The following is a 144,179-nucleotide window of genomic DNA, read 5'->3' as shown; positions in this document are numbered from 1 at the left end:
CACTCCAAACGTGTATTTTTTTAAAGAATATTTTTTCCACTCTTGGATTTTTTAAAAAACTGTTTTTCTACCAGTGGATTTAAAAAAATATATTTTTCACCTCGTGAATGTTTTAAAGAATATTTTTTCTCCTCCTGAGTTTACTAAAAAATATATTTTATTCGTGAATTTTTACTGAAAAAATTTCCCCTCTTGTATATTTAAAGAATATTTATTCCACTCGTGGATTTTTTAAAGAATATTTTTTCCACTCGTGGATTTTTTAAGGAATATTTCAGGAGGGTTTGCGTTTTTTGTTTGGGATGACGACTTCTATTTTGTTTTTCAAAATAGTCAGGCTTTATCCCATAGTCGTTGTTTTAATATTTTATTAAAACAACTTTAATTTATTAGTGGGAAAAAATTGGCGATGTTTACCAAGAGGTAAGGCAGGGAATACTATAGTTTCAGATCTCGCCACAGATCTTCATCAGTTCCCTTATTTCTTGTTTTTCAACAAGAAACTTTTTATACCCAAGTGTCAATTTAATAAAATATTAAAACAACGACTATGGGATTAAGCCTGACTATTTTGAAAAACTAAATAGAAGTCGTCATCCCAAACAAAAAACGCCTACCCTCCTAATTGTGAGACCGGTCACCGTCGAAATGTTGTTTATTGCTGTAGTATGCAATACCAACAAATTAGATATGTGTTTTTCGTCGAGAATCGACGAACGCATAGCAGTGGGAAAGATTTGGTTTTGTTTGCAAGTGAAGTTGCTAGAGTTTAGGTAGTGCCAAAGAAGTTCTCGATCAGAGTGTTTCTTTGCGCACGTATCTATTTGAGCTAGCAATTGACACTTGGGTATAAAAAGTTTCTTGTTGAAAAACAAGAAACAAGGGAACTGTGGCGAGATCTGAAACTATAGTATTCCCTGCCTTACACCTTGGTAAACATCGCCAATTTTTTCCCACTAATAAATTAAAGTTGTTTTAATAAAATATTAAAACAACGACTATGGGATAAAGCCTGACTATTTTGAAAAATTAAAGAATATTTCTTTCCACTCTTGGATTAAAAAAAAAAAAACAGTTTTTCTACCAGTGAATTTTTTTAAAAAATATTTTTCCCTCGTGCATTTTGTAAGGAACATTTTTTCCATTCGTGGATTTTTAAAAGAATATTTTTTCAACTCGTGAACTTTTTAAAAAATATTTTTTCCTCTCGTGGATTTTTTAAAAAATATTTTTCCACTTGTGAGTTTTTTAAAAAATATTTTTTCAACTCGTGGATTTTTTATAAAATATTTTTTCCACTCGTGGATTTTCTAAAAAATATTTTTTCCACTCGTGGATTTTTTAAAAAATATTTTTTCCACTCTTGGATTTTTTAAAAAATATTTTTTCCACTCGTGGATTTTTTAAAAAATATTTTTTCCACTCGTGGATTTTTTAAAAAATATTTTTTCCACTCGTGGATTTTTTAAAAAATATTTTTTCCACTTGTGGATTTTTTAAAAAATATTTTTTCCACTCGTGGATTTTTTAAAAAATATTTTTTCAACTCGTAAAAAATACTTTTTCCTCTCGTGGATTTTTTAAAAAATATTTTTTCAACTCGTGGATTTTTTATAAAATATTTTTTCCACTCGTGGATTTTCTAAAAAATATTTTTTCCACTCGTGGATTTTGTAAAAAATTTTTTTCCAATCTTGGATTTTTTAAAAAATATTTTTTACACTCGTGGATTTTTTAAAAAATATTTTTTCCACTCGTGGATTTTTTAAAAAATATTTTTTCCACTCGTGGATTTTTTAAAAAATATTTTTTCCACTCGTGGATTTTTAAAAGAACATTTTTTCCATTCGTAGATTTTTTAAAAATTTTTTTTCCACTCGTGCATTTTTTAAAAAATATTTTTTCCACTCTTGAATTTTTAAAAAATATTTTTTTCCACTCGTGGATTTTTTAAAAAATATTTTTCCACTCGTGGATTTTTTAAAAAATATTTTTTCCACTCGTCGATTTTTTAAAAAATATTTTTTCCACTCGTGGACTTTTTTAAAGAATATTTTTTCCACTCGTGGATTTTTTTAAGTGTATTTTTCCTGTTGTGGTTTTTAAAGAATATTTTTCCACTTGTGGATTTTTTAAAGAATATTTCTTTCCACTCTTGGATTTAAAAAAAAACAGTTTTTCTACCAGTGAATTTTTTAAAAAACATTTTTCTACCAGTGAATTTTTTAAAAAACATTTTTCCACTCTTTGATTTTTTAAAAAATACTTTTTTTCCACTCGTTGATTTTTTAAAAAAAATTTTTCCACTCGTGGATTTTTTAAAAAATATTTTTTCCACTCGTCGATTTTTTAAAAATATTTTTTCCACTCGTGGACTTTTTAAAAAATACTTTTTCCCCTCGTGGATTTTTTAAAACATATATTTTCCACTCGTGGATTTTTTAAAAAATATTTTTTCCAATCGTGGATTTTTTAAAGAATATTTTTTCCACTCGTGGATTTTTTTAAGTGTATTTTTCCTGTTGTGGTTTTTAAAGAATATTTTTCCACTTGTGGATTTTTTAAAGAATATTTCTTTCCACTCTTGGATTTAAAAAAAAAAACAGTTTTTCTACAAGTGAATTTTTTAAAAAATATTTTTCCACTCGTGGATTTTTTAAAGAATATTTTTTCCACTCGTGGATTTTTTAAAGAATATTTTTTCACCTCGTGGATTTTTTAAAAAATATTTTTTCCACTCGTGGATTTTTTAAAGAATATTTTTTCCACTCGTGGATTTTTAAAAAAATATTTTTACCACTCGTGGGCTTTTAAAGAATATTTTTCCTTTCGTGGATTTTTAAAGAAAAAATTTTCCACTCCTGGATTTTTAAAGAATATTTTTCCATTCGTGGATTTTTAAAGAATAATTTTCCACTCCTGGATTTAAAAAAAAAAATATTTTTTCCACTATCTTCAAAAAAAAAAATATTTAAAAAACCACATTGTTATTAAATGTTTAAATAAATTCACTTTTTTAAGAAAATTAAAAAATCCACTTTTTATTACATCCCAGCAAAAAAAGTCCTCCCAAAATCATGGGTTTTGTAAGGGACTTTTGGCAGCCGTAACTACTCGCAAACCCCCTTTCTGTCCCCTATTATGGCATGTCGCACTCAGTTTGTAGTTATTTTATGACCACTAGAATAACTAGTTATTCTGTGGCCACTAGAAGTTGAAAAGTAAGTTGAAAAAAATTCTATTTTTAGAACAGTTGATGTAGAGATTTTTTTTAATTTCATCACACTTCTTACTTTTATTTTACTTTATTTTATTTCGCTCGCTGTGCGAGTTGAACACACGAACCCTCTGATTTCTAGCCAAAGACACTACATACTATGCCACGCACACGAACATTAAGGGTTGCTTAAGAACTTAAATGTGCAGTGCACATGTGCAACACGAACTGTTATTTTATAATTAAAAAAAACTCGCGTGCCGACAGTGAGCGTTGAACACACAACCCTAGGATTTATAGTCGGACACACACTCACTGTGCCACCGTCCTCATTACTTAGTGAGGAGTAAAGTAAGAAGGTTTGCCTTGTAATTTTTTTAAGAAGTATCCCATTACTTTTCAGATTACTTCTAATGGGAAAAGAAGCTTGTTTACATTACTATGTAATGGGTTACGTAATGACTAATGGATCCGAATTTTTGCTGGGATGTTTAAAAAATCCATTTGTTAAAAAATAAACTATCAATTTAACAAAAAAAAAATAAAAATCCAATTTTTTTGAAAAACAAACATTCTTTAAAAAATTCAAGTTCTTTGAAAAAAAAAACATTCTTTAAAAACCCACGTTTTCTTAAAAAAGCGTTCATTAAATAATCCACGTTATTTGAAAAACATTCTTTGAAAAATTCAAGTTTTTTGAAAAAAAAACATTCTTTAAAAAATCCACGTTTTCTTAAAAAAGCGTTCATTAAATAATCCACGTTATTTGAAAAACATTCTTTAAAAAATCCACGTTATTTGAAAAACATTTCTTAAAAAATCCACGTTTTTATATCCTCAGCCTTTAGGCTAAAAGGGTATATACACTTTCATACGGGCAAAATGTGCCTCATCGAAATAATGGTTTTAGACCCCAAGTATGTTTGGACGAAATGTGTTTCAGACAATTTGGAGTCGATATAGCAATGTCCGTCCGTCTGTCTGTCCGGCTGACTGGTGCGCACGATAACTCTCAAATGGATGAGCCGATTTAGTCCAAAATTCTGCTATCGTAATATTTTGTCCAAACGTAGTTAAAGTTCGAAGATGGGCCATATCGGTCTAATCCTTCAGGTACCTCCTCCACAAAAGTTCGAAAATGTTCGGAAAATTTGTCCGCACAATAATTCTTGAAGGGAGGAACCGATTTGGTCCATACTTTGCACATCGTGAAATGTGTACCAGACTTAGATAAGGTTTCAATATGGACTCAATCGGTCCACTCATTCGGGTACCTCCCACACAAAATTTCGGAAAAGTTTAGTCTAAGGCCTGCTCTCGAATCGCTCTCATTTTTTTAGCAACTTGTACTCACTGCCCCCTATACGACGGTACAAGTTTCATCAGGGGCAAGTCCACACTTCCTGAGAAAATAGCCCCAACGTTGCAAAAAAAACCCTATGACACCGTGTGAGGTGGTTGGAGCGCATGATAACTCTCGAATGGATCCGCTGATTCGGTCCAAAATTTGGCCTTAGTAATATTTTATCCAAACATAGTTTAAGTTCGAAGATAAGCTATATTGGTCCACTCCTTCAGGTACCTCCCCCACAAAAGTTCAAAAATGTTCGGAAAAATTGTTCGTACGGTAACTCTTGAAGGGATTATCCGAATTGGACCATACTTTACACATCCTATATATCTACCAGATATAGATCAGGTTCAAAAATGGACTATATTGGCCACTCCATCCGGTACCTCCCACACAAAATTTCGGATAAGTTGACTTTATGACCTGCAATCGAATCACTTTGAATTTTGTTGAAGCAACTTGCATTCGCTGCCTCAATTACGATGGTAAAACTTTTTTCTGGGGCAAGTCCGTACTTCTTGAGCAAACAACCCGAAGGGTGTAAAAACCCCCTATGGCACCATATGTAGTGGCTGGAGATCCACTTCTATAATGGTCAATGTCGATCCATTCCTTTAAGTATCTGCTCCGCAAAACTTTTGATCTTTAATCCTAATCAACATTTTTGTCGGTACATACAATCAAAATTTTTAAAACCCTCTAAATACATACGTTTTTTGGAAAAAAATTGTTTCAATATACATAGGCTGTGGGTATATCTCTGTCAGCAAAGCTGACTGATACTTTTTTACTTGTTTAAATTATATTTGCTCATTTACTTGGTTAAAAAATGACATTAACGTGGAGTTTTTTTAAAAAATATATTCCAAAAACATGTTCATTAACTTGATATTTTTTAAAAAAATATTTTTAAGTTTAAGTGGATTTTTTAAAAACATTTTTTCATTAATGTGGATTTTAAAAACTTTTTACATTATAGTGACTTAAAAAAAAATTAATTAACGTGGATTTTTAAAACATATTTTTTAATAACGCGGATTTTTTAAAACATATTTTTTAATAACGCGGATTTTTTAAAAAATATTTTTGTTAATACCAGTGGATTTAAAAAAAAAATGTGCAATGAACGAAGAATGCAATGAAGAAGGATGGATAAAAGTTTTTTTTTTTGATATTTATTTAAAATTTATACTTGAATCATTGATACAATGACCTTAGACGAATATATAATTATTTCTTAATATTAAACATCGACAGCATCATTTATATCTATGGAACATGCATTCTTAGTCACTGTCATTCCAATATCTGTTGATTGCTCCAATTTCCCAGCAATATTGTGATCACGAACTTTCTCCGATTTCTTCTGCAAAACTCTAGTAACTTCTCTTTGATTCTCTTCCGCATAATAAGAAAATGCCAAGGCCACCAGTGTACCCAGCAGCGCTCCAGCCGCTATATCCGACCAAAAATGTTTAAAATCAAAGACCCGACATATCGCAACCATGGCAGCAACACTTACACCCGACAGTTGCATTAGAATGACCAAAGGACGATATATGGTGGCCACAAATCCTTGATTTCCTGCTATATTACGCTTGCACCTTTGTAAATATAAAGCCACATAAATCATGCCATAAAATGCCAAACTTGAATGGCCACTGGGAAACGATTTATATATGGAAGTACTCTTCAATTCTTCACTGCAGCTATATTCCGACATATAAGCAGCCTCGGCCGGTAGTTGATTGCATGTTAGGCCTCCCACTGTAACTGGTTGACACAATGTATAGGCATGTGGCCTCAGACGGGACACAGTAAATTTTAGCAGATTTTTGAGGAATCTCTCCGAGGCAAAACCGCAAAAGAATGGCATGCCGGATAAATAGACATTTACCAAATAATCTTTAAGGCCTTGAAATCCACGGCGCTTGGCCAACAGGGTGTGTAGAATTTCATGCGTACTGATAAATATCAACGGGAAATATAAGCCAATCACATATAAGGTCTTCCAGTGAATGGTATCTGCCACAAATGGCTGTTTGATACTGCTGTCCAAGCAATCAATCCCCCGTTTTCTTGGCGGGCCTAAAATCTTCTCCAAATGATCACTTGTCCAGAGTATGAGGGCAAATGGCACCAAAACGGCAATTTGTTTCAAGAAAATTTTCTTCATATTTTTTTCGTTTTCGCGAATTTTCCGCTTTTCTAAATCACAATGACGTTTACACCCAACAATTGAAATTATACTAAAAATATTTCATTTTCCATTGGATTTAGTGCATCTCGGATTTCTGATTGTCTGTTTTTGTTGCTGTTGTCGTTTATAATGGAAATTTTTGCGGGCTCAATTGAGTGACGACCACAAGATGTAGGTAGTAACATAACTAAGTCGGCGATGCTGTAAATGGGAATGAATTCCAAGTGAAATACAATACAGATCCGTAATGAAATTAACTATATTTTTATGATTGGTTAACCAACTGTTTCGATATTGAGTTTCGAATTGATTAAAATCGAAAGTAAATCCATGAGGTCTAATAATTTTTGGGTATTAACACAAATAACAGTTTGTAGTCTAGGTATACTTCCCTGGTTCAGAAAGCTCTGTCTCTTATCATTATCAGATTTAGTGAGGATCGTCGTCAATGTTATGCGAGCATCAGAGCAACTGATATGTTATTATATTTATTAATAAAAAAAATAATAAAATGAAAAATAACATTCATTCATAAAGGCAAGCTCAGATCGGTACAACACAACGAGAAGCATTAACGAAGTATCAGGATCGCTGGACCATGACTTTGAATATAAACCTAATTTAAAAAATATTTTTTAAAGCAGCAACATGCATGGATCTAGTCAACGTGGATTCTTTAAAAATCAACGTTTATGGGTTCAGAAAAAATTTTAATAAAAAAATTAAAAAAATCCACGTTTGTTAAAAATATTATAAAAAACCCACGGTTATTGAAAAAAATATTTTAAAATATTGACGTTTTTGAAAAAAAATATTAAAAAAATCCACCTTATTATTTAAAAAAACAGCGTTTTTTAAAAAAGATAGTTAAAAAAATCCGCCTTTCTAAAAATAATTAGAAAAATTCAAAATATTGAAAAATATTTTTTGAAAAAATTATAATATTTTCTCCACTAATAAGAACTGGAATTAAGCCAGACCAATTTGAAAAAATTGCGTTTTTTTAATCCAGCTTTTTTGAAAGAAATTTCAAATTCAAATTTTTTGAAAAAAATATTTGAAAAATGTACGGTTTTTTTGTGAAAGAATACTTAAACAAAATTTACATTTTTTCAAAAAAACAAAAAAAAAAAAATATTGAAAAAATCTTTAAAAATTCCACGTTTGTTCCTCCTTTGAAAAAAGTATAATATAGAAAATTCACGTTTGTCGGTAAAAGGAAAAAATCTAGGATGCGTGGCTGCCGTTTATGTATTCACGTTTATTAAAAAATCTACGTTTAATAAAAAAAGTTTAAAAAAATCCACGTTTTTAAAAAATATTATAAAAAATCCACGATTATTGAAAAAATTTACGTTTTTGAAAAAAAAAATATTTAAAAAAAATCCACATATTTGTATTTATTAAAAACCCAAATTTTTTCAAAGAAAATTTACAGAAATCCACTTTTTAAAAAATATTTAGAAAAATCCACGTTTTTGATAAAAATTTTGTAAAAAAATCCAAGTTTTTTTCAAAATATTCCAAAAAAATCGACGATATTTGGAAAAATTCAACTAATTTGAAAAAAATCGGCGTTTTTTTTTTAAATCCAGATTTTTTCAAAGAAATATTTAAAAAATTAAAATTTTTTGAAAAAATATTTTTTTTTAAATATTTTAACAAAATTTAGGTTTTTTGGGAAAAAAAAGAAAAAAATCCACTTTTTTAAAATTTTATTTTTATTTTTTTAATATATAAAATATTTCAAAAGTATCAAGTTTTTTTGAAAAAAAAAAAAAAACATTTTTTTTAAAAAAAAACAGGTCGGATCTAATCGAATCTAATACCGGCTACGCAGATTTTATGGACCTTTTTGGAAGCATAAACTTTCCAACAAAAACGTATATTTGGTTTGAAGCTCAAAAGTGTTGCGGAGGATGTACTTGAAGAAATGGACCGACATAGCCCAGTTTGGAAGTGGATCCTATTTTGGAAGGTATTTCTTTCGATAGTGTGCCCACCACTCATTTCAGTTGGTCAGCGTATAACTTACTGCTTTTGGACCACTATGTCAGGAAGCATGGATTTGTCCACGAAAAACATAATATTGTTTAAACAGTACCACAAAGAGTAGCATCGATATAATTTTCCAAAAGATCTTCAAACAGATCTTAAACTGCCCTTTAAACAAAAATCTTGAATTTTTGTGGAGGAGAAAACCGATATGGACCATTTATTTCCACAGTAAAGCTACAATTGAACAACATTTTAGGAGATCCAAAGATTGAACTGTTGCTCCGCTCAAAAGATATAGCGGGTAACATTTTAGTATCATTTTTACCTTTTGGGGGGAGGTATCGATAGTGTCCATCTTCGAACTTAAACTAAGTTTGGACAAAATATTACAAAGGCAACATATTTGACCGAATCGGCTTATCCGTTCGAGAGTTATCGTGCGCTACAGCCACTACACGTGGTGCCATAGGTGTTTTTAAAAAACTTGTATCGTCATTTTGGGGACAGCGAATACAAGTTGTTACAACAAAGATCAAAGTGATTCGGGAGTAGCCCTAAAACTGCATTTTTCCAAAATTTTATGTGGAAGTTATCCGAAGGAGTTGCAATTTTTAAGTTTTTAACTTTTGTGGGGGAGGTACTAAAGGAGTAGACCGATATGGCTCATCTTCGAATTTAAACTAAGTTCGAACAAAATATTACGATGACCATATTTTGGACCGAATCGATTGATCCGTTCGAACGTTATCGTGCGCTCCAGCCACTACACATGGCACCGTATGTGTTTTTTACACCTTTCGCGCTATTTTCTCAGGAAGTATGGGGGCAGCGAATACAATTTATTACAACAAAAAATCAAAGCGATTCGAGAGCAGGTCCTAAACTGAACCTTTCCGAAATTTTGTGTTGTAGGTACCTAAAGGAGTGGACCGATAGAGTCCATATTGAAATCTCATATATGGCTGGTAAAAATTTCACCATGTGCAAAGTATGGACCAAATCGGTTGCTCGCTTCAAGAGTTATCGTCGCCACAATTTTTGCGAACATATTCGAACTTTTGTGGGTGAGGAATCTGAAGGAGTGGACCGATATAACCCATCTTCGAACTTAAACTAAGTTTCGACAAAATATTACGAAAGCCAAAATTTACCGAATCGGTTGATCCGTTCGAGAGTTATCGTGCGCTCCAGCCAGCCAGACAGACGGACGGACATGGCTAAATCAACTCCAAACATACTCTGGGTCTAAGACCATTATTTCCATAAAGCACATTTTGCCGCTTTGGCTGCCACCGTGGTGCAATGGTATGCACACCCGCCTTGCACGCAAAAGGTTGTGGGTTCGATTCCCCGGCCAGTCAACATCAAACACTTTTTAACGGTGGCAAAATACCCCTCAATAGTGTTGGCGACATTTCCTGAGTATTTCAGCCATGTAAAACTTCTCTACAAAAGTGGTGTCTTAGACACGCCGTTCGGACTCGGCGATAAACTGTAGGTCCCATGTCATTGAGCTAATATGAATCGGGGTGCACTCATTTATAGGAGAGAAGTCTCCCTTGTCCCTTATGGGATGTTTGTGGAACAATTAAATAACATTTTGCCGCTATGGTAGTGTATAAATGCTGAGGGTATAATAAAAATAAAAAAATATTTTAAAAAATCCACTTTTGTTGAAAAAATATTTTGAAAAATAATGACAATTGAATATTTTGTGGATTTTTAAATATATTTCAAAAAATCGTGGATTTAAAAAAAATTTTTTTCCAAAAACGAACGGATTTTTTCAAAACATTTTGCTCAAAACTCGTGGATATTCAATGTTCCACGTTTCTTAAAAAAATATGTTAAAAAATTTTAAAAATATGTTTACAAAAATTCAAGTTTTTTTGAAAAAATATTTATAAAATAAATCAAAAATTCAATATTTAAAAAAGTCCACGGTTTCTCAAAAAATATTCTTTAAAAAATATGTCATAACAATTTTTTTTTTTTTTTTTTGAAAATTATTTTTAAATGATCCAGTTTTTTTTAAATATTTTTAAAAATTCACGTTTTTTTGAAAAAAATATTTAAAAAAACAGCTTTTTAACTATTAAAAATTCCAAGTTTTTTGAAAAAATATTTATTTTACAAAATAATGTGGATTTTTTTTAAATATTTTTTCAATAAGCGTGAGTCTTTTTAAATATTAAAAAAAAACTTAATAGTTTAATCCTTTTTTTAAAAACGTGGATTTTATAATTTTTCTTTCAAAAACTTTTTATTTTTAATTTTTTTTTTCAAAAAAACTTGGATTTATTCAAATATTTTCAAAAAAAGTCAATTTTTTTAAAACATTGTTTCAAAAATTTGTGGATTTGTTTAATAATTTAAAAAACGTCTTTTTAACATTGTTTCAAAAAATCGTGGATTCTTTTATGTATTTTAAAAATCGTGGATGTTTTTAATATACTTTTTCTGTTTTTTAAAATAGTCTGTGAAAAAATATTCTTTAAAAAAATCTACGTTTATGTTGGAAAAATATTCTTTAAAAAAATCTACGTTTATGTTGGAAAAATATTCTTTAAAAAAATCTACGTTTATGTTGAAAAAATATTCTTAAAAAAAACCTACGTTTATGTTGGAAAAATATTCTTTTAAAAAATCTACGTTTATACTGAAAAAATATTGTTTAAAAATTCCACGTTTATATTGGAACAAGTAAAAAGTCGTTAAGTTCGGCCGGGCCGAACTTTTTATACCCTCCACCATAAAATAGTCTTAATTAAAATGGAATAATTAGGGTCCTTTCAAAATTTTAGGTGGAACAACTTTTCGACAATGGATAGACTCCTACTGCCTCCCACTATTGCTTAAATTACACAGTGAACACAAATGTTGGGGCAAAGATAATTCCTTTTGGAGATGAAAGCCCTTAGTGTGTGTATATTAAAAACCCCGAAGGACAGATGCGCCGTGAGTCGAACTTCCGCGTTATGGAGTGATGAAGTCTTTACAAGAGACCATGTAAGCCATCATGAATTAGCATTATATCTTTGTTTGTAATTCCTGATGGCCCACAGGGCCTCTAACAAAAATTTCAACACGCCATATCGCGGAAGTTCGACTCGCGGCTGATCTGACTCACGGCGGATCTGTCACCAAGGCCTTTCTTCCCCAAGAGGAATTTTCCGTGCCCCAGACTTTCACCTCAATTTTGTTGCACAGTGTTATCTAATCTTATTTAATAAAAGGTGTTCAGCTAGATGAAAGGTACCACCTACGGGGCTATATCAAAGAGTCAACCAATCTTTAAATTTGTTGGCGGAAAAGTTTTATAGCTGCAGGGAACTTCAAGAGTCAAATTGAGGGTAGTTTAGTGAAGAAATTTCGTGACCACTGAAAATTCCCGAAAATCGGGAGGTACAGTTAAATTGGGGGATATACTAAAACATGGACCTATATTGACGATTATTTTTGAATAGACAAAATTGTAGTTAAAATTCTCCAAATACCAATCATTACAGCTAGTTTGGTTAAAAATTGCACCTAAAATTCTCAAAATACCGAAAATCGGGAGACACCGTTATATGGGGGCTATACCAAAACATGGACTTATATTGACGATGTTTGCTGGAGATGTTTTATGATCACTGATAACCTCAAATGTCAAATTGAAGATAGTTCGGTTAAAAATTGTGGATAAATTCTCAAAATACCGAAAATCAGGAGGTACCGTTATATGGGGACTATACCAAAACATGGACCTATGTTGACGATGTTTCGTTGGAGATATTTTATGACCACTGAGAACCTCTAATGGCAAATTACAGCTAGTTCGGTTAAAAATTGTAGCTAAAATTCTCAAAACACCGAAAATCGGGAGGTAGCGATATATGGGGGCTATACCAAAATATAGACCTATGTTGACGATGTTTCTTGGAGATGTTTCATGACCACTGAGAACCTCAAATGTCAAATTACAGCTAGTTCGGTTAAAAATTGTAATTAAAATGCTCAAAATATCGAAAATCGGGAGGTATGGTTATAAGGCGGCCATACCAAAACATGGACCTATGTTGACGATGTTTAATAGAGATGTTTCGTGACCACTGGGAACCTCAAATTTCAAATTGCAGATAGTTCGGTTACAAATTGTGGCTAAAATTCTCAATATACCGAAAATCGGGAGGTACCGTTATATGGGGGCTGTACCAAAACATGGACCTATGTTGACGATGTTTGGTGGAAATATTTCATGACCACTGAGAACCTTAAATGGCAAATTACAGCTAGTTCGGTTAAAAATTGTAGCTAAACTTCTCAAAATACCGAAAATTGGGAGGGGCTATACCAAAACATGGACCTATGTTGACGATGTTTCGTAGAGATGTTTCACGACCACTGAGAACCTCAAATGTAAAATTTCAGATAGTTCGGTTAGAAATTGTGACTATAATTCTCAAAATACCGAAAATCGGTAGGTACCGTTATATGGGGACTACACCAAAACATGGACCTATGCCCATATCCTTTGGGGTATAAGTTTGTTGATCACTAGGAACCCTAAGTGCCAAATTATAGCTAATTCGGTCTGCAAATGTGGCGAAGAACGTCAAAATACCTCAAATTCGGAGGTACAGTTATATGGGGGCTATACGAAAGAGTGGACCGATATAGCCCATCTTCGAACTTTACCTGCCTATGGAAAAAAGACCCTCGGGTGCAAAATTTCAGCACTCTATCTCAATTATTGCGGACGTTAGAGTGATTACAACAGACGGACGGACAGACGGACATGGCTAGATCGTCTTAGAATTTTATCCTGATCAAGAATATATATACTTTATAGGGTCGCAAATGATTAGTGCGATGTGTTACAAACGGAATGACAAACTTAATATTCCCTCCATACTATGGTGGAGGGTATAAAAATATTGTTTAAAAAATACACGTTTATATTGGAAAAAATATTGTTTAAAAAACCACGTTTATATTGGAAAAAATATTGTCTAAAAAATCCAAGTTTATATTGGAAAAACCAGTAAGGAAAGGATCAAAGTCGAGCTGGGCCGACTATATAATACCCTACACCACTGTGAATATGTAAAATATAAATCGGAGCTATATCCAGATCTTAACCGATTTTGATATAATTTGGCACATTTATTTCCAGACCGAATTCAGTCACACATTCCAAATATCATTGAAATCGGACTTATATATCGTGTTTGGAGCTGAAAATACACGAAATCGGCCGAAAATATATATGGGTGCTATATCCAAATCTGAACCGATTTCGATATAATTTGGCACATTTATTTCTAGACTGAATTCGGTCACACATTCCAAATTTCATCGAAATCGGAAATATATAGCGTGTTTGGTACAGCAAATACGTGAAATCGGGCGAACATATATATGGGAGCTATATCCAAATCTGAACCGATTTCGATATAATTTGGCTCAATTTAAGTGGCGAAATTTCGTGGCCACTGGGAACCACATATGTAAAATTTCAGCTAGTTCAAGCAAAAAAATGAGGCTAAGATCCCTAAAATACCTTAAATCGGGAGGTATCGTTATATGGGGACTATAACGAACCGTGGACCTATCTTGACAATTTTTAGTGGAGCAATTTCGCGGTCATTGGGAACCTCAAATGTAAAATTTCAGCTGGTTTGGGCAACAAATGCGGCTAAGATCCTTAAAATACCTTATATCGGGAGGTACTGTTATATGGGGGCTATACCAAAACTTGAACTGATATAGCCCATCTTCGAACTTGATCTTCCGACGGCTAAAAAAATGGTATTCCCCAATTTTCAGCGAAATCGGTCAACAAATGCGACCTGTATGTTGCGAACGGACGGACGGACGGACATGCATAAATCGACTCAGAAAGTGATTCTATGTATATCCCTAGAAGGAACTATGGGTCTATCTCGCTTCCTTTTGTATGTTACATACAAATGCACTAACACATAATACCCCTTACCACATAGTGGTATAAATATTGTTTAAAAAATCCACGTTTATATTGTAAAAATATTTTTTAAAAAATCCACGTTAATATTGTAAAAATATTTTTTAAAAAATCAACCTTGTATTGTAAAAAAATTTTTTTAAAAAATCAACGTTTATATTGTAAAAAATATTGTTTAAAAATCCACGTTTATATGAGAAAAAATATTCTTTAAAAAAATCCACGTTTATATTGTAAAAATATTTTTTAAAAAATCAGCCTTGTATTGTAAAAAAATTTTTAAAAAATCAACGTTTATATTGTAAAAGATATTGTTTAAAAATCCACGTTTATATGAGAAAAAATATTCTTTAAAAAAATCCACGTTTATATTGGAAAAAATATTCTTTAAAAAATATTGTAAATAATATTCTTTAAAAAATCCACGTTTATATTGTATTGTAAAAATCTACGTTTGTATTGGAAAAAAATATTTCTAAAAAATCTAAGTGAAAAAATTTTGTTTAAGTAATCCACCTTTGGTTCTTGAAAAACAAATATGAAATAAAAATATAAAAATTGTTTGAGTGTAAAATGTCACTACCCTCTCTCTTTGAGATTTGAATTGTTTATTGCAATTAATTTATTCAATATTGCACATCGCTTTTTGCGACAATATTTGTACATCATATAAGATTTTAACAAATACTTTTCCCACCATGGCACGTGTATTGGCATTACAACTTGTCAATAACCGCTTTATCTCTGTGCATAGGCACCTACCTTTGTCTATCAGTTACGGAGCAATTTACTCACAAGATTACAACATTTATTAATTGACTTTGTATTAATATTATAAACATAAAAAATGTCGTTGCCATGTAAACCATAAAAATAAATATAATAAAATATTAATTGATGCGAATAAAAAATAACGGAAGAAATATATAAATTTATTGTGCGCAAATATAAAAAATTGGTGACAAGGTAAATAAACGATTGCAAAATAATTAGACCCAAAAGTGCAACGATTAAAAATATATTATTATTACTTTTCAAATAATCACAAAATAAATAATGACTACCAATTTTCTTGAAATTTCCTCCCAATTTTGCCGATTCATAACTCAAAATGGTATATACCGGGGCATTTATCCGCACATAGCTTAAGTATCATCACTGTATCCCCACCTAATATACGACAACTTTCTTCAGCTCATACATTGTTTCAATTGAAGTCATTCACTTCATTTAATTTCGTATTTGTAATTACTTTTTGAACTACTACCTTGTTATCACAGCTGTCAATGAAAGTTTATTAGGTTCTTGTGCCTCCTCCCCAGAGAGAGGGGACTGACCACAATTTAGGGTAGTTAATGGTTATTTTTATGGCCTCATTACCGAACGAATTGATTCTATCTCGTGACACTCAAGTAAATTCAACTTACATATCTTTTATATCCTGGGCTCGAATGCATCGCTTTTTTCGAGTATTTTATAGCATTTTTCTTACTAAATTGGTGTTATTGTTGTTGCTTTTCCCCCTTTTGCCACAATGACTTGCAACTAACATAGGCGGCTATTCCAACCAACTGCTTACTTAGTTTTCATTTAAACATTTTAAAGCAATTAAATTTTTTTCTTCCTCCCTCATTTCAGTCTTTTTTAATTGTCATTTAAATACTTTTTTATGACATAAAGTTGTTGTGTTGTTTTTTTCTGTTCTTTATTATTTTTATTTTAATTATCGAGACATGTCTCCTCCCGTTCTAGACAGTTGAGAATGTGTTAAGAATGTTTTATTATGTTGATGGGGTTTTATAGTTACAGCTCGATGGTGTGTGGGAGTAGAAGTGATAAGTGATCATCTGCTTTGGGAAGGGGGCAAAATAGTTGAAAATAAAATTCTTAGGCTTTGTAGGAAAAATGCAACATGTATTCAGGGGTTATAGCGGAACGACGACATGGCCTTCAATATGCAGCAGTTACACGACTTTAGTGTCCAACGTTTTTACAACTTAAAGGTGTTACTATTTGGTCAGAATCGCTATTTTTAATTACAGGAAATGTAGAAAAGTTTATGTGTTGAAATTAAACCGCACAACGAATAAGTTTTCAACAACTCTTAACCATGTTTTGTATTCCGAATTTTGAATAACACTTTCGTGAAATTTTCGAACTTATTTCAGATTTTTCAGGCTCTCATTTTATCCCATTAACCATAGTATGGAAGTTATATTCAGCCACCTTTATTTGTACTAAAATAAATATCTCGACAAATTGGGTCGATCTGGCTATGTGTGTCCATCCTTCTGTCCATATAATTCTTGTAATTACCCTGCAGATCGCAATTTTGAATGGATCGTATTGATTTTGCGATGTGCAAAAGATCACTAAAACCTTGCTCATCGCTCATTATAGGTGGTAGCGTCAGGATTTTAAGAGCTTTTGGATAATTTTCTCAGGAAATATGGACATGCTGTTGAAAAATTGCAACATAGTAATAAGTGAGGCGATGACAAGCTAATGCAAAAATGTCAAAGCTTGTCGTTAAACTACACTTTGAAAATTTGTGTTAGATGTTCCCGAAGAAGTGGACCGAAATAGTACATAATTCGATCCTGATGTATATTTCGAAGAAATATTACAATGTGCAAAGGTGAGACCACCTTTCAATAGTTACCGTGTCCACAAGTTAGTTGGTCGCAAGAGAAGTTTTTAGAGCTATTAGACCATTATTTCAGGAAGTATAACTAGGGCCGAAAAAAATTGTACCACTGTAATAACAATTTAAACATTTGTGCTGGAGGTATCCAAATAAAGAACACTGTGCATCAACAGGCGGTTTTCCGAAGCCAACAACATCTTAATAGAATATATATACCCTCCGCCTGGCTGGATTTTGGTATTTAAATAAAGCGGTACCATCAGATTATCGATATATTTATTCAACAGAAAAGCCTAAAACTTCCTGCTGAGAATTGTCGGTACAGGCCCCCTTTTGTGTATAGCCCCCAATAGAACAGGTTCTCCAGAGTTTTTGGGAATTTTGAAATTCAATACGGCTTGTCAACCTAAATGGTTGAAATCTGGTTGCAATATAATTTATGATGGAGGGAATAATGGAATATTAAATATAAATAAAAATGGATTTTAAAATAATACATATTTGTCAATAAACGTGGATTTTTTAAGAATATTTTTTCAATAAACGTGGGTTTTGTTAATAAATTTTTTTTCAATAATACGAATATTTTTTTTCAATAAAAATGGATTTTTTACAAAAAAGTAAATTTTTTACGAATATTTTTCTAACTAGATTTTTCTCAATTTTTTTATATACGTCGATTTTTTCAATAAAGTTTCTAAGAATATTTTTTCAATAAACGGATTTTTTAAAAATATTTTTTCAATAAACATGGATTTTTTAACTTGGATTTTTTAAAGATTTTTTTCAATAAACGTGGATTTTTAAAGAATTGTTTAAAAAAACGTGGACTTTAAAGAATTTGTTTCAATAAACGTGGATTTTTAAAGAATTGTTTAAAAAAACGTGGACTTTAAAGAATTTGTTTCGACAAACGTGGATTTTTTAAAGATTTTTTCAATAAACGTGAATTTTTTAATGATTTTTTCTTCAATAAACGTGAATTTTTAATGATTTTTTTCTTCAATAAAAGTGGATTTTTAACGATTTTTTTTTCAATAAACGTGGATTTTTAACGATTTTTTTCTTCAAAAAACGTGGATTTTTTAAAGATTTTTTCTTCAAAAAACGTGGATTTTTTAAAGATTTTTTCTTCAAAAAAACGTGGAGTTTTTAAAGATTTTTTCTTCAAAAAACGTGGATTTTTTAAAGATTTTTTCTTCAAAAAACGTGGATTTTTTAAAGATTTTTTCTTCAAACAACGTGGATTTTTTAAAGATTTTTTCTTCAAAAAACGTGGAGTTTTCAAAGATTTTTTCATCAAAAAACGTGGATTTTTTAAAGATTTTTTTCTTCAAAAAACGTGGATTTTTTTAAAGATTTTTTCTTCAAAAAACGTGGATTTTTAAAAGATTTTTTCTTCAAAAAACGTGGATTTTTTAAAGATTTTTTCATCAAAAACGTGGATTTTTTAAAGATTTTTTCTTCAAAAAAAATGGATTTTTTAAAAAATTTTTCTTCAAAAAACGTGGATTTTTAAAGAACTTTTTCGGTATTTTTATAATTGTGACTTCTATATTATATTCAACTTTCCCCCCGATATTTGTCGGTACAGGTCCATGCCTTAATATAACCTCCATAGAACTATACCTCCCGATTATCGGTTTTTGAAGGTTGTGGCCACAATAATCCACCGAAATGGCAGAAATTTGGTATATAGTCTTCATTGTGGGTATTTAACTTTCCCTTCTAAATTTGACGGTAAAGGTCCACGCCTTCATATAGCCCCCATAGAACGGTACCTCCCGATTTCCGGTATTTTGAATGTTGTGGCCACAATAATCCACCGAAATGACTGAAATTTGGTATTTCGTCTTCGTTTGGGATATAAAACTTTGTGTATGAACTTTTTCGGTATAGGTCCACGCCTGCATATAGCCCCCATTGAACGGTACCTCCCGATTTTGGGTATTTTGAAGGTTGTGGCCTCAATATTCCACCGAAATTACCGAAATTTGGTATTTGGTCTTCGTTGGTGGTATAAAACTTTCCCCCAGAAAATCGTCCATACTTACAGAGAAAATAGCCTGAAAGTTTCAAAAACCCCCTCTGATACCGTGTGTAGTGGTTGGAACGCATGATATCTCTCAAACGGATCTGCCGATTCGTTCCAAAATTTGTGCTTCGTAATATTTTGTCCACACAAAATTTCGAATATGTTCACTTTAAGACCTGGTCACGAACCACTTTGATTTTTGCTGAAGCAACTGCATGCGCTGCCTTTTTTACGTTGGCAAGAGCTTTTTCTTGAGAAAATAGCCTGAAAGGTACAAAAAACCCCTATGACACAGTGTGTAGTGGTTGGAGCGCAAGATAACTCTCGAACGGATCAACCGATTTGGTCCAAAATTTGGTCTTCGTCATATTTTGTTCAAAGTTAGTTTCTGTTCGAAGATGGGCAATATCGGTATTTCCTTCAATATGCACGATATATCTTGAACGGGCAACCAATTTGGTCCAAGATTTTGACCTCCTAATATTTTGTCCAAATTTAGTTTAAGTTCTAAAATGGTCCATATCGGTCCTCTTTTTAGGGTTCCTCCCCCACAAAAGTTCAACATTTGTGTCTAAGTGCTGTTTAGGGTCTGTTCCAAGATCCTTTAGAAATGTATACCGATGCTGTTCGTTATGGTCCCGTTTACAGAGAGAGTATATTTTCAGTGGACAAGTCCATGCTTCTAGCCATGCTGATCCAAAAGTTATACTATGACCCACTAAAGTCACTAGTGGGCGCTATATCAATCAAAAAGATATGACCCCCAAAATAAGATCAACTTCCATAATGGACTATGTCGGTCCATGCCTTCAAGTACCTCTTCCGCAACATCCTACTCCTAATCCACATTTTTGTCGGCAAGTTCAAATGTCCAAAAAGAGCCACAAAATTCTGTACGTAGATGAAAGTTTCGATTCATATAGGTTGAGGGTATATCTCTGTCGGCAAAGCCGACTGATACTTTTTTAATTGTTTAATTTCTTTTTATTTAACCTACATTTTTAATTTTTTTTTTTTTTTTACAATAAACCAAGATTTTAACAATAAAACTAGATTTTTTTAAAAATAATTTTTTATAGTTTTTCACAGAAAAATTTGGATTTTTTAACAGAAATGCTTTGACATGTCATTTCCATCAATTTTAGGCATGTCATTTTCACAAACCCTTTGCAATGGCATTATCATTACGACGAGAGTATTAACAACGTTGGTTGTGATTTCGAGTATCCGACAACATCAAGCCTATTGTAAATAAGTAATCTTATATATTTAGAAAAATGTCTATGAAAAACAAGTAAGAGCAGGCTATAGTCGGACAGGGCCGACCATGTGATACCCTATACCACTATAGATTTGCAATATCTTTCCTCCATGGATAAATATAACCTGTACATTACAAATTTTACCAATTTTCACACAAAAGTTTTGGTCCATTTAACCCGCTAAATATTATCCGATATTCATGTTGCTTTTCACACGCCTTCTCCATCATAAACTTAACTTTTGTGTAAAATTTCGCGGCGATCGAACTATTATTGCGACCTACAGAGCGGCTACAAAATCGACCAAAAATTTTGTTTTTGGTCCATTTCATCCCTTTAATATTTCACGATCATCGCCAAAAACTAATCAGTTCTATTCTGGTACAACCCCGACCTTCATACTAAATTTCGTGACAATCGGTCCATAATTGCGGCCTGTAGCTTGATTACAATTTTTAATGGACGGACAGACGGACGGACGGACGGACGGACACACATAGCTAAATCGCTTTATCTCGTCGAGATATGAAGTTTGGTATACCACATGAGGGGTCTACGACGAATATTTCGCGGCGTTACATGAATTTTTGGGAAAACAAACTTATTATACCCTTTTCCACATTGTGGTATAGGGTATAAAAACACAAAAATTGGACAGATGGAATGGGTTCAAATGCCGATGAAAAGATCGAATCTTTTACGACTTCCTTTGCATGGGTTCAAATGCTGATGAAAAGATCTGATCTTTCACGACTTCCTTTGTATTGGTTCAAATGCCAATGAAAAGAACGGATATTCCACCACTTCGTTTGAACCAATGCAAAAGATGCCATGAAATCACGTCATCGCATGGAAACCCTTTCTTCAAATGTTGCTGGGAATATATAGACATGTTACCTCAGGTGGGTCACATTCAATTTTACACGATTTTTCAGAAATCACTCGGAATCATAGCCGCAAAAGGATGGCATGTCGAATGAATAGAAATTCTCTCCTTGTTCTTTCGGGCTGCTTTTGAAATATATTGTGTACTCAGTAATATTCTCTAGAAAAAATCCAAACTTATTGCCCTAAGGGTCCTTGAAAAAAAATATTATAACTCAATTTTGATTTCTTTGAAATTTTACAGTATGTAATTAAAAAAAGAGTACTTCCCCTATGAAAAGTGATAGTGAAATTGCTGAGTCCATAAAGATAAGATTTCACAAACATAATATTTTTCATTATTACTTGTCAAATAACACTGTGCAACAAAATGGAGCTCAAAGTCTGGGGGGTGGAAAATTCCTATTGGAGATGAAAGCCCTTGGTGAGTATATACAGAACCCCGAAGGACAGATTCGCCGTGAGTCGAACTTTCGCGATATGGCGTGATGAATATTTGGCTGGAGACCCTAAAACCCTCTGGAATCAGCGTTATATCTTTGTTCGCTGTTGTTTAAGCTTATATTTAAGATGACATGTCTTCAGTCAAATCAAATGAGGATTTTTTTCGTAGAACATTTCGACCTTCTAACATGCTTCCTTCAATGTCCTTTTCGTCCTTTATTTCAAGAACCGCAATAAAAGTTGCACAAGATGACATTTTTCAGCTTCGGAATGTTCTACAAAAATGTCGCTCGGAAGATTTTAGGTACGGTTCCCAAAGACATAAAATCGTTTTAAGACGATTTCTGTAGAACATTTACTGTCTTACTCTTATCCTGCTCTTTTTGTTGAAGAAGGTATAAAAATATACTTTAAAGAAAAGGAAAGATACAATTTCAGGGTTAAAATATTAAAACAAAAAAATTCTCAGCCGATTTGGCTAGGGCATATCACGAAAATAATCTTACGCCGACATAGCACATACTGTCCCAGTAGCACCCTAAACCCACTTGAAATTCAGTTACGTAAGTTTTGACGCTTGCAATAATGGGTCACCATCCCAGAATTCAACCCGCCATAACACAAAGGTTCGACTCACGGTGGATCTGCCCTTCAGGGTTCTGTATGTCCACACCAAGGGCTTTCACCTCCAAAAAGAATTTTCCGGCCCCCAGGTCATGATCATAATTTTTTTCACGCGCAGAAATGTATCCTCACAAACGTTATGAAACGGTTCAAAAATACGGTTTTTTTGTTCCAGCACCATAACCGCTTAAAACATCTAATGCATATTAGTCATATCTGTTGGACAATTTTAATAGCTTTCTAATGATTTACATATACGGTTATTCGGTTCATAAAAACCGGATAAAAATTCGGTTTTAATATCAGAATAACCGGTTCCATAATTCGGATATCCGGATATTTATTCCAAAAAATAATGAAATTAACGTGCTTAGCAAAACAATATACAACTGTTTTAATGACTCCGAGAATTCTAGATCATCAATAGGTTAACAATAATGTATTGAAATAAATAGATATAGGGCTGTCTGAGCAAGATTCGGGTAAAAGTGAAAAACGACCGCTTAAACATGATTTTATCGATTTTATGTCTTTGGGAACCGTACCTAAAATCTTCCGAGCGACATTTTTGTAGAACATTCCGAAGCTGAAAAATGTCATCTTGTGCCACTTTTATTGCGGTTCTTGAAATAAAGGACGAAAAGGACATTGAAGGAAGCATGTTAGAAGGTCGAAATGTTCTACGAAAAAAATCCTCATTTGATTTGACTGAAGACATGTCATCTTAAATATAAGCTTAAACAACAGCGAACAAAGATATAACGCTGTTTCCAGATGGCTTTTAGGGTCTCCAGCCAAATATTCATCACGCCATATCGCGAAAGTTCGACTCACGGCGAATCTGTCCTTCGGGGTTCTGTATATACTCACCAAGGGCTTTCATATCCAATAGGAATTTTCCACCCCCCAAAATTTCGGTTCACAGTGTAACCAACCTGCCTACTATCAGTATACCCCACCCCTTTTGATGGTTATCGCAATGGGTTTGGTGCAAATTGCCCCATGTCATCATAACTCTTTCTATATGTTTATCGAGTCTTTTAGCCAACTCATCTATGTCTTATCGACATAACGTCTCATTTTTGGCCTTAAGCAGCATGAGTCATTACAAAATCCCACGAGCAGCAATAAACTTATAAAAAACTTACCAAAAAAAGCCAAAAAGACTTACCTTTTCTTATCAGAAAATTCCACCGAAAAAATAACAACAAAAGCCAAGCGTTTCTTTTGGACAAATAATTTAAAAATATTATTTTTTTATCTTGTTAAATTAAAAACAAACAACTTAAAACTTAATAATACTATAAGACTTATATTGGAATTAAAAGTGGATAGTGGGCGGGTGTTTGCTTGGTTGGAATGTATATTTTTGGTGTAAAAGCTTTCTTCTTTTGCAAAACTTAAAGCTATTTTTTATTATTTATTAACAAAATTTAACATATTTACAGATAAGAGGGCGGTGGGGGGTAGTGGTGCCGGCCCTCTGCTGCTAGCGGCACTCACACCTTTGTGCAGTATTGTTCATTTGTAAAACCCGGCGCCTCTTGTGTCTCAATGGTATAGGGTGGTGGTGTGTGGGCCAACACCTCATTCAGCGTGGCTGAGGTATCCTGCCTTGCCAGGCCACTGTTAAATCTCAAAGATGTCAAATCTGTGGAAGACTTTTTGAAAAATTTACTTATATAATTGGCGGTAATTAAAGCTGCCACAACACCAATCAGCGAACCACACAAGACATCAGACCAGTGATGCCAATTATCCATGATACGGCTAAGGGCGGTAAACCATGCCACCATAACCAGGGTGAATTGGATAAAATGCCGTGTTAAATCCGATCTGCGCCAATGCATGCGTTTTTGCAAATACAAGGCAGCATAAACCATGCTATAGAACACCAGGCTAGAATGGCCACTGGGAAATGAAAGTCTGGCTTGTCTCACATCAGCCGCTGTATAACCCGAACCCAGGCAAAAATAATTCTCCACATAACGATGTTGATTAAAGGAATCCGAGCAAGTTGATCCATCAGAAAATTGTGGTTGACAAACGGCCATAAAATGTGGCCTCAGTCGGCCAATGGTATATTTTCCCACCTCAGTGGCATCGAAGGTCAGCACCAAACCAAAAGCAAAATAGACAATTTGCTTGAAAATATTACACCACCATAGGGGTACGCGACAACCCCACAAATACTTTGTGTTGCTAATTGTGCCCTTTTTATACTGCCTCACATATTCCCCCACGCCAATGATAATGAAAGGAGGTACTGCCAAAATTATACCTAGGAGTACAGGTGTCACCGTGTTATCTTTAAAGGGATATCTTATGGTTTCATCATCACAAAAGAATCCTCGGCGAAAGGGTTCTATGGCAAATTCACACACAGCAATGGGTATTATCAGGACAATAACTATGAGCAGATCCAATAGTATGCGATGTAGAAGTTTACGATTTTCAGCCAATTCAGCTGTGGTGGGTTCTATCCGGCTACTTGTTTGCATGGTGAGGAGGTTATTTTTCTGGTTTTACAGTTTCAAAAAGCTCTGGATCTTCAAATGTGTATTTGTAGTAATGACGGAAGGAGTTTTTTCTTAAATTCTCTACAAGCTGCGATGGAAATAAAAATACTTTTGTGACGGAATTTCAAACGGTAACGATACTTTGGATGGATTTTCTTTCAAACAACGATTTGTGGCAACGTATTCTGCAGAGTCTCGGCCTTTATTTTCAACGTTATAATGCTCATTCACTCTGAAATAAAAGAGAAACAAAAACAAGTTTTTAATTAAAAATTCAATATTTCGAATTTCGGATCAAAATCCAAAGCTTATTGCGGTATTGCAAAATAAACAATTACAGGAGGAGGTCCTTGAAATTCTCTGAATAGATCCCTAATTTAATAAGATTTCTGCCTATAAAAGAACCCTTCGACAGATCTTCCATCTACAGAAACCCTCTCGGAAGGTATGCAATCTATAGAAGATACCTTAGATAGGTGTTGTATCTATCCCTCCAGCTAGCCTTACATCCTACCTGTAGAAGACTTCGACATGAGGTTTTCTGTGTACAGAAGATCACTTCAGGAAGTTTTCTATCAGTAGAATTCCCTTTACGGAAAGAAGCTCTATAAAATAACACTTAGAGAAATGTATTGAAGATTACTTCAGCAAATTTTCAATCCATAAAAATCCCAATAACGGATCTTTATTCTTTATAAAATCCACGAATGTGAAAAAAATCTTTAAAAAATCCACGATTATGGAAAAAATTGTTTTAAAAATCTACGATTGTGCAACAAATTCTTTAAAACATGCACGATTTTGAAAAAAAAAATCTTTAAAAAATCCACAATTGTGGAAAAATTTCTTTTAAAAATCGACCGTGGTGGAAAAAATTCTTTCCTTAAAAAATCCACGATTGTGGAAAAAATTCTTTAAAAAAACGTTTGTTGAAAAAATTCTTTAATAAATACACGATTGTGGAAAATTTTTGTTAAACAATCCACGATTGTGGAAAAAAATCTTGAAAAAAATTCGTGAAAACAACATTCTTTGAAAATCCAAGGTTGTGGCGAAAACTTATTTAAAAATTCACGGAAAAACAATATATAACAAATTTACGATTGTGGAAAACATTTAAAAACATCTACGATTGTTTTTTATTTTTAATTCACGTTTTGTAAATTGTTAGACATTGATTTTCAATACTGTTTAAACAATTATTTAAAAAAATATGCTTAGTAGTTGTTGATTCTGGATTGTTAATCCTGTGGTAAACTTTATTTAAAAAACCCACACTTTGTTAATTGTTGGTTCTGGAATATTTTTTTTAATCCAAAATATTTTTTCAAACTTGGATTTAAAAAAATAACCGAACAAATATTTTTCTTTAAGAAATATTTTTTGAGCGTGGATTCTTTAAGAAATATTTTTCTGAGCGTGGATTATTTAAGAAATATTTTTCTGAGCGTGGATTCTTTAAGAAATATTTTTCTGAGCGTGGATTCAAAAAAAAAAATTTGTGAGCGTTGATTTTTCAAAAAAAAAATAGTGAGCCCCGATTTTTCAAAAAAAAAAATTGTGAGCGTTGATTTTTCAAAAAAAAAAAAAAAACAGTAAGAATGGCGTTAAGTTCGGCCGGGCCGAACTTGTTATACCCTCCACCACAAGTTGTATTGAAGTAAAATGGAATAATTAGTTTCCTTTCGTGTATGAAGAAGACTTAATACTACATTTCTAAATTTCTAGCCCCCATTCTATGGGGGCTATTTCAAAACGTCGATCTATACCGACAAATTTCTGACGGAAAGTTTTTAGGCTCAAAGAACACTAAATACCAAATTTCCTATATTTCAGTAAGAGAATCAAGAAGTACGCTTCTATGGGGATATAGGAAGACGTGGACCTATACTGATAATACTCTTCTGGAATATTTTATAACTCTTGGAAGACGAAATAACGAATTTCAGCCATTTCGATTGGATATTGACGTCACACTCTTCAGTATTACGAAAATCGGGATGTACCGTTATATGGGGGCTATATCGAAACGTGGACCTATACCGACGAATTGTAGTCAGAAATGGGGCAATATGAAAGCGTGGACCTGTGCAGACATATTTCTGGTGAACAGTTTTATATCACATTGAAGACTAAATACCAAATTTCAGCCATTTTATGTGGAATATTAAAGACACAACCTTCAAAATACGAAAAATCGGGAGATACCTTTCCATGGGGGCTACATATAGGCGTGGACCGATACCGACAAATGTAAAGGGGAAGTTTGAGTACCCCCAACGAAGTCTAAATACCAAGTTTCAGACATTTCGGTGGAATATTCAGGTCACAACGTTCAAAATACCGAAAATCGGGAGGTACCGTTCTATGGGGGCTATATGAAGGCATGGACCGATACCGACAAAGTTCCGGGGGAAAGTTTTATACCACCAACGTAGACTAAGTACCAAATTTCAGCCATTTCGGTGTGATAATGTAGCTAAAACCTTCAAAATACCGAAAATCGGGAGGTACCGTTCTATGGGCGCTATATGAAGGTGTGGACCGATACCGACGAAATTCTGGGGAATAGTTTTGTACACCTAAAGAAGACTGCGTACCAAATTTCAGCCATTTTGGTAGGATAATTAAGCTAAAACCTTAATAATGCCGCAAATCGGGAGGTACCGTTCTATGGGGGCTATATGAAGGTGTGGACCGATACCGACGAAATTCTAAGGGAAAGTTTTATACCCCTAAAGAAGACTACGTACCAAATTTCAGCCATTTTGGTAGGATAATGAAGCTAAAACCTTAAAAATACCGAAAATCGGGAGGTACCGTTCTATAGGGGCTATATGAAGGTGTGGACCGATACCGACAAAATTCTGGGGGAAAGTTTTATACCCCTAAAGAAGACTACGTACCAAATTTCAGCCATTTTGGTAGGATAATGAAGCTAAAACCTTAAAAATACCGAAAATCGGGAGGTACCGTTCTATGGGGGCTATATGAAGGTGTGAACCGATACCGACAAAATTCTGGGGGAAAGATTTATACCCCTAAAGAAGACTACGTACCAAATTTCAGCCATTTTGGTAGGATAATGAAGCTAAAACCTTAAAAATACCGAAAATCGGGAGGTACCGTTCTATGGGGGCTATATCAAAACGTGGACCGATATATCCCATTTTCTATACCAACCATCCTGCAAGTAATAAAAACTTCTGTACCAAATTTTGACTCTCTATCTGTTAAATTGCGAGCTGTATCTTGATTTCAACAGACAGACAGACGGACGGACAGACGGACATGGTCAAATCGACATAGAATTTTATGCTGATCAATAATATATATACTTTATAGGGTCTCCGACGAATATTTCGATGTGTTACAAACGGAATGACAAATTTAATTATACCCTCCATATGGTGGAGGGTATAACAATTGTGAGCCTCGATTTTTCAAAAAAAAAAAAAAAAAAATTGTGAACCTCGATTTTTCAAAAAAAAATTTGTGAGCCTCCATTTAAAAAAAAAATAAATAGTGAGCTTCGATTTTTCAAAAAAAAAAATGTGAGCCTCGATTTTTCAAAAAAAAAAAAATTACCTTCGTTTAAAAAGAAAATTGTGAGCCTCGATTTAAAAAAAAAAATGATTTTGTGGGCGTGGATTTAAAAAAAATATTTTTGTGACCCTCGATGTAAAAAAGAGACTCGATTTTTAAAAAAAATGCCTTTGTGGTCGTGGATTTAAAAAACATATTTTTGTGACCCTCGATGTAAAAAAAGAGACTCGATTTTTAAAAAAATGCCTTTGTGGCCGTGGATTTAAAAAAGCTCCTTCACTATGATTTATATTCAACAAAGAAGATTTCTCACCAATAGAAGACTGTATTAGAAGATCTTCAATTCCCAAAAAAAACTCCGTTAGGAGATCTTCAATCAACAAAAAATCTGTCTATAGAGTGCTCCGTGAAAATACCCCTATTAAGAAAAGATCGCTTAGTTATAACTCCTTTTTTTAGAAGACCATTTAAAAACTTCTCATGCCATTATGTTCAATCTATGAAGACTTCTTCAAGGGATCTTCAATGTATAGAAGATTCCCTCAGAACACCAATTACAGACTTCGAATAGGGGAAGAGAATATAACGGATCCTTTCGATGGTCTTCTTCATATCAAAGGTCCATACCGTCCGTCTTCTTTCCATAGGAAAACTCTCCAGATGGCCTTCAATTTATAAAATACCCTTAACGGAGAGAAGGTGTCTACAGAATACTCCTTTAAGAAGTCCTTTGTCTATAAACGATCCATTGAGTAAGATCTATGGAAGGCTCCTTCAGAATGCTTTCTATTTAAAACAAATCTCTTAAGACTTCTTTCCTCCACAGAGTACTCGTAAGAAGAATTTTTCACCTTTATAAGAATCCTTCGGGAGATCGTCATTATATAGAAGGCTCCTCCAGAAATCCCTTATGGACTTATATTAAGGGAAGATGACTTAAGCTAGAGTCACATTAGGCAAATATTTGCTCTAGCGACCGGCAGTGTGCGCTTACTGGGAGCAAATGAGCGTAAATAATGCATTGAAATTGATGCTCAATTGCTCTCAGTAAACACACACTCCCTGTCGCTGGAGCAAATATTTCCCTAGTGTGACCCTAGCTTTAGGTAGATCTTCTTTCTTTAAAAGTTAATTTAGTAGCTCTTCTGTATAAAGGAAGCCTTCAATTTAAAAACAGACTTTCAGAAGAGAAATTTTTTATCTGTAGAAGGCTCTCTCAAGAAGTTTACTATCTTCGAAAGATCCCTTGAGCAGGTCTTCTTTCTTTAAAACTTCCTGTAGAAATTCTTCCTCTAGTAGTTCGATTCTCTAACTCATTTTTTGAGTTACTGACAAAAATCGGTAAAATTAAAAGGCAAAATTATGAATGAAAAGTTCAAATAAAAGTTGGCAACACTCTTGCTATCGGTAGAACTTTACGACTGTTTTTTATTCGTCGCTAACTTACCGAAAATCGTCGGTAATTACCCAAATTATAAGCATTTTAATTTTACCGACAATTTTCGGTAACTCAAAAAATGAGTTAGGGAATCGCACTACTGAAGTGGTCTTCTAACTAACTACCTTTAATAGGCAACATGTTCTTTCGTACCGGATTGATCCGAAACCATAGTGTTTCAGCTAGAAGATGCCAACCCAGCATCAAACCTATGCTTCTACGTAGGTTTCATGCTGCTACAACAAATACAACCTTAAATAGGCTTTCTATTTTTTTTAAGAATATTTCCACATGTATTTAGAAAGCATTATATCTATGGAAAACCTCTTTTGGAAGGTTTCTATCAATAAAAAACACTTCAGGAGTCCTCAGGAGGTTTTCTACGTATAGAAACTATCTTCAATAGGCCTTCTATTTATAAAATACCATTTAAGGATGTCTTTAGAAGGCATTTTTTCATTTCAGGAGATTTCTGTCTATAAAAATCCTTCAAGGGAACTAAGGATGTCTTCTACGTATACAAACCCCTACAGGCATACTATATATATACAATACCATTCCATGAGGCCTTCACAAGGTATTCTCTCTATAAAAACTCTCTTTCTGGGAGTTTCTATCTACAAATACACTCAAGGAGTCCTTGTAAATACTATTCCAAGAGATCCTGAGGATTTATTTTCCATGGAAAACCTCTTTTGGGAGATTTTTGCCCACAAAAAAAAACACTTCAGGAGTCTTCAGGTATACTCTCTATGGAAACCCCCTTTACTCCTTTCTGTCTATAGGAAAAACTCCCTAGAGGAGTTCTCAGACAGTCTTCTACCCACTTCAGGAGATCTTTTATCCCCAAATATCTTTTTCAAGAGGTCTTGAGAAGGCATTCTTCCCATCCGAAACTATTTTAAGAGATTTTGTCTATAAAAAATGCCCTTCATCAGTCAATCTTTGTGTAGAGAACTCCTTCAAGAACTATTTTCTTTTGGGGACTTTTAACCATAGTATACCATTTCATGTCCTATTCATACCCTTTCCCTTTTTTAGCTGACTATAGAGAGAAGTATTTTACAGATAAAAAAACCGTTATTTTCTACCTATAGATGACCCTTTCAAGACCAAAGACTCTTCTAGGAAGTTTTTATGGAAGATTGCTGTAGCAGCTCTCGTATAGATATAAAACCCCTCCAAGATGCCTTCTATTTTCTTAAGAAAATACTTTAAATCGGTATTCTGCCTATTGCATATCTCCGTGTGTTTTTCTGTAGCTGGCTCCTTTTGTAGGATTTTCGCATACAAAATATCACTATAGTAGCTATTTCTTTAATTCATCCCTTAAGGAGGTATTTTACAGATAGAAAGTAGCTATCTGCTACCTACAGATGACTCCTTCAGGGTGTCGTCTCTATGCACGAAGTCTTCATTTAATTGAAGACTCTTCTAGGATATATTTATACCCTCCACCATATGGAGGGTATAATTAAATTTGTCATTCTGTTTGTAACACATCGAAACATTCGTCGGAGACCCTATAAAGTATATATATTATTGATCAGCATAAAATTCTATGTAGATTTGACCATGTTCGTCGGGTCTGTCTGTCTGTTGAAATCGAGATACAGCTAGCAATTTTAAAGATAGAGAGCCAATATTTGGTACAGAAGCTTTTATTACTTGCAGGATGGTCGGTATTGAAAATGGGATATATCGGTCCACGTTTTGATATAGCCCCCATAGAACGGTACCTCCCGATTTTCGGTATTTTTAAGGTTTTAGCTTCATTATCCCACCAAAATGGCTGAAATTTGGTACGTAGTCTTCTTTAGGGGTATAAAACTTTCCCTTAGAATTTCGTCGGTATCGGTCCACACCTTCATATAGCCCCCATAGAACGGTACCTCCCGATTTTCGGTATTTTTAAGGTTTTAGCTTCATTATTCTATAAAAATGGCTGAAATTTGGTACGTGGTCTTCTTTAGGGGTATACAACTTTCCCCCAGAATTTTGTCGGTATCGGTCCACACCTTCATATAGCCCCCATAGAACGGTACTTCCCGATTTTCGGTATTTTTAAGGTTTTAGCTTCATTATCCTACCAAAATGACTGAAATTTGGTACTAAGTCTACGTTGGTGGTATAAAACTTTCCCCCAGAACTTTGTCGGTATCGGTCCATGCCTTCATATAGCCCCCATAGAACGGTACCTCCCGATGTTCGGTATTTTTAACGTTGTGTCCTCAATATTCCACCGAAATGGCTGAAATTTGGTATTTAGACTTCGTTGGGGGTACTCAAACTTCCCCTATAAATTTGTCGGTATAGGTCCACGGCTTCATATAGCCCCCATGGAAGGGTACCTCCCGATTTTTCGTATTTTGAAGGTTGTGTCTTCAATATTCCACCAAAATGGCTGAAATTTGGTATTTAGTCTTCAATGTGATATAAAACTGTTCGCCAGAGATATGTCTGTCACGCTTCCATATTGCCCCATTTCTGACTAAAATTCGTCGTTATAGGTCCACGTTTTGATATAGCCCCCATAAAACGGTACCTCCCGATTTTCGTAATACTGAAGATTGTGACGTCAATATCCAACCGAAATGGCTGAAATTCGTTATTTCGTCTTCCAAGAGTTATAAAATATTCCAGAAGAGTATTATCAGTATCGGTACACGTCTTCCTATATCCCCATAGAAGCGTACTTCTTGATTTTCGGTATTTTTTAAGTTTTAGCCAAATTCTCTTACCGAAATATAGGAAATTTGGTATTTAGTCTTCTTTGAGCCTAAAAACTTTCCGTCAGAAATTTGTCGGTATAGATCGACGTTTTGAAATAGCCCCCATAGAAGAGTGGCTCACATTGTTTTACCGAAATTGCTGAAATTTAGTATGAATTGTTCTTCATACACGAAAGGAAACTAATTATTCCATTTTACTTCAATACAACTTGTGGTGGAGGGTATAACAAGTTCGGCCCTACCGACCTTAACACCGTTCTTACTTGTTACCAATATAACGATAGCACACTGTCACCACTGGTCCCACATAACTTTATGGGAAAGGCTTTGACAATACCTCGACTTGGATTCCGTAGACTGATCGTAGACCGATTCATTATTTTTTGAGGTTCCTTATTGTTCGCGCTCTTGAACAATAATTTTCTCTACCATAAAGGCATAGATAAGCATAAGGTCAGAATAAATTACCTCCTATTAAAAAAAATTTATCAGATTTGTCAGATTAAAGTTTATATCGTGTTAAATGTTGTATCTTACCTTAAAAGAGAGGATGATGCCTGGTTGAATTCTCCGAAAAAATTTCTGTTCTTTCAATGACTAAGCGTAGATAGCTGTTTTTAAACAATCTTCAAAATATCCTTAAAAGTTAGTACTGTGATTTTGTGATAGCTGCTGTTCGTTCTGCGTCAAAAGCTGCTTGGTCTATACGTATATCAATCGGGAACTCAGTTGGCCCCTCCTATTTCAATTTGTCCTTTACTGGAATTACTGAAGTTATTTTTGTAAAGAAATTACTGACTGTTGTCTTCTTGGTCGGATTTATTGTTTTCTTCTTCGGATGGATTTTTACTTCTTAGTTGTTTTCAGTTTATTTATGTTGGGATATCTGCAGCTCCCTTGAAAATATCTTTCAAATCTGTTGCAATATCTGAATAATTTTCAGCTTTTTTCTCGGAGTTCGAAAATATTTGTTAAAAAATTTAGTTTCTTTGGTTTATTCAATATTTTCTTATATTTTACTTTGACTTTGTTAACTTCGATGTTAGATGCTTTTGTCTTGTGAGCTTGTAATTCTCATTCAAGTGGTAAAATTTAATTTTTTGTTTCTTTGATTACAATTTTTCGGTAATTATTTTTCAATATTTTTTTTTATTATTTTTTCTTAATTTACTATTTTTTTTTTTTAATAATATTCTTGTGATTAAATCAAAGGACAAAACTTCTCATTTACGTTATGCTTTGTACGAAATATTCAAATGGTTTGTTTTAGTTCTTATTATTTCACTTCAAATTCGTCTTAAAATTGTTGTTACAATTTCTAATTATTTAAATCCACTGCTCCAAATTCCGCAACTTTTAATGTATTTCTACGAAAACCGGGTATTGATTGATCGTGATATTGCGTTTTTTATTTGCAACTAATTTTGTATTCAGCGTAAAAAACGTATTTTGGGATTTCTCAACTTTTTTGCGGTGGGTTATTCATACGCTAAAGTGATCTCCCAAAAAACGACGCAAACCCAACTGAAACTATTCGTCACAATTGTTAGCTGCTCTTACGCTTCAATGGGATCGTAGTTATGTGCCGCGTTACGTTCGTAATGCTACTAGTTCGAGTTGTCGTCGGTGGTTTGTTGTCGCAGGGTCGTTTGTTGTCGTTAGACTAAAGTTCTCTGCATTAATAACATGAAATTTTATATGAAGAACCTCTGAATGGAACAATGCTGCCTTTTGGCTTGTCTGGTTGCTTGATCAGAGAGCGCCTCAACTGCCAAGAGAGCAATAAAATAACGTAGTTAAATGAGTTGATTCCAATGATTTGATAATATGATTAACCTCCAGAGCACCACAGCACCAGCAGAGTTGTAAACAGCAGCAACAAAACAAATTTAACGGGGTGGTTGAATTTTAACGCCGCTACGTATGTACGTACGTACTGCGTTCGTATGTACTTATCCAGAACGCTGCAATGAGACAAACTTCTGTTCTATTCGCTCTTTTCTTTTGGGGAGGGTGGAGAATGTTTTTGAATATAGGTCCACTATTTTCTGCTGGTATTTGAACGTGGGTTACTTTTTTCGTCTGATTGTCATCATAAATTGCACAGCGTAATCTTATACGACATTGATCATTATTTTAACTTGTCAAGCGTCGTCGTTTCATCAACGGCCCCACCAACCACTAGTATTATTCTCTTGTTGCGCTATTGTCATTTAGCCACATAGAGTCGACAAAAATTTGCCGCTATTTTATTGTAGCCGTTGTTTGTTTTGATATTCTTGGCTGCTGCTGCTCTATTCATAAATTGCCAACGTAGAATCAAAACAATAGCGGGTGCAAAAAACAGTAACAAAAACACCATGAAGTTGTAAATAAATCTCAAAACGAAAATAGACACCAAGCACCGCAGTTGGAAATCACAGGCTGATCACTTTGAGACGGCTGGAAGCAGAGGAACACTGAAAGAAAAAAGGAACACTGTAAAAATGGGAGAAAAATTATTAGAAAAAGAAACAGATGAATACCAACAACAGAAGGGAAATGGGCAAATACCGAAAATTTGAGGTGAAAAGATGTATACCCCCAACGAAGACTAAATACCACATTTCAGATGTACCTTATAATTACCGATAATCGGGTTCTATGGGGGCTATATGAAGACGTCTATACCGACAAATTTCAGGTGGAAAGTTTTATACCCCAACGAAGACTAAATACCTAATTTTAGCCATTTCGGTAAGATAATGTGGCTGAAACCTTCAAAATGCCGAAAATCGGGAGGTACCATTCTATGGGGGCTATATCAAAACGTGGACCGATATGGACCATTTCCAAACCCAAACTTTCTAAGGGTAAGGGAAACTTCTGTACAAAATTATAAAACTCTATGTTAAAAATTGCGAGCTGTATCTTGATTTCAACAGACGGACGGACATGGTTATATAGGGTCTCCGACGAATATTTCGATGTTTTACAAACGGAATGACAAAGTTAATTAAACCCTCCATATTATGATGGAGGGTGTAACTAGGTGGATTATAAACACCGAAGAAATAAATCTTCCCGATATTTAGCCAAACAAGTAAGAACGGTGTTAAGTTTGTCCCGGCCGAAATTGTTATACCCACCACCACGAGTTGTATTGAACTAAAATGGAACAATTAGTTTCCTTTCATTTATGAAGAAGACTAAATACTAAATTTCAGCAATTTCGGTAAAACAATATGACTAACCTTCAAAATTCCGAAATTCGGGAGGTACCGTTTAATGGAGGGTATATTAAAACGTGGACCTACATATATCGGGAAAGTTTTGTAGCGCAAAGGAAGACTAATAGCAAATTTTAGACATTTTGGTGGGTTATTGGGACCAAAACCTTCAAAATACCGAAAATCTGGAGATACAGTTCTATGGGGGCTATATGAAAGTGTGGGCCTATACCAACAAATCTCTGTGGGAAAGTTTTATTGCCCAAAGGAAGACTAATACCAAATTTCAGGCATTTTGGTGGGTTATTGTGGCCCCAACATTCAAAATACCGAAAATCGGGAGATACAGTTCTATGGGGGCTATATGAAAGCGTGAGCCTATACAAAACAACAAATTTCGTATGGTAAGTTTTATACCCAAAATGAGGACTGAGTACCAAATTCCAGCCATTTCGTAGGAAGATTGAGGTCACAACCTTCAAAATTCCGGAAATCGGAGGTTCGGTTCTATGGGGGCTGTACAAATGAGTGGACCTACACTAACAAATTTTATATGGAACGTTTAGTACCCCAAATGAAGACTAAATATCAAATTTCAGCCATTTCGGTGGAACATTGAAGCCACAAACTTCAAAATAACGAAAATCGGGAGGTATCGTTCTATGGGGGCTATACAAAAAGTGGACCTATACCGACAAATTTAACATGCAAAATTTTGTACCCCAAATGAAGCTTAAATACCGAATTTCAGCCATTTCGGTGGATTATCGTGGCCATAACCTTCAAAATTCCGGAAATCGGGAGTACCGTTCTATGGGGGCTATATGAAGGCGTTGACCTATACCAACAAATTTCGTATGGTAAATTTTGTACCCCAAATAAAGACTGAGTACCAAATTCCAGCCATTTCGTAGGAAGATTGAGGTCACAACTTTCAAAATTCCGGAAATCGGAGGTTCGGTTCTATGGGTGCTATACAAATGAGTGGACCTACACTAACAAATTTTATATGGAACGTTTAGTACCCCAAATGAAGACTAAATATCAAATTTCAGCCAGTTCGGTGTAACATTGAAGCCACAAACTTCAAAATACCGAAAATCGGGAGGTATCGTTCTATGGGGGCTATACAAAAATTGGACCTATACCGACAAATTTAATGTGGAAAGTTTTGTACCCCAAATGAAACTTAAATACCGAATTTCAGCCATTTTGGTCGATTATTGTGGCCACAACCTTCAAAACAGTACCGTTCTATGGGGGTTGTATGAAAGCGTGGACCTATACCGTCAAATGAAGTCTGAGTACAAAATTTCAGCAATTTCGGGGGAATATTGAGGCGACAACCTTCAAAATACCGAAAATCGGGAGGTACCGTTCTATGGGGGCTATATGAAGTCGTGGGTGTTTACCGAGAAATTGTTTATCCCAACGAAAACTAAATACCAAATTTTGGCCATTTCGTTGTGATAGTAATGCTAAAACCTTTAAAATATCGAAAATCGGGAGGTACCGTGCTATGGGGGCTATATAACAGTACTTCCTAATTTAGGGTATTTTAAGGGTTTTATCTACAAGTTTCAACCGAAGTATCTGTAATTTGACATTTAAGGTTCTTACGGGTCACAACAGTTCTCCTCTAAAAACATAGGTCCATTTTTTCCCAGAGGCCACAAAACATCTTGACCAAAAATTGTCAACATAGATCCATGTTTCTGTATAAACCCCACATGACGGTACCTACCGATTTTCGGTATTTTTTAGTATTTTAGCTACATTTTTTGTCAGAACTACTTGTTATTTGACGTTTGAGGTTCCCAGAGGTCACAAAACATCTTCACCAAAAATTGTCAACATAGATCCGTGTTTTGGTATAGTCCCCATATAACGGTTTCTCCCGAACTTCGGTATTTTCAGGATTTTAGTTACTATTTTTAACCTCGATAGCTGCAATGTGACATTTAAGGTTCTTAGGGGTCACAACACTTCTCCACCAAAAACTTTCAACATAGGCCTACGTCTAAGTATAGCCCCCCATATGACGGTGGCTCACGAATTTCAGTATTTTGAGAGTTTTATCTACATTTTTTCGCTGAACTACCCGTAATTTGACAATTGAGGTTCATGAAACTTCTCCACCAACAATTGTCCAAACAGTTCAATGCTTTGGTATAGACCATATATAACTAACCGTATCTCTCGATTTGCGGTATTTTGTTGGATTTTAGCTATATTTTTTACTGAACTATCTACCAAAAATTATCGAAAGAGGTCCATGTTTCGCTATAGCACCCATATAACGTTATTTTCCGATTTTCGGTAGTTTGAGGGAAATGACTAACTTTGATATTTGAGGTCCATGTAGTCACAAAACTTCTCCAACAAAAATTGCCAACATACATAGATCAACATTTTGGTCTGGTCCTTTCACATATATTGTTCACAGTAGTTAAAAACTTCTCTATCAAAACTTGTGAACATTGGCCCACGTTGTGCTGCAACCCCCCATATAACGGTACCGCCCGATTTAACCTCACCGAATTAGCTAAAGTTGGGTATTTTAGGTTCCCAGTGCTCAAATAAATATCAACATAAAATAGTGAAAATTAATTATTACATAAAAGTTCAGAATATTTCATGGTAGAGGGCATAAAGAGTTCAGCCCAGGCGAACTTAATGCGTTTTTTACTTGTTTTATTTTGTTAATTTATACCCATAGTTTAGGTACATTTCTGAGTATATACCCTTTGTATCCAATTTACCCATTTTAATGGGAATTTACCATTGGGGTATCTACCCATTTCCAATCTCTACACATGCGTCACTGACATGGGCCTTTACTTAAAAAATGCACGTTTATTGGTTTATTAGAAGCCTTCTACATATGTGCAGAAGTCACTTTTATGTAGATAACCCCCCATATAGGTTTAGTTCGAAGATGCGCCTTATCGGCCCACTCATGCGTTTACTTTCCCCACAAAAGTTTTCGCTAAAAAACCTCAAAGTTAGTAACCGATGTTGTCGAAATTTTTCATTTTAGGGACTTGTCTCCTCTCCCCACCTACGGTATAATTTTTATCAGGGTCATGTCCATACTTCTTGAAATGAATGACCCAAAAGCTCCAAAAGCCAGACCCAACTATAAAAACTAATGAGCACGATAACTCAGTAATTGGTTATGCAATGTCGATGAAACTTTGTAAAAGTTCTTTCAAGCGTACATCAAATTCACAGCAGATTTATATCGGACAATTCTTTTCCGTACATGCTCTTGAGCATAGGCCTCAACTTAAATGGCTGGTGAGCACGATAAATATCAAAAGGAAAATCTCCCAAACTTAGAAGCATATTCATGATGGATTATGCCGGTCCATTCCTTTAGGTATATCCTGAGCAAAAAAAAAAAGTTCAACACTTTTGCCTTTAATCCACTATAGAGCCACTATTCGGGTTTTGTTGGAATTTAATGCCGGGTAGTCGTTGTGATCATGCGTACAACATTATCATTTTTTCTTACTATGTGAAGCCAATTATTCCTTAGAACTGGGCCCGAAATAACATAATATTCATGTGCACTTTTAATACAAATCTCGTATTTTTACCTTCCGGCACCTCCCGCACAAAAGTTCGAAAATATTCGGACAATTTGTGCGCACGATAACTCTTGAAGGAATTAACCGATTTGGTCCATGATTTGCATATCGTGAAATTTCTACCAGACTTAGATGAGGTTTCAATATGGACTCAATCGATCCACTCCTTCGGGTACCTCCCACACAAAATTTCGGAAAAGTTCAGATTAGGGCCTGCTCTCGAATCGCTTTGATTTTTGTTGCAATAACTTTTATTCACTGCCCTCCATACGACGGTATAAGTTTCATCGGGGGCAAGTCCATACTTCCTGAGAAAATAGCCTGAAAGGTACAAAAAAAAAACCCTGTGACACCGTCTGTAGTGATTGGAGCGCAAGATAACTCTCGAACGGATCTGCAGATTCGGTCCAATATGTGGCCTTCGTAATATTTTGTGCAAACTTAGTTTAAGTTCGAAGATAAGCCATATCGGTCCACTCCTTCAGGTACCTCCCCACAAAACTTCAGAAATGTTCGGAAAAATTTTGCGCTTGATAACTCTTTAAGGTAGTGACCGATGTAATTCATACTTTGCTCATCCTAATATAACTACCAGATATAGATCAGGCTCGAATATATACTATATTTGTCTACTCCTTCTGGTACCTCTCACACAAAATTCCGGATAGGTTCACTTTAAGACCTGCTCTCGAATCACTTTGATTTTTGTTGAAGCGATTTGCATTCGCTACCTCCATTACGACGGTACAAGTTTTTTCAGGGGCAAGTCCATATTTCTTGGGAAAACAGCCCGAAAGGTGTAAAATAACCCCTATGTCAACATATGTGGCGGTCGGGAGAACACGATAATTGTTCAACCGATTTGGTCCAACATTTGGTCTTCGTCATATTATATCCAAACTTAGTTTCATGGGCAACACCGTCCACAACTTTCGGTATTTCTCCCCAATATTTAAAAAATGTCACTAAATGCTAGGACTATTTGGTCCAAACTGTGGATCTCCTAATATTTTATCAAAATTTAGTTTAACTTCTAAAATGGCTAATATCGATCCTCCCTAAGAGTACCTGCCCTACAAAAGTTCAACATTTGTGTCTTAGTGCAGTTAATTTGTCGGCAAGTTCAAACGTCCAAAAAGGGCCACAAAATTCTGAAGAGACCTTAAATACATTCGATCTATCCGGAGGTAAAAGTTTCGCTTCACATTGCCCTCAGCCAATATCTGTCGGCAAAGTCGACTGACACTTTTTTAATTGTTAATTAATCAATTAATTTCTCTCAGTGTAATTACTCACTTTATTTACTAAATTTATGTTGCTGTCGGATTGTGTGTGTGCGTGTGTGGGTTTGTTAAGCCTCTGAAATTTAACGCCAATTTGTTTAGTAAAATTTTCTTTATTTTCTTCAAGATCACCTCAAAAAGATAAGATAATAATTTTCATATTCACAATTTAAACAAAAAGAAAAACAAACGACTGCGACAATAGTCCCTATTTTTGCTTATTTTTTCAATTGTCTCATTGGCATTGTTGTTGTTCTGCTTACTTTTGCACAATCATTATGTTATCAAAAATAATAAAAGCAATAACAACAACAAACGCATGTGAAATTTAAGTAAAAGTTTACTTATAAGATAATCAACAGTGGCATTACATTACTTGCAATTTTATTCATGTTAATGTTCTTGTTGTTATTATTTTTATTGGTGTTTGTTTGTTCAGGGTTTTAATGCGACAGCCAGCCAAGATTAACAGACAACAATTACACCAAGTAATCGGTGTTGAGTAATGTGAGGTGGGTGCGAGACCTCTTTGTTTACAAATAAAACACCACCAACTCGCCAAAACCCCAACAGTAAGTGTCGTGTAAACACGAGTTCAAACAATGTGAGAAACAATAACAATGTAAATATCAAAGAGTTACAAAGGGCAGAGGTGGGGCATAGAGAAATGAGAGTGATTAATTAAAGCGGCAATGTAATAAATCTGTTATCGGAATGTAGAAAGACCTAATAATAAATGAGATATTGAGAAATGGCGGGAGAATAAAGATCAATACGTTTTTTATTGAAAAATCAATTGTATTGCTTTTTCTCTGTTTCCGTATTAATTGAAATAAGAGAAAGAAAGAGTGAATCCTCAATAAAAATACTCACTCACCTTTCTCCAAATTGGATTTACTAACTGAAAACAGTTGCTTATTTTTATTCCAACATAGAAAACTCCATAAATTTGTTCAGATCATAATCTCAGTTGAGAGTCGAATAGCAACCAGTTAAATATTTTCGATTTTTTTTGCTTATTAAAAGATCGTTTGATTAAGAATTCACCTTTGTGACTGACGTTCAACATTTGTTCCTGCTAGTCATGATTGCTAACTACCGCTTCTTGTTTTTTGTTTTGCTTCTTTTACTGAATTGTTAATGAGTTTTGTTGCCAGAAGCTATGACGAAGCTACGGGTTAACTAAAAAAATACCAGCATTCTTTATTAGTGGGAATCTACTACACAATATCGCACAATTCAGGTAGAACGAACGAAATTTGATAAGGTACCATCATCATACATAAAGAAATGTTAACACAGCTGCTTAGAATAGGGAAAACACCAAAGCTTTTTGGGCTTAGAAATTAAATTGTTTACGTAAATTGAAAATAATAACAAAAGCCCTGGTTAGCAGATGTTTATTCTTTTCTATCGCAAATAGTATCTATGGGATTCCCTAATACATACAAAACAATACCTATCTCAACAGAAACAGGCAATTTTTTTGAGAAATATGGAAAGGTACATAGGGTGTCGGCCCCACAATTAGCACGCCTCTATCACCCAAACCGATTTCACTCAGTTTATGTTTTCTTTCAATATTTTTATACCCTACACCAAGGCATATTTATATAAACTAGAAGTAACTATCAGCTGTATTTTTACTTTTTTGTAAATTTGGTCTTCCAAATGTAGTAGGGTCTACACATGAAATTTGAAATTTCAAAATTTGCTAATAAATTATATGTGTGGACGCCAGTCGTACGTAGAATTTAGGATCAAGAAGACCAAGAACCGTAGAGTGAAACATGGAGTTGTCCAAGGTGGGGTGATATTGCCGGAACTGTCTATCCTATACCTCTCGTGAATTCCAACAGCTGCAGGCCACTCTGTTCACCACCTGGGCGCGGCAGAGTTTAGAATGGAGTTGAATGTCATGGTCGATGGTAGCAGATTTCAGACCACAAACCCGGGTAGACCAGGGGGACCTTCATGATCTAGAAAGAGACGTCCAACGTTGCAAGAGATAACCCCTAGATCAACTATCCTATTAAACAGGTTTAAGTAGCATTTACATGAATGCAATAAACAACTATCGTGTGAATGAGGTCCTCGGAGAACATCCACCATCTAACGCAGCTGAGGAGCGTCAGCTGCCACGACAAAGCAGAGTAGTTTTAACTCAACTACGCTCGGGATGATGCAAAACATCTGTTCAGCTTGCGGCACAGGCCAGCACGGCACCCTGCACTTTTTCAACTACCCTGCCATACCTACTCAACAAACTCCAGTATTTTTGTGGCTACAAACCATTAAAGAGTCTTTACAAACGACTTAATATAAGTCCTTCAATATTAGATTCACTTTGGCAGTTTTGTTGTGATGTGTGTTTACTTTTAATTTTTAAAGGCTGTTTTTATAGACGTGCGGAATGTCCTTTATATACCAGCTGATGGGCGTTTTTACAGACAAGCTGAGGCAAGTCTTTACAGACGATATGATGCGAGTCTTTATAGACGAGATAAAGCGAGTCTTTATAGTCGAATTGAAGCGAGTCTTTATAGACAAATTGAAGCAAGTCGTGATAGACGATGAAAGAGTCTATAGAATCAATCTTTCTTGCAGAAAAGGTCTATAAAAGCACTATTTTTTTCCTCCATAGAGGCACCCTTTCCTGCAGAAGAGGTATATATAAGCCAGAGCTCCGGTTTACTCGCGAGTGAACATTTGGGGGGAGGTGGTAATTTTTTTTGGGTGCAATTTTTTGACGTGTTTTGGGGCAAGTTTATTTGGGGTGGGGTAAGTTTTTGTTTGGTGGTGGGGAAGGGGCAAGTTGTCACCCTCAATTTGCTCGAATTCGAGATGAGCTTCACTCGCGAGTGGAACTCGGGAGAATTCGAGCGGGTATTCGGAGCTCTGAATTGAAAGAAGTACCTTTTCGTGCAGAAAGAATTGAAAGAAGCACCTTTTCGGGCAGAAAGAATTGAAAGAAGCACACTTTCGCGCAGAAAGGATTGAAAGAAGCACCCTTTCATGCAGAAAGAATTGAAAGAAGCACCCTTTCGTGCAGGAAGGATTGAAAGAAGCACCTTTTCGTAGAGAAAGGATTGAAAGAAGCACCCTTTCGTACAGAAAGGATTGAAAGAAGCACCCTTTCGTACAGAAAGGATTGAAAGAAGCATCCTTTCGTGCAGAAAAGGTTGGGAGAAGCACCTTTCGTGCAAAAAAGGTTGAAAAAAGCACCCTATTGTGCAGATAGGGTTGAAAGAAGCACCCTTTCGTGCAGAAAGTGTCTATAGAAGCACTCTTTGTTGCAGAAAGGGTCTATAGAAACACCCTTTCTTACAGAAAGGTCTATCTACCCATTCGTGCAGAAAGGGTCTGTAGAAGCATCCTTTTTTGCAGAAAGGGTCTATAGAAGCACCCTTTCTTGCAGAATGGGTCTACAGAAACACCCTTTCTTGCATAAAAGGTGTATAGAATAATCCTTTCTTGCAAAAAGGGCCTATAGAATCACCCTTTCTTGAAGAAATGGTCTATAGAAGCACCCTATCTTGAAGAAAGGGTCTATATATGATCTAAAGTTGATATTTATTGACGGCCTTAGGTCAGCCTTTATTTTCGACCTGCAGGGACTTTTTATAGGCGACCGTTTGTATTGTAGTCCATCAAGCCACTTCGATCTGTCTATCTGGTGCTCATGATAATTTTCGAAGAGAGTAACCGATTCGGTCCAAACTTTTGATATCGTAATGATTTTTTTTTTTTTTTTTTTTTTTTTTTTTGAAAGTAGATCTTTGCTCCACTCTTTTGGATATCTCTCCCACAATAGTTTTAAAATATGTACCGAATGTAGTCCTTGTGGTAATCATTAGACCGATATTAGTATTTGCGTAGGCAAGTCTATTTACACCGTTATATTTATACCCTCAGCCTTTAGGCTATAGAGGGTATATGAAGAAAAGACAAAATTTTTTAGTTTTCCATAAAAAAAAATTAAAATTTTTTTTTTTAAGCTACATGAAAGATTTTTGGTACATAGATTGGGAAAAAATGCCATTCTTATATCTGTTCGTGATACTAATTTTGGTTGTTGCGCGCAAAAGTTATGGCGGTTTCAATTCTGATAAAAAGAAAAAAATCTTTAAAAGACTCTAATCATTATTTTGAGAAACTCTCTTAATTAGGGGCTCCCTACATACTATATGTTTACTGAGGTCCCATAACTTTAGTGAAACAGTTGTGCATTTTCGCGGAAATTAGGAAAGAATTCCAAACAATTGATAGTTTGTAACTTGTTTTAATAAAATTCAATCTGCTTATGCCTCTGAAAAATATATAAAAAATATGTACGTAATCTATATATCGCGAAGATTCAAATGAAACCAAAATTATACAAATCCGTTTAGTGGTTTTCATATTATAGCGAAAACAAAAAAATATAATGAGGAAATTTATAAAATTTTTGTAAGAGAAAATATTTATTAAAATATATTTTGTGAGTTAGTTGAACAAAATGTAAGAAAAATAGGTCGGAGTTTTTCTTCTATTTTAGTTAAATTTCACGCAATAAATCACATTTTTTATTCTAATCACTTCTCGAAAACACGCTATTATCTAGCAGAAGATATGGATATCTTTCAAATAAATGTTGGGTTCCTTTAAATGGGGTATAATCTTGAAATAAAATTGTATCGGGTAATGTTCATTTTGAAATGCGTGTAAATCGCGAAATCCTCAAAATCACTTGATGCGCATGCGGTTTACCAATACAGCGAATTCTTCTCTTTTAATTTGTACACATTTGCCAGGATTTACTTTGGCCGCTAAGATGTAGCATCGTCTGCAGTTTAGTGTGCAACAAACTGTATAACGCTTATATTTTGCACAAAGTGCATACACTTTTTATGCGCATCCGATTTCACTATCAACCGTGAAAAAATACATCGATCTAAACATATTTCAATAAAATCCATCAAGAACCGTGGATGTAGCATCACACAGTATTTTTTGGATAAATCGGATACAGCTCCCACGCCACTAAATTTTTCAAACCGCTGTTTTCGCACAAACGCGAGTGATGATTCACTTTCTTCATTGAAATGGAAGCGATCCACATAAAACGCGAATTAGTCAGCGATATTTTGAAAAACATTTTTCGCAAATTTTTCAATTTTTGCAGTAGCCATTTCCGCCGTTCTAGTAGATGGATTTTTATGATCTGTGATTCATATGATCCGGATCGTCGAAAAACTAAAATATCGCGGGGTACCAGCACACTCAAAACGATATTGTAAATACTGTACCCAAAAAATAGGTTTTTTAGAAAAAATATCACACTAAATTTTGGCCTTTGGCAGTAGATTACTCTGCTGCTGTGTGGGCTACATACTCAATATACATATCAGATTATGCGAAATCGCGAGTTCTTTAATCCTATAATTGGTTTTTCGAAATATCCGAATGCGCGTCTCAGTTACATAAAAAATACAAAAAACACCTGAAATGCGGCTTCAAAATGTCAGCATCCATAAAAGGTGGATGCAGTGGAAATTTTGGAAAGTGATACATTAGAAGTGTAATCTTCATTTTGTATTCTTCTACTTTTACTTTGGACAGATGTCCGTCATTTGAATGGTTTAATCGGAAATCGAATAGCAATGTAAAAAACCTGTTTAGCTTCAACGTGTTTTTACCTATGTTTTTTCCTTTACGCGGTCGTAACTACCACGTCAATTAAATTTTTTTGCTAAATTTTTGAGCTTTGTAAAAAAACATCTAAAATAATCCAGCAATAGTCATAGTTACTGGTAAACTACAATAGTTCGCGTATTATAATAGTGCAAACCTTGGCTTCATGGAAACTAAAAAATTTTGACTTTTCCTCATATACACGTTGATACGACCAAAATTGTGCCTCATCAAAATAATGTTGTAGACACCAAGTATGTTTGGACGAAATCCAATTCAGTCAATATGGAATTGATTTAGCCATTTCCGTCCGTCTGCCTCTCTGTCTGGCTGGAACACACGATAACCCTCGAACGGATCAACCGATTCGGTCCAAAATTAAGCTTTCGTTATATTTTGTCCAGACTTATTTTAAAATCTAAGATAGGTCATATTGGACCACTCCTTCCAGTACCTCCCCCACCAAGGTTCCAAAATTTTCGCTAAAATGGTGCTCACTAACTGTCGAAGGAAGTTAGCGAATTGGTTATAACAGTGCATATGGTAATATTACTTCCAGGAATATAATATGTTTAAAAATGGATTGAATTGGTTTTAACTCCTTCGTGTATTTCATACTTCCTGGCCCAAAAACTAAAAAACCCTTATGCACGTCCGAAGTATTGTGTTTTTTTATTTTCTTGAGGTCCGAGGCTGAGGGTCGGCACATCTAATTGATACTTCTTTACTTGTTCTTCCAAACTTAGATCAACTTCGAAAATGGACTATTGTCGGCCTACTCGAGAAGAGCAGTAAGCCTGTACACTGGATCCTGATAAAATGTGTTTAGCGGACATGTCCACAATTTCTTTGAGCATGACCCGAAATCTTTAAGATGCCCTGACGGCTGAGTACAATAACTTTTGAAATTAAACTTTCAATTGTTTCAAAAGTATATCAAATTCGAAATTGGACTATATCCGTCACATTCTTCGGTGATGGCCGGAACTGTTTGAGTATTCCCTTAAAAATATTACCAATTCCTGATTACGTGATTTTTTCTTGAGGTTGTCCATAATTTTGAGGATAGTGTTGCGATTTTAACCGGAGGTTGCCCTTGTGATCATGATTACAATGTTATAATTTTTTCATGTGTAAGTCCATACTTCCTGAGATAATGATCGGATAATCCTAAAAACTCTACGGTTATGACATAAAATTGCTGAGTCAGCTAATGAAATAAAGAACAGTGGATCTCCACACAAAAAATGATTCTTTTTCTCGTAAAAAATACCTTCGGGGAGATGTTGGCGACATTTCCTGAGTATTTGCGCCATTTAAAACTTCTTTGCAAGTGGTGTCGTAAGACACGCCGCTCGATGTCGACGTTAAAAAGGTAGGCCCACTATAAGTGAGCTCACATGATTCGGGATGCACTAATTGATATGAGAGAGGTCTCCTTTGTCCTCTCTGGGATGCTTGTAGTATTTAGGGCCACTTGTTCCAAAATTTCCTGGGAAAAATTTCTAAATTTTTGTACTTGTGTTTAGCTTAATACCAGGTCCCTAATAAGGACCTAGGGTGGGAGACACAACCAAAATAGGCACCCAGCTCCCTCCGAAATTCAAAATAATATATATCATATTTTCAGCAGGGTTCATCGCTGTACATTATCTGAAATTTTTAGGAAAACCACTTCAAAGTGGGCTTGGTCTGGTCTCTGAAATTTTCAAGAAAATTGGTTCAGTAGTTTATATAAAATAGTTAAAAAAGTGGGCGTGTCCGTGTCTTTAGGATCCAAAAAGGTACTTAGGGTCGGAGATTCAACTGGCTGGATGCCGGGAGTGGAGTATCTCACTAAAGTTCTCAACTTGTCGCTATCCACCCTCATTGTTCCCGAAGTCTGGAAAATGGGCAGGGTGGTCCAACTACGGAAGCCCGGCAAGGATGCCAGCAAAAGTGAATCGTACAGACCGATTTCGCTTTTGTCGCCCGTAGAAAAGACCCTTGAGGCCATAGTCCTCCCCAATATCAGAAATAGCTATCAAGTTGCCGATCATCAGCATGGATTCCGTAATCAGCACAGCACGACAACTGCGCTGCACGCCATCTCCACATACATATATTTGTCAAGCACTCAACCAGAGACAACCGTGTGATAGAACAGTGATGGTGGCGCTTGACTTATCAAAAGCCTTTGATACAGTCAGGCACTCCACGCTGTTTGAGGACATTGAGCAGACAACCCTCCGGCCAAGCTTGAAATGTTGGATAGTCAATTATACATATGTGTGGACGCCAGGCGTACGTGGAATTCAGGAACAAGAAGTCCAAACCCCGTAGAGTGAAACAGGGAGTTCCCCAAGATGGGGTGATATCTCCGGAACTGTTTAACTTCTACCTCTCCTGTATTCCGCCCCCTCCAGACGGCATCGAGATCGTAACGTATGCGGATGATTGCACGATCCTGGCGTCGGGTACCTGATGACATCTGTGAGTGACTGAACAACTATTTAACCGATCTTACCAACTTTTTCCATTCGAGGAATATGCAGATTTCCGCCACAAAATCTACAGCCACTCTGTTCACCACATGGACAGCGCAGTTTGGAAGAGAATTGAATGTCGTGGTCGACGGTAGCAGAATTCCGACCACAAACTGCCGCAAAATCTTGGGGGTCACATTTGACACTACTTTCACGTCGTGCGCGCACGCCACAGCTATCTGCGACAAACTGAAAAGTAGGATCAAGGTCCTCAAGTCCCTAGCCGGCAGCACTTGGGATGCAGATAAAGAAACCTTGTTGACCACATATAACGCGATAGGTCGGTCTGTGGTAAGATATGCGGCGGCAGTCTGGTCCCCGAGTTTATGTGATATGAATTGGAAAAGATTCCTACTTGCCAGAATGCCGCCCTGAGAACAGCAACAGGGTGCCTCCTCAAATCTTCAGTGGACCATCTATATGAGGAGGAAAAAATTCTTCCAGTAAAGCAAAACAATGAGATGCTTTCGTTGCAGTACCTGCTTGGATGTTACCGTGTGAGCCATCCCAATCACCATCTTGTGGGTAGGCCCGACACATTCAGGCAGATCAGGAAGGATATCCATGCTCTAGAGGGAAAGGTCCAACGATACAGAAGAGAACCACTAGATCAACAAGCATATCAAGCAGGTTTGAATAGCAATCACACGGACGCAGTTGCCAAGGCCTTAAGCAATTATAGTGTGAATAAAGTACTCGAAGTACATCCCCCATCTATCGCAGCTGAGGAGCGTCAGCTGCCACGACAAACTAGAGTAGTTTTGGCTCAACTACGCTCGGGATATTGCAGTCGCCTAAATTATTATTGGGCGGAAATCGATCGTACCGTGCAAGACATCTACCCAGTATGCGGCATGAGTCCGCACGACACAAAACACCTTTTCAACTGCCCAGTCAAACCTACTCATCTAAGTCCAGTGGATCTGTGGTTACATCCCATCGAAGCAGCCACTTTTCTGGAACTGGAGATAGACCCAGAACCAGATTGAACAGAAGAACGAACATCAAAACATAATAACAAACACTGTTACAACAACAACAACGCCCCTCCGAAATTCAACAAAATATAAAACCTGTTTTCACCATTGGTCCTCCCTACACATTCTCTGAAATTTTCAGGAAAATCGGTTCAGTAGTTTTGGATATATAACAATTTAAAAAGTGGGCGTGGTAAAATAGCGGTTTTAAAAAAGTAGGACTTGGGGAGGTACCCCGCCCCCTCCGAAATTCAATAAAATATATATCTTTCCCGTAAATCCATAAATATTTGCGTCTAAGTCTAGTTTATATCCTGAATTTTGTGTCTTTCGGTGTTAGGGAACATTTAAAAGGGGATAAAACTTGAAAACTTCCAGATTAAGGATCAGATCTTTTATCTCACCATAAGACCTGGGAGTATAAAACCCTCCCTATAATTGTTTTTTTATAATTTTTTTTGTCTCTTTTAACTTTTATTTTTTCTATTATTTAATTTATTTATTATATTTTTAAAATTATATACTGTATAAGTAATACATAAATATATATGTATGTATATATGGATATGTTTAGACAACTGAGATTATTTATTCTTTTGTTTTTAAATTCTAAAATTTTGCAAACTCAATATGACTCGTTCGTATGATAGGCTCCAATGATGGTGCTGATGGTCTTCTTCTTCTGCGACAGTTAAACTGAATAGGTTGGAAATCGATCCGCTTGGGCCACATCATTCAAATTATTGCCACTTAATAAAGCTGGTGGTGTACTTCGCGCAGGACCCGACAGCTCTTTGGAATGTTTTGTTTTACTAGGCATTGTTGAGACCACATCTTGATTCCAGATTTTTATACGGCGAAATAATCTCAGGTAAGCAATACGATAGTTGCGATTACTTGCGGCATATATTATGGGATTTATGACGCTGGAAGCCCAAGCCATTACAGAGGCCACAATGTGAAGCCATGGATATGATGTTTTTCGCTCATCATCAACCACATTGGCCAACATAAGGGGTAAGAAACATATGAGGAAGCACACAAAAATGGTCATCATCATCAGAGTTAAGCGGCTGTCTTCACTTTTGTCTTTTTGCCGAGTATCTTTGTAGACATTTTCACTTGTACTAGTGCTGCTCCCCTGTATCACAAATTGACGATGACAATTCATTTTCTTCTTTTGCTGCAGCACCTTTATATAAATGCAACTATAGGAGGCAATGATCACCAGGCAGGGAAGCAGGAATCCCAAAAGGAAGAGAGGCTTCTTTATTGAGCGGCCATTTTTCTTTAGAATTGTACACGAAAATGTAACTTCATCCAGGCCCATTTCACCCCATATCCCCAAATAGGGTGGCAGCAACAACATAAAGGACACCAACCAAACACAGGCCAATTGTAAAACAATCCACTGCTTGCGATACAAACGGGCATATATGTTATGGCACCCGATCAGGATATATCGATTGATGGTAATGCAAACCATACTCAGCAGCGACACCGCCACATTACCATAAAATATCACCGGAAATATTTGACATAAATTATCACCCAATGTCCATTTTTGGGCAAAGAAACGTACCGCCGTCAACGGTAAACTAAACGAACAGAAAAGCAAATCCGAAATACACAAAGACAGGACAAACGCCGTCGTAGCATGTCCCCGTATTTTGGGAGAATTAACTAAAGCTAAAATTGTGATTAAATTGCCGCAAACACCAACGGCGGCAAAGAAGCAAGCGCATGCTCCAGCAAATATCGTTGCCTCATAAGGATAAATTGAAGTTCTTTCATCCATTGATTATCTATCCTCTTTTTTTGTAGGCTGTTTTATTGTAGTTTTCTTATTACAATATTCGTCGTATATTTCAGCATTTCATTTCCTATTCTTTTCCCGAAATTTTTGTGTTAAACCAGAGTTCTAAAGAAAAAGAAGATTTATTAATTAGTTTTGTTTTATTAGTTATTTTCTTTATGTTTATGTTGACATTCTCGCGACTTTGACAGATAATAAACAAAGGCAGACAGACAGAGATTTAATTGCAAATATTCATTATACGCTAGATGACATTTCAATAACGGCAATACGCAATTTCCGCATACAAGTAACCTTTAATCAATACTCAACAGGGATGGGAAATGAGAATTTGGAAAAAGTGCGGTAATAAAAAAAATTATTCGAAAACGATAAGGTAAAGTGGATAATAATTTTTATTCCAATCGTGGATAATAATTTTGTCCAAAATAGTGGACTTTTATCCACATTTGTGGATAATAATTTATTTTATCCACAATTGTGGAATATACTTTTATCTACGACTGCAGTTAATATTTAAATCCACAATCTTGGATAATATTTTATCCGCAATGGTGGATAATACTTTTATCCACAATGGTGGATAATACTTTTATCCACAATCGCGGATAATAATTTTATCCACAATCGCGGATAATTATTTTATCCACAAACGTGGATAATTTATTTATACACAAACGTGGTTAATTGTTTTATCCACAAGCGTGGATAATTATTTTATACACAAACTTGGTTACTTATTTTAACCGCAAACGTGGATAATTATTTTTTGTTCACAAGCGTGGATAATTATTTTTTGTTCACAAGCGTGGATAATTATTATATCCACAGACGTGGATAATTATTTTATCCACAAACATGGATAATTAATTTATCCACAAACGTAGATAATTAATTTATCCACAAACGTGGAAAATTATTTTATCCACAAACGTGCGCGATTGTTTTATCCACAAACGTGGATAATTATTTAATCCACAAATGTGGATAATTATTTTATCCACAAACGTGGGTAATTGTTATATCCCCGAACGTGGATAATTATTTAATCCACAAATGTGTATAATTATTTTATCCACAAACGTGGATAATTGTTTTATCCACAAATGTGGATAATTATTTTATCCAAAAAAGTGGATTAATATTTTACCCACAAACGTGAATAAATATTTGATCCACGAAAGTGGATAATTATTTTATGCTCAAACATGGGTAAATGGATAATTATTTTATCCACAAACGTGGATAACTATTTCATCCACAGAAAGTTGGATAATTATTTTATTCACAAAGTTGGATAATTATTATATCCACAAACGTAGATAATTGTTTTATCCACAAACGTGGAAAATTATTTTATCCACATACGTGAATAAGTATTTTATTCACAAAGTTGGATAATTATTTTATCCAAAAAAGTGGATTAATAATTTACCCACAAACGTGAGTAATTATTTTATCCACAAACGTGGATAAATATTTTATTCAAATCAAATGCGGATAATTATTTTATTCAAATCAAATGTGGATAATTATTTTAAAGGCAAACATGGATAATTATCTTAACCCAAACGTGAATAATTATTTTTTATCCACAAACGTAAATAAATTTAAATCCACAAACGTGGATATTTTTTATCCACAAACATGGATAATTATTTTATCTACACACGTGGGTAATTAGTTTATCCACAAACGTGGATAGTTATTTTATCCACAAACGTGGATAGGATAATAATTTTATCCACAATGTTGGATAATATTTTTAACCAAAATTTTGGATAATATTTTTACCCACAATATTGGATAATATTTGTATCCCCAATAATAATAATTTTATCCACAATGTTGGATAATATTTTTATCCACAATTTTGGATAATATTTTTATCCACAATATTGGATAATATTTTTATCCAGAAACGTGGATAATTTTTTTATCCACAATTTTGGGTAATTATTTTATCCACAAATGGGGATAATTGTTTTATTTACAAACGTGAATAATTATTTTATCCACAAATGTGGATAATTATTTTATTTCCGAACGTGTATAATTATTTTATCCACAAACGTGGATAATTAATTAATACTTTAAATGGTCTTGTATCTGTTAAATACCCCTTTCAGAGGTATTGTATCTATATCTATAAGACCTCTTTAAAGGGTCTTCTACGTATAGAAGATCCCTTTAGGAGGTCTTTCATCTACAAAAATATCTCCAAAAGAGATGTTCTTCTTTCTCTTTATAAGGCCTTCTATCTTTATAAGGCCACTTTAGAGGGTCTTCTATTTTTAAAAGACCCTCTTTGAGGAGGTTCTGTACCTGTTTAAGACCGCTTTAATATGCCTTCTTTCTGTTGAAGACCTCTTTAAGAGGTTTTCTATCTATAGAAGCCCCTTTAGGAGATCTATCTAAAGAAGACCCCTTTAAAAGTCGTCTATATCTAAAACACCTACTTAGAAAGTTTTCTATGCAAAGAGAACCCTTTAGGAAGTCTTCTGTCTATAAAATACTCTTTAGGAGGTCTCGTGTCTGTTGAAGACCGCTTTAAAAATCTTCTCTCTGTTAGGAGGTCATCTATCTTTGAAAGTTCACCCTGAGAGACCGTCTATCACTTTAAGACTCTATAGGAGGCCTTCAATCTAAAGAAAGCCTCTTCAGGTGATCTTCTATCTGTACAAGACCGCTTTATAATGCCTTCAATCTTGAAAAGCCGATTTTAAACGATTTTTTATCTATAGCTGACATCTACCTACATTTATAAGACCCTTTTAAGAGGTCCGTGATCTGAAAAAAAATCTATTTGAGCGGCCTTCTATCTATAAAAGGCCGCCTTAGAAGGACTTCAATCTTTACAAACCCACATTAGAGGGTCTTCTACGTATAAAATACCCCTTTAGGAGGTCTTCTCCCTATAGACAGGTCTTCTTCCTTTAGGAGGTCCACTTTAGATAGTCTTCTACTTAGTGAAGACCCATTTAGGAAGTCTTACATCTATAGAAAACCCTTTGAGGGGGTCCTGTATCTGTTGAAGACCGCTTTAAAAGGTCTTAGGAGGTCTTCTTTCCATAGAAGACCCCTTTAAAGTTCTTCCATCTCTAAAATACTACCTTAGAAGATCTTCTGCGTATAGAATACCACTTTAGGACGTCTTCTGTCTATAGAAGATCGTTTTAAAAGGTCTTCTCTCTGTTGAAGACCCCTTTAGGAGGTCCGCTATCTATGAAAGATCCCTTTGAGAGAATTTTCATCTGTTAAAGACCCTTTGGGAGGCCTTCTATCTAAAGAAAGCCGATTCAGCTGATCTTCTATATATAGTAGACCGCTTTGTAAAGCCTTATAACTACATTTAGCAGACCTCTTTAGGAGGTCTTCTACCTATAAAAGGCACCTTTAGGAGGTCCGCTATCTATAAGAGATCCCTTTGACAGGCCGCTCCAGTAGTACGCTTCTCTAACACATTTTTTGAGTTACCGACAAACATCGGTACAATTCAAATGCTTAAAAATTCGGTAAGTTAGCTACCAAAAAAAACAGTCGTAAAGTTCTAACGATAGCAACAGTGTTCTCAACTTTTATTTGAATCTTTCATTCATAATTTTGCGTTTTAATTTTACCGACATTTGTCGTTAACTCAAAAAATGAGTTAGAAAATCGCACTACAGGTGGCCTTCTGTCTATAGAAGACCGCTTTAGAAGATCTTCAATCTTTACACGCCAATTTTAGAGGGTCTTCTACGTCTTGCATCTCTAAAATACCACCTTAGAAGGTCTTCTACGTATAGAAGACCCCTTTAGGAGGTCTTCTATCTATAGAAGACCGCTTTAGAAGGTCTTCTATCTATAGAAGACCCCTTTAGGATGTATTCTATCTATAAAAGACTCTTTCAAGAGGTATTCTATCTATAGAAGACCCTTCGAAAAGGCCTTTTACCTGTTGTGGACCGCTTTAAAATGTCTTCGCTCTGTTGAAGACCTCTTTAGGAGCTCTTCTTTATATAGAGAGACACCTTTAAAGGTCTTCCATCTTTACAAGCCCACTTTAGAGAGTCTTCTACGTATAGAAGACCCCTTTAGGAGGTCTCCTTCCTTTAGAAGATCTCTTTAGGAGGTCTTCTTTCTAAAGAAGATCCCTTTAGGAGGTCCTCTATCTGCAAATGATCCCTTTGTGATATCTTCTCTCTGCTAAAGGCCTTCTTTCTCCCCCTTTAGAAGGTCTTCTACCTATAGAAAACCCCTATAGAAGATAGCTTCAGGAGATTTTGATCAATAACGAGACCAATTAAACAGATCGCGTTTCTATAGAAGGCCCCCTTAGGAGGTATTTTATTTATAGTCCTGAGGTTCTCAGGATTTTTTTCTATAGAAAAAAATTGTCCTGAGGTTCTCAGGATTTTTTTCAATAGAAAAAAATAGTCCTGAGGTTTTAAGGAATTTTTTTCTATAAAAAAAATAGTTCTGAGGTTCTCAGGAATTTTTTCTTTAGAAAAAAAATAGTCCTAAGGTTCTCAGGAATTTTTTTCTATAGAAAAAAATAGTCCTGAGTTTCTCAGGATTTTTTTTCTATAGAAAAAAATAGTCCTGAGGTTCTCAGATAGAAGGCCCCTTCTGGAAGTCTCTTATGTATTTTATCTATGGGTAACCTCGTAAGATGGTCTGCTATTTTTGCATCTTCTTCTTCAGGAGTCTTCTTTCTACAGAGAGCCACTTTCGATATCTTCTCTCTGCTAAAGGCCTTCTTTCTCCCCCTTTAGAAGGTCTTCTACCTATAGAAAACCCCTATAGAAGATAGCTTCAGGAGATTTTGATCAATAACGAGACCAATTAAACAGATCGCGTTTCTATAGAAGGCCCCTTTAGGAGGTATTTTATTTATAGTCCTGAGGTTCTCAGGATTTTTTTCTATAGAAAAAAATTGTCCTGGGTTCTCAGGATTTTTTTCAATAGAAAAAAATAGTCCTGAGGTTTTAAGGAATTTTTTTCTATAAAAAAAATAGTTCTGAGGTTCTCAGGAATTTTTTCTATAGAAAAAAAAATAGTCCTAAGGTTCTCAGGAATTTTTTTCTATAGAAAAAAATAGTCCTGAGTTTCTCAGGAATTTTTTTCTATAGAAAAAAAATAGTCCTGAGGTTCTCAGATAGAAGGCCCCTTCTGGAAGTCTCTTATGTATTTTATCTATGGGAAACATCGTAATATGGTCTGCTATTTTTGCATTTTCTTCTTCAGGAGGTCTTCTTTCTACAGAGGGCCACTATCGAGGGTATTTTACCTATAGAATAACTCTTTAGGCGGTATTCTTCCTTTACAAAGTCAGGAGGTATGCGAAAACTTTTTTTATCTAAGCTCATTTTTAAGGTCTTCTGTTAAAAAGGTCAACTTCACTTTATCCAAGGACTCAGAAGACCCATTTTGGAAGCTCTATATTTATAGAAGTACAAGTTAGGAGGTATCTTATCTATAGAAAGATCTTCTTATAACAGAAGACAAACAAGGAAGGACCTTTAACTTTGACCAAAACTTTTTCCTTTAAGAAGCCACTTCAGCGATTTTAAAATGCCCGCTTCATAAGATCTTCGATTCGTAGAAGTCCCATTGAGGAAATATTTTGTCCTTAGAAAATCTGCTTGTTAGATCCTTGATCTGTACAATACCTCTTTATGACTTGGGTTCAAGGATAACTTCTGTGCCTAACTGAATAGATTTGAATGTCCCGAATCGGCGGTAAGGCAATATCAAATTTTATGACTTGTAGGGTATTCCTTCTCAATAATGTCTTTAGGAAGTCCACAGACTATTGATACGTTTTCTCAGAGAGTAGGCACTCTCGATAAAAGGTAATCATAATAATTGTTTGTGTAATTCATCAACGATCGTCCTTGGCGTGTCTCAGGATTGTCGTCTTAGGCGAGTTAGTGAGAAACTCATTTCCAAATGCTGGCAGGGTATTAGTTTGGGTGTAAATACATCATATCTAGTAGATGATGAGCTCCCAGCTAAAAATTTTTTCCGAGGGCTCTGATTTCCGATTTTTTCCCGAGATTTTCTGAATATTTTTTTTTAGATATTTGTCGATTTCTCTAATATTTTTCTGGAAATTGTACCGATTTTCTAAAACTTTTTTTAAGAATCTCTGCACATTTGCTGAAGATCCTTAAGAATCTCGTTCCGAATTCGTTCCGATTTCTAGACGATTTTTTGTTCGATTGTTGTTGTCCTGTGTTGTGTGTCAATATCATAAGCGCCCAAGAATTTCTTTCAATTTTTTTCAGAAAATCTAAACTTTTCTTCGAATTTTTTCCAGAACTTGTTTCCAAATTCGGACCGATTTTCTTCAAAAAATCTAAATAATGTTTTGATAGAATTTTCTTAGAAAATTCATTCCGAATACGGTGGACACGTCCATACAACTTTTGTACCGAATTCGAAAAGACTTCGGCATCAGAATCGGCAACTTGTGCAGAGATTCTGCCCGAATTCGCAAAGAATTCGGAAAAAAATGTTGGCTGGGTTTTTATTGTTCCCATCTGTATTTATCCGTCTTCTGACATTGTTAGTTTCATTGGCCTTATTTAGCCTATATAGTAAGTATTATGCCGATCATAAACTTCTAACACAATGAACATAGATTTCACTGAGCTCTATATAAGTCCGCTAATAAAGGTTCTTGGTAAATGTGTCTAAAGAAAACTTACAAATGTGTTATTTACAGGTAAGTATAATAACTATAGGAGGTCTTCTGTTTCTAAACTGAAGATATCCAAATAAAGCTGACCTTCGATGTTCAAAATACACACAGAAAGTCGTATGTATACCGAACACCTTTTCTCAAAACAACGTTGTAAGTGCTGCAGAACCTAAACTCCCATCCCTGGTCGGAGATCATCTTCCCCACACATATTTTTTTGACACTTACAATGAAGTAACCTCTATTCAATAACCACAAATGTAGGTCAGGGACAGAGAATTTGTTTACTTAAAAACGTCCAAAATAATAAGAAAAAGTGTCAACAAACAACTTTAACGAAAGACGGGAGAGAAAGACACAAACAAAAAGAAAAACATAGTGGGTACATCAAGAGAAAAGATCGTGAGAGACGACCATAGCACAGTTATTCCAATAAATTGTGTTCGGAATTGCACTTGTTGTTACACTTATCGTCTTGAAGTGACATTTATCTTATTTGCTTTATAACCCTCTTGCGTCCTCTGATATCGTCGACCAACCAAGACATACAGTCAGTCCGTTTCCGATCATACCCCTTATGACGACCGTATGTGTGTGTGTTTTTTTATTAGTTCGCTATTACGTGCTTTTTTCTGTCTTTATTATTTAATGCCGGTTGTGTGTTGTTTGTCAAGTCTTATCAAAATTTCGTGAGTTAGTAAACAATAAATGTGAAGATAAACGCTATAATTATTTGTGTCTTGCAAAATTTGTCATATTGTATTTATGACGTCGTCGTATGTGTGGTCGGCCTGTTCGGATGTTTCGAATAAATGTTGGGTTATTTATTGTTTTGTGATTTGTTAAAATGGCACTCTCCCAAATGCATAAACAACAACAGCAACGACAATGGCAGCGGCAGCAACAACAACAACAATCTCAGCAACATTGCCGTCTATCAACAATGTCTCAAACCAATCATAACAACAAATATATTAATAAAGGTAAGTGAGGATGATAAACGAAAGAGATTCGAAAAAGAGACTTAGAATAAAAAGAGGAATCGCTAAAACGACAGGAGCCTTAGGTGAAGGGAGTCCTTAGGAAGTCCTCTTTGGAAACATATTCATTAAAAAAATCAACGTCTGGTGACCTGTATGGAAAAATATTCTTAAAAAAATTCACGTCTTGTGGCCTGTATGGAAAAATATGCTTAACAAAATTCACGTCTTGTGGCCTCTTGAAAAATTATTCTTTAAAAAATCCACGTCTTGTGGCCTCTTGAAAAATTATTCTTTAAAAAATCCACGTCTTGTGGCCTCTTGAAAAATTATTCTTTAAAAAATCCACGTCTTGTGGCCTCTTGAAAAATTATTCTTTAAAAAATCCACGTCTTGTGGCCTCTTGAAAAATTATTCTTTAAAAAATCCACGTCTTGTGGCCTCTTGAAAAATTATTCTTTAAAAAATCCACGTCTTGTGGCCTCTTGAAAAATTATTCTTTAAAAAATCCACGTCTTGTGGCCTCTTGAAAAATTATTCTTTAAAAAATCCACGTCTTGTGGCCTCTTGAAAAATTATTCTTTAAAAAATCCACGTCTTGTGGCCTCTTGAAAAATTATTCTTTAAAAAATCCACGTCTTGTGGCCTCTTGAAAAATTATTCTTTATAAAATCCACGTCTTGTGGCCTCTTGAAAAATTATTCTTTAAAAAATCCACGTCTTGTGGCCTCTTGAAAAATTATTCTTTAAAAAATCCACGTCTTGTGGCATCTTGAAAAATTATTCTTTAAAAAATCCACGTCTTGTGGCCTCTTGAAAAATTATTCTTTAAAAAATCCACGTCTTGTGGCCTCTTGAAAAATGATTCTTTAAAAAATCTACGTCTTGTGGCATCTTGAAAAATTATTCTTTAAAAAAATCCACGTATTGTGGCCTCTTGAAAAATTATTCTTTAAAAAATCCACGTCTTGTGGCCTCTTGAAAAATTATTCTTTAAAAAATCCACGTCTTGTGGCCTCTTGAAAAATTATTCTTTAAAAAATCCACGTCTAGTGGCCTCTTGAAAAATTATTCTTTAAAAAATCCACGTCTAGTGGCCTCTTGAAAAATTATTCTTTAAAAAATCCACGTCTAGTTGCCTCTTGAAAAAATATTCTTTAAAAAATCCACGTCTAGTGGCCTCTTGAAAAATTATTCTTTAAAAAATCCAAGTCTAGTGGCCTCTTGAAAAATTATTCTTTAAAAAATCCACGTCTTGTGGCCTCTTGAAAAATTATTCTTTAAAAAATCCACGTCTAGTGGCCTCTTGAAAAATTATTCTTTAAAAAATCCATGTCTTGTGGCCTGTTGAAAAATTATTCTTTAAAAAATCCACTTCTTGTGGCCTCTTGAAAAATTATTCTTTAAAAAATCCACGTCTTGTGGCCTGTTTGGAAAAATATTGGGTCGGTTGGTTCTTGAATACAAGCTCGCTGATACCTCTCTCGTTTATAAGTCTCCCCAAAGAAGCCCAAAATTAACTTACTTAAATTATTTACCCTCTGAGTCATCAACATCGAAGGCGACGAGCGACGACTACAGGTATGGCACGGCACATTGTTACGTTCGTTTTGTCTACCCACAATTGCTAAGTATTGTTTTTGTTGTTATTATTGAAAAATAAAAACGCTATTCATACCCAACAAATCTGGGTATTGTTTAATAATTAATAGCTTCTATTGTGTGTGAGCAAAGACGAGTATTTGCGCGCGGGACCAGTCATCGCATTGCTATTAAGTTTGAGCTGTGATTTTTGTTGTGTTCTTTCTTTGCACATTTGTGGCGCCAAGAATTACATGTTTTTTTATAATAATTTTCACTTCCTCCTTCTTCTTGTACTTCTTCTTCGTCAAGCAGCAAACATGCTGTGGGGCTTGTGTGTGAAGATGAGCTGTGAAGCTTCTTTCGATATAACGACGACATTCCTGAGAGAAATGTGTCTGACGTTTAGTAATGTTATGATTATTCATAACAGCAACAGGAAGAAGCAGAAGATAATGCTGATTTTGTTTGAGAACAAAAAATGACACTTGTTTGTTGTTTACAACATAATGACCGGTAGAGGGGTAAAATGGGTTAAGTACATTAAGAAATGTTTCAAGAATTTTTTTCAAAAAGGAAGTTATCGAAAACATTAAAAAAAATCACAAAATTCAGATAAAGAACTTTCAAACTAAATAAATCCCACTTTAAAAAATGGAAATAGTATTTCCAATTGAACTTAACCCACTTTTCTCTTACATCCGACATCTCATTATTGTTAACCCCTGATTTTTTATTCTTCGCCTTTTATGTTTTGCTTTATTGTTTATCATGTTTTCGAGGCTTCACAATACTGAGTGTGAAGATGACGATGTTGATGCCGTTGTTATTGTTGATATGCTGATCAACACCCTCTTCTTTAATAAAGCCATCGGCCAGCCATTTATAATCAAAGCCAGCGGTACTTTTTTCTTTTGCGGTTTATTGATCTCAAAAAGCTCTGAAAAAGTGATTTCTTTTTTTTTCTTCTCAAAGGCTTACAACATAGTCACGAAACCTGATTATGACTCAGAGTGTTGCATTAATCGGTATTTGAGGGTGATGGAGATGCTGCCGATGAAATTAAAAGTTCAAAGAAATAACAATGACAAGCTCAAATAGATATGGCAAAATCGCTAATTTTATAACAACTAATATAGGGTGTTTTTTTAAGCTAGATAGAACTTTAAATTGTAAAAAGTAACACAAAAAACAAATTTTGATGAAACTTTTTTTTTTGTTTCAGTATACTCTGACAAATCATCATGAATAGACTCACGCTTGAACAACGCTACGAAATTATCCAAATTTACTTTGAAAATCAGTCGTCGATTCGCGCAACTTATAGACGACTTCGTGATTTGTATGGCGCAAAATTGTGTTCAGCGGTGAGGCGCATTTTTGGCTTAACGGGTTTGTTAATAAGCAAAATTGCCGCATATGGAGTGAGACCAATCCACAAGAGACCCTACAGACTCCATTACATCCAGAAAAATGCACCGTATGGTGCGGTTTTCACGCTGGTGGCATCATCGGACCTTATTTCTTCAAAAATGAGGCCGGAGCTCGCGTTACGGTCAATGGAGATCGTTACCGCACCATGATCAATGATTTTTTGTTTGAAAATATGGATGACATTGATCCGGAGGAGATGTGGTTTCAACAGGATGGCGCTACGTGCCATACGGCGAACGCAACCATCGACTTATTGAAATCAAAATTTGGCGATAAGTTGATTTCGAGAAGTGGACCTGTCAATTGGCCTCCAAGGTCGTGCGATTTGACACCTCTCGATTATTTCCTGTGGGGCTACGTGAAGTCACTGGTTTGTTCTGATAAACCAGCAACAATTGATGCCTTGGAGGCCAGCATTGTTCGTGTTATTCGTGACATACGGCCAGAAGTGCTCGAAAAAGTGGCCAAAAATTGGACGCCCAGAATGCACTTCGTCAAGAACAGCCGCGGTGCCCATATGCCCGAAATCATTTTTAAATGTTAATGTCACGTATTGATCTTTCGAATAAAAAAAAAATTTTTGATTACAATTTAATTTTTTGTGTTATTTTTTACAATTTCAAGTTCTATCGCGCTTAAAAAAACACCCTTTAGATGTGATTCAACAGGACAACAAAGGGGTGATCGATGACTATAGCATACCATATCATACCATCAAAAACTTAGGAAACGGGCTTAAAGTAATAATTTTAGACGAGCTGAAGGGAGACTATAGTCCAGCTCAAGGAAGTCCTTATAGAGGCGCAGAGGGAGTCTTTATAGACGAGCTTAAGGGAGTCTGTATAAATAAGTTGTAGAGAGTCTTTATAGACGAGCTAAAGGGAGGAGTGTTTATAGACGAGCTGAAGAGAGCCTTTATAATTGAAAAAAAAAAAAAATTTAAACAATTTACGATTATTAAAAAATATTTTTTAAAAAAATCACGATTATTGAAACATCTTTTTTACAAAATTCACGACTATTGAAAAATCTGTTTTGAAAAATTCACGATTATTAAAAAATCTTTTTAAAAATTTCACGAATATTGAAAAATCTGTTTTAAAAATTCACGATTATTGAAAAACCTTGATTATTATGATTATTGACTTTTTTTAAATCCACGATTATTATTTTTTTTTTAAATCCACGGTTATTGAAAAAAAAAATATTTTTAAAAAAAACTCCACGATTATTGCCAATTTTGTTTGAAAAAAATCCCAGATTATTGCCAATTATGTTTGAAAAAAAAACCACGATTATTGAAAAAATCTTTTTAAAAACTTCATGATTATTGAAAAAATATTTTTTTTTTAAATTCACGACTATTGATTTCTTTTAAATCCACGATTATTGAAACAAAAAATCGTGGATTATTGAATTTTTTTTTAAATCCACGATTATTGAAAAGTCCTTTTTTCCACGATTATTGAATTTTTTTTAAATCCACGATTATTGAAAAAATCTTTTTTTCCACGATTATTGATTTTTTTCTTAAATCCACGATTATTGAAAAGAAAATTTTTTTCCACGTTTATTGAAAAGATCCACGATTATAGAAAAAAAATATTTTTAAAAAAACTCCACGATTATTGCCAATTTTGTTTGAAAAAAAATCCCAGATTATTGCCAATTTTGTTTGAAAAAAAACCACGATTATTGAAAAAATCTTTTTAAAAACTCCATGATTATTGAAAAAATATTTTTTTTTTTAAATTCACGACTATTGATTTTTTTAAATCCACGATTATTGAAAAAAAAATCGTGGATTATTGAATTTTTTTTTAAATCCACGATTATTGAAAAATCCTTTTTTCCACGATTATTGAATTTTTTTTAAATCCACGATTATTGAAAAAATCTTTTTTTCCACGATTATTGATTTTTTTTTAAATCCACGATTATTGAAAAGAAAATTTTTTTCCACGTTTATTGAAAAGATCCACGATTATTGAAAAAAAAAAATATTTTTAAAAAAACTCCACGATTATTGCCAATTTTGTTTGAAAAAAATCCCAGATTATTGCCAATTTTGTTTGAAAAAAAAACCACGATTATTGAAAAAATCTTTTTAAAAACTCCATGATTATTGAAAAAATATTTTTTTTTAAATTCACGACTATTGATTTTTTTTAAATCCACGATTATTGAAAAAAAATCGTGGATTATAGAATTTTTTTTTTAAATCCACGATTATTGGAAAATCCTTTTTTCCACGATTATTGAATTTTTTTAAATCCACGATTATTTAAAAAATCTTTTTTTCCACGATTATTGATTTTTTTTTTAAATCCACGATTATTGAAAAGAAAATTTTTTTCCACGTTTATTGAAAAGATCCACGATTATGAAAAATTGTTTTTGAAAAATCCACGATTAATAAAAAAATCGTATTGAAAAATCCACGATTATTAAAAAAAAAACGTTTTTGAAAAATCCACGATTATTACAAAAATCGTTTTTGAAAAATCCACGATTATTAAAAAAATAGTTTTTGAAAAATCCACGATTATTAAAAAAATAGTTTTTGAAAAATCCACGATTATTAAAAAAATCTTTTTTGAAAAATCCACGATTATTAAAAAAATCGTTTTTGAAATCATTTTTGAAAAATCCACGATTATTGTAAAACCTCTTTTTTTTAATCCACGATTATTGAAAAAATATTTTTAAAAAAATCCACGATTATTGAATTTTTTTTTTTTTTTAAAAACCCGCAATTATTTAAAAAATATTTTTTTTAAAAAACCCGCAATTATTTAAAAAATCTTTTTTTTTTAAACCCGCATTTATTTAATAAAATTTTTTTTTTAAATCAGCGATTATTGAAAACAAATTTTAAAAAAATTCACGATTATTGAAAACAAATTTTAAAAAAATCCATGATTATAGAAAAAAAATTTTAAAAAAATCCACGATTATTGAAAACAAAATTTAAAAAAATCCACGATTATTGAAAACAAATTTTAAAAAAATCCACGATTATTGAAAACAAATTTAAAAAAAATCCACGATTATTGAATACAAATTTTAAAAATATCCACGATTATTGAAAACAAATTTTAAAAAATCCACCATTATTGAAAACAAATTTTTAAAAAAAATCCACGATTATTGAAAACAAATTTTTAAAAAAATTCACGATTTTTGAAAACAAAATTTAAAAAAATCCACGATTATTGAAAACAATTTTTAAAAAAATCCACGATTATTGAAAACAAATTTTAAAAAAATCCACGATTATTGAAAAAATCTTGTTTACAAAATCCACGATTATTGAAAAAATCTTCTTTTTAAAAGCCGCTATTATATTAAAAAATCCAAGTTTATTGAACAAAATCTTTTTTTTTTAAATTCACCATTATTGAAAAATATTTTTAAAAAAACTACTATTATTGAAAATATTATTTTAAAACATCAACGATTATTGGAAATATTTTTTTTTTTTAATTCACGATTATTGACTTTTTTTAAATCCACGATCATTGAAAAATATTTTTGAAACATCCACGATTGTTGAAAAAATCAACAAATTTTTGAAAAAAATCAACAAATCGAAACAACGGTTTTAGACCCCAAGTATGTTTGGACGAAATGTGTTTCAGACAATTTGGAGTTGATTTAGCAATGTCCGTCCGTCTGTCTGTCTGGCTGGCTGGAGCGCACGATAACTCTCGAACGGATGAATCGATTCGGTTCAAATTTTGGCTTTCGTAATATTTTGTCCAAACTTAGTTTAAGCTTGAAGATGAGCTATATCGGTCCGCTCCTTCCGGTACCTCCCCCACAAAAGTTTCAAAATGTTCGGAACATTTGTGGGCACGATAACTCTTGAAGGGAGTAACCGATTTGGTCCATACTTTGCACATCGTGAAATTTCTACCAGATTTAGATTAGGTTCCAATATGGAATCAATCAGTTCACTCCTTCGGGTACCTTCCACACACAATTTCGGATAAGTTCAGTTTAGGACCTGCTCTCGAATCGCTTTGATTTTTGTTTCAGCAACTTGTATTAACTTCCCCCCATACGACGGTACAAGTTTCGTTAGGGGCAAGTCCATACTTCATGAGAAAATGGCCGGAAAGTTGCAAAAACCCCCTATGACACCTTGTGTAGTGGTTGGAGCGCAAGATAACTCTCGAACGAATCTGTTGATTCGGTCCAAAATTTGGCCTTCGTAATACTTGATCAAAACATAGTTTAAATTCGAAGATGGGCTATATCGGTCCACTCCTTCAGGTACCTCCCCCACAAAACTTCAAAAATGTTCGGAAAATTTTGCGCACGATAACTCTTGAAGGGAGTGACCGATGTAATCCATACTTTGCATATCCTAATATATCTACCAGATATAGATCAGGTTCGAATATGTACTTGATTTGTCTACTCCTTCTGGTACCTCCCACACAAAACTTCTGATAAGTGCACTTTAAGACCTGCTCTCGAATCACTTTGATTTTTGTTGAAGTGATTTGCATTCGCTACCTCCATTACGACGGTAAAATTCTTTTCAAGGGCAAGTCCATATTTCTTGGGAAAACAACCCAAAAGGTGTAAAAAACCCCTATGTCACCAGCACGATAACTCTCGAACTGTTCAACCGATTTGGTCCAACATTTGGTCTTCGTCATATTATATCCAAACTTAGTTTCATGGGAAATACCGGTCCACAACTTTCGGTACTTCTCCCCAATATTTAAAAAATTTCACTAAAATGCTAGGACGATAGCACTTGAATGGGTTAACCAATTTGGTCCAAACTTTGGATCTCCTAATATTTGATCAAAATTTAGTTTAAATTCTAAAATGGCCCATATCGGTCTTCCCTAAGGTTACCTGCCTTACAAAAGTTCAACATTTGTGTCTTAGTGCAGTTAATTCCTAATCCACATTTTTGTCGGTAAGTTCAAATGTCCACAAAATTCTGAATAGACCTGAAATACATTCGATCTGTCCGTAGGTGAAAGTTTCACTTCACATTGGCTGAGGGTATATATCGAAGTTAAGGGAGATATTTTTCTTTAAAAAATTCAGGTTTCGGTTATGTTGGTGAATAAAAAATATTCTTTAAAATTTCACATTGGATCCAGAAAAAAAAACATTCTCTAAAAATCACTGTCTTAGGTAAGCCTTTGCTGAGATTACGGTTAGCTGTCTGTAACCAGTATCTTGCAATTATCTGCGGAAATGCATATGACCTGATTGGGTTAGGTGATAATTTACCTCACCTTGTGTTCTGGTTAACCACTTAAGTATATTAGCATCAGTTTAATCGCTTTCCCAGGCTCCGTACCACTTTGCGTAGGAAATGTCCACCTTCCGGTAATTCCCTGTTGGATATCCACTCTGAATTATGGGCGAGACTAATTTCCATCAATACATACCAATATATGTGTTTTATGGTAACTTCGATTTTTTTTCTGCGAAATTCCTTTTTCTGTTTCAGAGTCGGTTTCCCTCTAATATTTGAACAAATCTTGCATCGAAGCCATTTTGAAACAATTTTGAGCAAATAACACGGGCACCAATTTCTTAAAATTCGTTTTGCGTTTCGTCTTCTTCTCACCCACCCCCTTTCAATTTCTTCTTCTCTTTCGTTCAATTAGTTTTTTTTTAAGACCAGAACTAAATTTAACTCATAATTTAGATTAATTAATTAAAAGGGGTCGAAGGAGGACTACGAACTTTTTCTACTTAAAAATCACAAAGAAAAAAAACGAGACAAGTCACTGTAAAAAAACCGTTCACTACAATACAACGGCCACTACAATACAAAAACGATAAAAAACAAGTGCAGATTTTGTTTCACTTTACCATCATCATCATCGCAATCATTTGGAATTTTTTTAGTCATTTCCACTTTTAATTAAATACGTTATTATTCCAACAACAACAAACAAACCAACAAACAAGAACAACATAAACCACAGTCCGAATATAGCTGTGAATAAAAAAATGGTTATAATCTAATTGACGGTTAATCAACGATGCTGATAATGATGATGATCATCACCATCATCATCATCAGCGTTGTCATCCCCCATTCTGTCCATTGTAATTCAGACTCAACGAAGCCACAAAACACTTGTTTTTCTGTAGCTTAAACTGCGTTTGTCTCATCGGATTTTGGGAGGGCGGCAGGGTGAGATGTACTGCGCGTACCGCGATCAAAGTTGAACTTTAATGTTTATGTTTACAACTGATGCATATTTACATACATCCCTACATACATTTGTACGTATTCACATAAATATGTCAGTCAAGTGCTGGCGCTGTGAAACGACGACATACTTTGCTTTGGATTGTAAGTCGCGTCAGTTGTAAAATTGTCCATAATTCTAGGCAAATCAGCTAGCCTAGCTCTATGTCCAGCGGAACTATAAGAGGAGATAAAAAAGGTACAGTGGATAACAAAACAGATCTTCTATTGTACTCTATTGTGTATTGGGAGATCTGACCACCAACTCATATAGAAGAATCTCGCAGAGGATCACACATAAGTCTTCTGCATAGAAAAGGCCGCAGCAGAGGTCTGCTCTTTAAACAATTACTCAACGAAAATATTTTCTATACAAGAGGACTTCACTAGTAGACTTCTGTATAGAAAAATTCCTCCCCTGAGATCTTCTTTATAAAAGAAGAACGTGCAAGAAGAGCACTACAAAAGGAAACTTAACCAGAGGTCTTCTGTTTGGTTTTCTGTTTAGAAAATACCTCACCAGACCTCTTAAGAAGTAGACCTCATCAGATGTTGTCTATGTGGAAGAAGACCTCAACATTAGTCTTCACCAGGATTTTTCATATAGAAGTAGACTTTAGCAGAAGAATTCTGTATAGAAGAAGTCCTCACGAGAGGTCTTCTGATTGGAAGTAGACTTCACCAGAGGTGCTCTGGATAAAAAAAAACCTCAACAGTGGTCTTCTAAATAGAATAAGACCACAACAGAAGTCTTCTGAATAGAACAATATTTCACCAGAAATCTTCTGGATGGCAGAAGACCTCACCAAAGGTCTTCCAAAGGTGTACTGGATAGAAGAAAACCTCACTAGATGTCTTCTGGATAGAAGAGGACTTCACCAGGGGTCTTCTGGATGGAAAATGCCTCACCAGACTACTTATAGATAGTAGAAAACTAGCCAGAGGCTTTCTGGATAGAAGATGACCTCACCAGAGAACTTCATCAGAAGTCTTCTGAACAGAAGAATACCTCATCAGAAGTCTTCTTAATAGAATAATACCTCATCCGAGGTCTTCTGAATAGAAAAAGACCTCAACGGAGGTTTTCTGAATATAAGAAGGCCTCAGCAGAGGTCTTCTGAATGGAAGAAGACCTCATCAGAGGTCCTCTGAATAAAAGAAGAAGACCTCATCAGAGGTCTTCTGAATAAAAAAGGACCCCAACAAAGGTTTTCTCAATATAAGAAGGCCTCATGAAAGGTTTTCGGAGTAGATGAAGACCTCAACAGAGGTCTTCTGGATAGAAAAATACCTCAAGAGAGTTTTTCCGAATATGAGAAATTTTCAACAGAGGTTTTCTGTATATATGTAAGAAGACCTCATCAGAGGTTTTCAGAATAGAAGAAGACTTCATCTGACGTCTCCTGAATAGAAGAATACCTCAACAGAGGTTTCCGGGATGGAAGAAGACCTCACCAGATATCTTCTAAATAAAAGAAGGCATCATCAGAGGTCTTCTTAACAAAAGAATACCACATCGGAGGTCTTCTGAATAGAAGAATACCTCATCATAAGTCATAATAGAAAAAGGCCTCAACAGACGTTTTCTGAATATAAGAAGGCCTCATCAGAGGTCTACCGAATAGAAGAAGACCTCATCAGATGTCTTCTGAATAGAAGAATACCTTATCAGAGGTCTTATAAATAGAAGAATGCCTCATCTGAGGTCTTCTGAATAGAAAAAGACCTCAACATAGGTTGTCTGAATATAAAAAGGTCTCGTCGGATGTCTTCTGAATAGAAGAAAGCCCTATCAGACATCTTCTGAATAGAAAAAGATGTAAACAAAGGTTTTCTGAATATAAGAACTCTTCTGAACAGAAGAATACTTCATCGGACGTCTTCTGATTAGAAGAATACCTCATCAGAGGTCTTCTGAATAGAAAACGATCTCAACAAAAGTTTTCTGAATATAAGAAGGCCTCAACAGAGGTCTTCTGAATAGAAGAATACCTCATCAGAGGTTTCTGAATAGAAAAAGTCCTCAACAGATGTTTCCAGGATGAAAGAAAACATCACCAAATATCTTCCAAAGGTATACAGAATAGAAGAAGACCTCACTATAGATCAACTGGATAAAGGAAGATAGAAGAAAACTCACCAGAGGCGTTCTGGATAGAAGATGACCTCACCGGAGAACTTCATCAAAGGTCTTCTGAAGAGAAGAATACCTCACCAGAGGTCTTCTCAATAGAAAAAGACCTCTACAGAGGTATTCTGGATAAAAAATAGACCTCACCACAGGTTTTCTGAATAGAAGAAGGCCACATCAGAGGTCTTCTGAATGGAAGAAGACCTCATCAGAAGCCTTCCGTATAGAAAAAGACCTCAACAGAGGTTTTCTCAATATAAGAAGGCCTCATGAGAGGTTTTCGGAATAGATGAAGACCTCAACAGAGGTTTCTGGAATGAAAGCAGACCTCACCAGAGGTCTTCTGAATAGAAAAAGACCTCAACAGAGGTTTTCCGAATATAAGAAGACTTCAACAGAGGTTTTCTGTATATAAGAAGACCGGATCAGAGGTTTTCCGAATAGAAGAAGTCTTCATTAGAGGTCATCCGAATAGAAGAAGACCTCATCAGAGGTCCTCTGAATAAAAGAAAACATTATCAGAGGTCTTCTGGACAGTATTCACCAGAGTGGCTCTGGATAAAAAAACTCACCAGGGGTCTTCTAAATAGAAGAAGACCTCATTAGAGGCCTTCTGAATAGAAAAAGATTTCACTTGAGGTCTTCTGAATAGAAAAAGATTTCACTTGAGGTCTTCTGAATAGAAAAAGACCTCAACAGAGGTTTCCGGGACGGATGAAGACCTCACCAGAGATCTTTTGAATAGAAGAAGACCTCAACAGAGGTTTTCTGAATATAAGAAGACCTCATCAGAGATCTTCTGAACAGAAGAATATCTCATCAGAGGTTTTCTGAATAGAAGAATACCTCAACAGAGGTTTGCGGGATGGATGAAGACCTTAACCAGAGGTCTTCTAAATAGAAGAAGGCATCATCAGAGGTCTTCTGAGTAAAAGAAGACTTCATCAGAGGTCTTCTGAACAAAAGAATACCACATCGGAGGTCTTCTGAATAGAAGATCATCATAAGTCTTCTGAATAGAAAAAGACCTGAACAGAGGTTTTCTGAATATAAGAAGACCTCAACAGAGGTTTTCTTAATATAAGAAGGCCTCGCCAGAGGTTTTCTAAATAGAAAAAGACCTCATCAGAGGTCTTCTGAATAGAAGAAGACCTCATCAGAGGTTTTCTGAATAGAAGAATACCTCAACAGAGGTTTCCGGAATGGAAGAAGTCCTCACTTGGGGTTTTCTGATTATAAGAAGGCCTCTTCGGAGGCCTTATGAATATAAGAGGTCCTCATCAGAGGAATTCTGAATAGAAGAATGCCTCATCAGAGGTTTTCTGAATAGAAAAAGACCTCAACAGAGGTTTCCGTGATGGAAGAAGACCTCATCAGAAGTTTCCTGAATATTCAGAAGATAACCTCAACAGAGTTCTTCTTAATAGAAAAAACCTCATCAGAGGTCTTCTGAATAGAAGAAGGCCTCATCAGAGATCTTCTGAATAGAAGAAGAGCTCATCAGAGGTCTTTTGAATAGTAGAATACCTCATCAGAAGTATTCTGAATAGAAAAAGACCTCAACAGAGGTTTTTTGAATATAAGAAGGCCTCATTGGAGGTCTTCTGAATAGAAGAAACCCCTACCAGAGGACTTTTGAATAGAAGAATAGCTCATCAGAGGTTTTCTGAATAGAAAAATTCCTCAACAGATGTTTCCAGGATGAAAGAAAACCTCAATAAAGGTCTTCCAAAGGTGTACTGAATAGAAGAAGACCTCACCATAGGTCATCTGGAAAAAGGAAGGCCCCATCAAGGATCTTCTGTATAGAAGAAGACCTCAGCAGAGGTCTTCTGGATAGATGAAGACCTTACCAATGTTTCCTGGATACAAGAAGACTTCATCAGAGATTTTCTGGATGCTAGATGACCTCACCAGGGATCTTCTGGATACAAAAAAACCTCACCAGAGGTCTGTAGAATACAAAAGGACCTCAACAAAGGTCGTCTGAATAAAATAATACCTCACCAGAGGTCTTTTGCATAAAAGAAGACCTCAGAGTTATTCTGAATTTCTGTATACATGAAGGTCCTCTGTATTACAGAAAACCCCTCCCGAGGTCTTTGGTACAGAAGAAAACTACACCAGTGTTTTTCTGCATATAAGAAATGGTAAACGTAGATTTAGCTCTCTCAAACGGATCAACCGGTTTCGGTACAAAATTTGGGTATAATAACATTGTGAACACAAATTTTGGGGCAGAGACAATTCCTTTTGGAGATGAAAACTCTTGGTGAGTATATTAAGAATCCCAAAGGACAGACCGGCGTGAGTCGAATTTCCGCATTATGGCGTGATGAAATTTTTGCTAGAGACCCTGTAAGCCATCAGGAATTAGCGTTATGTCTTTGTTCACTGTTGCTTTAGCTTATTTTTGAGATGACATGTCTTCAGTCAAATCGAATGAGGATTATTTTCGTATAGCATTTCGACTTTCTAACTCGCTTCCTTCAATGTCCTTTTCGTCCTTTATTTTAAGAGCCGCTATAAAAGTACCACAAGATGACGTTTTTAAGCTTCGAAATGTTCTGCAAAAATGTCGCTCAGAAAATTTTAGGCACGGCTCTCATTGACAACTAATCGATCGGTTTTGTCGCGCAGTGTAATACTTCCAAACTTGGATAAAATTAGAAGATGATCCGTAAGAAGTACCTTCACAATAAAAGTTCAAAATATGTCGCTAAAATGGATCCACCAATTGGGCCCAACATTTATTTCTCAAATTTTATTTCTCCCAGTATAGATCAGATTTGAATATGGACTATACGGGCCACTTCTTCAGGTATCTTCTACACAAATTTTTAAAAATTGTAGCACAAGCGTAATTTAAGGATATGTTTCGGATCTTGTTAAAACTACTGGCAGCAGGTTGTACCCGCGGCCCTTTTCCTGCCACAAGTCTATCCTTCCTGAGATAATATCCCAATAGCTCTAATAAAAAAACTACCGACACCAACTAAAATTTCTCACAAAATTATTTAACCGCTAGCAATTCTGATTCTTTTCTACCTTTCATAGATCTTTGCTATTTATTTTCATCATTTTTAAATAGATCTCCCTTCTCCACCCCTGCATCCCACTGTGCCTTGTCACTCACCAACAAAACAACAACATATTCCAAATGTTGGCAGATCATCATCACCATAACTACTCCATCATACTCTGTGTAACCCATCATACCATCAAATGTCAATAGGCTAAAGAGAAAATTTGTTGTTGCGCTGATGACCCCTTCCCTAAATGCCTGCATGCACGCATGGACAACTAATTCCAGCACCAAATAGTGTCACCACCACTAGACATCTGCTGCAGACTCACTCCCCAATTCGTACTTGCACTTTGTTGAATGGCAATGGGAGTAGCAGTAATTCCGCCGATAAACTGCGTTTAAATTGACAGTTAACATTAATCTTAATAAAACTAATCTACATTTAACTTAAACTTGTACTTATCTGTACGGCTGGTTGGCTTGCTTCTACGCCTGCTATTTGCTGCTGTTTCGCTGGCTTCTTTTTGGTTAGGCGCAATGGTCATTGCAGTAAATTAACAAAAAATATTAATTCATGAACTGAAGCAAATTTCAGAAGAAGAAGTCAAATGCAAAGTGAGTAGGAAAACACTTTACGCAGATGGGAACTAGTTGGCCTCTTTTTTGGCTTTTCTGTTTTTAGGGGGTCACCGGAAGTTTTATTAACTTTTTTCGGCTATGCTCATTGCTTTTATGGCAAGGGAAATAAAATTAATTAAGGGGATGGTTATTAACATTTTGGTTGTTAATCTGTGTGAAGATTTTTTTTATTATTTTTTTTTTCTTGTGAAAATAATATTTTTTTTTATTAAATGTTATATTTGTGAAAATAATAATAACGCAATTTCCATTGACGTTAACATAAACGTGCTCAAATATCTTGATATGATAATCTTAATGCAATTCCGATAAGGGTTTCTTATCAAAATCTTTTTATAATTATAATGACAGTCGTAATTTCTCCGCATTAAAGGCTTTAATATTTTATTTGAAAAGGTGAATCATGTTAAACATTTAAATTTAAATACTTTTGTCGGGCCCTATAAAAAACATATATATAAAAAGACCTATTGCGTGGGTGAGCCGAGGGATTTACAGACTATTTATAGTCGATGACTAACAGAAATATGACGGTCGAAATCTAAGCAACAGGGTAAAAATCATTCAGTGGGCTTAGACGACAGCTAAAAACCCACAGTCTATGACTTTACAAAAAAACAACAACAGGGACTAGTGGACTTAAATGTATTATGAACGGTCTCCTAATGTAAAAAATACAGAGTATTTTCGTATATTATAAAAGAAGTTTTTGAAGTTTCGAACATAAATTTTTATACATTTGTGGGCCGGTATTTATTTCAAAAATATCTTTTAAAAGAGTGTTTCGGAACATTCGAGCCATTATCGAGGGAAGCGTGGACGACAAAATCCACAAAGACTACCAAAAACTTTAGTGCGAGAGGCGCATGAAGAAATGGCTCTGAATATTGGGCATTTCGTGACCCATATCTCAAAAAGCATTGGCTTCCTCTAAAAAAGTATCAGTCGGCTTTTCCGCCAGAGGAATACCTTCATCCTGTGTGAATTGAAATACCTTTTTACCAAAAAACGTATGTATTTAGGGGGTGTTCAGATTGGACGTATGAACTTGATATGGATTAGGATAAAGTCTAAAAAGGGGAGGTTCCAAAAGGAATGGACCGACATAGTCCATTTTGGAAGTGTGTCTTATTTTGGGAGTCATTCCTCTCGATAGGACCATTATATCAGGAAACATGGACTTGTCCACGCAAACAGTAAACAGGGCTACTAGGACAACCTTCGCTAAATGTGTCCATAGGACTCTCGCACAGACACTTAACCGCACTTAAACAAAAATATTGATAACACTGTGCAACAAAAGTAATTTTTTTCAAAATGATGGGAAATACTGAGCAGATTATGAAAGTAGGGCTAAAAATATGAGACACGTGTATCGGCGCTTTTCACCTTGATATCGTCATCCCTCTAAAATTATGTTTTGTTGGACAATTTTGAATAAACTCTCATCCGAGTCCGACTTTAACCCTAAAACGTGTTTTCCTTTTTAGAGATCCCTGGCGATTAGAATAGATTTATAGATTTGGTGCGTTCTGAGACCTATAGTAAAATTTTATGAGGAACAATTTTTTTTGAATATTTTGATTTGATATGGTCACATTTTAAAGGAGATTTTGAACGATTTTCGAAAAAATGACCGAAAAGACCCTTTTAATGAACAGCATGACGGTTAACATTTTTAAAACAAATATTCCCCATACTCTTGTCTTTAAAGTTGTCCAAAATCGCCGGATTCCAAGATATCTTAAATCGAATATTTCGTAAAAATAAGAAATGGACGTAATTTGCCCCGCCAGGTTTGGTTACTTTCCCATGTCAAGGTGAAAAACGCCGATACACGTGTCTCAAATTTTTAGCCCTACTTTCATAATCTGCTCAGTTTTTCCCACCATTTTTTATTGTCGCACAGTGTAATTTGTGTAGGAATGGACCGATAGGGCCCACTTTTGAACATAAACTAAGTTTGGACCAGCTATTTCGATATGGAAAGTTTGGACCAAATCGGTTGCTCCGTTTATAAGATATTGCGCTTACCATTTTAGCGAAAAATTTCGAACTTTTGTGGGGGAGGTACCGGCAGGAGTGGACCTATAAGCACCATCTTCGAATTTCATGTAATATTCTAAGAAATATTACGATATGCAAAGAGTGCACCAACGCTGTATTCGGTTCGGAAGTTGTCGTGCGCACACTACACATGCTGGCGGTAGGGGTTCTTTTACAGTTTTCGTGTAATTTTCTCAAGAAATATGGACTTACCACTTGTGCAATAATACTAGCGGCCTTGAGTGGAACCTGTATCAAGAAAAATCAAAACGATTCGAGTGAAGGTCCCAAACTGCACTTTTCCGAAATTTTGTCTCGGAGGTACCCGAAGGAGTTGACATATATAGTCTATACTATAACCTGATCTATGTCTCGGTATGGATTTTCTTGGATGTTGATTTGGAAGAAATTTTCCCATGTGCAAAAGTTTGGCCAGATCGTATATTCAATCGTAAATTATAATTCTCATCAGCTGTTGTTGAGCAATGCAAATTTGTTCATCAATATATCGTTTTCTGGTTCATCTGTGCCCAGATAAAAAATTCTGCAACCTGGACTAACTGCGTCCATAAAGAATCGGGAAAAAAGTGATTGGGTTAGTCTACATCGATGCGGCGTGTCGTTCCACATACAGGGCATATGTTGGGTATCGTGCCGCCAATTCAAGCCCAATAGAAATTGATGCGGCTGTTCCGTCCGGTTCTGCGGACGAGTTAAACATATTACTGAACGTTACACCCTCGTGTAGTTGGAGGCCACCATCTATACACCATCGACCAGTATGTTCAGAGGGAGACTCAGCGGTAAATAGTTCAATAGGAAGTTGTTTGATTGAATTAATCATAACATAGCCCCTTAAACCCAAACATATCCTATGCACATTCCTTTAATTTTTAGGCAACTCTTCCATCTGGTGTGAGAAAACACCAGATTCAGCGTAAACTATTACCAAAACGGAATTTATACTGTAATTCGTTGTGCCAGCAGAATCAATGACCTTAGTTAGATCTGGGCTAACTGAGACGTTATAGTATTGTTATCGTAGGTGTAATCTAAATCCTTCATCACATGAGAGGTAAAGACCATTACCAAGTGAGAAGTAAAGTGCCCGGCTTTGAGTACAAAACGTTTATAAGCCGTTTGTCCTCAACTACAATCATGAGCATTTCCCTTAAATCTACCAAATCATATATTGTCTTTATTTTACGGGTATAATTGACCTTGTCTTCCGTTTGTTAAACATCGAAATATTCGTCGGACACCCTATGAAGTACATTATATTCTAGATCAGCATAAAATTCTATATCGACATAATCATTCCCGCCTGTCTTTTGAAATCATGATACAGATCGCAATATTTCAGATTGGGCTTTATAATTTGGTAGAGAAGTTTCTATTACACCAAGAATGTTTGGTATTGAAAATGGGATATATCGGTCCAAGTTTTGATATAGACCCCATAGAGCGGTACCTCCCGGTTTCGGCATTTTGAAGGTTTTAACCTCATTAACTCACAGAAATGGCTGAAATTTAGTACTCAGACTTTGTTTGGGTTATAAAACTTTCCATTTGAAATTTTTCGGTGTAGGTCGACATCTTAATGTAGCCCCCATAGAACTTTACCTCCCGATTTTCGGTATTTTGAAGATTGTGGCTTCAATATAAGACTGAAATTGCTGAAATTTGGTATTTGAAATTTATAAATATATGTTAACGTCTTTATATACCCCCATAGATCGGTACTTCCTTAATCTCGGTATTTTGAAGGTTTTAGGCTTAATAGACTCGCCTTCCGATTTTCTTTATTTTAAAGGTATATATCGGTCCACGTTCTGATATAGACCCCATAGAACGGTACCTCCCGTTTTTCGGTATTTTGAATGTTTTAGCCTCATTATCCCACAGAGATGGCTGAAATTTGGTACTCAGACTTTGTTTGGGTCAAACAACTTTCCATTTGAAAATTTTCGGTGTAGGTCCACGTCTTCTTATAACCCCCATAGAACGGTACCTCCCGACTTTCGGTATTTTATGGCCTCAATATTCCATCGAAATGACTGAAATTCGGTTTTAGACTTCGTTTGGGATATAAAATTTTCCACCTGAAATTAGTTGGTATACGTCCACGTTGGTTGCAACCGTGGTGCAATGGTATGCACACCCGCCTTTCATGCTAAAGGTCGTGGTTTCGATTCCCAGTCTAGGCAACATCAAATTTTCAACGGTGGCAAAATAACCCTCAGTGATTTTGGCGACATTTCCTGAGTATTTCAACCATGTAGCACTTCTCTACAAGTGCTGTCTTAGGACAAGCCGTTCGGACTCGGCGATAAAGTGTAGGTCCCATATCATAGAACTAATATGAATCAAGTTTCTTGAAGGCTCGACAAGATGTTTGAACAAGGCTTGGGTGCCTCAAAGATTACTTCTGGGACCATTGCTGTATAACCTGTTTATCAACTAGGTGCTTTTAAGGCCAAAAAGATGAACTTCGCCTACCAAAGGCCTTTCCGTATGAGAGGGGGATTATCACCATATGTAAAACGGTACCGTGACATAAATCCCAACGGATATAACTCCCAAAATTGTTGGACATAACTCCCAATGGGAGTTATGACCGTTTTTAAAATTTAAAATCCTGGAAATTTCTACAAAAATATCTTTCCATTTTAAAAAATGCAAACTTATTTGAAAACTACGCAATTACCGTTTCTTAATAAATAAAGAGCCGCAGAATAAATTTTTTTTGAAAAAATCACGATTTTTTACTAAAATATTTTTCCATTTTAAGAAAATGCAAAGTTATGTTAAAAGTATGCAATTGCCATTTCTAAATAATGAAAGTGCCATAAGCGAAAATTTTTTAAATCGTGCGATTTTTTACAAAAATTGTTTAAAAATTAAGAAAATACAAAGTTTTTGTAAAAATGTGCAAATATTTTTTTTAACGAAAAGCGCCGCAGTCGGAAATATTTACAAAAAAAAATTTTAAAAATATTTTCACTATGCAAATATTTTTTTAAACTCAAAAAGAGCCGCAGCCGAAAATATTTAAGAATATAAAAAGTTTCGGTAAAATATACAAATAGACCCATAGTTCCCTTTGGGGATATGCATATAATCACTTTCTGAGTGGATTTATGCATGTCCGTCTGTCCATGTATTTTTGTTCGCAACGTACAGGTCGCATTTTTTGTCCGATTCAGCTGAATATTCAACTGGAGAATATATTTTTTTAGCCATAAGAACTATTGCTTAGATATATCTCTCATATATACATATTTTCGGCCGATTTGGCGTATTTGCTGCACAAAACACGCTATATAAGTTCGATTTCTATGAAATTTGGAATATTTGACTAAATTCAGTCTGAAATAAATGTGCCAAATTACATAGAAATCGGTTCAGATTTGGATATAGCTCCCATATATATTATCGCCCGATTCCTGGTATTTGCTGCACCAAACACGCTGTGTAGGTCGGATTTTGATGAAATTTGGGATGTTTGACTGAATTCGGTCTTTAAATAAATGTGCAAAATTACATCGAAATCGGTTCAGATTTGGATATAGCTCCCATATATATTTTCGGCCGATTTGACGTATTTGCTGCACCAAACACGCTATATACGTCCGATTTTGATGAAATTTGGATTGTGTGACTGAGCTCAGTCTAGAAATAAGTTAAATTATATCGAAATCTGTTCAGATTTGGATATAGCTCACATATATATTATCGCCCAATTTCACGTAGTTGCTGCACCAAACACTCTATATCTGTCCAACGTTAATGAAATTTGGAATGTGTGACGGAATTTTGTCTAGTAATAAGTGTACCATATAGAGATCAGTTCAAATTGATATATATCTCCTATATATATTTTACATATTCACAGTGGTGTAGCGATCCTTTCCTTATTGGTTTAAAGTTTAAAATATGTCTTAAATTGTTATACCCTATACCACAATGTGGAAAAGGGTATTATAACTTTGTTTTGGTAAAAATTCATGTAACACCGCGAAATATTCGTCGGAGACCCCCAATGTGGTATACCAATCTTCATATCTCGACGAGATAAAGCGATTTTGAGATGTGTGTCCGTCCGTCCGTCCGTCCATCTGTCCATTATAAATTGTAAACACGCTCCAGGCAGCAATTATGGACCGATCGTCACGACATTTTGTATGGAGGTCGGGTTCAGATCAGAATAGATCCCTATTCTTATTGGTGATGATCGTGAAATATTTAGCGGGTGAAAGATCAACGCGTAATTTTAAATAAGGTAAGAGTTGCAATTTGCAATTTGCAGGAGAAGCTTGCAATTTGAGATGGCGATCGGAAAATATGGACCAAAACTTTTGTGTGAAAATTGTGAAAATTTTTAATATACAGCTTATATCTTAATTCCTGGAAGTGACATTCCGGACAAGTGAGATATACTTGAAAGTGGAACGCTTGACCTTTCAATTGATGCCAATTATGTTCCGTTATTTGTTTGTAGTGTAATAATAAACTCGCTAGAAGTCGCAATTATACATCAATAGTCACGAAATTTTGCACCGGGTAAGAGGTTAGGTCGAAAAAGATGCCTACAATTTTGAATGATGATCCGATATTCTTTAGCGGGTGAAATGGACCATTACTTTTGTATAAAAAATATAAAACTTTTATTTTTGGTCGATATTTTAATTCCTTGAGGACATATATATATTTCGCAAAGTAGCCTACATATGGAAAAAACTACTGACTTTCCTCTGATGAAAATTGCAATAAAGTGTTTGCTAATGGGCCTACTGCCAAATGCATAATGGGTTCTGTGTAGAGAACCACTTTTTTATCCCATGCTACTTATTGTCTCTCCAAAAGTTTATGTAACACCACGAAATATTCGTCCTAGACCCCTTATTTGGTATGCCGAAATTCATATCTCGACGAGATAAAGCGATTTAGCGATGTGTGTCCGTCCATTAAAAATTGTAAACAAGCTTAAGGCCGCAATTATGGACCAAATGTATTTTTAAGGAGGTTGGGTTCGGGCCAGAATAGAAATGATTAGTTTTTGGTGATGATCGTGAAATGTTCAGGGTATGAAATGGACCAAAAACAAAATTTTAACCAATTTTGTAGCGGCTGTAGGTCAAAATAATAACCCGCAAAATTTTAAACAAAGTTTGAGTTTATGATGAAGAAGAAGCGTACAAACCAACGTGAAGATCAGGTAATACTTAGGGGGTTAAATGGACTGAAACTTTTGTGTGAAATTGGTAAAAATTTCAATAACGTAGCGGTTAAACAACGGAAGTAGTAGTACTACATAAGTGGTTTTCATTACATTTTAGTTTGTGTGAACTAAATTTTCCTTTCCTGCTACAAAAATGTCTTTGTCATGCTAGATAACTTTTTGGTTTTGGTCATAAGTATTATACATTACATCTCTGATATTTGATAATTAAATTTTCACAATCATTGAAAAGAAGTTCCGTGGAGAGCGATTGTCCAGGGATAGTGGTATAGGGTATCCCATGGTCGGCTCCGTGCGACTATAGACTTTTCTTACTTGTTTTAGAATTGACTTGTCTGCTTCAGAAGAAGATGACAACACCGGCGTTGTATGAAGATATTGATAAATCAATCATGACAATAGGCGCTCCTGTCATGCTTTTATTTGTATTCATAGCTATTTTTACATTAAGCTAATTTTTTTTCTTCAGCTAATTAATTATAAATTCCCAATGAATAATAAAATTATTTAATTAATTCCAAGCTGCATACAAACCTCTCGCGATATAGAATTTCCTTGGTGGCACAGCTCAATTACAATTTCCAATGGGGCGGCGGCGTTTTTTCATACACACCATTCATTGATTTTTCTAATTGGAATTAGTAATGCGTTTATAACGATTTTTCATGGCACAAAAATTTCACTTTTTTCCTAACAGAGATCTACAATTTGTTGTTTATTTTATTGTTAATTAAATTAAGCACAAAATAAACAAGTAAGAAAAGCGTTAAGTTCGGTCGGGCCGAACTTTTTATACCCTCCACCACAAATTTCAGCCATTTCGGTGGATTAGTGTGGCCACTACCTTCAAAATACCGAAATTCGGAAGGTACCGTTCTATGGGGGCTATATGATGGCGTGGACCTATACCTACAAATTTCTGGGGGAAAGCTTTATACGCCTAAAGAAGACTAAATACCAAATTTCAGCCATATCGGTGTGATAATGAGGCTAAAACGTTCAAAATATCGAAAATCGGGAGATATTGTATTATGGGGGCTATATCAACACGTGGACCTATATAAACATTTTATGGTAGAAATGTTTCTTAGCCTCTGGAAACACAAAATACAAAGTTACAACCGATTCTTTGGCCAAATGGGTCTAATACATCCAAAATATATTAAAATGACGCGTACTTTATATGGGGGCTATACCAAAACGTGGACCTATATAACCCAACTTTGGTAGGAATGTTTTCTGGTTTCTGAAGACACAAAATACCAAATTACAACCAATTCTGTGGTCAAATGGGTCTAATACATTCAAAATATATTAAAATGACGCGTACTTTATATGGGGCCTTATATGGGGGCTATACCAAAACGTGGACCTATATAACCCAACTTTGGTAGGAATATTTTTTGGCCTCTGGAGACACAAAGTACCAAATTACAACCAATTCGGTGGTAAAATGGGCCAAATATCTTAAAAATTCCTTAAAACGACGACGCGTCACGCGTCATTTTGTATGGGGGCTATACGAAAGCGTGGACCTACATAGCCCGCTTTCAATACCAAAAGTCCTACGTAAATATAACATATTTTCCCAAAATTTCATCAACCTACTTCAATCCGTTCGGACGCTAGAGTGATTTCCACAGACGGACAGACGGACAGACGGACAGACAGACAGACGGACAGACGGACGGACATGGCTATATCGATGTAGAATTGCACGCTGATCAAGAATATATATATTTTGTGGGGTCTACAATGATTATTTCGAGTAGTTACAAACGTAGTGACAAACTTAATATACCCCCATCCTATGGTGGAGGGTATAAAAACGGCACACACTCAGACAAAACAAAACACATTTGCCATTAATTAAATTGTTAAATACAACTATAAATGCGATGGTTTTGCGATGAAGTGGGTAGCTATGTTTTATTGCAGTTTCATATTAATTCGACTTCAAAAAAATTTTCAAGATCTCCATGGGGGAGGGTAACGCTTCGCTGATCATGACAAATTCGAAATGCTCTGAAGATTTTTTTCTTGTTGTTTTCTTTTATTCGGCTTTATTTTCACACATTCACGAAAGGCAGATTGAATTGAAAATCTTTAAATCATTTTAAGAAAAAAAATATTGTGGCAATTTTTAAAACTTCACTCATTCACTCACTGCTTAACTTCTACTTCACTTGATGCGTAACTTGAATAAAGAGAAATGAAAATGCAATTTTTTCTTGTTCAGAATGGCACTTCTTTATCGTGTTTTATTGGCTTGTTTTGTTTTATATTCTTTTTATTTCACTTTCTGTTTTAATTGACTAAAGCTGAGATTCGTTGGGTTTTCAAGTTACCCTTCATTGGCGATAATTGTTTACAGCTGTGATTGTTTTTCCCGTTTCGCCGAAGCTCATCGGCCTTTAGTTTTGATAAACGTTTTATTTTTTCAAAATACAATGAGTTTCTTGAAGAAATTTTTATCCGCGGAACGAATTTCTACTCGATTCAACTGAGGTTCTTATTGCAACCAAGTTCATGTGTTCATTGATCATCGGTCACTACTTCAACAGCTGGATTGATACACCAGCCAGCCAGCCCAGAGTCAACCAGCCCACAACAACTAGCGATTGTGATCTTTGCCAAAGATAATAAAAATGTTTTATTACCACTTGTTGTTATTGGTGTTGTTGTTTTACTCTTTGTCACATTGGTTGCTTGTTTGGTTGCTCCATCTTTTTTTGGGGAAGCCAAGTTTATTGATGACGTTGGGTTTGATTGCTGCTCTCTACGAGAGTTGGGGTTGGCTGCATTCAAGAACCAAAGCATAACAATCTGTAAGAAGAATTCTCTACTCAGAGTCAATTTTAATTAATTTGGTCTCATTTTGATATTGTTCTCCGAGAATCATCTTGTTTATTTCCATTGATGTGGTTTGGCGCAGAGTATATGTATTCCCCCCCTTTCTTAATGACCTATGACGAAGCTCTGATAATTAAATTTTGTACCAGAATCTCATAGTCAATGGTCAGTTATTGTTTGGTTACTCACAGACAATTTATGGAACATGAAATACACCATTTCTAATGGATGAATGGAGGCAGACTTTGTAAAAGAGCAGAAACGAGAAGCGAGACTTTATAGACGAGCTACAGAGAGTCTTTATGGACGACCTAAAGCGGGTCTTTATAGACGAGCTGAAAGCGGTCCGTACAGACCAGCTGAAGGGAGCCTTAATAGATGAGCTGAAGGAAGTCTGTATAGACCAGCCGAAGGCAGTCTGACGAGCGGCCCTTCAGCTCGTCTATAAAGACGACCGGCAGCTCGTCAGACTGCCTTCAGGCCTTTAGCTCGTCTATAAAGGGCCGCTCGTCTTTATAGACGAGATGAAGGGCTACTCGTCTTTATAGACGAGATGAAGGGCTGCTCGTCTTTATAGACGAGCTGAAGGGCTGCTCATTGGAAAATATTCTTGAAAAAATCCACGCTTTGAAGACTGCAGGTTCATTGGAAATATGCAGTTTCTTTGGAAAATATTCTTGAAAAATCCACGCTTTGAAGACTGCAGGTTCATTGGAAAATATGCAGTTTCTTTGGAAAATATTTTTGAAAAATCCACGTTTTTAAGGCTGCAAGTTTTTTTGGAAAATATTCCTGAAAAATCCACGCTTTGAAGGCTGCAGGTTCTTTGGAAAATATTCTTGAAACATCCACTCTTTGAAGGCTGCCGACTCTTTAGAAAATATTCTTGAAAAATCCACTCTTTGTAGACTGCAGGTTCTTTGGAAAATATTCCTAAAAAATCCACTCTTTGTAGACTGCAGGTTCTTTGGAAAATATTCTTAAGAACACCAAGCTTTGAAATCTGGAGGTTCTTTGGAAAATATTCTTGAAAAACCCACTCTTTGTAGACTGCAGGTTCTTTGGAAAATATTCTTAAAAAATTCACTCTTTGTAGACTGCAAGTTCTTTGGAAAATATTCTTGAAAAATCCACGCTTTGATGGCTTGGAAAATATTCTTGAAAAATTCACGCTTTTAAGGCGGCAGGTTCTTTGGAAAATATTTTTTAAAAATTCACGCTCTGAGGGCTGCAGGTTCTTTGGAAAACATTCTTGAAAAATCCATTCATTGTAGACTGCAGGTTCTTTGGAAAATATTCTTGAAAAATCCACGCTTTGAAGGCTGTAGGTTCTTTGGAAAATATTCTTGAAAAACCCACGCTTAAAAGGCTGCAGGTTCTTTGGAAAATATTCTTGAAAAACCCACGCTTAAAAGGCTGCAGGTTCTTTGGAAAATATTCTTGAAAAATCCACGCTTAGAAGGCTGCAGGTCCTTCGGAAAATATTCTTGAAAAACCCACGCTTAGAAGGCTGCAGGTTCTTTGGAAAATATTCTTGAAAAATCCAAGCTTTGAAGGCCGCAGGTTCTTTGGAAAATATTTTTGAAAATCCACCCTTTGAAGTCTGCAGGTTATTTGGAAAATATTTTTGAAAAACCAGCCATTGAAGTCTGCAGGTCCTTTAAAAAAATATTCCTGAAATATCCACGCTTTGAAGGCTGCCGGTTCTTAAAAAAATATTCTTGAAAAATCCACGCTCTGAAGGCTGCCGGTTCTTAAAAAATATTCTTGAAAAATACACGCTTTGAAGGCTGCAGGTTCTTTAAAAAAATATTCTTGAAAATTCCACGCTTTGAAGGCTGCAGGTTTTTTGGAAAATATTCTTCAAAAATCCTAGCTTTGAAGGCTGCAGGTTCTTTAAAAAATATTCTTGAAAAATCCACGCTTTGAAGGCTGCAGGTTCTTTGTAAAATATTTTTGAAAAATTTACGCTTTGAAGGCTGCAGGTTCTTTGTAAAATATTTTTGAAAAATTTACGCTTTGAAGGCTGCAGATTCTTTCGAAAATATTCTTGAATAATCCACGTTTGAAGGCTGCAGGTTCTTTGGAAAATATTCCTTAAAAATCCACTCTTTGAAGACTGCAGGTTCTTTTGAAAATATTGTTAAAAAATCCACGCTTTGAAGGCTGCAGATTCTTTGGAAAATATTGTTAAAAAATCCACGCTTTGAAGGCTGCAGGTTCTTTGGAAAATATTGTTAAAAAATCCACGCTTTGAAGGCTGCAGGTTCTTTGGAAAATATTGTTAAAAAATCCACGCTTTGAAGGCTGCAGATTCTTTGGAAAATATTGTTAAAAAATCCACGCTTTGAAGGCTGCAGGTTATTTGGAAAATATTCCAGAAAAATCCACGTTTTGAAGGCTGCAGGTTCTTTGGAAAATATTCAGGTTCTTTGGAAAATATTCTTGAAAAATCCACGCTTTGAAGGCTACAGATTCTTTGAAAAATATTCTTGAAAAATCCACGCTTTGAAGGCAGCAGGTTTTTTTGGAAAATATTCTTGAAAAATCCACGCTTTGAAGGCTACAGGTTTTTTGGAAAATATTCTTGAAAAATCCACGCTTTGAAAGCTGCAGTTTGTTTGGAAAATATATATATTCAGGTTCTTTGGAAAATATTCTTGAAAAATCCACGCTTTGAAGGCTACAGATTCTTTGAAAAATATTCTTGAAAAATCCACGCTTTGAAGGCAGCAGGTTTTTTTGGAAAATATTCTTGAAAAATCCACGCTTTGAAGGCTACAGGTTTTTTTGGAAAATATTCTTGAAAAATCCAAGCTTTGAAGGCTGCAGGTTCTTTGGAAAATATTGTTAAAAAATCCACGCTTTGAAGGCTGCAGGTTCTTTGGAAAATATTGTTAAAAAATCCACGTTTTGAAGGCTGCAGGTTCTTTGGAAAATATTGTTAAAAAATCCACGCTTTGAAGTCTGCAGGTTCTTTGGAAAATATTGTTAAAAAATCCACGCTTTGAAGTCTGCAGGTTCTTTGGAAAATATTGTTAAAAAATCCACGCTTTGAAGGCTGCAGGTTCTTTGGAAAATATTGTTAAAAAAATCCACGCTTTAAAAGCTGCAGGTTCTTTGGAAAATATTGTTAAAAAATCCACGCTTTGAAGGTTGCAGGTTCTTTGGAAAATATTGTTAAAAAAATCCACGCTTTGAAGGTTGCAGGTTCTTTGGAAAATATTGTTAAAAAATCCACGCTTTGAAGGCTGCAGGTTCTTTGGAAAATATTCTTGAAAAATCCACGCTTTGAAGGCTGCATGTTCTTTGGAAAATATTCTTGAAAAATCCACGCTTTGAAGGCTGCAGGTTCTTTGGAAAATATTCTTGAAAAATCCACGCTTTGAAGGCTGCAGGTTCTTTGGAAAATATTCTTGAAAAATCCACGCTTTGAAGGCTGCAGGTTCTTTGGAAAATATTCTTGAAAAATCCACGCTTTGAAGGCTGCATGTTCTTTGGAAAATATTCTAGAAAAATCCACGCTTTGAAGGCTGCAGGTTCTTTGGAAAATATTCTTGAAAAATCCACGCTTTGAAGGCTACAGATTCTTTGAAAAATATTCTTGAAAAATCCACGCTTTGAAGGCAGCAGGTTTTTTTGGAAAATATTCTTGAAAAATCCACGCTTTGAAGGCTACAGGTTTTTTTGGAAAATATTCTTGAAAAATCCACGCTTTGAAAGCTGCAGTTTGTTTGGAAAATATATATATTCAGGTTCTTTGGAAAATATTCTTGAAAAATCCACGCTTTGAAGGCTACAGATTCTTTGGAAAATATTCTGGAAAAATTCACGTTTTGAAGGCTTCAGGTTCTTTGGAAAATATTCTGGAAAAATTCACGTTTTGAAGGCTTCAGGTTCTTTGGAAAATATTCTGGAAAAATTCACGTTTTGAAGGCTTCAGGTTCTTTGGAAAATATTCTGGAAAAATTCACGTTTTGAAGGCTTCAGGTTCTTTGGAAAATATTCTTGAAAAATCAACGCTTTGAAGGCTACAGGTTCTTTGGAAAATATTGTTAAAAAATCCACGCTTTGAAGGCTGCAGATTCTTTGGAAAATATTGTTAAAAAATCCACGCTTTGAAGGCTGCAGGTTCTTTGGAAAATATTGTTAAAAAATCCACGCTTTGAAGGCTGCAGATTCTTTGGAAAATATTCTTGAAAAATCCACGCTTTGAAGGCTGCAGGTTTTTTGGAAAATATTCTTGAAAAATCCACGCTTTGAAGGCTGCAGTTTTTTTGGAAAATATTCTTAAAAAATCCACGCTTTGAAGGCTGAAAGTTTTTTGGAAAATATTCTTGAAAAATTCACGCTTTGAAGGCTGCAGGTTTTTTGGAAAATATTCTTGAAAATCCACGCTTGGAAGGCTGCAGATTCTTTGGAAAATATTCTTGAAAAATCCACGCTTTGAAGGCTGCAGGTTTTTTGGAAAATATTCTTAAAAAATCCACGCTTTGAAGGCTGCAGGTTTTTTGGAAAATATTCTTAAAAAATCCACGCTTTGAAGGCTGAAAGTTTTTTGGAAAATATTCTTGAAAAATTCACGCTTTGAAGGCTGCAGGTTTTTTGGAAAATATTCTTGAAAATCCACGCTTGGAAGGCTGCAGATTCTTTGGAAAATATTCTTGAAAAATCCACGCTTTGAAGGCTGCAGGTTTTTTGGAAAATATTCTTGAAAAATCCACGCTTTGAAGGCTGCAGGTTTTTTGGAAAATATTCTTGAAAAATCCACGCTTTGAAGGCTGAAAGTTTTTTGGAAAATATTCTTGAAAAATTCACGCTTTGAAGGCTGCAGGTTTTTTGGAAAATATTCTTGAAAATCCACGCTTGGAAGGCTGCAGATTCTTTGGAAAATATTCTTGAAAAATCCACGCTTTGAAGGCTGCAGGTTTTTTGGAAAATATTCTTGAAAATCCACACTTTGAAGGCTGCAGGTTCTTTGGAAAATATTCTTGAAAAATCCACACTTTGAAGGCTGCAGATTCTTTGGAAAATATTCTTGAAAAATCCACGCTTTGAAGGCTGCAGGTTCTTTGGAAAATATTTTTGAAACATCCACGCTTTGAAGGCTGCAGGTTCTTTGGAAAATATTCCCTAAAAATCGACGCTTTGAAGGCCGAAGCAGGTTCTTTGGAAAATATTCTTGAAAAATCCACGCTGTGAAGGCTGCAGTTCTTTGGAAAATATTCTTGAAAAATCCACGTTTTGATGGCTGCAGGTTCTTTGAAAAATATTCTTGAAAAATCCACGCTTCAAATGCTGCAGGTTTTCTGGAAATATTCTTGAAAAATCCACGGTTTGAAGGCTGCAGGTTCTTTTGATAATATTCTAGAAAAATCCACGCATTGAAGGCTGCAGGTTCTTTGGAAAATATTCTTCAAAAATCCACGCTTTGAAGGCTACAGGTTCGTTGGAAAATATTCTTGAAAAATCCACCCTTTGAAGGCTGAGGTTCGTTGGAAAATATTGTTTAAAAATCCACGCTTTGAAGGCTGCAGGTTCTTTGGAAAATATTGTTAAAAAATCCAAGCTTTGAAGGCTACAGGTTCTTTGGAAAATATTGTTAAAAAATCCACGCTTTGAAGGCTGCAGGTTCTTTGGAAAATATTGTTAAAAAATCCACGCTTTGAAGGCTGCAGGTTCTTTGGAAAATATTGTTAAAAAATCCACGCTTTGAAGGCTGCAGGTTCTTTGGAAAATATTGTTAAAAAATCCACGCTTTGAAGGCTGCAGTTTCTTTGGAAAATATTGTTAAAAAATCCACGCTTTGAAGGCTGCAGGTTCTTTGGAAAATATTGTTAAAAAATCCACGCTTTGAAGGCTGCAGGTTCTTTGGAAAATATTGTTAAAAAATCCACGCTTTGAAGGCTGCAGGTTCTTTGGAAAATATTGTTAAAAAATCCACGCTTTGAAGGCTGTAGGTTCTTTGGAAAATATTGTTAAAAAATCCACGCTTTGAAGGCTGCAGGTTCTTTGGAAAATATTGTTAAAAAATCTACGCTTTGAAGGCTGCAGGTTCTTTGGAAAATATTCTTGAAAAATCCACTCTTTGTAGACGCAGGTTCTTTGGAAAATATTCTTGAAAAATCCACGCTTTGAAGGCTGTAGGTTCTTTGGAAAATATTTTTGAAAAATCCACGCTTTGAAGGCTGCAGGTTCTTTGGAAAATATTCTTGAAAAAAACACTCTTTGTGGACTACAGGTTCTTTGGAAAATATTCTTGTAAAATCCACGTTTGAAGGCTGCAGGTTCTTTGAAAAATATTCTTGAAAAATCCCATCTTTGTAGACTGCAGGTTCTTTGGAAAATATTGTTAAAAAATCCACGCTTTGAAGGCTGCAGGTTCTTTGGAAAATATTGTTAAAAAATCCACGCTTTGAAGGCTGCAGGTTCTTTGGAAAATATTGTTAAAAAATCTACGCTTTGAAGGCTGCAGGTTCTTTGGAAAATATTCTTGAAAAATCCACTCTTTGTAGACGCAGGTTCTTTGGAAAATATTCTTGAAAAATCCACGCTTTGAAGGCTGTAGGTTCTTTGGAAAATATTTTTGAAAAATCCACGCTTTGAAGGCTGCAGGTTCTTTGGAAAATATTCTTGAAAAAAACACTCTTTGTGGACTACAGGTTCTTTGGAAAATATTCTTGTAAAATCCACGTTTGAAGGCTGCAGGTTCTTTGAAAAATATTCTTGAAAAATCCCATCTTTGTAGACTGCAGGTTCTTTGGAAAATATTCTTGAAAAATCCCCGCTTGAAGGCTGCAGGTTCTTTGAAAAATATTCTTGAAAAATCCCATCTTTGTAGACTGCAGGTTCTTTGGAAAATATTTTTGAAAAATCCACGCTTTGAAGGCTGCAGGTTCTTTGGAAAATATTTTTGAAAAATCCACGCTTTGAAGGCTGCAGGTTCTTTGCAAAATATTCTTGAAAAAAACCACGCTTTGAAGGCTGCAGGTTTTTTTGGAAAATATTTTTGAAAAATCCACGCTTTGAAGGCTGCAGGTTCTTTGGAAAATATTCTTGAAAATTTCACCCTTAGAAGATTGCAGGTTCTTTGGAAATATTCTTGAAAAATCCACGCCTTGAAGGCTGCAGGTTCTTTGGAAAATATTCTTGAAAATCCACGCTTTGAAGCTGAGGGTTCTTTGGAAAATATTATTGAAAAATCCACGCTTTGAAGGCTGCAGTTTCTTTTGAAAATATTCTTGAAAAATCCACGCTTTGAAGGCTGCAGTTTCTTTGGGAAATATTCTTGAAAAATCCATGCTTTGAAGGCTGCAGTTTCTTTGGGAAATATTCTTGAAAAATCCACGCTTTGAAGGCTGCAGTTTCTTTGGAAAATATTCTTGAAAAATCCACGCTTTGAAGGCTGCAGGTTCTTTGGAAAATATTCTTGAAAAATCCACGCTTTGAAGGCTGCAGGTTCTTTGGAAAATATTCTTGAAAAATCCACGCTTTGAAGGCTGCAGGTTCTTTGGAAAATATTCTTGAAAAATTCACGCTTTGAAGGCTGCAGGTTGTTTGGAAAATATTCTTGAAAAATCCACGCTTTGAAGGCTGCAGGTTCTTTGGAAAATATTGTTAAAAAATCCACGCTTTGAAGGCTGCAGGTTCTTTGTAAAATATTCTTGAAAAATCCACGCTTTGAAGGCTGCAGGTTATTTGGAAAATATTGTTAAAAAATCCACGCTTTGAAGGCTGCAGATTCTTTGGAAAACATTGTTAAAAAATCCACGCTTTGAAGGCTGCAGGTTCTTTGGAAAATATTGTTAAAAAATCCACGCTTTGAAGGCTGCAGGTTCTTTGGAAAATATTGTTAAAAAATCCACTCTTTGAAGGCTGCAGGTTCTTTGGCAAATATTGTTAAAAAATCCACGCTTTGAAGGCTGCAGGTTCTTTGGCAAATATTGTTAAAAAATCCACACTTTGAAGGCTGCAGGTTTTTTGGAAAATATTTTTTAAAAATTCACGCTTTGAAGGCTGCAGGTTCTTTGGAAAATATTCTTGAAAAATCCACGATTTGAAGGCTGCAGGTTCTTTGGAAAATATTCTTGAAAAATCCACGCTTTGAAGGCTGCAGGTTCTTTGGAAAATATTCTTGAAAAATCCACGCTTTCAAGGCTGTAGGTTCTTTGGAAAATATTCTTGAAAAATTCACACTTTGAAGGCTGCTGGTTTTTTGGAAAATATGCTTGAAAATCCAAGCTTTGAAGGCTGCAGGTCCTTTGGAAAATATTCTTGAAAAATCCACACTTTGAAGGCTGCCGGTTCTTTGGAAAATATTCTTGAAAAATCCACGCTTTGATAGCTGCAAGTTCTTTGGAAAATATTCCTGAAAGATTCACGCTTTAAGGCTGCAGGTTCTTTGGAAAATATTCTTGAAAAATCCACGCTTTGGCGGCTGCAGGCGCTTTGAAAAATATTCTTGAAAAATCCACGCTTTGAAGGCTTTGGAAAATATTTTTGAAAAATTTATTCATATATTCAAGCTGTTATTTACAAATTATTTACAATGTAAACAGTGTTATTTTTAATTATCATATTTAATTTGAGTTAAATTCTCCACACAATAATACTCCAAGATTGTACCCACTAACCGTGGCTTATCTACATATACGAAACTTTAACTCAAAAGCTCTTTCCATACTCGCACAAACCACTCAACCATCAGCGGCAACCCATTCAATTTCCACAATGAGTTAAATTCTTAACCCTACATGTGGATGATAAGCTCAATTGTTCATTCACAACGATCATTTGGAAAAAAGCTCCAACAAACTTAATTCTTAGCTTTATTTAAAAAAAATACACACTTAACGTTATTGACACTTTGTAGAAGTGTTCAAAAATACAAACAAAATAATGTTTGGAAATAATAAAAACAAAAGCTGAAAACTCAGCTCATTATTCTCGAATTAAAACATTTTTAATTATGGCCATTAAGGCCCTCTTTGTGTGTGAAGTTATTAATAAACCTAGTGTCGAATTGTTGTTTTCGGTCTTGTAAGACAACATTTGTTTTTCTAAATGAAGCTTCTGTCATGTATTGTCATTGCTTAGAGTTGTTGTTGTTGCTGTTATTGCTCTTTTGGGAAGAGATCCACTTAACATTTTATGACCCTGAATAGAAACATCAGTGACAACGAATGATCGAGCTAACCCCAACCCCAGTAAGCTAGTCAGCTATACCGCCGGCCTTTTGGGTGACGATGTGTTGTGAATTTCGAACAAACTGCCCAGACAGACTGGAAAGAAACTCATCAACGACAGACAATAATTGCGCCTGGTAAAATTTTATTTTCATAACATGGAAATATGACTAGCTATAATAATGGCTGATAGCTGCAAGTTTTGTCATGACAAGTGTTTGTCGAGAATAGAAATTGTTTCGAAACCGGAACAAAAGTTTGAAAATAAAAGGGGGGAGATTCCCTCTTTTTGTCGGCAGATTAAGACATCTTAAGATCGTTTTGAAGAGGGGACTTCAGAAACACTTATTTATGATGACATTTAAAATAACATAAAATTGAATTATTGTGCAATTTGATTGCAAAATTGAATTATGTGGAAATCGGATAATGGAACAATACATATTTCTCAATACGAAATACAAAGATTTTGGAACTATTTGGGGGGCTTTTGATAAACGATCTGTTTTCGGAAAACTCATAAATTAGTTGCAGTAATACTTTTAGAGACAAATTAGATTCTGGAATAAAGGAGGTTTTATACAGAAGAGCTGTAAGTTTTTCTCTACACGACAAACCTATTGAGTTCATGTATCGATTGTCAAAAAATAAAAAATTGATAAAATCAGGAATGAAAATACTAAAATATTTGCCAATTGTATATTTGTATTGGTAAAAAGATTTGTAGTATTTTTGGTATTGTCTGTGTAATATTATAGGGTTGAACAAATGAAGTCAACATAAAGGGAAAACATTTATAGGTATCTATAGCATTCAAAAGTTAGTCATGCACGAAAAAGAATGAAGTCTTAGAAAAATGACTGAAAATTATATAACATACTAATCGTGAGTTCACATATTGCATTTACATACTTTCACTTACAGTTAAGTTTTCAAAAGAAATTCTCCGAAAATATTCCAAGATATTATACGATTCTTATCATTACAATTAATGTTTACATTAGCCATAAAATTGAAAAAGTTATAAAATTTCTACGGTAATATGATCAGAGTCATGAATTCGTGACGTCCGCTGTTTGATTGATTCTTGAAAAACATGACTTTTAACAAATACCTTTTAATGATTCTTTTCCCAATAAATTGGAAAGAAATGCACATTTACCAGAGAGTGTTCATTAATGAGTTTTACGTTAAGTCTCTGAATACACAAAAAAAATAAAATCTCAAGTTTAATGCATAAAATTTGTAAAATGTATAAAAATGACCAAAAATCATGAAATTTTAAAATGTTGTGTCGCTATACTAACTTAACTGTATTATTGACATGGTGTATTTAATGCAATAGAGTGAGTTAACAATATTTAAGAAATTTGCCACAGATATAAAAATATTAGTTTTCGGTTTTCGGAATTTTGAAACTATACGCTTAAGTTCACGTTTTGAATTTTCGCAGAATTTCCCAACCATATTTGCTCTTAATTGGCTTTTTGGGTTCTAATTAGTTGTTTTCGCTATCGCAAGATTTTCTGTATTTCGAAAAACCTTATTATAAATATTGGCTGTAATATTGATTTTGGGATTCCTTTTGATTGGACAATCTCCATGCAGAAAGTGGTTAACATAGACACACGTTTTAATGCAATCCCTTTATTGCTCTATTTGCGAAAATGTCGAATAGAGTTATACAGGGTTTCAGTGTAGTGCAGGGTATTAGAGTTGTGCCAATCAAGATCAATTTAACGACCTGGTTCACTATTTAGTTCAATGGACTTCGGTCGTTTGTATGAACAACTTGCCTATACCCAATTTCATACGTTACTCATACTTTTTATACCCTCCACCATAGTATGGAGGGTATATTAAGTTTGTCATTCCGTTTGTAACACATCGAACTAATCATTTGCGACCCTATAAAGTACAGTCGAAATCGCTTATAACGTCGGCCAAGGGACCGACGGAATTTGTCGCTATAACCGATATGTCATTATAAGCGATAGGGCTATAAAGGGCCCCAGAGATTTGGGACTTTTAACCGATATGACGTTATAAACGACGACGTTATAAGCGATTTCGACTGTATATATGTTCTTGATCAGGATAAAATTGTAAGACGATCTAGCCATGTCCGTCTGTCCGTCCGTCTGTTGTAATCACTTTAGCGTCCGCAATAATTGAGATAGAGTGCTGAAATATGCACCCGTGGGTTCTTTTTTCCATAGGCAGGTCAAGTTCGAAGATGGGCTATATCGGTCCACTCTTTGGTATAGCCCCCATATAACGTTACCTCCGGATTTGAGGTATTTTGACGTTCTTCGCCACATTTGCAGACCGAATTAGCTATAATTTGGCACTTAGGGTTCCTAGTGATCAACAAACTTATACCCCAAAAGATATGGGCATAGGTCCATGTTTTGGTATAGTCCCCATATAACGGTACCTCCCGATTTTCGGTATTTTGAGAATTTTAGCCACAATTTTTAACCGAACTATCTGCAATTTGACATTTGAGGTTCTCATTAGTCATGAAATATCTCCACGAAACATCGTCAACATAGGTCCATGTTTTGGTATAGCCCCCATATATCGGTACCTCCCGATTTTCGGTATTTTGAGAATTTTAGCCACAATTTGTAACCGAACTATCTGCAATTTGACATTTGAGGTTCTGAGTGGCCATGAAACATCTCCACCAAACATCGTCAACATAGGTCCATGTTTTGGTATAGCCCCCATATATCGGTACCTCCCGATTTTCGGTATTTTGAGAATTTTAGCTACAATTTTTAACCGAAATGGCTGTAATTTGACATTTGAAGTTCTCAGTGGTCATAAAACATCTCCAACGAAACATCGTCAATATAGGTCCATGTTTTGGTATATCCCCCCATATAACTGTACCTCCCGATTTTCGGGAATTTTCAGTGGTCACGAAATTTCTTCATTAAAATTCGTCAACATGGGTCCATTTTTGTGGGTCTACATTGTTTTGATGAAACTACCCTCAATTTGACTCTTGAAGTTCCCTGCAGCTATAAAACTTTTCCGCCAAAAAATTAAAGGTAGGTTGACTCTTTGATATAGCCCCGTAGGTGGTACCTTTCACCTAGCTGAACACATTTTTTTAGATTAAATTAGATAACACTGTGCAACAAAATGGAGGTGAAAGTCTGGGGCACGGAAAATTCCTCTTGGGGAAGAAAGGCCTTGGTGAGTATATTATGAACCCCGAAGGACAGATCCGCCGTGAGTCGAACTTCCGCGTTATGGCGTGATGAAATTTTTGTTAGAGACCCTGTGGGCCATCAGGAATTAGCGTTATATCTTTGTTCACTGTTGCTTAAGTGCTCTACAAAAACAACAGACAAAGATATAATTTTGTATTTTTCATTATTGTAAAGTCCATTTTTTCTTCTTCCATTGGCGGGCTTTCCTTTTGGAATAACCCTAATAGAAGGGCAGATATTCGCATAGGAATTTTTCTCCACATTCATTTTTTGCCCATTCCGAATATTATCCCACTATCACCAAACTCAATACGCTTCTTCCTCTCTGGAACCCCCATTAACTCCAAAAATGTCGCGATATCTCCGTTGTTTGATCAACTACGCCAACCTACTTTGTGTAAAGGCGATCATTTCTTCTTCCATTGACGGCCTTTCCTCTTGGAATACTCCTACGAGAAGCGGAAATCTTCAAATAAGAATGAAATGTTAAATTTTCTCCACAAAAGTTTTTGCCTATTCCGACCCATGAATATAATCCGAACATCACCAAAACAAAAGGATTCATCCTCTCTGGGACTCCCATTGACCAGCAAAATTTCGTGGTTATCCGATCGAAATTGAAATGGAAAATGGGATGTATTACCGACTATTGCGATATCTCCGTTGTTTGACCACCTACGCCAACCTACTTTGCATCATTGTAAAGGAGGGATTTTCTACTTTCATCGTCGTGGTTTGCTTTTGGAAGATCCCAAACCAAAGCTGTGGTATTCGTCATTACAATGTTTTAAACTGCTTGGACAAAACCAACTTTTAATATCCTCCCCCATAGTGGTGTAGGGTATAAAAGACTCCAACCGATACTTACCATATTTTTGGCATCTTTAATGCGGTTTTTACACGGTCTGTATTTTACATATTCATGCATAGCAACTGTCACTTTTTCGCCCATATGTAATTCCTTCTGCACGGCAAAATTTTATTTTTCATTCGTTTTCTGTTGTTTTCTTTATTTATATTGCGTACAAACAAAACAGCTGTTTACCATTGGTTGTACAAACGAGAAAAGATCGCGTTCTATTCGAAAAATATATATAACACTTTCATACATTGAAATTTCTGTATGGTTCTCACCATGTGTACAAAATTCAGATTTTTAAAAAGTGACAGTCGTTATGTATAAAACATACCGTGTAGAAACCCCATAAGGCTGCTTTCGTCAAACCTAACTGCTGAAAAATGTTCCAATACATGTTAAAATTTAATCCAAACTTTGCACATCATAATAGTTGTGTTCCTTTACTTACCTGAGGTTACATTTTTACCAATTGTTACAATTTTTAACCTGCAAAGCGTTCCTTAACCCCGAAAACTGGTAAAACTGGAAGCCATTATTAAGAGAGTGAGAGAGAGCAAAAATACCTTTCTCTTCTACCACAGGCTACCAGACGAATTTCTTCAGGTAAAAAATGGCAGAACTGTTTTTTTTGATATTTTTTGACGATTATTTGACAAGAAGAAAAAAATGAACAAAAAACAGAAGAAAAAGGCGAACGCTGACAAAACAAAATAATAAACTGTGAAATAAAATAAGAAAATTGAATTTTTATGATTCTTTTTGACATTGCTACCATATCTACCATTTTTTCGTTCCTTTACTTTTCTGGTAAAACTGTTCATGAGAGAGCAATTTTGACAGTTTTCCCTTTTACCATTAAAAAAGTAAAGGAACAAAGCTAATATGTCTTCCAAACATAGATCAGCTTCGAATATGGATTCTAATTCTATTACCTCCCATACAATATTTCAAATTTTTGGTACAAGTACAGTGTAGAAACATTTCGCGGGCCGTCATGATATCTTTTGCTGCAGATTGTGCTCCCGACCCGATCCATACTTCCTGAGATAATGTTCCAAAAGCTCTAAATAACCCTGCCGGCACCAACGTAAATGGCTGCACGAAAACTTAAGTATTAAGTATCCGATTTGGACGAAAATTTGCACATCGTAATTTTTTTTTTAAATTCACAAAAGTTCTGTTTTCGTTTGCAAATTATTACGGAAAGTCATTCTTGTGGTCCTGTTCACAGTGAAATAATATTTTTCGTGGGCAAGTCCAATCTTCCTGACATACAAAAGCTCTAAGAGAATTACTCTGACCAACTAATGTGTCTGAAGGACACGATAACTATCGAAAGGAGTGATTGACATTGGCCCTACCTTTGCTCACGTAATATTCTTTTCACACTTACGTCCTGTTCGAATATGGACTAAATGATGCACTCCTTCGGTTACCTGTCAATTGAAATTCAATTCAAAATCCTTTGCAAGAAAAAAAAAAACAACAACATATGCTGTGCTTGCTTATTTTCATTATGTCACAGGCTGAAGGACGTCCATACAAATTTCATACCGAATTCACTATTCGGCATCAGAATCTAAAATTTGTTCAGATATTCTGACTGAATTAGGCATCAGAATCAGAAATTTGTTCAGATATTCGCTTCGAATTCGGAAAAATATATTAGCTTGGTATATATGAAAGAGTGGCGCTAAACATTTGGTCATTTCGGATCCCCATATCTCTAGAAGTATCTCTAGAAATAAGTTTGAACAAAATATTACGAGAATCAAATTTTTGACTAAATCGGTTGATCCGTTCGGGTGTTACCAAATATTATTCTTTAAACAAAAGCAAAACAAACGAATTAAAAAATTCACAAATTTTTTTGGGGTAAAATAGGGTGCTATGTACTTCCAGTAGGTGGATAGTACGATATAATTTTATTTTCCTTCTTCGAACAAGGATTTTGCGAAGACAGACAAAAAAACTGGAAACTGATTCTTGTGACTCATGTATGGACCATGGAATGAACCCCAGAATTTTAAAGAATTTCAAAACCGATTTTATTCTCCTTGCTCCTGTCCTATTGACAGATTCACGCATGGTCGCTAGAATATGTCTATTTAAAATTAACAGTTTGGAAGACAGAATTTGTTTAGTCCTGGAAAATTAACTATATTCTGACACAGCAGCGTAATCAATACAATATCAGTAGAATAAACAAAAGTGGAGGGCGCTATTATGTCCCAAAGTTCCCCCAGCGTAGACCCATATATTCACAACTAATCCAATCCTTTTCCATAAATTAATTACACCATAAATTGTGGACATAAGTCCTTGTTATTATATAGCTTCCATAAGATGGTACAGCATGATTTTAAGTAATTCAAAGTTTTTACCTACAACTTCTGACCAAATTGTTTGTAAATTGAAATTTAGTGTTCCCAGTGGTAAAAAAAATCTCCATCAAAAATTGTGGGCCTGTGTCCACGTTTTGGTTTCGTATAGCCCAATATAACGGTATTACCCAATTTCACTACGCTCCTAAACTAATTATTCCATATTAGTTCAGAAGATTTCATGGTGGAGGGGGTAAAAGTTTTTTACTTGTTTTCTTTTCCAATACTTCCTGAGATATGGGCCCGGAAGTGTCCCAATATTCTCCTCTTTCAGTAAGGTCTTTACTAGTTCTCTTCATGTTAAAAAAAAACCCCGACCAAGTATTCTTAGAATTAATTGTTTGTGTTGTTGATTGTCCCTGAAAGTGGAACCATTAGTCCCACTGGTCATGATACCTACCAAACAAAAACATTTTTTAGGTCCACCAGTCCTGTTATCGTGTTTTTCTACAGTCATAGGCTGATAGTATTTAGCCGGTCGGCTCTGTATCCGGAGTTGACTCGGAGGAATCTTCGACCAGAGGCCGTCACCTCAACAATTTTGTGTTTGTGTTGGTATATTTTTTCACCATGGTAGTGACAATACGAGTATATCCCGGAATGCCTGCTACAAACTCTTTGGGCCCGTGCCGGGATAGAGAAGAACCCCGAGCCATGTATCTGTTCTGTTTGCCAGATCCGCATCCACCACATATCAACATCGCTGAGATATAGAAGTTGGGGAATGGGTGTACTTCCGAGGCTGTTCTTATCTTATCAGTGCGACAGGTCATCCCCCAGCGTGTCTCCAACTTTGTCCTAAAATTCATCGTCGTCGGAATACGGGACACCCCTGCAGTCTCCCCAACAACAACAAACGCAGTATCTAACACCACATGTTATTGTTCAGGGCCCCGAAAATGCATCGTTCCTGCTAGATTTTTTAAAAATATTTTCTAATTTTTTTAAAATTTTTTAAATTTTTTTAAAATATTTTCTAAATTTTTGAAACACCAAGCCTAGGTTTTTTAAGAATATTTTCTAATATTTGCAAAAATATTTTCTAAGTTTAAAAAAAAATCCCGAAATCAAACCAATTTCCCAGCAGAGGCCACGGGATTTGCAAATAAGCGTGATTACAAAACCTGAAGACTCAAGCGTCATTGAATCTGCTCTTGAAGCCATTAGGCTAGTGGGCTGGAAAAAGTGGCTAGATCACCTGAAGAAATGCAACATTGATTGATACATGATTATTAAGTTGTGGGCAACGTTTAAAATGAATCTCGACTCCGGGAAAGAAGAATGATAGAACTGTTGTTACTTTTAAAGAGGTAATATTGACAGATCCCAAAAGCGGCGCTTGATGTTTAACCGGCAATTTATAAAGCACCCCAAGAGTGATAGGACCGTACGAGAGCCCACCCAGAAGAGGAAATACCACCACAATTTAGGATGAGCGATGCAACGTCATCGGAAACGCGAAACGCGAAATCATCCAAAGTATTTGGCCCACACGGAATCTCATAGGAAACTCCCCAAACTTTTTAAATTTAGGGAACTGTTTATAGGGCATTTAGATGCATCAATCATACATAGGCTGAAGGTGTTTAGCTGTCGAAAGGCCCATTGATTCTTTTAAGGTACGATTCTTTTTCTCTTGACATTTAATAGAATACGAGTTGAGCCCCTGATGTTTAAAACATTTCTACCTTACCAAAAGAATTAAACTATTATGCTAATTACAAAAAAGCCATATTCAATATTAATAAAATTTTGATATAACCCACTTTGAGTACGTGGTAATAACAAAAATTTATGAATGAATGACCCAGAAATAAATAACAAATCCAAAACAAACCAAAAAAATAAAATAAATGAAAAATTAAAACTTGAAAACGCCCCTCTTTGTATAAAGGTTAAATAAGCACAAAATTTGGTAAATAATTTTTGGTAAGTAAGTTTTTGAATGAAATACGAGATTCTTTAGCCAAACATGTCACGTTTTTTTAATTGTCAACCAAAAAGACAAAAACAAGAAAAAACAAACCAAAATAAAACCGAGAGTGTTTTCTTGACAGTGGTAACAAATTCAATACCAACACCCTGTAAAACAAAAATTTATGTACAGCGTAATAGTCGTAAAAAATATACAGATTATGTGGGTTAAATGAAGTTGTGGCACATACAAAATTTAGATATGTATGTATGTATGTCTAATTCTCTTTCACTAGGGACGGGATCGTATGGGAATTTTTTGCAAAATGTTAGTAATTATTGGGATTTTATTCATTCAATATTTAATAGTGAATGTTGTTTTTACAGTGTTTTATTATAAATTCATATCATAATAAGAACAGGGTCCAGTATTTTTTATCGTATTCAAATCGATTATCTGACATATTTGGAATGGAAGAGAATTGAGATACATGAGATGTACATTTTTATCTCTTTAAAGAAATCTTTAGTAACCTAAAACTCAGACAAACAAAACAATAATATTTGACAGAACAAAAAGTGTCCATTGCCTTGTTTTCTTATTGCCATTAGATATTTTTCATATCTAATCTGTTGATCTTCAATTTCCATCTAATGTTTCGGCCGTATGTGACATGTGAGAGTGAGGCAACCTGTTTTCCACAAGAACTCAGCGGGGTTTAAGGCAGGTATGGTGTTTGCTTACAACAAAATAGTAAACAAACCATTTAATTACAACTAGTATTTAATAATATTTTAATTTTATAGCTGATGTAAACGGTAATAAATATTGGATAATATTTTTGAGGTATTTGCTATATTCAACGAAGAATGCAGTGAAAGTACCAGCTTTCAATTTTCTAATGTAACTAATGGTGATGAGTGTATTTGTCACACAAGTAGGAAATAACAGTTGAGGCATCACTTGTTGTGTGGACAGAATAATTCTTTAAAATATCCTCTGGTCGATCAGTGTTGAAAGCTATCAACAGATATACATAGTAGATATGTATATATGTCATGAGGTTAATGCATGAAATGCCATTGTAAAATTACAAATTACAAACGAATCCACTTTTGGTGGTACCTTAGAAAATATTATTAAAAAAAAAACGTAAGCTGGTGGCAATTCAGAATAAATTTTTAAAAAATCAAGAAAATATTTTCAAAAATCCAGAAAATCATGTTAAAAAATCTACGCTTGGTGGGAACTCAAAAAATATATATTTTTACAGTGTTTTATTTATTTATAAAATGTTAAAAAAGAAGAAATTCTTAAAAAATCAAGAAAATATGTACATAATGACTAACGGATCCAAATTTTTGCTGGGTATTATTAAAAATTTAGAAAATACTTTTAAAAATCTGCGCTTGGTGTTTCAAAAATTCAGAAAATATTTTTAAAACATTTAGAAAATATTTTTAAAAGTATTAGAAAATATTAATTAAAAATTCAGAAAATATTTGTAACAAATTTAGAGAATATTTTTACAAATATTAGAAAGTATTATTAAAAATTACTTTGTAGTGGGTTACATAATGACTAACGGATCCAAATTTTTGCTGGGTATTAATAAAAATTTAGAAAATACTTTTAAAAAACCCAAGCTTGTTGTTTCAAAAATTCAGAAAATATTTTTAAAACATTTAGAAAATATGAAGCATTGTGGCGTTTTTTTTTATTGGGATAGCGTTTGCAATTTTGTTTTTTCAAAATAGTCTGGCTTTATCCCATTGTTGTTGTTTTAATATTTTAAAACAACTATTTTATTAGTGGAAAAGATTTGGCATTGTTCGCCAAGGGGTAAGGCAGGGAATACTATAGTTTCGATCCACGCCACTGGATCTCATCAGTTCCCTTGTTTCTTGTTTGTGGATATTCTCCACCGAAGTTATTTTTCAATAACTTCTTCAACAAGAAACTTTTTATACCCAAACATCAATCGTCAGCTCGAAATATAAAGGTAAGCAAAGAAAAAAGTTCAATGAGAAGTTTTTCCTTGGCAACCTCATACAACTCCGACGAAAGTGTCTGCGAAAACAATTCAAACCTCTTCCACTTGTGTGTGTCGTCGAATTTCGACAAATGCACACACCAAAATAGTTGTTTTAAAAATAGTTGTTTTAAAATATTAAAACAACAACAATGGGATTAAGCCAGACTATTTTGAAAAAACAAAATTGCAAACGCTATCCCAATAAAAAAAAAAAAACGCCACAATGCTTCAAATTGAAGACACTGGCACGACGTGTGTTGTTTTTGCTGTAAAGCAGACCAACCAAATTTTGGTGTGTGCATTTGTCGAAATTCGACGACACACACAAGAGGAAGAGGTTTGAATTGTTTTCGCAGACACTTTCGTCGGAGTTGTATGAGGTTGCCAAGGAAAAACTTCTCATTGAACTTTTTTCTTTGCTTACCTTTATATTTCGAGCTGACGATTGATGTTTGGGTATAAAAAGTTTCTTGTTGAAGAAGTTATTGAAAAATAACTTCGGTGGAGAATATCCACAAACAAGAAACAAGGGAACTGATGAGATCCAGTGGCGTGGATCGAAACTATAGTATTCCCTGCCTTACCCCTTGGCAAACAATGCCAAATCTTTTCCACTAATAAAATAGTTGTTTTAAAATATTAAAACAACAACAATGGGATTAAGCCAGACTATTTTGAAAAAACAAAATTGCATTTAGAAAATATTTTTAAAAAGATTAGAAAATATTATTAAAAAATACTTTGTAATGGGTTACATAATGACTAACGGATCCAAATTTTTGTTAGGTTTTATTACAAATTTAGAAAATACTTTAAAAAATTTACGCTTTGTGTTTCAAAAATCCTGAAAATATTTTTAAAAAATTTAGAAAATATTTTTAAAAATATTAGAAATTATTATTAAAAAATTTAAAATATATTCCTTATAAAATTAGAAAATATTTGAATAAACCTAGGCTTGGTGTTTCAAAAATTTAGAAAATATTTTTAAAAAATTTAAAAAATATTCTAAAAAATATTAGAAAATATGCTTAAAAAAACTACGCTTGGTGGCATCTCAAAACATATTTTTCTTTAATTTAGAAAATATTAAAAAGTAGAATATTCTTAAAAAATATTTACGCTAGGTAACAACTCAATTTTAGAAAATTTAGAAAATATTTTTAAAAAATTTTGAAAATATGTTTAATTTAGAAAAAATATGCAATCTAGAAAAAAACGTTTCGCACGCTGAAGATTTGCGGTTCGATTCCCAGTTCAGGCAACATCAAATTTTCAAAGGTGGCAGAATACCCCTCAGTAGTGTTGGCGACATTTCCTGAGTATTTAAGCCATGAAAAACTTCTCTACAAGTGGTGTCTTAAGAGTCGCCGTTCGGACTCGGCAATAAAAAGTAGGTCCCATATCATTGAGCCAATATGAATCGGGGTGCACTCATTGGTATGAGAGAAGTCTCCCTCATCCTTTCAGGGATGTTTGTGGAACAATTATTATTATAATATTTTTAAAATATTTAGAAAATTAAAAAAAATAAAAAAATTAATAAATATATTTTAAAAATCTACGATTCGTAGCAGCTCAGAAAATATTTTTAAAGAATCCATAAAATCTTCGCACGGTGGCAACACAGAAAATATTAAAAAAATCCAGAAAATTAAAAAAAAAATACAAATATAATGAAAATATAGAAAATATTTTTAAAAACTTTACACATTATTTTTAAAACTTCACTGGTGGAAACTAGGAACATATTTTTAAAAAATCTATCAATTTAATAAAATCCACTCATATGAAAAATACGGTTTATGACAACTAAGAAAATATTTTAAAAAAATTAGAAAAAAAATTTAAAAAGTCCTCAAAAAAATATATAAAATATTTAAAAAAAATTAAAAAATATTTTTTTTTTTAAATTTAGAAAATAAAAATAAAAGAATATAAAAAAATAGAAAATATTCCTAAAAAATTAGAAAATATGTTTCAATGATTTAGAAAATATTTTTAAAAAATTTACAAAATATTTTCAGAAATATTCGAAAATATGCTTATAAACTTTAGAAATATTTTAAAAAAATCTACGCTTGGTGGCATCAAAAATAATATTTTTCTTTAGTTGAGAAAAAAATAGAAACTATTCCTAAACAAGTAAAAAGTCGTTAAGTTCGGCCGGGCCGAATTTTTTATACCCTCCACCATAAAATAATAAAATAATTAAAATGGAATAATTAGGGTCCTTATACAATTTTAGGTGGAACAACTTTTCGACAAATGATAGACTCCTACTGCCTCCCACTATTGCTTAAATTACACTGTGAACACAAATGTTGGGGCAGAGATAATTCCTTTTGGAGATGAAAGCCCTTGGTGTGTGTATATTAAAAACCCCGAAGGACAGATGCGCCGTGAGTCGCATTTCAGAGTTATGGCGTGATGCAAGAGACCCTGTAAGCCATCATGAATTAGCATTATATCTTTTGTAGAGCACTTAAGCAACAGTGAACAAAGATATAACGCTAATTCCTGATGGCCCACAGGGTCTCTAACAAAAATTTCATCACGCCATAACGCGGAAGTTCGACTCACGGCGGATCTGTCCTTCGGGGTTCATAATATACTCACCAAGGCCTTTCTTTCCCAAGAGGAATTTTCCGTGCCCCAGACTTTCACCTCCATTTTGTCGCACAGTGTTATCTGATCTAATCTAAAAAAATGTGTTCAGCTAGGTGAAAGGTACCACCTGCGGGGCTATATCAAAGAGTCAACCTATCTTTAATTTTTTTTTTGGCGGAAAAGTTTTATAGCTGCAGGGAACTTCAAGAGTCAAATTGAGGGTAGTTTCATCAAAACAATGTAGACCCTCAAAAATGGACCCATGTTGACGAATTTTAGGGAAGAAATTTCGTGACCACTGAAAACTCCCGAAAATCGGGAGGTACAGTTATATAGCGGGATATACCAAAACATGGACCTATATTGACGATTATTTTTGAATAGACAAAATTGTAGCTAAAATTCTCAAAATACCGATCATTACAGCTATTTCGGTTAAAAATTGCAGCTAAAATTCTCAAAATACCGAAAATCGGGAGATACCGTTATATGGGGGCTATACCAAAACATGGACCTATGTTGACGATGTTTCGTTGGAGATGTTTATGACCACTGAGAACTTCAAATGTCAAATTACAGCTATTTCGGTTAAAAACTGTAGTTAAAATTCTCAAAATACTGAAAATCGGGAGGTGCCGATATATGGGGGCTATACCAAAACACGGACCTATGTTGACGATGTTTGGTGGAGATGTTTCATGACCACTGAGAACCTCAAATGGCAAATTACAGCTAGTTCGGTTAAAAATTGTTGCTAAAATTCTCAAAATACCGAAAATCGGGAGGTACCGTTATATGGGGGCTATACCAAAACATGGACCTATGTTGACGATGTTTGGTGGAGATGTTTTACGACCACTGAGAACCTCAAATGTCAAATTGCAGATATTTCGGTTACCAATTGTGGCTAAAATTCTCAAAATACCGAAAATCGGGAGGTACCGTTATATGGGGGCTATACCAAAACATGGACCTATGTTGACGATGTTTCGTGGAGATGCTTCACTGAGAACTGAGAACCACTGAGAACCTCAAATGTCAAATTGCAGCTAGTTCGGTTAAAAATTGTAACTAAAATGGTCAAAATACCGAAAATCGGGAGGTACGGTTATAAGGGGACCATACCGAAACATGGACCTATGCCCATATCCTTTGGGATATAAATTTGTTGATCACTAGGAACCCTAATTGCCAAATTATAGCTAATTAAGTCTGTAAATGTGCCGAAGAACGTCAAAATACCTCAAATCCGGAGGTACCGTTATATGGGGGCTATACCAAAGAGTGGACCGATATAGCCCATCTTCGAACTTGACGTGCCTATGGAAAAAAGACCCTCCGGTGCAAAATTTCAGCACTCTATCTCAATTATTTCGGACGCTAGAGTGATTACAACAGACGGACGGACATGGCTAGATCGTGTTAGAATTTTATCCTGATCAAGAATATATATACTTTATAGGGTCGCAAGTGATTAGTTCGATGTTTTACAAACGAAATGACAAACTTAATATACCCTCCATACTATAGTGGAGGGTATAAAAATCTTCGGAAAATATTTGTACAATATTCACGCTTTGATTTTTAAAAAAATCTTCCAAAAATATTTATAAAATATTTAAAAAATTATTAAAATATTCTCAAAAATATTTATAAAAAATCGACGGTTGGTTTTAATAAACCTCCAAAAATATTTGTAAATATCCACGCTTGGATTATTAAAAAATACTCAGACAAATATTTAAAAAAAATACGTTCAGAAAAATTTTTTAAAAAAATCCACTCTAAAAAAATGTTTTAAGAAAATCCATGCTCAGAAAAATATTTGTTAAAAAACCGGTCACAGAAAAAATATTTTTGGATTATTAAAAAATCCTTAAAAAAATATTTGTAAAAAATCCACGCTCAGAGAAAATATTATTTGGATTATTAAAAAAATTTTCAGAAAATATTTGCAAAAAATCCACGATTGGATTATTAAAAAATTCCAAAAAAATGTTTATCCAAAAATTGGATTATTAAAAAGTTCTCAGAAAATGTTTGTAAAGAATCCACGTTTGGATTATTAAAAAATCTTCAGAAAACAATTTGAAAAATCCAAGCTCAAAAAATATTTAAAAAATAACGCTCAGAAAAATATGTAAGAAAAATTAGATCTGAGAAAAATATTTAAAAAAAATTAAGTTGAGAAAAATGTTTTAAAAAAATCCACGCTCAGACGAAATATTTTTAAAAAACCACGCGCTCAGAAAACATATTTAAAAAAAATCCGCTCTCAGAAAATTATTAAAAAAATCAAAAATATTTGAAAACCCCACGAATAGATAATTAAAAAATATTCTTTAAAAATCCATTTTGGATTATTAAAAAATGAAGACACCCGTAAATAAAAACTCCCTTCAGTTCGTCTATAAAGACTCTCTTCAGTTCGTCTATAAAGAATCTCTTCAGTTCGTCTATAAAGACTCTCTATTGCTAGTCTATAAATAATCAATTCTCAATTGTTCCGTTATATAAAGATTCCCTGCTTTAGGCCGTCTAAAAAAATCCATTCATTCTATAAAGACGTTCTTACGCTCGTCTATTAAGGCTTTCTATCCTTCAAATTGTCTATAAAGAATTTCTTCGATCGTCTGGCCATTTTTTATATTCCTGACCTTCAGTATTAAAAATACTTTTGTTGTTGTTTTTTTTTTAATATTATAAATTCGTTTTATTTATCTACATTTCGTTGTTGTTGTTCTTTTTGGGTCTTTGGACTTAATACATTTTTGAAAATATCACTTAAACAAAATACGTTGGTTTCGGCATCACTGTATAATAACCATAAATATTTGAACTATCATCTCGAATACGTCGTACCTTTATGGGAACTTGTCGGAATAATGGTGATACATAAATTGTCATAAAGAACGCCAATAGACAACCGACACCGATACCCATCCCAACATCAGTCCAATGATGACGGTAGGAGCCCACTCGTTCGAGGGCCACCAACATAGCCACGACAGCAGCACAAAATTGTAAAAGACAACGCCACAATTTAATCCACCCTGTTTTAAGACGAGCTTGCATATAAATGGCCAAAAAGATCATTGCATAGGTGGTGGTTGAGGCATGAACGCTGGGAAATGAGTGTCGCACGGCGGCCAACAAGTGTGGTGTTGCTGTTAGCGAAGAGCAGGTGTAATGTTCAATAAAACGCCCATAATGTAAGGGGTCAGAACAGGCGGTAACATTGTTGGGTAGTAGAGGTTGACAAATATCCATAAAGTAGGGTGCCAGACGGCCGGTAAAGTGTTGTGTACAGCTGCAAGCGATTAATACCAAGGCCAGGCCAAACAGGTAAACACCCATGAGATTGTAACACTCACTAACAAAGGTGGGTATGCGTAAGCCTACAAAAACATAGCGTTGTGGTGGTTTTGGCACGTGTCCGTATTTGGCGGTGGATGTTGCAGATTTAGGCGCGGGAAATGTAACGCGCAACATTTCAATGATTAGAATGGTGGCAGCAGGTACGGCAATGGCTAAAATCGTGACATGAATGCGTCTCAGCGTTGTGTCCTGTTTAAAGGGATATGCGATACTTTCGTCACCGCAAAAGAAACCACGATGACGAGTGCGTAACATTTGCGGTAAGATAACCAAGGCCACGGTAAAGACACTGGACAGCAACAACACATCCACCACGAGCCTCATCAGAAGGCGGGTATTGGGATTATTGCAAATGTTCATTTTTTCGCCACTTTTTTAAAACGATTTCTTATCCCAAAATTAAATCACTTCCGAACATTTAGTTAACCTTTTCGGGGTTTTGTTATCTATTATAGCTTATGCCCAACCGCTCTTCAAGTTATCTGTCGTTATGAAGCTCTAAATCGTAACTAGTTTCAGTATGTGAGGCTCTTTTTCAAATTCCTCCAAAATCTTGTCTTGAAATTTTGTCTCCATTCAAAAAAAAAAAAAATGGTTCGAAGAAGAGTCCCCCCTCTCTGTGCAATTTTGACAGTTTTTTTTTTTTTTGGTTTTGATTTGATTTTTTCGATTTTTTAAATATGTTAATTTATTCTTTCTTTTTCTCTTTCTTTTGACCGGATGGGTGATGTTGTTAATGTTTGAAACAAATGAAACGTTAAGCTTTTGAATTTTAAATATTTTTTTCTTGAGCGTTGGGATTGGATCATTGATTTACTGACGAGTTGTTAGGTTTTTGAAAACAATCAACATAAAAAATAATTTATTAAAAAAACCTAACAACCTGTTGGCTATGGGCTACGCTATTTAGCCTATTTTTGTCGAAAAGACCCAGAAGAAGAAGAGACAGTCAAATTAAAGAGGGGATAAGCGAACTAAAACGACACTACATAAAAATGCCAGAATATTCTTCTACTGGGCTACAGGAACTCTTTATTGACGAGTTGAAGAGGTATTTTAAAAAACGTGGATTTTTTAAGAAATATTTCTTCAATAAACTTAAATTAAAAAAAATATTTTTTCAATTAACGTAAATTTATAAAAAAAAATATTTTTTATAACGTTGGGTTTTTAAAAAATATTTTTTTAATAAACGTGGATTTTTTAAAAAATATTTTTTCAATGAACGTGGATTTTTTAAAAAATATTTTTTCAATAAACGTGGATTTTTTAAAAAATATTTTTTCAATAAACGTGGATTTTTTAAAAAATATTTTTTCAATAAACGTGGATTTTTTAAAAAATATTTTTTCAATAAACGTGGATTTTTTAAAAAATATTTTTTCAATAAACGTGGATTTTTTAAAAAATATTTTTTCAATAAACGTGGATTTATTAAAAAATATTTTTTCAATAAACGTGGATTTTTTAAAAAATATTTTTTCAATAAACGTGGATTTTTTAAAAAATATTTTTTCAATAAACGTGGATTTTTTAAAAATATTTTTTCAATAAACGTGGATTTTTTAAAAAATATTTTTTCAATAAAAGTGGATTTTTTAAAAAATATTTTTTCAATAAACGTGGATTTTTTAAAAAATATTTTTTCAATAAACGTGGATTTTTTCAATAAACGTGGATTTTTTAAAAAATATTTTTTCAATAAACGTGGATTTTTTAAAAAATATTTTTTCAATAAACGTGGATTTTTTAAAAAATATTTTTTCAATAAACGTGGATTTTTTAAAAAATATTTTTTCAATAAACGTGGATTTTTTAAAAAATATTTTTTCAATAAACGTGGATTTTTTCAATAAACGTGGATTTTTTAAAAAATATTTTTTCAATAAAAGTGGATTTTTTAAAAAATATTTTTTCAATAAACGTGGATTTTTTAAAAAATATTTTTTCAATAAACGTGGATTTTGTAAGAAATATTTTTTCAATAAACGTGGATTTTTTAAAAAATATTTTTTCAATAAACGTGGATTTTTTAAAAAATATTTTTTCAATAAACGTGGATTTTTTAAAAAATATTTTTTCAATAAACGTGGATTTTGTAAGAAATATTTTTTCAATAAACGTGGATTTTTTAAAAAATATTTTTTCAATAAACGTGGATTTTTTAAAAAATATTTTTTTCAATTAACGTGGATTTTTTAAAAAATATTTTTTCAATAAACCTAGATTTTTTAAAAAATATTTTTTTAATAAACGAGGATGTTTTAAAAAATATTTTTTCAATAAACGTGGATTTTTTAAAAAATATTTTTTCAATAAACGTGGATTTTTTTAAAAAATATTTTTTCAATAAACGTGGATTTTTTTAAACATTATTTTTTCAATAAACGTGGATTTTTTAAAAAAAATATTTTTTCAATAAACGTGGATTTTTTAAAACAATATTTTTTCAATAAACGTGGATTTTTTAAAAAATATTTTTTCAGTAATCGTGGATTTTGTAAAAAATATTTTTTCAATAAACGTGGATTTTCTAACAAATATTTTTTCAATAACCGTGGATTTTCTAACAAATATTTTTTCAATAACCGTGGATTTTTTAAAAAACATTTTTTCAATAACCGTGGATTTTTTAAAAAACATTTTTTCAATAAACGTGGATTTTTTAAAAAATATTTTTTTAATAAACGTGGATTTTTTAAAAAATATTTTTTCAATAAACGTGGATTTTTTAAAAAATATTTTTTCAATAAACGTGGATTTTTTAAAAAATATTTTTTCAATAAACGTGGATTTTTTAAAAAATAATTTTTCAATAAACGTGGATTTTTTAAAAAATATTTTTTCAATAAACGTGGATTTTTTAAAAAATAATTTTTCAATAAACGTGGATTTTTTTAAAAAATATTTTTTCAATAAACGTGGATTTTTTAAATAATATTTTTTCAAAAAACGTGGATTTTTTTAAAAAATATGTTTTCAATAAACTTGGATTTTTTAAAAAATATTTTTTCAATAAACCTGGATTTTTTAAAAAAATATTTTTTCAATGAACGTGGATTTTTTAAAAAATATTTTTTCAATAAACGAGGACTTTTTAAAAAATATTTTTTCAATAAACGTGGATTTTTTAAGAAAATATTTTTTCAATAAACGTGGATTTTGTTACAAAATATTTTTTCAATAAACGTGAATTTTTTAAAAAATGTTTTTTCAATAATCCTGAATTTTTTTAAAAAATATTTTTTCAATAAACGTGGATTTTTTAAAAAATATTTTTTCAATAAACGTGGATTTTTTAAAAAAATATTTTTTCAATAAACGTGGATTTTTTAAAAAATATTTTTTCATTAAACGTGGATTTTTTAAAAAATATTTTTTCAATAAACGTGGATTTTTTAAAAAATATGTTTTCAATAAACGTGGATTTTTTAAAAAATATTTTTTCAATAAACGTGGATTTTTTAAAAAAATATTTTTTCAATAAACGTGGATTTTTTAAAAAAATACTTTTTCAATAAACGTGGATTTTTTTAAAAATATTTTTTCTATAAACGTGGATTTTTTTAAAAAATATTTTTTCAATAAACGTGGATTTTGTTTTAAAGAATATTTTTTTGGATTTTTTAAAAAAAGTTTTTTTTCAATAAATGTGGATTTAAAAAAAAATATTTTTTCAATAATCGTTGATTTTTTTAAAACAAATATTTCTTCAATAATGTGGATTTTTTAAAAAAAAATTGATTTTTTAAAATGTATTTTTTCAATAATCGTTGATTTTTTAAAAAAATGATTAAAAAATATATATTTTTGGATTTTTTAAAAAAATATGTTTTCAATAAATATGGATTTAAAAAAATGATTTCTTAAAATATATTTTTTAATATTCGTTGATTTAAAAAAATATTTTTTCAATAAATGTGGATTTTTTTTAAAACAAATTTTGATTTTTTAAAATATATTTTTTCAATAATCGTTGATTTTTTAAAAAATATAATTTTTCAATAAAATTTTTTAAAAAATATTTTTTTCAATAATTCTGGATTTTTTAAAAAATATTTTTTTAATAAACGTGATTTTTTTTAAAAATGTTTTTTCAATAATCGTGAATTTTTTAAAAAATATTTTTCAATAAATATTTTTCAATAATCGTAAATTTTGAAAAAAAATTAATAAACGTGGATTTTTAAAACATATTTTTTCAATAATTGTGTTTTTTTTTTAAATATAAATATTTTGAAATAAACGAGGGTTTTTTATTAAATATTTTTCCAATAGGGGTGGATTTTTTTAAATATTTTTTCAATAAACGTAGATTTTTTTATAAAATATTGTTTCAATAAACGTTGATTTTTTATAAAGTAATTTTTCGATAAACGTGCGTTTTTTTGTAAAATATTTTTTTATTTATTTTTTTTTAAATATTTTTTAGATTTTTAAAATTATGTTTATGGTTAAAAAAATAGTTTTTTAGACTTTTTAACGAATATTTTTTTTTAGTTTTTTAACAGTATATCTTTTAAATTTCTTAAAAAATATTTTTTTTTAGTTTTATAAAAAATATATTTTAGATTTTTTAAAAAACATTTTTTTAGATTTTTAAAAAACGTGGATTTTTAAAAAAATATTCTTCGGTCGAAGTGGATTTGTTTAATAATGTCTTTTCAATCGTAGTGCATTTTTTAAAAATTTATTTTTTCAATAAACGTGTCTTTTTTTAATTATTTTTTCAATAAACTTGGATTAACAAATATTTTTTTAATAAACTTCTATTTTTTCAATAAACGGGATTTTATTTTTAGAATTTTTTTCAAAATAGGTGGATTTTTTTTTAAATATATTTTTTTTCAATAACCTCTAGGTTCATTATTTTTTTTCAATAAACCTGCATCTTTTTTGTTTTCGATAAATGTGGATTTATTTTTTTTTTTTCTAATAGAGGTGGGACTTTTAAAAATATTTTTTTAATAAACGTGGATTTTTTAAAATTACTTTTTCAATATTTAAAAATACTTTTTCAATAAATGTGGATTTTTTAATATAAGTTTTTTAATAAAAATGGATCTTTTTAAAATATATTTTTATTATTTTTCAATGAACATAGATATTTTTAAAGTATTTTTGTCTTTTTCAATAAACTTAAATATTTAAAAAAAATTTTATAAAAATATATTAAAATATTATTTAATATTTAAAATATTTTTTTAATGGGGATTTAAAAAAAATCAAAATAAGTGGATTTTTTTTGAAAATACTTTTTCAAAAAAGGTGAATTTTTTCAAAAAAATATATATATTTTTTTAATAAACCTGGATATAAGCTTTTTTCAATAAACCTGGATTTCATTTGGATGGATGGATGGATTTTTTTAAATACATTTTTTGTCAATATACCTGGATATTAATTTTTTTCAATAAACCTGGAATTAATTTTTTCAATTGACGCGGGTTTTTTTAAAAAAATATTTTTCAATAAACGTGGATTTTTTAAAAATATTTTTAATAAAAGTGGATATTTTGAAAACATACATATTTATATTATTTTTTAATGAACGTAGATAATTTAAAAACATTTTTTAATAAAAGTAGATTTTTTAAAAAATATTTTTCAATAAACGTAAATATTTAATTTTTTTTAATAAACGTAGATTTTTTAAAAAATATTTTTTCAATAAACTTAGATTTTTGAAAAACATTTTATATTCTTTACGAGTATAGACTCGCTGAAAGGCAGTTATAATAAACTCATGGAAGGGGTCTTTATAGACTCGGTGAAAGAAGTCTTGTCTCTGGTATGTGCTCTTACATGAACCCACATATGCATGGTGACTGTAGCGCATCCCTTCCACAAGTTTACCCAAACGTACTCAAAAATTAATTTAACATATTGTTCTAAAACAGTGTTATGATGTTGTCAAAAACAGCTGCTGCTGCTTAGAACTTCAGCGATACACTTTGACAAATGATATTCCATCGCAAAAACAACGGCTAATAACGGTGATTTTCTTACTGACATATTACTATTTTACTATGTACAAGTATACGGCGGGCTGTCACGTTTTAAAACTGTTATTTTTTGCTTTTTCTTCACCCCTCTCTCCCAGACAATCAGTGTCATTCATTAGTTACTGTTTTGTGTTTCGTTTTACTTTGCAAATAACAACATTTTTCAACTTTGCATTTAGAAGAAGAAGATGAAGGGAAAAACAACGACAACAACAAATGGCAAACAAAAGAAATTCTTGGCATTGATGTTGGCGGCGGCTAACACATGATTTAGGGCCATAACGTTAAGTTTTCTTTCAAAAGTTGTTATTATTTCTATTACAGAAGGCCATTCTTTGGCATGGTGGCTGGCTGGTTGGTGGCATTGTTGGGCCAATGAATTTTACATGGAAATGTGACCATTTGCAAGATTGCTTGGTTAGCTTTGGAGGCTATTAATAAAGGCTATTAATAATGACCAACAATCAAGGTCAGTCAGGTTTTGGTGCATAAATTAGCAAATTGTAATTATAATTTTTATGCATTTACAAGAATTTTAATAAAATATAATTAAATCATTTTTTATTGGCGATGTGTGTTTGTGATAAAATACGGGGAGAATTTTTAATTTTTTTTTATCATGTGTATGCGGCAAGGAATGAACACTTGCTATTTTAGTTTCATGCAATAGTATAGAAAGACTACTATTGATTAACTATTTTGTAAATATGGTTTTTATTATCGGCGGGTAAAAATGATCTACAAAAATATTTTGTAAATATTACAAAATATTACTAATATTTTTTTTGATAAATTGCATTTTTATTGTACTTAGCCTGAAATCTTACATCTTATATCCATATCCATTTGATAACAATGAAAGGTGATTGTGTTTTATAAAATATTAGATTCCCAACTTTTTAGCCTTTCCCTAACTGCTTATAAGGTTTTTATCATTAAATCTCCCTTATTCTTCCCATATATTTACATTTTCAGTAATTTAAAATTAAATCTATTTTTTTTTTCTCTTTATTTCCAGGTATGTACTCTTTCTACTAATTTGTTTTGTATCCAGAAGAGATTGTTTCTACAGTTCATCCATAAGTAAGCTGGTAAAAATAATTTGACTAATTATTGCTAATTTTTCGCGCAACCATTAATCTTGTTCATAGCACCTTAATGGGTTTTATTACTTCCTCACAGTTAAAACGATCAAAACAAAGTAAATATTAATAATAGGTTGTTTCCATACTATGCACAGCTGTGATGGAGAATATATCAGAATACAGTTTACTACACCTAATTCTCCAGTTGCGGTATTAAGACGTATATTGTATTCATGAAAAGAAATTCAGTTATCAAAAATTATAAAACATTTAAATAAAACTTTGCAACAAAGTTCATTTTCAGATCAAAATATTCTACCAAATTGTATATTTTAAAATGTACTATAATAATATTTCATGGAGAAATGTTCTAAAACAAAGTTCACTATAAACAAGTAAAAACATATAGTAATATATAACATCTCTAGCTCCATTTTCAAAATTTTTGGAGCTGGGTAATCTACTTACAGAAGCGGATAGATCTTTCTAATTTATTTTCCCAAAAGGAATTAATTCCTTAATATAGTTACATAGTTTCGAGACTTTAATATAGTTCCATAGTTTATATAGATCATCCTCTTTCACCCATGAATTGGCACAAAAACAAATAAATTGCAGTATTACATCGCTGCATCGTGCATGTTATTCACTTTTAAGAATTCTAAATAATGAACGAAACGAAAAAAAAATATCGAAGTGATTTTGAAATTAAAGAAGGGAGATGTATGGAATTATGTGGAATTATATGAACGCAAGAGCTTGATATACATAGCGATCATGAATACTCACGTAGGGGCTTCTCACGAGTGAGTTGCAGCTCACGTCTCACTTCTCGACCTATCACAAATGACAAGAGAGGAGCGAAAAAAGTGAAGAAGGGTTCACAAGTTGGAAAATTGAAAATAGTGCCGCATTTTGTGAACCCTTGTAAAATAATTTGTGTTGCTATACCGTTATTTTATTTACAAATAATTTTGCAATTCGTATTTTTTTGTAAAACAATGCTTTATTTTAAATAAAATTAATATTTATAAAACTAAAAATATTTGTTTTCAACAATCCACTTTAAAAATACTTGGTAATTGATAAAAAAAATAATAAATGTTTGATATGTGGCAACATCTGTATCAGCTGTTTTTTGTTTTGACAGATATGTAAAAATTGTTTATTTACACCCGAAAAATTTCTGCAATTTGCAAAAAAGGGAGCAAATATCGTTTAAAGGTCATTAAAGCCCAATACACATCCAACGTTTGGGTAAAGTTTTGTGTCATTTCTGGTAAAAGAATAAAGAAAAAAGTTAAACTTGGCTGCACTTGTCTTTTATTCTTCTACCAGTAGTGGCACAAAACTTTACTCAAACGTTGGATGTGTTTTCAGCTTAAATGGCAAAAAAGAATGAAAATGTTTAATACTGCATTTTGAATGATGGTCGAAACGACAAACGATGAGGAATGCAAAGAAAACCAAGCAACATTTTGTGGAAGTTGTTCCATGCGATGCCAATATTTCACTGGATCTTTTGCATTGGTTCAAATGAAGTTGTGAAAGATCCCATCTTCAGCTTTTGAAGGAATTTCAAGAATTATAAATAAATACAATACGTTAAACATCCGATCTTTTCTCCAGCATTAGGACCAATTTTACGAATGCTAGGTACAATTCAATTGCTTTCTTCAACATTTGAACCAATTTCATATTGTTATCTTTCCTTTTGTTATGTTTTTATTTATAATATTTTTATATTTTACTTTATGAATTTAATCCTTCCTATTTTGACTTCTTCTTGTTCGTGGCATATGACATGACGAAGCGTTAGTGATGATATGCCAAAGGTTTGGTGATTTGGTATAGATGTCATGCCAAGGTGTTGGGTTAAGATACCAACCACCATTCCACTGGGTTATTGAAGACACCATCCAAAATGATTTGGATTATTTGGGGGCCACGGTCTTGTAAAATGAATGGGCGAACGTGTTAAAAAGTTGACATGTCTCTTGCACCCATGCTTGAATATCATCTTTGGCATCGAATATTTTGATTGGAACCTTAGCGAAAGAACAATTCAAACGAACTTACGATAAGTCACTTATCAGTTGCTGTAAAGTTTTTAAGTACCTACATATGTATGCACATTAAATGCCTGTTCCAGAATCTGCAAGAAGGTACTATTGGTACTGATTGGGTCCTCTTCCATTCCAGTTGCCCTCCTATGATTCTGAACCGCTTCCCATATCTGAAAAATATTGGCCAACTTCAACTCCGCCTCCAAATTACGCCAAACTCGATTGAGGTCTTCCTTGCTTCATTGATACACGGATGAACATGTATAGTTGCCAAAAGAATTTCTAATTGTTTTTTATTTGTTACATACAACGTAAAACACAAATAAATACCATTGATTATCATTTATTCGTTTTGGTCGATTTTTTCCTATAAAAAATGTCCATAATTGAATTGTTTTGTTCAACTAACCTTGATTTCTGTAGTGAGAGAAAATTGCCTCACATTCTCACTTTTTGGCATATATGATAGATACTTTTCTCACAAACGTGAGATTTGTTCTCCCTTATGTTGTTTATAATAAGGGAGGAGGCGAGAGTGAGAAAACTCACGGTGAGATGATGTTTATGATTGGGCTGATAGTTCCCGTAGCTCCTTAACCGGAATAGTTCCTTGCAACTAGTTCGTTCCGGAACTAGACAACTCTACAATTTTTATCCCAATTTCCATTAGTCTTGGACGCAATAAATATTTTATTAATGGTTTTGTGATCCTTTTATACCCTCCACCATAATATGGATGGTATAATTAAATTTGTCATTCCGTTTGTAACACATCGAAGTATTCATCGGAGACCCTATAAAGTATATACACTAGCGGTCATCTGAATAGGTTTGAATTTTTTTCTTTTTATATATTAAGGTATCTTCTGATGTGTTCGTATTGCAGATCTATACTATTTAGTTTTTGAGAGTCCTATACTATACCAACATTCCCAAGAAAAAACTTGACGGTGTTGCCATATTTTCGGAAAATATCCCAATTATAATAAAATATGTACAAAAAAGTGACCAATTTTTGCGATCATCAGAATAGGTTTGAATCAAATAAAATTGAAAAATTTTACTATCCAAGCAAATATTGCGCAGTTTTTTGATTTAGTTTAGTAAAATGGAACATTCTGATAAATCCTACAACAAATTTGACCCGCTTTATTTGGAACGTGGGTTCAATTCTCAACATTGAAAAGTTACCAAGAACTTTCAGATAAAATCAAGAAATATTCAAACCAAAACGTTTTATAAACATGCTTTAAATGACTTTTTGATTTCGTTAGATCTCTTCTGAGCTTCGAAAATTGTCTGAAAGCAAATACCAAGTGTAGCCATATTATTAGTATCGATAAATTAGAAAGGTCATTGAAAATAGTTAGTATTTTTGTTCAAGTTTCATTTTTTAACTATCCTTGCAGTACAAATGTATGTGTTATCATGCTCACAAATCCACCATATTTGACCACACATACCATAAATGTTCGAAAATTGGTATGGAAGAATGTTTCTTCGACGACAAAAAAGTAGAAAATTGTAATTCAGATGTAAGTCAAAGGGGCATGATATCACCGACTGTTATAGTGCTGTAATACCTATATAGTCAGGTCAAAAAGTTTTTTTCTGTTCACAAGTCATAAAACAAACACGAATAAGTACAAAAGAATGGACTACTGAGGTTATACAGCACTATAAAAGTCGGCGATATCATGCCCCTTTGACTTAAATCTGAATTACAATTTTCTACTTTTTTGTCGTCGATGAAACATTCTTCCAGACCAATTTTCGAACATTTATGATACATGTGGTCAACTATGGTGGATTTGTGAGCATGATAACACATAAATTTGTACTGCAAGGATAGTTAAAAAATGAAACTTGAACAAAAATACTAACTATTTTCAATGACCTTTCTAATTTATCGATACTAATAATATGGCTACACTTGGTATTTGCTTTCAGACAATTTTCGAAGCTCAGAAGAGATCTAACGAAATCAAAAAGTCATTTAAAGCAAGTTTATAAAACGTTTTGGTTTGAATATTTCTTGATTTTATCTGAAAGTTCTTGGTAACTTTTCAATGTTGAGAATTGAACCCACGTTCCAAATAAAGCGGGTCAAATTTGTTGTAGGATTTATCAGAATGTTCCATTTTACTAAACTAAATCAAAAAACTGCGCAATATTTGCTTGGATAGTAAAATTTTTCAATTTTATTTGATTCAAACCTATTCTGATGATCGCAAAAATTGGTCACTTTTTTGTACATTTTTTATTATAATTGGGATATTTTCCGAAAATATGGCAACACCGTCAAGTTTTTTCTTGGGAATGTTGGCATAGTTTAGGACTCTCAAAAACTAAATAGTATGGATCTGCAATACGAACACATCAGAAGATACCTTAACATATAAAAAGAAAAAAATTCAAACCTATTCAGATGACCGCTAGTGTATATATTCTTGATCAGGGTAAAATTCTAAGTCGATATAACCATGTCCGTCTGTTGAAATCAAGATTGGTATTGCAAATTGGTATTGCAAATTGGCTATATCGGTCCCCGATTTGATATAGCCCCCATATAACGGCACTACCTCCCGATTTTCGGTATTTTTAAGGTTTTAGCTTCATTATGGCACCAAAATGACTAAAATTTGGTACTTAGTATTCGTTGGGGGTATACAACTTTCCCCCAGAATTTTGTCGGTATAGGCCCAAGCCTTCATATAGCCCCCATAGAACGGTACCTCCCGATTTTCGGTATATTGAAGGTTGTGGCCTCAATATTCCTCCGAAATTGCTGAAATTTGGTATTTAGTCCTCATTTGAGGTATACAACTTTCCATATGAATTTTTTCGGTATAGGTCCACGCCTTCATATATCACCCATAGAACGGTACCTCCCGATGTTCGGTATTTTGAAGGTTGTGGCCTCAATAGTCATCCGAAGTAGCTGAAATTTGGTATTTAGTCTTCGTTGGGGGTATTAAACTTGCCCCCAGAAATTTGTTGGTACAGATCCACGCCTTCATATAACCCCCATAGAACGGTACCTCCCGATTTTCGGTATTTTGAAGGTTGTGGCCTCAATATTCCTCCGAATTTGCTGATATTTGGTATTTAGTCCTCATTTGAGGTATACAACTTTCCATATAATATTTGTCGGAATAGGTCCACGCCTTCATATAGCCCCCATAGAACGGTACCTCTCGATTTTTGGTATTTTGAAGGTTGTGGCCTCAATATTCCTCCCAAATTGCTGAAATTTGGTATTTAGTCCTCATTTGAGGTACAAAACTTTCCATATGAAATTTGTGGGTATAGGTCCACTCCTTCATATAGCCCTCATAGAACCGTACCTCCCGATGTTCGGTATTTTTAAGCTTATGGCCACAATAACGCATTAAAATGGCTGAAATTTGGTATTTAGCATTCATTGGGGGTATTCACCTTTACCCTCTAAATTTGTCGGTATAGGTCTACGCCTTCACTTAGCCCCCATAAAACGGTACCTCCCGATTTTCGGTATTTTAAAGGTTGTGGCCTCAATATTAATCGGAAGTGGCTGAAATTTGGTATTTAGTCTTCGGGGATATAAAGCTTTCTCTTAGATTTTTTTGGTATAGGTCCCACGCCTTCATATAGCCCCCATAGAACGGTACCTCCTGATTTTCGGTATTTTGAAGGTTGTGGCCTCAATATTCATCCGAAGTGGCTGAAATTTGGTATTTAGTCTTCGTTGGTGGTACACAATTTTCCACCTGAAATTTGACGGTATAGGTCCACGTCTTCATATAGCCCCCATAGAACGGTACCTTCCGGTTTTTGGTATTTCGAAACTTGTAGCCTCAATATTCCACCGAAAAGACTGACATTTGGTATTTAGTCTTCGTTTGTGGTACAAAATCGTCCACCTGAAATTTGTCGGCGTAGATCCACGTCTTCATATAGCCCCCATAGAACGGTACCTCCCGATTTTCGGTATTTTGAAGGTTGTGGCCTCAATATCCCACCAAAATGGCTGAAATTTGGTATTTAGTCCTCATTTGAGGTATAAACTTTTCCATATGAAATTTGTCGGTATAGATCCACGCCTATAGAACGGTACCTCCCGATTTTCGGTATTTTGAAGGTTGTGGCCTCAATATCTCTCCGAAATGACTGATATTTGGTATTAAGTCTTCGTTGGGGTATAAAACTTTCTACCTGAAATTTGTCGGTATAAGTCCACGTCTTCATATAGACCCCATAGAAGGGTGGCTCCCGATTTCCGGTATTTTGAAGGTTGTGGCCGTAATATCAAGCCCAAATGGCTGAAAGTTGGTATTAAGTCTTCCTTGGGGACAAACAACTTTCCACCTAAAATTTGTCGGTTTAGGTACACACAAACATTTTGTACCTATTATTGAAATATTTGTTGCATAAGAAAATATGTCAAATGCATAAATTTTGCATATGCAAAAATTTATGTATTTTGCATAATTTTGCATATGTCATATTTTTCGATTGCATTTTAATAAGAAGCCGAAAATATGCCCAGTCCCAAAATTTGACATGAATCGGACCAAAAATAGGGGTTGCCTAAATTTTTGCTGTCTATTCATTATTTATGGTCTCCAGATATGGAAATAATTAGGGCCACTCTTTCATACACTAATGTCTTAGTAGTATTTGTAGCCCTTGTAACTGTGATGCCTTTACTTACTGTAAGCCGGTAATATCCGATTTGTACTTTTCAAGCATATCCACCAATGGTTAAACTCCAACTTCTCTGTAAATAGTCCAAACTATCCAGGTGAAGATTCGCCGATCATAGTCCATAAGACGTCAACAGCAGAGGTCGGTCCACATGTCTTTCTTTAGTTTTTCTTTGTTCTAGGGCTTTTGCTACAGGTAAATAACTACTTCAAAGCCATATGTTTCAACGTTCCTATAGGTGAAAGTGTTATTCGATGTTTATAGACGGTAAAGACACACTCTGTTGATCCAGGGATCATAGACACTCAGACATGCATACATCCCGAGGCTCTCTATCAGTATTATGACGATTTGGCGTCCAAAGTTGGATTTTTTTGTTAAAACATCCTGCAGATTATTATAATTTCCATTTGTAGTAGTTGAGTCTGCCCCAAAAATGTTAATCTTCAAACTGCAGAGACCATAAAATGAAATTCACTTCAATCCGTTGTTCCTAAGAAAAGCTTACTTTTAGTCATAAAATTATGAATTGTTTGGAGTAATTCTCAGCAGATCGCAAATACATAAAAATAAAAATTTCCAAGAATTTTATATCGTAAAAGAATATGTTACAAAAATCATACGAAAATCTTCGCTAAAAGACATACAAAAATAAATTGAAAAAAGAAGCATAAACAAAATTGACCTCAATAACGAAGCCGCCTTACATGCTGTAAAATACATTTTGAACTTTAAAAGAAACAGATATGTAAAGCAGACAGGGGCGTAGGAGAAAAAAACCCGGGGTCCCGGGGTGAGGTAATTGAATTGGAAAAAATTAAAAAATGTTAATAATGTATTGGAATTTTTGATGCGAAGAGGTTAATTGAATTTTCCAATAGTAGATGCTAGCTGAATTGACTATTTCAACAGAAAAAGGAAGCTGAATTGACTTTTTCAATAGAAAAAGTTAGCTGAATAGAGTTCTTCAATACAACAAGTAATCAAATTGACTTCTTCAGTAGAAATAATTAGATTAATTGATTTTTTCAACATAAAAATTCAGCTGAATTGACATTTTCAATAGTAAAAATTAGCTGAATTGAACTTTCAATAGAAAAAGTCAGCTGAATTATTTATTTTTCAACAGAAAATGTCAGCTGAATTGACATTTTCGACAGAAGAAGTTAGTTGAATTGATATTATCAAGAGAAACAGTTAGCGGAATTTACTTTTTCAACAGAAAAAATGAGCTGAATTAACTTTTTCAACAGAAAAAGTCAGCTGAATTGAGTATTTTCAATAGAAAAGGTCAATTGAATTGACTTGTGCAATAGAAAAAGTCAGCTGAATTGACTTTTGTAATAGAAAATATCAGTCAATAGAAAGAGTCAGCTGAATTGACTTTTTCAATAGAAAGAGTCAGCTGAATTGAATTTTGTAATAGAAAAAGTCAGTTGAACTGCCTTTTTCAATAGAAAAACTAGCTGAATTGTGTGTTTCAATAGAAAAAGTTAGCTGAATTGGCTTTTCCAACGGAAAAGTCAGCTGAATTGAGTATTTTCAATAGAAAAGGTCAATTGCAAAAGAAAAAGTCAGTTGAATGGACTTTTCAATAGAAAAATCAGCTAAACTGACTTTTTCAATAGGAAGTGTTAGCTGAATTGACCTTTTCAATAGAAAAAGTTAACTGAATTGAATTTTTTAAAGAGTCGGCTGAATTGAATTTTTTAATAGAAAGAATCAGCTAAATTGCCGTTTTCAATAGAAAAACTTAGCTGAGCTGAGGTTTTCAATAGTACAGATTAGTTGAATTGAGTATTTTCAATAGAAAAGGTCAATTGACTTGAATTTTGCAATAGAAAAAGTCAGCTGAATTGATCTTTCAATAGAAAATGTCAGCTGAATAGGCTTTTTCAACAGAAAAAGTTTGTTAAATTGACTTTTTCAATAGAAAAAGTTAGCTGAATTGACTTTTTCAACAAAAAAAGGTAGCTGAATTGATTTTTCAATAGAAAGAGTTAGCTGAATTGACTTTTTCAATAAAAAAGTTAGCTGAATTGACTTTTTCAATAGAAAAAACTAGCTGAATTAACTTTTTCAACAAAAAAGTCAGCTGAATTGAGTATTTTCAATAGAAGAAGTAAATTCAATTAACTTTTGCAATAGAAAATGTCAGTCAGTACAAAGAGTCAGCTGAATTGTATTTTTCAATAGAAAAAGTCAGCTGAATGGACTTTTCAATAGAAAAATCAGCTAAACTGACTTTTTCAATAGGAAGTGTTAGCTGAATTGACCTTTTCAATAGAAAAAGTTAACTGAATTTAATTTTTTTAAAGAGTCGGCTGAATTGAATTTTTTAATAGAAAGAATCAGCTAAATTGCCGTTTTCAATAGAAAAACTTAGCTGAGCTGAGGTTTTCAATAGTACAGATTAGTTGAATTGACTCTTCAATAGAAAATGTCAGCTGAATTTGCTTTTACAACAAAAAAAGTTTGTTGAATTGACTTTTTCAATAGAAAGAGTTAGCTGAATTGACATTTTCAACAGGAGGAGTTAGCTGAATTGACTTTTTCAATAGAAAAAGTCAACTGAATTGATTTTTTCAATAGAAAGAATAGGCTGAAATGAATTTTTCAATAGAAAACGCCAGCTAAATTGCCGTTTTCAATAGAAAAACTTAGCTGAATTGAGGTTTTCAATAGAAAAAGTCAGATTGCAATAGAAAAAGTCAGCTGAATTAACTTTTTCAATAGAAAAACTTTGTTGAATTGACTGTTTCAATATGAAAATTGCTAAATTGACTTTTTCTTTATTAATTTTTTTTTTTAATTTTTCGTTAGCAGTGTTGACTGTATTAATTTTTTATAAAGACATTTTTTATAAAGACGCCCCTGCTGGTGTCAAAACATTAATGTTTCTACAAAAAACTTAACACTAATCCTGTTTCAATGAGCTCCAAAGCAGTAACGAAATAAACAACAACCTACAGACAGTCAGACATCCAGCCAAAGCGCTGGTGATCATTATTGACGATAACACTTAAAAGCCAACTTAATACATGAATGCAGTTTTGCAGTCAAAACGACCCAACATACCAAGACTTGCATACCAAAAAGTCATTGAGGACTTATTGCTACACATAAAGTTGTGGCTAACAAAACAAAGACAAAAAAAACTGCAACACTGTAAGCCCGACTTACCCATAATATGGCTTAACACCATACCTTTGTCTGCAGACAGGTTTGGTAGTGGTACTGCTGCTTAACAGGTCCCAAAATACCACCAACTCGACTCAAAATGAAATTCCAAGAGATGGAAAATAAATAAAATAAAACTCACATCAGCATAAATCCAGTCTTTAATAATTCTTGTTATTGTTTTATTGTTGTTTTTGTTGTTGTGTTTCATATATACTATATACAAAAGAATTAAGCACATTATTTATTCATTCATTCATTTGTTCGTTTGGCTTGCATTAAATATTTCAATGCATTTTTTCTCATTTCCACCACAAAAAAAAAAATCTTTACAATTCTTGGCTTTCGCGTTCTTAAGCAGAACTTAGCCATTCGTTCATACATACATCCATTCGTTTGAGACTATAATTATGGCTTAAGACTATAAAAAAACACTGCTGTTCAATAAATTAAAAAAATACGTAATTTACATTACAAGATAAAAAAAATATAATTTCAAATATAAAAAAATAACGTTTGCAACAAAACAAATAAAATCTTACTTACTACATACACTTCTCTGTACTACTACTGCACATACCTACATATACACATATATAATTCTAGTTATACTATATAAAACAAAATTGCTTAACTTAAATGAAAAACCTAAATCGAAGACAAATCTTGTCAGTCTCCGGCCCCCTATTGCCCCACCTCCATAGAGGTATAGATATGTTTTAAATACAGACTCTTTGAAGGTGGACAACAAATAAGACCACAAGTATGCTGTCCAAAAAAATTTACACAAATACAGGTTGTTTTCAAAACACACATAATTGATGGCGTGCAGATAATGTTGGGTGTAGGAATGAGTTAGAGACAATGAAGAATTTTGAGAAATAAAATTTTTCTAACGGAAACTGTGATTTCAAGCTAATTTTTCTATAGCAAAAGTCAACTCAGCGAAATTTTTCTATGGAAAAGGTCAATTAAGCTAACTTTTTCTATGGAAAAAGTCAATTCAACTAACTTTTGCTATTGAAAAAGTCAATTCAGCTAACTTTTTCAATGGAAACAGTCAATTCAGCTAACTTTTTCAATGGAAAAAGTCAATTCAGCTAACTTTTTCTATGGAAAAAGTCAATTCAGAAAATTGTAGATGAATACAAATTTTTCTATTAAAAACCATTGCTTCTATTAAAAACCATTTTCTATTGAAAAATGCTGCTGAATTCAATTTTTCTAAGGAAAAACAATGCTGAATGCAATTTTTCTACAGAAAAAGGTTGCTGAATTAGATTTTTCTGAAGAAAAAGTCAATTCAGCTGACATTTTCCATAGAAAAGGTCTGTTCAACAAATTTTTTAATTCAATTTTTCTATAGAAAAACCAATTCAGCAAACTTCTTTCAAAAGAAAGAGGCAACTTAACAACCTTTTTTATATAGAATATGTTAGTTCAGCGAACTTTTTCTATAGAAAAGTCATTTCAGCGAACTATTTCTATAGAAAAAATCAATTCAGCGAACTTTTCCTATAGGTAAAAATTAATTCAGCAAAAGTTTTCTATAGAAAAAGTCAATTCAGCGAACTTTTTCTATAAAAAAGGTCGATTCAACGAACTATTTTTGTAGGAAAAGCCAAATCAGTGAGCTTTTGCTCTATAAAAAGTGAATTCAGCCAACTGTTTTTATGGAAAAAATCAATTCAGCAAGCTTTTTCTAAAGGAAAAGTCAATTCAGCAAAGGTTTTCAATCGAAAAATTCAATTTATGGAACTTTCTCTGTAGAGAAAGTCAATTCAGCGAACTTTTTCTACAGAAAACCTCAATTCAGCAAACTTCTTCTACCAAAAATTCAATTTAGCAAGCTTTATCTATAGAAAAAGTCAATTCAACAAACTTTTCTTATAGAAAATGTCAATTCAGCGACCTTTTTTTATAGAAAATGTCAATTCAGCTAGCTTTTTTATGGAAAAAGTCAATTCAGCGAACTATTTCTATAGAAAAAGCCATTTCAGAGAGTTTTTGCTATAGGAAAAGTTAATTCAGCTAAATGTTTCTTTGGGAAAACCCAATTCAGCAAGCTTTTTCTATAAGAAAAGTCAATTCAGCTAGCTGTTTCTATAGAAAAAGTCGATTCAACGAAATATTTTTATAAGAAAAGCCAATTCAGTGAACTTGTGCTCTATGAAAAGTGATTCAGCAAGCTTTTTCTATAAGAAAAGTCAATTCAGCTAACTGTTTCTATGGAAAAAGTCAATTCAGCAAGCTTTTTCTATAGGAAAAGTCAATTCAGCAAAGATTTTCCATCCAAAAAAGTCAGTTCATGGAATTTTCTGTGTAGAGAAAGTCAATTCTAGAGAAAACCTCAATTCAGAAAACTTTTTCTATTAATTTTTTCTACAGAGAAAGTTTGCTGAATTGATTTTTTGTACCAGACGTGATACCAGACAGAATTTGTTGCTGAATTGGTTTTTAATTAATTAAAAGTTAGCTGAATTGCATTTTGCATAAAATTTTACTGAATTGGCCTTTTCTGAAAAAAGAGATTTGCGGTATAGATTCTACTAAAGTAACAGTTTGCTGCATTGCTGTTAAAAACAAGACCCCTTCAAGTGAAAAATTTGCTGAATTATATTTTTTACAAGGAAATGTGTTCAGGTTGCTGTTTTCATAGAAAAACTTAGCTGAATTGGCTTTTTCTATCTTAAAAAGTTTCCTGAATCAGGTATTCCCTTGAAAAAGTTTGCAGCAAGGACATTTCCTAAAAAAAAGTTTGCTGAATTGCGGTTTTCTACCAAAAACCTAGCTGAAATGGCCTTTTTATTTTAAAAGCAAGATTTTCATTGGAAAAAATTTACTAAAATTTGGCTGAATTATTTTTTACAAGGAAAAGTCCGTTAAAGTAATGTTTTGCTAACAAAATGCCGCTGAACGTCGTTTTTCGATGATTAAAGGTTTTCTGAATAGGATTTTCCATCAGAAAAGTTTGCCACATAGATATTTTTTAAAGAAAAAGTTTGCTGAATTGCGGGTTCCCACCAAAAAGCTTAGCTGAAATGGCCTTTTTAATTAAAGAAGTTCGCTAAGGAAGTTTTTCCTTAGAAAAACCGTTGCTGAATTAACTTTTGTACAAGGAAAGATCCGCTGAATTGATGTTTTCACTTTTAATTTCCGCTGAACATACTTCTGCTCTACAAAAAAGTTTGCTGAATTATTTTTCTATCGGAAAAATATGCCTCAAGAATAATTCTTAAAGAAAAAGGTTTGCTGAATTGTCTTTTTGTATAGAAAAACTTAGCTGAATTGACTTTTTTAATTTAAAAACACCATTTAGTGTATGCTTCTTTACGAAAATGTTACTAAAACTTGGCTGAATTACGTTTTTTACAACAGAAGTTCCGCTGATTTGTTTTTTTTTTTTTTTTTTTTTTGATATTTAATTTCCGCTGAATGTACTTTTTCGATGTTAAAGAGTTAGCTGAATTCTGTTTTTATTGGGAAACTTTGTCACGAGGATATTTCCCTAAGGAAAAGTTTGTTGAATTTTAGAAAAAAAAAACAACTTAGCTGAATTATATTTTTTACTTTAAGTACTTCACCAAATGGGTGTTTCTTTAGAACAAATAATGAAAACTTAGCTGAATAAAAAATTCAGCTGAATTATTGTTGGGATTTCTAAATTCCACAGAATTTACTTTTACCTATACAAAACGGTTTCGGCATTTGTATTTTCTAAAAAAAAAAAAATTTGCTGAATTGCCGGTTTCTACCGAAAATATTAAATATTGACATTTTTAATTTAAAAAACATTACTAAAAATTATTTTCGTTAGAAAAATGTCACTAAAACCTTGCTGAATTAACTTTTTGACAAGAAAAGCTCTGCTGAATTAATGTTTTGATACTTAAATTGCGCTGAATGTACTTTTTCCATGTTAGTGATGTTTGCCACAAAAACATTTCCAAAAAAAAAAATTAGCTGAATTACCGTTTTCGACCAAAAGCTTTGCTGAATTGGCATTTTTAACTTAAAAAAACTTTACTAAAATTATTTTCGTTAGAAAAATGTCACTAAAACGTTGCTGAATTAAATTTTTTACAAGAAAAGCTCTGCTGAATTAATGTTTTGATACTTAAATTCCGCTGAATGTACTTTTTCGATGTTAAAGGGTTAGCTGAATTGAGGTTCTATTGGAAAAGTTTGCTGCAAAGACATTTCTCAAAGAAAAAGTTAGCTGAATTCCAAATTTCTCCCATTTTTTTAATTACAAACACCACTAAAGGAGTTTTTCTTTAGAAAAATGTTACTAAAACTTAGCTGAATAAACTTTTTAACGAAGAAAGATTTTGCTGAATGTACATTTTCTATATTCAAAAGTTTGCTGAATTGGGTTTTTCATTGAAAAATGTTTGCTGAATTGGGTTATCCATTGAAGAATGTTTGCTGAATTGCCATCTTATACCAAAAAACTTAGCTGAATAGGCCTTTTTAGTTTAAAAACATCACCAGGACAGGTTTTCTTTTGCAAAATGTTTAAAGAATTTACTTTTACTGTATTAAAAATTTAGCTGAATATGTTTTTTTCTATACAAAAAGGTTTCCGCATGTGTATTTTCAAATAAAAAAGTTTGCTTAATTGCCGGTTCCTACCAAAAATATTAGCTGAATTGCCGTTTTTAATTTAAAAAACTTTACTAAAAATTATTTTCGTTAGAAATTGGGTTAGCTGAATTGGGGTTTTCATTGAAAAAAGTTTGCTGAATTGGGTTTTCCATTGAAGAATGTTTGCTGAATGTCCTTTTTAATATTTTTTTTTCTCATATTCCATAATCCTTTACTTTTTCCTACACCCAACATTAACCTACCAACCGATGGATTGCAACACATTCCTTAACAACGTGATCTGCAGCTCAACTCTTTTTGCTTCTTCTGAATGGACAGCTTGCAGTGGGCACTCACCAAATATGGTTAAGACAAGAATTTGCAGGCCAAATTGTGAATAGACGAAGAGAAAAAAACGACGATGCTTACAACTAGACAAAATATCATAAAAAACAATTTGTTTTTGCACGCAATTTCATTGGTTCGTATCGATTTTCAGTGTACTGCATTCGGCGGCCAACTCACTAGACTTCGAACAAATTTTCATTTTTCACCGAATAAATGAAAAAACAGGCAAAACCGCTCAACCGCTTGTTAGCGTTGAGCCATGCAGCCTAAGCATGCATCTTAAGGCATTGATGGAAGCTTGAAGCTTAGCTGGGTGATTGGTGATGACGATGATTGCTGTTCCTCTGGGGATAATGTTGATGCTGATGATGACGACGATGAGCAATGACGGCGGCTACTTTCACTCCTTTATGGTACATAACCATAATTGTGATAGGTCTGGGCATATTGGGCTTGTTGTTGTGCCGCTGCTGCAGCCACCGCGGCTGCTGTGGCATGAGGATGCGGCAAGTAAGGCAGTGTACCAAATGTATAGGCTGGCAAAACTGGTGGCGATGAGTTTGCCTTTCCCGAGGAGTTGGCTGGCGACGCGGAGGGTTTTGCAGGCGGTTTGGGGGCCACATTGGAGTTCAGGCGCATGGGTCGGCGCACAAATATGTGGGCCACATAGTTGCTAATAATAAAGGCAATGACGCAGCCCAATACAATGCCACCCAAAACATCGGACCAGTGATGCCAATAGTCGGAAATCCTCGAGAGGGCCACATACCAGGCAAACATAATAAAGGTGAACTGCAACAAGTGTTTCATCAGCTTCGAGGCCCGGGTACTTAATGTGGCCTGGAGATAGAAGGCCAAATACAGCATGGCATAGAAAAACACACTTGAGTGGGCACTGGGAAACGATTGGCCCACCTGGTTCAATTGAGATTCAGTGTAATTTTGACCCAAACAGGTGTAATCCTCAATATAGCGACCATAGTTAAAGGAATCCTTGCAGGTGGAACCATCTGGCATTTGGGGCTGGCAAACGGCAAAAAAGTGAGGCCTCAAGCGGCCCACTGTCTTCTTTGTGATATGGGTAGCCACCAAAGTTAAAGCCAACCCGAAAAGGTAATAACCTATTTGGGCATAACAATGCATTAAACGTTCGGCAAAACGACAACCGCCGCCACCGCTGCTGGAGCTCTGCTTTGAATTTGATTGAGGAGATTTGCGTTTTTCACAGCTGCTCGTCGATGGCAGGGGAGAAAGTTGTTTAAATAATTCTATTACCATAATCACGGAACAGGGCACGGCCAAGACAATGGCCACCATCACGGGTACCGTTATGGTGCTTTCTCTAAAGGGATACTGCAGTGACTCATCGTTGCAAAAGAATCCCCGTTTATGGGGTTTTAGCCATTTGCGTAATCCCAACTCGCACAGGCAGACACCGGCGAAGATCAGCAGGTCAAAGACAATGCGGGCAATGCTTTTTAAACGCTTCATAATCACCGTTCAGGGGAGGAAGTTGTTGTTAACCAAAAAACCGAAAATTCTTAGAAAAGTGGTAGCCGAATGAATCACAGCACGGTTTTGAAATGTTAGACAATTTTTGGTTTGTTTACACAATTTCCGTTATTTTTTTGGTAAAGTTCGAATGAATTCTGCGCAAACGCACACTTCTTGTAAAGCCCGGTTTCGTTTTTTCAGTTACAAAATTTTCGTTTCGATTTTCAATTTTCCACTCAACTGTAGGCGCGCTCTAACAACACCCGACCTTCTTCGTTTAGGTTTTCGTAATGACTAAACTATAAAACTCACAACATTGGCTCAGATGAAGGTGGCTGGTTCGCGCTTCGAAGACACCAACCAATCTACCGACCTGCCTGCAGCTGCTGCTGGTGCTCAGCCACTCTATTGTTGGTTGCTCACTTTATTATAAGACCAACTTACTCATCATGTTGTTGTTGTTGTTGCTATTGTGCCTACTCACCTACTAAGCAACGCTCAATGAATGTAAACGAACATTCGTTGTGGTCGAAACGCCAGCTGGACGGACATCCATACATACATTGTTTGTATGTTTCACGTTTTGTTCATCATAAAACCAGCCAGCTCTACGTATTTTGTTTATTTTTATACCCTCTTTTATTGTTGTTTTTTTTTTTTTGTTGATTTGTTTACCGCTCTCAGCTATGCAAAAAATGTGTTACCTACGTACCTCTCCGACAGTTTTTGTTTTTGTTAAAAATACACCCGATAACCAACCATCTCTGGGAATTACGCACTCTTTTTCTCAATCAATCTCAGTTATGCGAATGGAATTTTGCACAATGGGTTTTAAGGGGCTTACAAGTGGCTTAGGAATAACATGTTTGAGGTTATACAGTAGTCCAGATAATCTGTTAATTCGTTGTGAATGAATATTTGAAGTGTTAATGGGCTGAATAGGAATTCCTCATATGGAACAGGTAGCTTCCAAACGCTCTTTAAAATCCAAGCTTAAAGGTCTTAAGACTGAACACACATAACACGATTGGCTTCCTCGACAAAGTCATCGGGTGGATTTATATGTTAAAAGGAAAGATTACTTAAATATCTGATTTTAAGCCAAACCGATTACTGATACGAGTTCTTAAATAATTTTTCAAACGAATTTCAGGGGTCCATAGATGCACCGTTTCTTTCTTTCATAAAGGGTCTATATAAACAGTCTTCTTTTAGAAAGGGTCTATAGAAGCACCTTTTCTTTCAGAAAGGGTCTGTAGAATCACCCTTTGTTCCCAAAGGGTCTTTAGAATCACCCTTTGTTCCCAAAGGGTCTTTAGAATCACCCTTTGTTTCAGAAAGGGTGTATAAAAACACCCATTGTTTCAGAAAGGGTCTATAGATGCAACCTTTGTTTCAGAAAGGGTAAACAGAAGCGCCCTTTGTTTCAGAAAAGGCCTTGAGGAGCACCATTTGCTTCAGAAAGGGTCTAGAGGAGCACCCTTTGTTTCAGAAAGGTTGTATAGAAGCACCCTTTGCTTTAGAAAGGGTCTATGGTGCACCCTTTGTTTCACAAAGGGTCTGGGGAAGCATCCATTCTTTCAGCAAGGGTCTATAGATGTACCCTTTCTCTTAGAAGCACCGTTTTTTCAGAAAGGGTCTATAGAAGCATTCTTTGTTTCATAAAGGGTATGTAGAAGCATCCTTTCGCTATAGAAGCAACCTTTCTTCCAGAAAGGGTATACAGAAGCACCCATTGTTTCAGAAGGGGTCTATAGAAGCACCCTTTGTTTCAGAAAGGGTCTATAGAAGCACCCATTGTTTCAGAAAGGGTCTATAGAAGCACACTTTATTTCAGAAATAGAAGCACCCTTTCGTTCAGAAAAGGTTTACAGAGGCACCATTTATTTCACAAAGGGTCTATAGAAGCACCATTTATTTCAGAAAGGGTCTATAGAAGCACCCATTGTTTCAGAAAGGGTCTATAGAAGCACCCTTTGTTTCAGAAAGGGTATATAGAAGCACCCTTTGTTCCCAAAGGGTTGTTTCGAAAAGGTCAATAGAAGCACCCTTTGTTTCCAAAGGGTCTTTCAGAAAAGGTCAATAGAAGCACCCTTTCGTTCAGAAAAGGTCAATAGAAGCACCCTTTCGTTCAGAAAAGGTCAATAGAAGCACCCTTTCGTTCAGAAAAGGTCAATAGAAGCACCCTTTCGTTCAGAAAAGGTCAATAGAAGCACCCTTTCGTTCAGAAAAGGTCAATAGAAGCACCCTTTCGTTCAGAAAAGGTCAATAGAAGCACCCTTTCGTTCAGAAAAGGTCAATAGAAGCACCCTTTCGTTCAGAAAAGGTCAATAGAAGCACCCTTTCGTTCAGAAAAGGTCAATAGAAGCACCCTTTCGTTCAGAAAAGGTCAATAGAAGCACCCTTTCGTTCAGAAAAGGTCAATAGAAGCACCCTTTCGTTCAGAAAAGGTCAATAGAAGCACCCTTTCTTTCAGAAAAGGTCAATAGAAGCACCCTTTCGTTCAGAAAAGGTCAATAGAAGCACCCTTTCGTTCAGAAAAGGTCAATAGAAGCACCCTTTCGTTCAGAAAAGGTCAATATAAGCACCCTTTCGTTCAGAAAGGGTCAATAGAAGCACCATTTCGTTCAGAAAGGGTCAATAGAAGCACCCTTTCGTTCAGAAAGGGTCAATAAAGCACTCTTTCGTTCAGAAAGGGTCAATAAAGCACTCTTTCGTTCAGAAAGGGCCAAAAGAAGCACCCTTTCGTTCAGAAAGGGTCAATAGAAGCACCCTTTCGTTCAGAAAGGGTCAATAGAAGCACCCTTTCGTTCAGAAAGGGTCAATAGAAGCACCCTTTCGTTCAGAAAGGGTCAATAGAAGCACCCTTTCGTTCAGAAAGGGTCAATAGAAGCACCCTTTCGTTCAGAACAGGTCTACATAAGGACCCCTTATTTCAGAAAGGGTCTATAGTATCAGCCATTGCTTCAGAAAGGGTCTATAGTATCAGCCATTGCTTCAGAAAGGGTCTATAGTATCAGCCATTGCTTCAGAAAGGGTCTATAGAACCACCCTTTGTTTCAAAAAACGTCTATAGTAGCACCCTTTGTTTCAGAAAGGGTCTATAGAAGCACCCTTTATTTCAGAAAGGGTCTATAGAAGCACCCTTTATTTCAGAAAGGGTCTATAGAAGCACCCTTTATTTCAGAAAGGGTCTATAGAAGCACCCTTTGTTTCAGAAAGGGTCTATAGAAGCACCCTTTATTTCAGAAAGGGTCTATAGAAGCACCCTTTATTTCAGAAAGGGTCTATAGAAGCACCCTTTGTTTCAGAAAGGGTATATAGAAGCACCCTTTGTTCCCAAAGGGTTGTTTCGAAAAGGTCAATAGAAGCACCCTTTGTTTCCAAAGGGTCTTTCAGAAAAGGTCAATAGAAGCACCCTTTCGTTCAGAAAAGGTCAATAGAAGCACCCTTTCGTTCAGAAAAGGTCAATAGAAGCACCCTTTCGTTCAGAAAAGGTCAATAGAAGCACCCTTTCGTTCAGAAAAGGTCAATAGAAGCACCCTTTCGTTCAGAAAAGGTCAATAGAAGCACCCTTTCGTTCAGAAAAGGTCAATAGCAGCACCCTTTCGTTCAGAAAAGGTCAATAGAAGCACCCTTTCGTTCAGAGAAGGTCAATAGAAGCACCCTTTCGTTCAGAAAAGGTCAATAGAAGCACCCTTTCGTTCAGAAAAGGTCAATAGAAACACCCTTTCGTCCAGAAAAGGTCAATAGAAGCACCCTTTCGTTCAGAAAAGGTCAATAGAAGCACCCTTTCGTTCAGAAAAGGTCAATATAAGCACCCTTTCGTTCAGAAAAGGTCAATAGAAGCACCCTTTCGTTCAGAAAAGGTCAATAGAAGCACCCTTTCGTTCAGAAAAGGTCAATATAAGCACCCTTTCGTTCAGAAAAGGTCAATAGAAGCACCCTTTCGTTCAGAAAAGGTCAATAGAAGCACCCTTTCGTTCAGAAAAGGTCAATAGAAGCACCCTTTCGTTCAGAAAGAGTCAATAGAAGCACCCTTTCGTTCAGAAAGGGTCAATAGGAGCATCCTTTCGTTCAGAAAGGGTGAATAGAAGCACCCTTTCGTCCAGAAAGGGTCAATAGAAGCACCCTTTCGTTCAGAAAGGGTCAATAGGAGCATCCTTTCGTTCAGAAAGGGTGAATAGAAGCACCCTTTCGTTCAGAAAGGGTCAATAGAAGCACCCTTTCGTTAAGAAAGGGTCAATAGAAGCACCCTTTCGTTCAGAAATGGTCAATAGAAGCACCCTTTCGTTCAGAAAGGGTCAATAGAAGCACCCTTTCGTTCAGAAAAGGTCAATAGAAGCACCCTTTCGTTAAGAAAGGGTCAATAGAAGCACCCTTTCGTTCAGAAAGGGTCAATAGAAGCACCCTTTCGTTCAGAAAAGGTCAATAGAAGCACCCTTTCATTCAGAAAGGGTCAATAGAAGCACCCTTTCGTTCAGAAAGGGTCAATAGAAGCACCCTTTCGTTCGGAAAGGGTCAATAGAAGCACCCTTTCGTTCAGAAAGGGTCAATAGAAGCACCATTTCGTTCAGAAAGGGTCAATAGAAGCACCCTTTCGTTCAGAAAGGGTCAATAAAGCACTCTTTCGTTCAGAAGGGGTCAATAAAGCACTCTTTCGTTCAGAAAGGGCCAAAAGAAGCACCCTTTCGTTCAGAAAGGGTCAATAGAAGCACCCTTTCGTTCAGAAAGGGTCAATAGAAGCACCCTTTCGTTCAGAAAGGGTCAATAGAAGCACCCTTTCGTTCAGAACAGGTCTACATAAGGACCCCTTATTTCAGAAAGGGTCTATAGTATCAGCCATTGCTTCAGAAAGGGTCTATAGTATCAGCCATTGCTTCAGAAAGGGTCTATAGTATCAGCCATTGCTTCAGAAAGGGTCTATAGAACCACCCTTTGTTTCAAAAAACGTCTATAGTAGCACCCTTTGTTTCAGAAAGGGTCTATAGAAGCACCCTTTATTTCAGAAAGGGTCTATAGAAGCACCCTTTATTTCAGAAAGGGTCTATAGAAGCACAATTTGTTTCGGAAAGAGTCTATAGTATCAGCCATTGCTTCAGAAAACGTCTATAGAAGCACCCTTTGTTTCAGAAAGGGTCTATAGAAGCACCCTTTGTTTCAGAAAGGGTCTATAGAATCACCCTTTGTTTCAGAATGTTTCCATAGCAGAGCCCTTTTTTAGAAATGGTCTATAGAAGCGCTCATTATTTCAGAAAGTGTGTATAGAGGCACACTTTGCTTCAGAAAAGGTCTATTGAAGCACCCTTTGGACCTATACCGACAAATTTCAGGGGGAAAGTTTTATACCCCCACAGAAGAGTAAGTACCAAATTTCAGCCATTTCGGTGGATTATTGTGGCCACAACCACTAAAATACCGAAAATCGGCAGGTACCGTTCTATGGGGGCTATATGAAGGCGTTGACCTATACCGACAAATTTCTGGGAGAAAGTTATATACCCCCAACAAAGACTAAGTACCAAATTTCAGTTATTTTTGTGGATTATTGTGGCCACAACTTTCGAAATACCGAAAATCGGGAGGTACTGTTACAACCTTCAAAATACCAGAAATCCGGAGGTACCGTTGTGTGGGGGCTATATGAAGACGTGGACCTATATTGAGAAATTTCAGGTGGAAAGTTGTATACCCCCAAGGAAGATTTAATACCAAATTTCAGCTATTCCCGAGGGATATTGAGGCCACAACCTTCAAAATACCAGAAATTTGGGGGTACCGTTTTATGGGGGCTATATGATGACTTCAACCTATAACGAGAAATTTCAGGTGGAATGTGTTATAACCCTAACGAAGACTAAATACCAAATTTTAGTAACTTCGGTGGGATATTGAGGTTACAACTTTCAAAATACCGAAAATCGGGAGGTACCGTTCTATGGGGGCTATATGAAGACGTAGACCTATACTGACAAATTTCTGGTATAAAGTTGTGTACTCCCAGTGAAGACTTTATACAAAATGTCAGCCATTTAAGTATGATGTTGAGGCCACAACCTTCAAAATATCGGAAATCGGGAGGTACCGTTATATGGGGGTTATATGAAGACGTAGACCCATGCGGATAAATTTCAGGTGTAAAGTTCCATACCCCTAAAGAAGACTTAATACCACATTTCAGCCATTTCGGTGGGATTTTTAGACCACAAAACCTTGTATACATTTGTGAAATTTCTTGGTATAGGTTCACGTCTTCATATAGCCCCATGGAACAGTACCTCCCGATTTCCCGTATTTTGAAAGTTTTGGCCTCAATATCCCGCCAAAATGACTGAAATTTGGTATTAAGGCTTTCTTTTTGGGTTAACAACATTCCACCTAACAACAGCCCCCGTTAGCCGTCGTCATCAGAATACGCGAATCCCTGCAGTCAATCCAACAGCAGCCGTACACTCACCACTTAACACCTGCTGTTGCTGTTCCATTCCATGATAATGCACCCTTTTTGGCAATTTAATTGCAATGGATTCCGAGGTAAGATCGAGGAAATAGTGGACTTCACGAGTCGGAAGAATATCATGGTGGCAGCGGTAAGGAAACCTGGCTTAACAACAACTGCAGCTTCCGGCTTGTGATGGTTACAACGTACAGAGGAAAGACCGAACCAGAAGTGGATGTGGAGGATTAGATTTGCTATTGCACCAGTATGTTCAATACAAACCTATCTCGCTTGAGCCTGGTTCTAATGACTTATAGATGGAATGTATGAGGGTGTGGAACTGACGAGGTAGAATTGCTGAACGTATACATACAGGTTACAGGCCCAACATTAGGCCGCTTTGGAAGGTTCTAACCGTCTGTTCTTGGGGAACTTACACGTTTATCATGAGTTGTGACATTAGATCCTCGGAAACCACCAGAGTGGTATAGTGCTGGCTGAACAGATTGATAGCTCTACGTTGTGCACGATCAATGAGGACACCCCTACCAGAATTAGCGGGGGGGTGTCACAGTTCGCCAGATATAACCATCGTGTCACCCGGTCTGAAAAATGACGTCACCTGGCAACCCGACTTTTTTATTTGGTCAGACTATCTCCCATAATTGTCTCCATCAACAGACCGCCCGATTTCCTCAGCTCTGAACGCCGCACTTTCATCAATCGTTGGGAAGCTAATTAGCCTAGTTTCAGATAGTTCACTACTTACTGCTTCAAAGATCTGCCCTACCATTCTGATGTTTGGGTAGCAGAAAGGACGTTTTGAGACATCATAATTGCTGCAACCGTTCGCCATATACATATCTGCTGGTTGAAAGCCTGAATCGATACCAAACTTCCCAGCAAAGGCGGCGGGATTGGTAAATGATCGTGATGAGCATCATCGTGCCAACTCCAGTGACCCCAGAGTCAGAGAGCTGACACTGGAAGTTGTTCGGTGAGCATAAGCGGAACATGTGTGTAAATCATCTGAAGAGTTGCAACATTGGAGCCGGAAGAAATGAATTGTAGGCAACCTTTAAGTCACTCTCGAAACCTGGAAAGAAGGAAGACAGGACCTCAATCACGTTTGGCGATGCTACAAGAAGAGTACAACGTCGCATTAAATCTTTTCCTGCCAAGAATGGACGATGTTGCGAATGCCATCAGCAATTCTAGATCATCCTAGGCGTTTGGCCAAAATGGAATCTTCATGGCCCTGATGGAATGCTGAGACAGCTGGATATGCCGGTAGTCGGGTACCTCAGTAAAGGTGTCAAACTGTCGCTAGCCAAGTACATCGTTGCCGAAGTCTTTTAAATGCGCAGGGTGGTCCTGCTACTGTACCCAGAAAAGTATGCAAAGGTGAATAGTACATACCGATTTCGCCGTTGTTTCCCGTAGCAAAGGCCATTGGGGCTTTAATCCTAACCAACATTAGAAATAGCTATCCAGTTGCTGATCATCAGCATGGGTTTCCTAAGCAGTACATCACAACAACAACACTGCACGCCATCTCCACACATATCAGTCCAGGATTCAACCATTTACATATGTATATTTGTGGACGCCAGTCGTACGTGGACTTCAGGGCTATGACGTGCAAGTCCGTATAGTGAAACGGAGTTCCCAAAGTGAGTTGATATCTCCGCAACTGTTTAACCTCTACTCTTCTGTATTCCACCCTCTCCAGACGCCATTAGATAGTAACGTATGCGAATGATTGCACGATCTTGGCGGATGTCAGATGTGAAAGGCTGATCTTCTATTTGATTGATCTTGCCACCCTTTAAACGAGAAGAATAAAAAAATATCCACATGGACTGCAGAGGTGAGCACTGTATTGAATGTTATGGTCGATGGCAGAAGAATTCCGAACACAAATTACCTCAAGATTCTAGGGGTCATATTCGACAGCTGCTTCATGTCGTCCGCAATATGCGACAAGCTGACGTGTAGGAACAAGGGACTCAAGGTCAGCACTTGGAGTGCAGACAAAGAAACCTTGTTCACCACATATAACGCGATAGGTCGGTCTGTAGTAAATTATGCGGCGTCAGTGTAGTACTCGAATATAAGTGCAACGCGATGGAAAAATATTCAAATCTGTGAGAGTGTAGCCCTACGTGCAGCAGGGTGCCTCCTCATGTCTTCAGTGGACCACATACATGAGAATACAAAGATTTTTTCCAGTACAACAACATTATGGCATACTTTTGTTGCAGAAATTGATTGAGAGTTACCGCAGGAGACATTCTAATCATCATATGGAAGACAGGACTGCCCCACCACAGACGTGTAAGGAGGGATCTTCATCATCTAGAAAGAAAGGTTCAACGTTACAAGAAAAAATCCCTATATCAACAATCCTATCCAGCAGGATTAAATATATTTCACACAGATGCAGTCGCAGATAAACAATTATCGTGTGAATGCGGTCCTCGGAGAACATATCTTATTTATAGCAAGTGAGGAGCGTCAGCGGTCACGAGAAACCAGAGTAGCTTTGGCTCAACTACGCACGGAATGGTGCAGCCGTTTAAATTCCTATAGGGCAAGGATCGATGGCACCGTGCAAAACAAATCTGCCAAATCCACCCAGTAGCTTTGTGGCTACCCATCAAGGCAGCCACATTTCTAGAACTTGTGCCAGAGCCAAAAAAATTAGTAGCTGAGAACTGTGTTACAGGCCCTGATATTTACGATAGCTGGATCCTCACTTTTACAACCCACTGTGCATTTGACAGTTCATTGGTTAGGAAAATCCCAAAATAAAACAGCTAGATTCCGTACTCAGCTCAACTCAGTTACGCTCACACGCTTGTTACCTACCGCTCAGAGTCATAAGTTCAGTTTACGTTACTTTGGTTACAGCTACTACTTTTCAACAGTAGTAGTAGCGAGGCAGCGTGACTGATGATTGTTGGTTTGGTTGTTTAGTTTGCCGTTCGTTTGTTCCCTCGTTTGTTTGTTGTGCATTAGCAACAACAGTAGTTTGGATTTTGAGAATTGAACACCACATATTTTGTTTTGTTTATTTCCTCTACATTTTTTGCATTTTCATATTTATTTTGAACGTAATAGAATCTCCGGTAGTTGGTTGGCCATCAGCTGTTTTGTTCTTTCCATTAACCCATCATCGTCGTAGTTGTTGTTGCTGTTCTTTTTCTCATTGTGTTGTTTCATTGGCGTCTATTTTGGAAACGGTTCTTCGCACATGTCTGTGAATCAGAAGATGTGATTTCTCATAGAAGCGACTTTTTTCTTTCTTTATTTGCTATTCTTGGATTGATGTTGTACGGGGTTTTTGTTGTATTCTTTTGATGTTGTTGTTGTTGTGATGTGACTATTGTTTGATGGTATGTATTTGCATTTTTGTGAAATTTCGAAATATCCATAAAACAAAAAGGTTATTTAACATATGCATGAATGTGGTAACAGTTGGGTCTCAATAAATGAAAATCGCAAGATGTATAACATTTTTCTATAGAGAAATGTTTGCTCCTACAGACCTCTTCTGAAAGAAAGGGTGCTTAGATCAGCGTCGAACACAGAAATACAACCAAAGCGAAGACATGTATGAACGTATGAGTGAAAAAAGCAACAACCACATTATGTTTTTGTTTGTTTTCATTTATTTACACTGTACGTGAGAGAGAGAAGCAAATGCAAAAACAACTCAGTGGGCGCCCTCACTATACGATCTAAGCAAAGAAGCTCGTCCCTGGCTTAGATAGACCCTTTCTGAAAAAAAGGCTTCTACAGACCCTCTCTGAAAAGAAGTGGCCTTTTATAGACACTTTCTAAAAAGCCGGTTTATACAGACCCTTTCTGAAAGAAACTAGGACGATTTATAAA

The 144,179-nt window shown here is 34.5% G+C and overlaps 5 protein-coding genes across 11 annotated transcripts; all 5 read right to left on the bottom strand.

Moving 5' to 3' along the window:
* Window positions 1-5,733: 5,733 nt before the first annotated feature.
* On the bottom strand, window positions 5,734-6,873 carry LOC141401364 (phospholipid phosphatase 1-like). The gene has a single exon (XM_073981525.1). It carries the CDS (start codon window positions 6,742-6,744, stop codon window positions 5,812-5,814), a length of 933 nt encoding a protein of 310 aa, XP_073837626.1. The 5' UTR covers window positions 6,745-6,873; the 3' UTR covers window positions 5,734-5,811.
* Window positions 6,874-23,852: 16,979 nt separating this feature from the next.
* On the bottom strand, window positions 23,853-84,489 carry LOC141404383 (putative phosphatidate phosphatase). 4 transcript variants are annotated; one of them, XM_073987954.1, is made up of 4 exons: window positions 84,298-84,472; window positions 82,484-82,650; window positions 33,404-35,325; window positions 23,853-25,382 (listed from the first exon to the last, which is right to left on the bottom strand). In XM_073987954.1, the coding sequence occupies exon 4, from the start codon at window positions 25,130-25,132 to the stop codon at window positions 24,131-24,133; it is 1,002 nt and encodes a 333-aa protein (XP_073844055.1). In that variant the 5' UTR covers window positions 25,133-25,382; window positions 33,404-35,325; window positions 82,484-82,650; window positions 84,298-84,472; the 3' UTR covers window positions 23,853-24,130. The 4 variants fall into 4 exon arrangements, with proteins under 4 accessions (XP_073844055.1, XP_073844057.1, XP_073844056.1 ...); XM_073987956.1 differs by lacking the exon at window positions 82,484-82,650 and having other exon boundaries at window positions 84,298-84,489; XM_073987955.1 differs by lacking the exon at window positions 82,484-82,650 and having other exon boundaries at window positions 84,117-84,472.
* Window positions 50,742-84,419, bottom strand: Tre1 (Trapped in endoderm 1). Of its 4 annotated transcripts, XM_073987953.1 has the most exons (3): window positions 68,049-68,432; window positions 67,893-67,994; window positions 50,742-52,047 (listed from the first exon to the last, which is right to left on the bottom strand). In XM_073987953.1, the coding sequence occupies exon 3, from the start codon at window positions 51,922-51,924 to the stop codon at window positions 50,818-50,820; it is 1,107 nt and encodes a 368-aa protein (XP_073844054.1). In that variant the 5' UTR covers window positions 51,925-52,047; window positions 67,893-67,994; window positions 68,049-68,432; the 3' UTR covers window positions 50,742-50,817. The 4 variants fall into 4 exon arrangements, with proteins under 4 accessions (XP_073844054.1, XP_073844053.1, XP_073844051.1 ...); XM_073987952.1 differs by lacking the exons at window positions 67,893-67,994; window positions 68,049-68,432 and adding an exon at window positions 84,298-84,419; XM_073987950.1 differs by lacking the exons at window positions 67,893-67,994; window positions 68,049-68,432 and adding an exon at window positions 84,117-84,240.
* A 25,309-nt stretch (window positions 84,490-109,798) lies between the features above and the next one.
* Window positions 109,799-110,752, bottom strand: LOC141403220 (putative phosphatidate phosphatase). Its single transcript, XM_073985404.1, has one exon. The coding sequence runs from the start codon at window positions 110,750-110,752 to the stop codon at window positions 109,799-109,801; it is 954 nt and encodes a 317-aa protein (XP_073841505.1).
* A 16,815-nt stretch (window positions 110,753-127,567) lies between these two features.
* On the bottom strand, window positions 127,568-134,244 carry LOC141400929 (putative phosphatidate phosphatase). Its single transcript, XM_073980633.1, has one exon. The coding sequence runs from the start codon at window positions 133,838-133,840 to the stop codon at window positions 132,758-132,760; it is 1,083 nt and encodes a 360-aa protein (XP_073836734.1). The 5' UTR covers window positions 133,841-134,244; the 3' UTR covers window positions 127,568-132,757.
* Window positions 134,245-144,179: the final 9,935 nt, after the last annotated feature.

Source organism: Musca autumnalis, unplaced genomic scaffold (genome assembly GCF_047663935.1).
Source record: "Musca autumnalis isolate F117 unplaced genomic scaffold, ASM4766393v1 scaffold_4, whole genome shotgun sequence".
In the NCBI taxonomy this organism is placed as follows: domain Eukaryota; kingdom Metazoa; phylum Arthropoda; class Insecta; order Diptera; family Muscidae; genus Musca; species Musca autumnalis.
Note: the sequence above shows the minus strand (reverse complement) of the source record. Positions and strands in the feature narration are given on the sequence as shown.

Coding starts and splice junctions, on each gene's coding strand:
- LOC141401364 (XM_073981525.1), bottom strand. CDS start 6,744: ATGAAGAAAATTTTCTTGAAACAAATTGCCGTTTTGGTGCCATTTGCC.
- Tre1 (XM_073987952.1), bottom strand. CDS start 51,924: ATGGATGAAAGAACTTCAATTTATCCTTATGAGGCAACGATATTTGCT.
- LOC141400929 (XM_073980633.1), bottom strand. CDS start 133,840: ATGAAGCGTTTAAAAAGCATTGCCCGCATTGTCTTTGACCTGCTGATC.
- LOC141403220 (XM_073985404.1), bottom strand. CDS start 110,752: ATGAACATTTGCAATAATCCCAATACCCGCCTTCTGATGAGGCTCGTG.
- LOC141404383 (XM_073987956.1), bottom strand. CDS start 25,132: ATGCAAACAAGTAGCCGGATAGAACCCACCACAGCTGAATTGGCTGAA.